The sequence below is a fragment of the Gossypium raimondii genome, chromosome 13 (assembly GCF_025698545.1).
Source record: "Gossypium raimondii isolate GPD5lz chromosome 13, ASM2569854v1, whole genome shotgun sequence".
NCBI classification, from domain to species: domain Eukaryota; kingdom Viridiplantae; phylum Streptophyta; class Magnoliopsida; order Malvales; family Malvaceae; genus Gossypium; species Gossypium raimondii.
Window position 1 is genome coordinate 2713919 of NC_068577.1, and position 141161 is coordinate 2855079.

General features: G+C 31.5%; 16 protein-coding genes and 1 non-coding gene across 28 annotated transcripts in view; 7 read left to right on the forward strand and 10 right to left on the reverse strand.

Moving 5' to 3' along the window:
* The first annotated feature begins 15279 nt into the window (after positions 1 to 15279).
* Positions 15280 to 19063, forward strand: LOC105782671 (BEL1-like homeodomain protein 6). Its single transcript, XM_012607567.2, has 5 exons — positions 15280 to 16091; positions 16400 to 17221; positions 17484 to 17863; positions 17936 to 17996; positions 18156 to 19063. Exons 2-5 carry the CDS (start codon positions 16466 to 16468, stop codon positions 18837 to 18839), a joined length of 1881 nt encoding a protein of 626 aa, XP_012463021.1. The 5' UTR covers positions 15280 to 16091; positions 16400 to 16465; the 3' UTR covers positions 18840 to 19063.
* A 2349-nt stretch (positions 19064 to 21412) lies between these two features.
* Positions 21413 to 28549, reverse strand: LOC105782668 (protein CHROMATIN REMODELING 35). Of its 4 annotated transcripts, none has more exons than XM_052626597.1 (12): positions 28349 to 28549; positions 27121 to 27659; positions 26991 to 27038; positions 26835 to 26885; positions 26676 to 26729; positions 26519 to 26572; positions 26363 to 26413; positions 25387 to 25572; positions 24606 to 24758; positions 21893 to 23652; positions 21771 to 21814; positions 21413 to 21678 (listed from the first exon to the last, which is right to left on the reverse strand). In XM_052626597.1, the coding sequence occupies exons 1-11, from the start codon at positions 28395 to 28397 to the stop codon at positions 21811 to 21813; spliced, it is 2949 nt and encodes a 982-aa protein (XP_052482557.1). In that variant the 5' UTR covers positions 28398 to 28549; the 3' UTR covers positions 21413 to 21678; positions 21771 to 21810. The 4 variants fall into 4 exon arrangements, with proteins under 4 accessions (XP_052482557.1, XP_052482558.1, XP_012463011.1 ...); XM_052626598.1 differs by having other exon boundaries at positions 21413 to 21697; XM_012607557.2 differs by having other exon boundaries at positions 21413 to 21814.
* An 11012-nt stretch (positions 28550 to 39561) lies between these two features.
* On the reverse strand, positions 39562 to 42388 carry LOC105782840 (probable receptor-like protein kinase At4g39110). Its single transcript, XM_012607874.2, has one exon. The coding sequence runs from the start codon at positions 42202 to 42204 to the stop codon at positions 39619 to 39621; it is 2586 nt and encodes an 861-aa protein (XP_012463328.2). The 5' UTR covers positions 42205 to 42388; the 3' UTR covers positions 39562 to 39618.
* A 787-nt stretch (positions 42389 to 43175) lies between these two features.
* LOC105782841 (uncharacterized) lies at positions 43176 to 47175 on the reverse strand. Of its 5 annotated transcripts, none has more exons than XM_012607878.2 (5): positions 47010 to 47175; positions 45851 to 46295; positions 44948 to 44994; positions 43878 to 44847; positions 43176 to 43502 (listed from the first exon to the last, which is right to left on the reverse strand). In XM_012607878.2, the coding sequence occupies exons 2-4, from the start codon at positions 46164 to 46166 to the stop codon at positions 43900 to 43902; spliced, it is 1311 nt and encodes a 436-aa protein (XP_012463332.1). In that variant the 5' UTR covers positions 46167 to 46295; positions 47010 to 47175; the 3' UTR covers positions 43176 to 43502; positions 43878 to 43899. The 5 variants fall into 5 exon arrangements, with proteins under 5 accessions (XP_012463332.1, XP_012463330.1, XP_012463334.1 ...); XM_012607876.2 differs by having other exon boundaries at positions 45851 to 46304; positions 47010 to 47166; XM_012607880.2 differs by having other exon boundaries at positions 45851 to 46264; positions 47010 to 47160.
* Positions 47176 to 53437: 6262 nt separating this feature from the next.
* On the reverse strand, positions 53438 to 54636 carry LOC105781794 (hypothetical protein). Its single transcript, XM_012606320.2, has 3 exons — positions 54481 to 54636; positions 54229 to 54284; positions 53438 to 53792 (listed from the first exon to the last, which is right to left on the reverse strand). The coding sequence occupies exons 1-3, from the start codon at positions 54548 to 54550 to the stop codon at positions 53673 to 53675; spliced, it is 246 nt and encodes an 81-aa protein (XP_012461774.1). The 5' UTR covers positions 54551 to 54636; the 3' UTR covers positions 53438 to 53672.
* Positions 54637 to 60572: 5936 nt separating this feature from the next.
* Positions 60573 to 64103, reverse strand: LOC105784236 (chaperone protein dnaJ 10). 2 transcript variants are annotated; one of them, XM_052625977.1, is made up of 10 exons: positions 63928 to 64103; positions 63672 to 63780; positions 63135 to 63194; positions 62961 to 63043; positions 62667 to 62838; positions 62437 to 62566; positions 62193 to 62351; positions 61941 to 62113; positions 61700 to 61855; positions 60573 to 61589 (listed from the first exon to the last, which is right to left on the reverse strand). In XM_052625977.1, exons 2-9 carry the CDS (start codon positions 63756 to 63758, stop codon positions 61739 to 61741), a joined length of 981 nt encoding a protein of 326 aa, XP_052481937.1. In that variant the 5' UTR covers positions 63759 to 63780; positions 63928 to 64103; the 3' UTR covers positions 60573 to 61589; positions 61700 to 61738. The 2 variants fall into 2 exon arrangements, with proteins under 2 accessions (XP_052481937.1, XP_012465505.1); XM_012610051.2 differs by having other exon boundaries at positions 61775 to 61855; positions 63928 to 64101.
* Positions 64104 to 69610: 5507 nt separating this feature from the next.
* On the reverse strand, positions 69611 to 70383 carry LOC105781789 (bZIP transcription factor 11). Its single transcript, XM_012606316.2, has one exon. The coding sequence runs from the start codon at positions 70049 to 70051 to the stop codon at positions 69701 to 69703; it is 351 nt and encodes a 116-aa protein (XP_012461770.1). The 5' UTR covers positions 70052 to 70383; the 3' UTR covers positions 69611 to 69700.
* Positions 70384 to 85066: 14683 nt separating this feature from the next.
* LOC105783199 (phosphatidylinositol/phosphatidylcholine transfer protein SFH6) lies at positions 85067 to 90535 on the forward strand. 2 transcript variants are annotated; one of them, XM_052626649.1, is made up of 14 exons: positions 85067 to 85326; positions 86162 to 86465; positions 86867 to 86966; positions 87047 to 87313; positions 87414 to 87491; positions 87607 to 87708; positions 87835 to 87884; positions 88062 to 88161; positions 88273 to 88371; positions 88488 to 88604; positions 89006 to 89138; positions 89258 to 89652; positions 90098 to 90172; positions 90288 to 90535. In XM_052626649.1, the coding sequence occupies exons 1-14, from the start codon at positions 85293 to 85295 to the stop codon at positions 90306 to 90308; spliced, it is 1875 nt and encodes a 624-aa protein (XP_052482609.1). In that variant the 5' UTR covers positions 85067 to 85292; the 3' UTR covers positions 90309 to 90535. The 2 variants fall into 2 exon arrangements, with proteins under 2 accessions (XP_052482609.1, XP_012463956.1); XM_012608502.2 differs by having other exon boundaries at positions 85068 to 85326; positions 88491 to 88604.
* An 854-nt stretch (positions 90536 to 91389) lies between these two features.
* On the reverse strand, positions 91390 to 94670 carry LOC105783402 (phosphatidylinositol/phosphatidylcholine transfer protein SFH3). The gene is made up of 13 exons (XM_052626871.1): positions 94625 to 94670; positions 94223 to 94487; positions 94039 to 94138; positions 93672 to 93938; positions 93457 to 93534; positions 93274 to 93375; positions 93130 to 93179; positions 92936 to 93037; positions 92691 to 92841; positions 92498 to 92621; positions 91993 to 92378; positions 91792 to 91866; positions 91390 to 91677 (listed from the first exon to the last, which is right to left on the reverse strand). The coding sequence occupies exons 1-13, from the start codon at positions 94668 to 94670 to the stop codon at positions 91657 to 91659; spliced, it is 1767 nt and encodes a 588-aa protein (XP_052482831.1). The 3' UTR covers positions 91390 to 91656.
* Positions 94671 to 95588: 918 nt separating this feature from the next.
* On the forward strand, positions 95589 to 100177 carry LOC105783403 (diaminopimelate decarboxylase 2, chloroplastic). Its single transcript, XM_012608839.2, has 8 exons — positions 95589 to 96182; positions 97087 to 97261; positions 97724 to 97873; positions 98182 to 98343; positions 98719 to 98904; positions 99448 to 99570; positions 99652 to 99741; positions 99826 to 100177. The coding sequence occupies exons 1-8, from the start codon at positions 95683 to 95685 to the stop codon at positions 99904 to 99906; spliced, it is 1467 nt and encodes a 488-aa protein (XP_012464293.1). The 5' UTR covers positions 95589 to 95682; the 3' UTR covers positions 99907 to 100177.
* A 1971-nt stretch (positions 100178 to 102148) lies between these two features.
* On the reverse strand, positions 102149 to 103313 carry LOC105784372 (uncharacterized). Its single transcript, XM_012610230.2, has one exon. The coding sequence runs from the start codon at positions 103018 to 103020 to the stop codon at positions 102331 to 102333; it is 690 nt and encodes a 229-aa protein (XP_012465684.1). The 5' UTR covers positions 103021 to 103313; the 3' UTR covers positions 102149 to 102330.
* Positions 103314 to 113463: 10150 nt separating this feature from the next.
* Positions 113464 to 113558, reverse strand: TRNAY-GUA (transfer RNA tyrosine (anticodon GUA)). Its single transcript has 2 exons — positions 113522 to 113558; positions 113464 to 113499 (listed from the first exon to the last, which is right to left on the reverse strand). It is a non-coding gene; the product is annotated as a tRNA-Tyr (tRNA).
* A 1316-nt stretch (positions 113559 to 114874) lies between these two features.
* LOC105782266 (40S ribosomal protein S25-2) lies at positions 114875 to 116815 on the forward strand. Its single transcript, XM_012606896.2, has 4 exons — positions 114875 to 115028; positions 115162 to 115236; positions 115344 to 115478; positions 116443 to 116815. The coding sequence occupies exons 1-4, from the start codon at positions 115026 to 115028 to the stop codon at positions 116554 to 116556; spliced, it is 327 nt and encodes a 108-aa protein (XP_012462350.1). The 5' UTR covers positions 114875 to 115025; the 3' UTR covers positions 116557 to 116815.
* A 4292-nt stretch (positions 116816 to 121107) lies between these two features.
* LOC105782262 (glucose-1-phosphate adenylyltransferase large subunit 1) lies at positions 121108 to 125878 on the forward strand. Of its 2 annotated transcripts, none has more exons than XM_012606892.2 (15): positions 121108 to 121419; positions 122003 to 122252; positions 122457 to 122579; positions 122744 to 122914; positions 123169 to 123261; positions 123375 to 123458; positions 123542 to 123597; positions 123842 to 123935; positions 124171 to 124356; positions 124455 to 124535; positions 124738 to 124824; positions 124896 to 125000; positions 125086 to 125192; positions 125274 to 125334; positions 125447 to 125878. In XM_012606892.2, exons 2-15 carry the CDS (start codon positions 122016 to 122018, stop codon positions 125546 to 125548), a joined length of 1587 nt encoding a protein of 528 aa, XP_012462346.1. In that variant the 5' UTR covers positions 121108 to 121419; positions 122003 to 122015; the 3' UTR covers positions 125549 to 125878. The 2 variants fall into 2 exon arrangements, with proteins under 2 accessions (XP_012462346.1, XP_012462345.1); XM_012606891.2 differs by lacking the exon at positions 121108 to 121419 and adding an exon at positions 121479 to 121619.
* A 5674-nt stretch (positions 125879 to 131552) lies between these two features.
* LOC105782265 (protein RER1B) lies at positions 131553 to 134280 on the forward strand. Of its 2 annotated transcripts, XM_052626119.1 has the most exons (5): positions 131553 to 131774; positions 132342 to 132538; positions 132620 to 132710; positions 133290 to 133470; positions 133629 to 134280. In XM_052626119.1, exons 2-5 carry the CDS (start codon positions 132361 to 132363, stop codon positions 133680 to 133682), a joined length of 504 nt encoding a protein of 167 aa, XP_052482079.1. In that variant the 5' UTR covers positions 131553 to 131774; positions 132342 to 132360; the 3' UTR covers positions 133683 to 134280. The 2 variants fall into 2 exon arrangements, with proteins under 2 accessions (XP_052482079.1, XP_052482078.1); XM_052626118.1 differs by having other exon boundaries at positions 131555 to 131774; positions 132342 to 132710.
* A 210-nt stretch (positions 134281 to 134490) lies between these two features.
* Positions 134491 to 136837, reverse strand: LOC105782264 (laccase-11). The gene is made up of 6 exons (XM_052626344.1): positions 136721 to 136837; positions 136467 to 136618; positions 136140 to 136384; positions 135929 to 136057; positions 134927 to 135850; positions 134491 to 134835 (listed from the first exon to the last, which is right to left on the reverse strand). Exons 1-6 carry the CDS (start codon positions 136829 to 136831, stop codon positions 134705 to 134707), a joined length of 1692 nt encoding a protein of 563 aa, XP_052482304.1. The 5' UTR covers positions 136832 to 136837; the 3' UTR covers positions 134491 to 134704.
* Positions 136838 to 140328: 3491 nt separating this feature from the next.
* The window catches only part of LOC105782260 (phosphoribosylaminoimidazole carboxylase, chloroplastic), a 5213-nt gene continuing 4380 nt past the window's right edge, over positions 140329 to 141161 (forward strand). Inside the window, exons 1-2 of the mRNA XM_052626337.1 lie at positions 140329 to 140601; positions 140997 to 141161. The exon at positions 140997 to 141161 is cut by the window's right edge and continues 130 nt beyond it. Coding sequence (XP_052482297.1) covers positions 141059 to 141161 — 103 coding nt within the window. The 5' untranslated portion in view covers positions 140329 to 140601; positions 140997 to 141058. The remainder of the gene's footprint in view (positions 140602 to 140996) is intronic.

The window sequence follows — 141161 nt, forward strand, 5'->3', positions numbered from 1 at the left end:
TAATCACATATACCATAAGAGCTATCATATCATATTCCTCTCTTAACACGTTCCACATTAATCAAAAACTTCTATTTTAAAACAAGCCAAAAGAAGAATATGACTCTTTGGAGTCTACTTTAATATTCAAACATAAAAATAATATTTTAAACTTAGTTGACACTTGAGCGAGTTAACTTTTAAACAAGTCATTTTTAATTATTTAATGATATTTCGAGTTGGGGTTAAGATTTAAAGTTGAAGATTCAGGGTTTAGAATAAAAAATTGTCAAAATTATATATTAATGACATAGAAAAATTGTTGAAATATCATTAAATAATCGAAAAGGGATCATGAATGATGTGGAGGAAGGGTCCATAAAATACTTTCTCATTATATAGGTTTACTTTAAAATAATATATAAATATAGTTATTTTCAACTATAAGGGTTTTAAGTATGACTGTTGTAAAATAAAATAAAATTAAGAATTTTTTTTATAAAATTAGACTTCATTCCAAATTTAATAAAAATATAAATAGATTGCCGGCGGAGATCTGTTTTGTAAGATTCGTAATATGGTTTTGAATTAGCTGAATAAAAACAAAATTGTCCAAATAATTTTGAATTTTATATATAATAAAGAATTAAAGTTGTTAAGGGAGGTGGATTTTATTTTTGGATTAATAATTAGAATAGTCCCTGCTTGCCGACCATGGAAATTTGCTTGTTGGGTCCCCTTAGGATTTATTAATCATTGTTCGGTACAAAAAAAGCTTAACTAATAACTACCAAATAATAAAAAAAATCAGAGAATATCAGAATATTCGAAATTCTTCTGTTTCCCGTGACAAATTTTCGTTTTAGGAGATATACTATCAAAAAATAAAAAATATTTTATTATAAAAATAAATTTAATTTAATTACAAATTATAGGCATTAGCTCATGAACAAAGTAAATGTTGGCAAAATCTGATATTCCTTTGCATAAGAGGCGAAGCCAGAAAATGTTTCAGGAGGAACGAAATTAAATTGTAATTTTTACGATAGTAAAAATATAATTTTATCATTTTAATTGTCTATATCTTTATAACTTTTAAAGGATTAAATCAAATTTTTATCATTTTTAAAATGAGCCAAAGTATAATTTTACCTTTATTAATTTAAAATTTTAAAAAGTTTAAATAAAAAATTTTATTTTAGGAGGTCGAGGCCCTTGGCAGCCCTCCTAACTACGCCCTGTTTTATATCAAGTATTTAAGTTTAAGTCTTGTTATGTAACCTTCAAAAAAAGAAAACTCTCATATTATTTTGAATTTAAATATTAACATATGCATATTTTATCTAAATTTATTATTTATGTTAGAAAATATTTCAATTTTTTATTTATTTTAATTTGTATTGAGTTTATTATAATTCTATTTAATTGAACATGTACTATTTGTGATTTACACTATACTTATGAGTGTATTTGTAACCTGATTTATAACTGTGATTAAATTTAAGGGTGTAGCTAGGGGCTGACAGGCCTTGGCCCTCTTATAATGAAAATTTTTATATTTAGGCTCTTTGAAATTTTTAAATTTTTAATTAATAAAGGTAAAATTACACTTTGACTCTCATTAAAAAATGATTAAAATTTTATTTAATCTTTTAAATAAATTATAAAGATATAAGTTATTAAAATGGTGAAATTGCATTTTTACTATCACAAAAATTACAATCTAATCTCGGCCCCTACAAAATTTTTTTGACTTCGCTCGTGATTAAAAGCAGGTTTGGATGAATTTACCTGCGATTAGTGTGAGACAAAAATTAAGATAAACGCATCGCACCGCCATCCAAACCCACATTAAATTTGACTTTCTATAATTTGTTTAGCGTGATAGTAGTTACTATAATTGAAATTTAAATATTCTTCGTATAAAAGTACTCGATCAAATTATGGTTTTGGTGAAATTTAAGATTTAATCTTTTAGTTTAATTTGAGATAATTTAGTCCATATCTTTTGTAATACATTAATTAATCTAAATAATTAATATCATTAATTATTCTAAATTAAAATGTTGCATAGCTTTATTTTCCTTAGAACCACCATGACAACTCATCGTATTTACATAATTTTTTGTTGGAAAAATATTTAAAAATTTATGTTATTATTTTAATTAAAAATTTTAATTATTTTTAAAATCAATGAAAAAGCGAAGGTGAGAGGGTTACGTGTCAGAGAAAGCAAAGAAAAAAGAGAAAAAGCTGACTTTCTTCGACCAATCACATTTTCCGTGTATATAACAGTAGATTTTCTCTTTGCTCTTTTCGCTAATCCCAACCCAGTTTGATTCGTTATTTTGAATTTTTCGAATAGTTCAGTCAGGGCGGTAGGTGCGAAGTTAAATTATATAATACCTAAATATATATTTATTTAATTTTTTTAAAAGTAAGTTATTAAGATAGATTATTTGTCTAATTTGATGGTTATTTGAATACTTTTTAATTTAAAAATATTTTATCGATTTTAATAAAAATAATCTTTAGATGTCAAACAATTAAAATTTTAAAATTTTAAAATATTTTAAATATGAACAAAACATCTTATTTAAATATTATATAAATTTTAAACTAAAAAATATAAAATATTTATAATTTTATTTTTCAAATATTATAAATTGTGTTTGTGGTTACTTATTTAAAATATGCTATAATTATTAAAGTTAATTTCTAAGAAATTATAATATAATTAATTATTTTTAAAAATAAGAATGCATTGACTAAGACGTAAAATAAGTGATATTCAATTTGTAGTTTTGTACTAATTATTATAATGATTTAATTTTTACTTTTATTGTGAGCATAGAATGAAAAATGTTACTAACAAATTAATTAATATAAATATATCTATTTGATTAATTAAAAATATAGAGAAAATTAAGCTAGAAGTAATAAGAAATGTAGAATTAAAAGTGTTACCAATTTTACATAACAAAATTAGTAAGACTAAATTAAAAATTTTGGAAGAGTTACATATAATTTTATATTATTTGTAAGTTATAATACTGAAGATAATTTTAAAATGTGGTGGGTGGGGGTGTTCAATTTTCGATTAAAATCGAATTAATCGATTGAACTGATTTTATTTGGTTAATCGGTTGGTTAATGATTTTTTGAAAGTTTGATTATCAATTAGTTCGGTTCGAAATTAAGTAATTAACCAAATTAACCGAACTAAATAATTAATAATATAAATTATATGTAATTTTCTTCAATTAATTCATATAATTCGATCAAATGAACATTATCAAAAAAAAATTGATATGTTTTATACTTGTTTTAATAAAAAATAAAATATATATATATAAATTTCGGTTAATTCAGTTAAAAATATTTCAGTTCGGTTAATTTTTTTTAAAAAAATTGATTCTGTTAATGATTAAAGGTGTAACACCCTCTAACCCCAAACCGTCACTGGAACAGGGTTACGATGCATTACCAGACCTACCAGACAATTTACAAATAATTCATAATTAAATATCATTCATAGTATAATTTAATAATTAAATCCCTATAATGGACTCTCGAAGCCCAAAAGATGTATTAAAAGTAGAACGGAATTTGTTCGAGTATTCTGAAATTTTTCAAAAAAAAAATTTCGACAGTATTTCTGCTTATTTTTACATAATACTCGACCTTTGGGGATTTATTAGACCGAGCATTTCACCTTGAGGAGCTTCAGTATTATTTGTTAAAAAGGAAGATGGATCAATGCGGCTTTGTATTGATTATCGGCAGTTGAACAAAGTGACGATTAAGAACCGGTACCTGTTGCCTCGTGTAGATGATTTATTTGATCAGTTAAAAGGAGCCTCGGTATTTTCAAAGTTTGACTTGAGATCTGGGTATTATCAGCTGAAAGTAAAAGAAAGTGATGTTCCGAAGACTGCATTTCATACTCGATATGGTCATTATGAATTTTTGGTGATGCCATTCGGGTTGACTAATGCTCCAGCTGCTTTCATGAATTTGATGAACCGTATTTTCCAGCCGTATTTAGATCAGTTCGTGGTGGTTTTCATTGATGATATATTGGTTTATTCGAAGACTAAGGTAGAACATGATCAGCATCTCAGAACAGTGCTACAAATTTTGCGGGAAAAACAGTTGTACGGGAAATTAAGTAAATGTGAATTCTGGTTATCAAATGTAGTATTCTTGGGACTCGTTGTATCTGTTGATGGGATTAGAGTTGATCCGAAGAAGATCGAGGCAATTGTTTAATGGAAGGCACCAAAGAATGTATATGAGGTCCGTAATTTTCTGGGTTTAGCCGGGTACTATCGAAGGTTCGTTAATGGATTTTTGAAGATAGCATTACTAATGACTAAACTGCTACAAAAGAATGTTCCATTTATCGGGGATGATCAGTGTCAGAGAAGTTTTGAGATATTGAAACAAATGTTGACAGAGGCACCAGTTCTAACTTTACCAAAATCGAGAAAAGATTTCATAGTGTACAGTGATGCTTCTTTGAATGGTTTGGGTTGTGTATTGATGCAGGATGGAAAGGTAATAGCTTGTGCATCTCGACAGTTGAAGCCACATGAACGCAACTACCCGACACACGATTTAAAGTTAGCTGTTGTAATCTTTGCATTGAAGATTTGGAGACATTACCTGTAGGGTGAGAAATGCTATATTTACACTGGTCATAAAAGTCTTAAATATCTTCTGTCACAATAGGAGTTGAATCTGAGACAGAGACGATGGATGGAACTTTTGAAAGATTATGATTGTATTATAGATTATCATCCAGGAAAGGCAAATGTGGTAGCAGATGCATTGAGCAGAAAAGAAGCAGTTGAATTACGGACAATGTTTGCTCAGCTTAGTATCAATGATGATGGAAGTTTGTTAGCTGAATTAAAAGTTAAGCCAGTGATGTTTGATCAAATTTGAGCAGCTCAGATGGAAGATGAGAAGATAATGAATAAAAGAGAAATGGTACAGCATGGTACGGTGGAAAATTTTAGTATTGACAAGCATGATTGTTTGAGGTTTCAGAATCAGATTTGTATCCCAGCTACTTCTAAGATTAAAGAGTTGATTCTCCGAAAAGCACATGATAGTACTTTTGCTTTGCACCCTAGTGGAACGAAGATGTATCGTGATCTACTAGAACTGTATTGGTGGCCAGGAATGAAGAAAAATATAGTTGAATATGTCAGTAAATGTCTGACTTGTCAACGAGTAAAAGCAGAACATCAGGTACCAACAGGTTTGTTACAGCCTATTACTATTCTCGAGTGAAAATGGGATTGCATTACCATGGATTTTGTTACGGGATTACCGTTGTCAGCAAGCAAAAAGAATGATATTTAGGTAATAGTTGATAGGCTTACCATCTGCTCACTTTATAGCAATCAGAATCGACTGGTCACTACAGAAGCTTGCTGAGGTTTATATCTGGGAAATTGTTAGATTACATGGTATTCCGGTATCGATAGTTTCAGATCGGGGCCCTTGATTTACATTGAAATTTTGGAAGCAATTACATGATTTGTTGGGAACTCAGCTCAATTTTAGTACTGCATTTCATCCACAAACTGACGGACAATCTGAGCGGGTAATTCAGATTTTGGAAGACATGTTAGGATTTTGTGTCATCGACTTTGAGTCAGGTTGGGAACGATATTTGCCGCTAGCAGAATTTGTTTATAACAATAGTTTCCAATCTAGTATTCAGATGGCTCCGTATGAAGCATTATATGGTCGAAGGTGTCGATCACCAGTATGTTGGACAGAATTGAATGAAAGAAAAGTGATTGGGCCAGAATTGATTCAAGAAACAGAAGAAACAGTTAAGAAGATTAAAGACAGATTGAAAGCAGCCTTTGATAGGCAGAAATCATATGCAGACTTGAAACAGTGAGACATTGAATATTTTGTTGGTGATAAAGTATTCCTTAAAGTATCGCCTTGGAAGAAAGTTTTAATATTTGGACGAAAGGATAAATTAAGCCCACGCTTTATTGGGCCGTATGAGATTGTGGAGAGAGTTGGACCAATTGCTTACCGATTGGCTTTACCTCAGGAATTACAGAAAATTCATGATGTTTTTCATGTTTCCATGTTACGAAAGTATCGATCGGATCCATCTCATATTATTTCTACTGAAAACATTGAGATTAGACCGGATTTGTCATATGAAGAAGAACCAGTTCAAATACTAGCTCGAGAAGTGAAAGAATTAAGAAACAAACGGGTCCCTCTAGTAAAAGTACTGTGGAGAAGCCATAATGTGGAAGAAGCAACATGGGAACCGGAGGAAACTATGAGATCACAGTATCCTCACTTATTTTCAGGTAAAATTTTGAGGACGGAATTTTTTAAGGGGGGAGAAATGTAACGACCCAAAATCTGTGAGCACCAGAAAAGTGTGTTATCGGGCCTCAGTCTTAGTAAACTGAGTTAGTAAATATTTATTAGGGGTAATTATGAGTCTAATAGTGTGTTTAATTAGATTTTTATTTAGTGAATTTAGCCTAATTTAAAGTAATTAGGAAAAAGGATCAAATTGAATAAAGAATGAAAGTCTAATAATAGATTAAAAGAAAATAAAAGGACAAAAATGGAAAATAAGTCATTTAGCATAAGTGAGGCGGCATAATCCTTTAAAATCTAAGGTTTTATATTAATTATTATTATATTATGAAATAAATAAATAAATTAAGACATAACAAATGTAGGGTGACAAGTGGTACATGTGTAATATGTGAATATATATACACTTGTATTAAAATTTAAGTAAAAGATATTTATAATATTAATTAATATTATTATCATGATATTATATTTGTGCCAAATGTATGATGATTAAATAATACATGTAAAAGATAAATATATACAATTGTAATATTTATGTTTGTATATTAAATAGATATTTATTAGATAAATAATTAAATTATAAGATTTTTATGTGATTAATAAATTAATTTGTGACAAGTGTAGGGCATAGATTAAGTACAAGTGTAAAAATATATATATGTAAATTTGTAATATTATTATTTGCTGTTAAATAGATTTTTATTGAATAAATAAGATAATTGACAAATATATGGTACAAAATTTATATAAGTGTAATAATATAAATATGTACAAATATAATTAAATAATTGGTTTACTTTGTACATTTGTAATAAATATGTACATTTTGTAATTAAATAATTGATTTACTTTGTACATTTGTAATTAAATATGTACATTTATAATAAATACGTACATTTTCATAAACTTGAAGCTTCAAATCCCTAGTTTTCCTTTTATTTTTCTTTCCTTTTCTTTCTCCCCTGTTTTCGTTTGGCTTCTGCTGTTCTTTTGTTTCTTTTATTTACTTAATAATTAATATAATATCTTATGCTTAAATGTTAAGTAAACCAATTATTTAATTACATTTGTACATATTTATATTATTACACTTGTATAAATTTTGTACCATATATTTGTCAATTATCTTATTTATTCAATAAAAATCTATTTAACAGCAAATAATAATATTACAAATGTACATATATATATTTTTACACTTGTACTTAATCTATGCCCTACACTTGTCACAAATTAATTTATTAATCACATAAAAATCTTATAATTTAATTATTTATCTAATAAATATCTATTTAATATACAAACATAAATATTACAATTGTATATATTTATCTTTTTACATGTATTATTTAATCATCATACATTTGGCACAAATATAATATCATGATAATAATATTAATTAATATTATAAATATCTTTTACTTAAATTTTAATACAAGTGTATATATATTCACATATTACACATGTACCACTTGTCATCCTACGTTTGTTATGTCTTAATTAATTAATTTATTTCATAATATAATAATAATTAATATAATTTATAATTTAATAATAAATAAAACCTTAAGATTTTAAAGGATTATGCCGCCTCACTTATGCTAAATGGCTTATTTGCCATTTTGGTCCTTTTATTTTCTTTTAATCTATAATTAGACTTTCATTCTTTATTCAATTTGATCCTTTTCCTAATTACTTTAAATTAGGCTATATTCACTAAATAAAAATCTAATTAAACACACTATTAGACTCATAATTACCCCTAATAATTATTTACTAATTCAGTTTACTAAGACGGAGTCCCGATAACACACTTTTCCGGTGCCCACGGATTTTGAGTCGTTACAAAAGGATTAAAAAATTCGGTTAATACTAATTCGATTTGGTTAACTGTTTAAACACCCTTAAAGTTGGGTCCTACTTTTCCCTCTTAGCTACGCCCATGAGTTTGGTTTAATTTCATGTTTAGGTTTTCTTTATATTAATTTTAAGATTTTGGGTTTTTAGATTTTATTTTAACAAAATGACTTGTTTAATAGTATTTGAACATATTTTTGGTATATTTTAAAATATTTTCAATAAATATTTTTAATTCAATAAGTTCTATATAATATTTTTAAAAATTAAGTTCTATATAATATTTTAAATATAAAAATATTTATTTTACATTATATAATTAAAATTAATTATAAATTAAATAAAGATACAACTTGATTCGGTTGGAACAACAATCACGTGTTGAAATTATCCATTAAAATTATAACATTTTTTTATCAAGGAAAAATAGACAAACATTATTAAGCAAACACCGTTCTTAGTGTTACAAAATATGAGCATCAACATATAATAAGTCAAAAAATTACTTCAGGTGGAGAGTAAAAGACAAAACAGAGGTGTAGTTAGAGGAGGCTGGTAGGGCCCGGCCCTCTAAAATAATTTTTTTATTTAAATATTTTAAATTTTCTAAAATTTTAAATTAATAAAGATAAAATTATACATTGACACTCTTAAAAATGATAAAAATAATTTAACCCTTTAAAAATTATAAAGTATAAACTATTCAAATAATAAAATTATATTTTTACTATCGTAAAATTTACAATTTAATTTTAACTTCCTAAATTTTTTTTTAACTTCACTCCTGTAATAAAATATTACAACAGTTGACCCTAAACCATCGAAGGTAAACCATCAACACGCTAATACTAAAATTATAACATTATTGTATAACGTATGCTAAATGATTATGACGCATGAAGATGCGTGAGAAGAGTACTTTTTCCAAGAAAAAGAAAGAGAAAAGGATGCATGAGTAGCCTTTAGAATAGAAGATTTGTGGAAGAGGGGCAGCCAGTTTTTTGGTTTGTTCAATTTGGTCCTATGACTGGTTCATCTTTGTTCATAAGCCACAATTATTGCCTTTTGCTTTGTCTTCTACGCTAAAAAAATGTATTTAATTAGGCTATTTGCATTGATGAAGATAATGTAAAACGTGGGGGAGTTGTTACTTGGATACCTATAATTCATAAATAAAGAAATATTATTATAGTAGTGAACTTATTGATAAAATAGAAGCCATGCAGTTTTCAATTATAATTTAAAGAAAAGAGATCTATGATATTCTTCTACTTTTTTAAATTATAAATATAATTATAGTAAATTCACAATTATATTTCAAAATAATATATTTAAATAATTAAAAGAAAAATAAATTAATATGAAGTGTGATTGACTACCAATTAAAATATATATGGACCTGGATAAAATAAATATGAATAGAACCAGTGACAAATTTTAAATTTATTTTTTATATTAATATTTGATGCATCGATAATGTATAAAATTGTATCCGAAGATACATTGTTAAAAAAATTAAGTTGAATTTAGTTTTTTAAATGATTATTAATAATATATTTTTGTGCCAATATTTTAGATTTTACATTGTTTTCTTAATTTGAATTTGTTGCCTAGCATGTAGATTTTGGAGTTTAGTTAACATATGTCATAAGTTTTTGTACTCTTCGTAAATTAGAAGTTTAACTCTTATACTTTTATTTTTAGAATTTAGTCTATCTATTTTAAAATTTTTAAAATTTAGGTCCAACTGTTAATATTATCAAAGTTATTTTCTTAATTTTAGGTTTATTGTAACATCACTTTTTAGTTACATGACTACTGAAGCGAGTAATTTTCTATTTCAAAATGTCACATCAACAAACTTAACAAAAAAAAAACAACGTTAATAATTGAACTAAAATTTTGAAATCTAAAAGTAGGACTAAATTCTTAGAAATGAAAAGTATAGGAATTAAATTCCAAATTTGTGGAGAATACATGAATTTATCGCATATTTTAAGGTAAAAGTACTAGGGAAGCCCCTGTATTTGGAGGCAGATTACATTTCGGCTCCTCTAATAAAAATGAACAAATTAACCCTTATACATTTTGAAATGTGCAAATTAGCCCTTTCTTTAAAATTTTCTCTTAAATGATGACATGGAACATTAAATCCATGCTGGAAATTATTTTCTATGGGTAAACTATAAAATGGTCACCCAATTTTGCCTTTCGTTCTATTTTGATCACCCAACTATTAAATTTTTCGATTCAGTCACTAAACTTTTCAAAATTAAATATTTTAGTCACTCTAAGCTTCTTTGGACTTTTTTATATTAGTCTAGCAACAAAATTAGCCTTATAATGTTTACACATTCTATCAATTTGATCCTAAATATATAAAAAAATCAACAAATTTAGCCATCAATGTTTACAAAAGTTGTCATTTTAGTTATAATTCTAAAATTCAATAAATTTGGCCCTCAATATTTCCAAAATATGTCAATTTAATCCTAACTCTAAAAATTAAAAATTATTTAAAAAAATATTTTTTTAGCCCTTTATAACCCATCGACTAACCCATGTGAGATTAAAATAAGAAAAAGAGTACCTCTTTCAAGTCACTTGCAACAATTTCGTTTACTATAATTTGTGTTTCATCTTCTTGGCGAACCAGATTCTTTTGTCTAGGCACCTCCCGCACAGCCTTTTGCTCAACGATGAGCTGCTCATCTTGGAGATTCCTTTGGTCAAGGATACATCGTTGCTCTTATTGCTTTTTGAAGCCAAGTTCTTGTTGAGAAAATTGCTCTTCTAGACGTCGCAATTTCTCTTGGGTTTCTAAGTCAAGGGGTTGAGGACTTGATGCTTGTTAGTGAGAACCCTGGTCTAGAAAAATAGGAGTCATAGCTGGTGGAGTTTGCGTGGTTGCGAAGCAGGTTACAACTTCTTGCAAGCAACGAGCTATGTAGTTAAATGGTCTAAGAGGGGTCACACCAGATTGTGGCCGAGGTGTCATAGAAACTAGGGGAGTTGTAGCAGTTGGAAAGGTGGTTCCAATTGTACAGCGTTAGCAACAGGGTTGAAAGCTTAGGGGTCTCTTAGAACCTTTTATTAGTTGCTCTAGAGTGGGAAGGAGAACACTCATGTATTGTAAAGATGTTCTTGTAAGGATAGAGGAAGAAAGAGGGATATATGAAGAGTTTAAACTAGTAAGATTTCTAGAGATAGTTGGGATTGGAGCGCTGGATGGAACAGAGGAGTTGATGTGGTTGTTTGGGTCATTGGTCTTGTTGGTTTGGTTAGTAGGGATGCCACTTTAAGATTGTGAGGTAATGTTATATCCACGCTTACCGTACCAATTGTTGATACAGTGTACAAGGGAAGAGTACAATGGAGAGAAAGGTGGTTGTTATGAAGTGCAGTTCACCCAATTGGGGCAGAGAACAGAAGGTTATAGAGAGTGGAGGTGAAGAGAACGTAAAGGTTGAGGGCTGAAATAGTGCTGATAGAGTGTAGGCTTAGTATTCTTTTAAAGTCGATCCCTTATTCATTGTTCCTAGAGGTATTTATAGGCAAAAGTCCCGTGTAAGATGGTGTTAACATGTTGGACTTGCCATCTAGCCATCATTACGAAGCACGTGAGAGGATGTCTTCAATAGGATGAGGATATTTACAACAGGATAAAGCTTGTCATTCATTTTGACTTGATGGGATAAAGTAATTGAGCCTACGTGATGTTTGGTGACCAACAACTTCATATTCCTGATGAAGATTAGGTCATCCATTGTTCGGATGGTCATCTTGGAATGGTGAGCTCGTAGGTGACCTCTCAACTTGCTGATGGCAGGCAGACTGTTCGAACTTGCTATGTGTCTTGACATGGATGGGGGTATAACAATATCCGAATAATTATGATTTGAATTACCAAATTAGTACAAAGTACAATTGAATTGAAAATCAAAATATATCTAAACTTAAATTAATGACTCGCACATGGTAAGACTTAAACCCATAATAAATCTTTTGTAGTTTTTAAGATACTATGTGAAAAGTGAATATGCTTGTTGAATCTTAGTTTAGTTGAGATTGTTACTATTGCAACAATCAGAATGACAAGGGTTCAAGTGCGCTTAAATGTGTCTTTTCTTCCGATTAAAGGGTCGGGAGGGATTATAAGTATAAGTAAATTTTGTATAATTTTTTTCCTTATTTTTAAGAAAATAAAAATAAAAATACTAATACAAATCTATTAATTTAGTTTCAAAAAAAATTCTTTTTATATCATCTTCAACTGAATTAGTGTAACTTACAATAACTTACTATTACCCACACCAGCAATCCTCTAAAAATTGAATCATCTTATACATTTATGGAGCTTGTTTTAGGGTCCAATTGCAGAACTATGGTGCATCCTTGCTATTTTGTGGTCAATTAGTTGAAAATTATTTGAGAAAATTCTGGTGGATTTTCCATGAAAAAAAAATACCAAACATAATATAGCATACTTTTAATATTGTAGAACAGGCATTGTTTGAAATTGGAGCTTGGAAGGGCTTCTAGAAGATACATATCTATATCTATATATATATATAAAAGATGTTTGGTATTTGAACTATAGTTTATTTTTTAATTAAATTTAAGCCTAAATTTAGTTCTAGTAATTTGATGTGACATACTTACGTTTTTGAAAAACCTTAAAAAAGTTGTTTTTTTATTCTTCAAGTCATTTGCTTGTTGTCGTTTGTTTTGTTTAACGACGGTGTCAGCCTGTAAATTGGTTATCGCCCGCCTTTTTCATGTCTTCTCAATCATTTCTTTCTTTTCTTTTTCTTATTTACTACACATGTTTTCTCTCTTTTCAATTTGCAGATCTACTTTGTGGGTATATTTGTTATCTTTACAAGTTGTGATGGACAGATAACGGTGTCTGTCGTTCGCTAAAACTCCACCAGTCACAAGTAATTTTTCTTGGAAAGTGGGTGGCTCTTCGTCAACTTCTTAATTTGTTTATGTTTTGAGAGTATTTCAGAATAATAAGTGATTTCATGAGTCGATTTGGACCCGTGTTGTCTTACGTTTAATACGATTTTTGATTATTTTTCCATTGTTTAATAAGTCTTCAGTTTAGAAGTTTTTGACTTTATTGTAGCACGTTTTTTAGTCTTACTTATTAGTTTTACAAGTGATTTTAGGGATGATTTTATTGTCATCCTCTCTAGTTTGGTGAATGCTCGATTCTTTTGTTGATTTTTGCTCGCCGCTTTAGACCATCCGGATCTGATTTCCTCATAGTATTAAGTGCTTGCAATCAATCTAGATATGTCGTGCTTGAGTTGTGACAAAGCCAATTGTCAACGTGTCATAATGAACTATTGATGTAGCTTATCCTTCACCATCTACAACGAGTGTTTATTATTTTTTTCCTTTAATTATATAACTTCATTCATTCAAGGAATTAATGAATTTACCTATAAAAATATATATATTTGACATGCCTAATCACTCTATATTATGTTACTAGCCTATTGTTGATCAGTTTTTGAAGTCATGTTAAGACCACGTCACCCAACTAAAGATAATTTATTAAACAATAAAATTATTTTTTAAATATATACAAACTATCTAACACATTTAAATATAATTAATATATATTTAATAAAAATGTAAACATTGCAACCAAACCTCGAGGTTAAACAGATCCATTCCAGGCCTAAAATTGTTTAAATAATTTGGATAATTATGAATTAACGAAAAAATTAAGGGGGTAAAAGCATAAATAAAGGAAAGTATTATAGAGTCCCTAAACTAAAGCATTAGTTTTTCTTTTTTTCCATTAACTAAAGCACTAGTTAGAAGAAAAGACAAAAGGTTGCGTGACATGGGCACCAACTGGCTCGCCTTTCACATTTTATTTTACTTATTTTTTTATATTACTTAATATAATACAAATAAAATAAAATACAATTTAAAATAGGTGAGTTTCATATAATTTAAATTTTCAACATAGTCCCTCACAAGAATTTTTTCACTTAGTCAATATCTTGTGGTAGAAAAATTAAATATATAAAATAAAAAATAAAATTGGGAAGAATTTTTAAATTAGATTCAACTTGATTCGGTTTAGAAAAAATATGATTATTAGATATAAGATAGCTTTAGATAAAAAAATACTCTGCAAGTTTTTACGGATTTAATGATCTCGAATTTGAAAATAGATATTTTTTCAAAAACAAAGGATTAGTAAAGGACTAAATTTATCAAAAATACATTGTATAGGGACTTTTATAAAATTTAACCTAAAAAAGTAAATATAGGTAAACAAGGCTCTAAAGCAAATGATAATTTTGTGTAGGGGTGAAAATATCTGATAGGTCCTTTTATAGGAATTAAAATTATTAATTGGATTAATTTAGTCACTATATTATAAAAATTAAATAAGATTAAATTTTAATAGAGTTAATATTTTTTTGTTAAAATTTATCATTTACTATGTAGTACAGTTAATATTTTTGAAACTTTTATAATTTTATAAATGAAATATTTTGTTCGGAGTTAAAATTACAGTTGAAAAATTGTTTTTGGGTATTTTTTAACAATAAATATTAATTCTATTGAAAATTGACTTAAATTAATTTTTTAATATATAAAATTAAATTAATCTATTTAATAAAAAATTAATTTTATCTGTATACTATAATAAAACTACCTGACAAGTATTTTCACTTTTACGTACATCTTAATCCGTAATAACGATTATAATTTGAATATGTACGTGCAAAGATATCAACAAAAGATACATATCCCAAGAGAGAGAAATCTAACTACTAACCATTTAATTAAGATAATATCTGACAAAGAAGTCGGTATGCGGGTGTTTGCAAGTAATAATAAATTAATTTTAATTGATAAATGGGAATATTTTATCATTTTGGTTGAAAAAAAATCACATTATTTTGAAAAATAGAAGATTAGTGAATGGACTAAGTTCGCCAAAAATAGTGAGTGTAGGGATCTTTTGTAAAATTTAACCTGAAAAGTAAATATACAAAATAAAGAAGAAGAAAAAATGAAAGAATAGAAAATGGGTGTTTAATGATGGAAAGGATAGATATTGCAGCAGCTAAAGAACAGAAGCCGGAGAGCTTCCATGGTGAAAGATGAGAGAGACAGCAGAGGGGATTGAAAGAGATGGCCATGAAAGCAAAAAAAAAGGGGGGTTTAAGGGAGGTTTTTTTTTTGTTTTTAGGTCCACCAACTGGTAGTTAAGAGATAGAACTCCTTAACCAAACATATCTTCAACAACACCCAAAGAAGATGAAGATGAAGAACAAAGAGTAAGAATTTCAAACAAAAAAAGAAGGAAACTGGGTTTTAAAGCAAGAGCCTTTGGAAACTAAAAAGTTATATTTTTCCTCCCTTGTTTTTTATTTCTCAAAAAAAGAGATAAACAGTTACAGGGTGAAAGGTATCATTCATGGTATATAGGACTATAGGGTTCCAAGTTTATGAGTGAAATCTCTCACGTGGGGTTTGAAATGGAAATGATGGATGGAGAATATATATGATTAGTAAAAGAAAAAGGATGAGCCAAAAAAAAGTGATGTAATCCATTCATTGCCATTTCCTTTACCTCTTTCTCTCCCCTCCCCCTCCCTTTAGTCTGAATTATTGCTATCGTTATCCTTTTACTTGGAGCAACACACAGCAAAGGTTTTTTTTTTTTTTTAGAATTTTCATGTGCAAAATTTTCGATGAAAAAGTGAAGTGTTGGGTTGTTCTGTGTTCTTGGGATCACAAAGTGTTTGGTTTTTTTTAAGGATTTTGCTCAGCAGATTGGGTGGTGTCTTTGAGAAATCCTGTTCCCTATAACTTCAGCAACTGTTACTGGTTTCCAGGTATTTTTCGCCCTATGTTCCTCTCTTCACTATCTTTCCCTTTTGTGAAGCTTTTTTTTTTGTTGGGATTTACAGGTTTTGGGGTTTATCTCAGTTCTTTGTTGTCTTCTTTGTTTCTCAGTTCATCTTCTTTGTTTCTCGTATCCTGTTTTGTCATGTTTCCCCTGGTTTGAGTTTTGTTTTTATGTTCATGGATTCCTGTTTTTAGTTCTTGTGTATTTTTCATATATTCTTCTTTATACTTTTGTTTAAACTTCAAAGTTTTCAGTGTTGTTTATGATAGAAGTCATTTCATTTGCCTATTTCAGTTCGATTTCATGACTATGTAATTTGACTTGAACCGGAGCGAGGAACGTTTCGAGATTGAGAGAAATATGGCTAGTTATTACACGGGTTCTGATAATCAAAGAGATACTGCTCCGATGATCTATTTAAGGGAATCGATGCCTGGTTCGTTTCTAGAGGGACCGGTTCTTCCTGGTAATACGATGTTGTATATGAGTTCCGGGTCATACTCAGATGCATTTGCTGGGAATTCTCAGCAGCAAAACAACTGTGTTGAGATTCCGACCGTGGAAGCTGCAACTTCGCAGCAGCAACAAATCTTGTCGAACATGGGTGGCTTGAGAGAGCAGGATTTCAGTGGTTGGAGGGATGGTAGAAATGAAATGCTAGCTATGCATCTAATGGGCCGTACTTCTGCCATCAGTCATGATGGCCAAAACTTGCAAGGTCAAGGATTATCTTTAAGCCTTGGTACCCAAATCCCTTATCGAAACCCCGGTTCGGGTTTTTCTAGTGTTAATCAAGAGTCAAACAAAGGGGAATTATCTGCATTTGGAATGTCAAGTATGGTAAGAACTATTCCTAATTCCAAGTATCTCAAGGCAGCACAACAACTGCTTGATGAAGTTGTTAATGTTCAAAAGGCTCTAAAGCAGCCCGATGGAGGGAAAAACCGGAACTCGCTAGAAAATCGGGTGAAGAGTTCCAAGGAAGATGATGGGGGTTCAAAGAATGTGCCTGCAAACCAGCAAGAATCCTCCATCAACTCTCCAAAAGAGCTTTCACATGCTGAAAGGCAAGAATTACAAAGCAAGTTAACAAAGCTGTTGTCGATGTTGGATGAGGTAAGATTCAAATAACTGTAATCACATTTTCCCGTAAGCTTTCTGGAGAAACTCTTGCAGCTGGAGTCCTAGTCGAATCTTTTTCTTTTTCGTTATGGTTTCGGACAGAAGCTTCGTATGAGTTGTTTGATTTGTTTGTGTTACTTAGTTCTTTTTCCGGACAGAAGCTTTGTGTTGGGCCTATTCTCTTGGTTTTGTGTTTACTGTTTTATTGTGTTTGTTTTTTCTGATTGTGTTTAATGTTGAATGGTTATTATTTCAGGTTGATCGAAGGTATAAACAGTATTATCATCAGATGCAGATTGTGGTATCCTCGTTTGATGCGATAGCAGGGTGTGGAGCTTCTAAGCCTTACACTGCACTTGCACTACAGACTATATCTCGCCACTTCCGGTGTTTGCGAGATGCCATTAATGGTCAAGTTCAGGCAACACGTACAAGTCTAGGGGAACTGGATGCTTCGGAAAACAGTAAAGAATTAAGAATTACTCGACTGCGTTATGTGGATCAGCAGCTAAGGCAACAGAGAGCTCTTCAGCAGTTTGGTATGATGCAACAACATGCATGGAGGCCTCAGAGAGGGCTGCCCGAAAGCTCTGTTTCAATACTTCGTGCTTGGCTATTTGAGCATTTTCTTCATCCGTAAGTTCAACAAAACACTTTCCTCATTGATTTCTCAACGTTGTACTTACTGCTATCTCGATTGTCCTCCAGCTACCCGAAGGATTCTGATAAGATCATGCTAGCAAGACAGACAGGCTTAACTAGAAGTCAGGTAATTAAAGCAGACGCAATTAGCAGTGCTTTCTAGATTTCGATTATAACAAATTGTTTGGTGCGAGGAGTGTTCATTCGAAACTATCTGCTATATGATGGCATCATTTCCATAGATTTCATCACTGATGCTTTGATGATATATTTTCCATATGACCAGGTTTCGAATTGGTTTATAAATGCTCGGGTGCGTCTTTGGAAGCCCATGGTGGAAGAGATGTACAAGGAAGAATTTGCTGATGCAGAAATGGACTCTAATTCTTCATCTGATAATGCAGTCAAAGCAGCAACAAAAGGCGATACAATGACCTCTGAGGACAGAGGTGAAGATTTGCAACAAAGTGGGAGTTCATCAGTGACAGAGAGATGTAGCAACGGACAGTTGATGGATTCCAAATCCGAGAATGTTCACAATGCAGATATCTCAGGGTCAACTATTGGAGCCGGATTCCTGAATGCCTCGTGTGGAGAAGCCGAAACCGAATACATGTTACAGACTCTAAGGGAGGAGCAGAGGCTTACTATGGATGACTCTAATATCTTCCCTGACACAAGTGTTCATCTGGATGGTGGTAGTCACCGGTTTATGGCTGCTTCCGGTTACAATGTGTCGGAATTGGGGAGGTTTGGAAGCGGTGTATCTCTCACTTTAGGATTGCAGCATTACGAGGATGGTAGCATATCTATGTCGGGTGGAAGCCATCATCAAAATTTTGTTGCAATGAGAGGGGATGATATGTACAATCATATACCAACTGAAACCGGGGATTTCGAATGCATGAATCCTAGTAACCGGCAGCACAGGTTGAGTTCCTCTCAGTTGTTGCATGATTTTGTAGCATGATACGTGCTTGAACATGAAGCACAAGAGCCAGACATTCTCACCTCCCTCTCCAACATGGAAAACTATAAACACACAGTTGTAATATATGAAGAAATTGATTGGCCATTCTGCATGTTTGTAAAAATTACATATAATTTTTCTTCATATGGTGAAAGAGAAAATATGTACAATTAGTATAGCTTTAAGAAAAAAAAAAAGAAATAAAAGGTAGAAATTGGAAACAATGATTTTCAGTTTGCAGTCTGCTTGCTTGTGGTCCACCACATATAGTATAATGACATGTGACAATGTTACATTTTGACATGTGACAAAAAAATAAAAAATATCACGTATCAAAATGTGAGATTGTCACGTGTTATTATGTTAATAGTTATTAGTTTCATATTAACGTATTTTAATTATCAATTAAGTCAAAAAAAATTTAACTTAAAATGCTAAGTTTAGATATTTCTATATATATTAAGCCTTAATTCCACTGCACATGACAAAAGCCCAAAGTTACCAAGAAAACCATGGTTTTAAATTTCAAAATTTCAACAAGGTTTGAAATTTTGATTTTGGGTTTTAAAATGTTATAAATTAAGTAATAAAATACTTAAAATGTAACATTTATTAAATTTTTATTTAATAGTAAATATGAATTTCTTAAAATATATTTGAATATTATAAATTTATGTTTTTTATATATTTTAAATGTATATTATATTTAAGGTTTAACTCACAAATTGATACTTAAATTATACTTTTTTCTCATCTTGGTATTTAAACTTTTTTGGTGACAAATGATACTTAAATTACATTTTTCCCAAGTTAATACCTTCGTTAGTCAAACCATTAAATCCATTTTTTTATAAAAAGCTTAACCCATTAAATCTATTTTATATGTCATATCACAACAAAATACAAAATATTATAATGTCAAATTAAAATAACTTTATAGCTATAAAATTTAAACATAAACACTTTTTAACCCCATCTCTTATGACATAATTTCATCTCAAATTTTACAATAATATGAAATTACCATAGACAGAGTGAATATCCCAAAGTTCATGACAAGTAAGTATTTTTACTCACATTCCACAATAATCATATATCTTAATCAAAATCAAAATTAAACCAATAAATTTGTTCTAGTGAGAATTTAGCAGATCTTTTTACTAAGGTATTGCCAACTTCAACATTTGAAAGACTACTACACAAGATTGAAATGCGTCGACTCAAATATATAATATAATGTTGCCATAAGGGGAGTCTAAAAACAAGTTGTACTCTTTTCCTTTAACCAAGAATTTATCCTATTAGGTTTTCTTGGTAAAGATTTTTAACGAGGTAGTTTATAATAAAAGATTGTGTACTCTTTTTCCTTCATTAGGTTTTTTATTCTACAGGATTTTTTCTAATAAGGTTTTAACGAGACACATTATCTACCAATGGACATACAAGGGGAAGTGTTATGAATATCTTATTAGGTGGATGTCCATCATGATAGTTATTAGAATTAGATCTATATGTTTTTTATACTTCTTATGCTTATAAATAGAGACTCGATGAAATATTGTAATCATCCATTTAATTAATAAAAGTACATCCTCTATTGCTTTCATATTTTATTTGTTCTTTATTCTCCCCATCCCTCTTTATTTTATAACAAAATTTATGTTTTTATATTTTTTAAATGTATATAATATTTAAGGTTTAACTCACAAATTAATACTTAAACTATACAAAGTTGATACCTCCGTTAGTCAAACCATTAAATCTATTTTTTTATAAAAAGCTTAACCCATTATTTGGTGCCGTCATGTTAAGCAAGCAGGCGGTGAAATTCGAAAACAAAATTAATTATTAGCGCTTCGATCTTGGGTGGATAAATTTCGAACATTGCTAGCATTGCTAGACATTATAAAAGAATAAGAAAAAAAATAGGGGGAAAAAAAGAGAAAGAACAATTTATTATTGTTTGAAATTTGTTGACGGATATAACATTTTAATATAAAATGAGTAACAGAAAAATAATTTTAGTGCCACTTGTTATAAAAAAAGTTCAAATATCAACTTAGGAAAAAAAAAGTACTGTTTAGATACTAATTTGTGTGCTAAGCCTTTTTTAAATAAACTTAATGGTTTGATTAACATAATGAGAAAATTACATAATTTACGTATCAATTTGCGGATTAAACACAATTAAGTAGTCTATAATATATACTTTTCATTGTTAGCATTTATATAATGATAAAATTTGTCTAATTCTTCATAAATAACCGATCATGAGTTAAGGCCTAATGAAGTCATCCAACACTCAAAGCTAGAACTATTTAATTGGACAAGTTGAAGAATTTAAATTGAAACAGTTGACTTTTTATGATTAAATTGAATTGTCAATATGGTTTCTATGGATTTAGGCTTGACTTGATCCGTATGAATTTTTGTTAGAGGCTTTTGGCTTTTATGAGGGAGTCGAGTTGGACAGATTTGGATTGGAAATGGTGAAATCAGATTTTATACATCTACTAAAAACACAAACAGGATTCGCCCTTGATTTGATTGTATCAGTTCATCAACATAGCAGATAACATCAAACAAAAACTGGAAATTTCATTCATTAATTCCATATCTTTAACATTAGAGCTTCTACAGGGAAATTCTTTCATCTGCTTCAAATTCTAACTAACTTTTTCATATGGCCTATATCTGAAATGCTGAGGGTTCTTAAAAGAGAAAACTGCTAGTAAAGAGCTTTCAGTTTGACCCAACCTAACAACAAAAAAGTTTCATGTAGTATATGGTAAGCGTCTACTAGATGATTCCTGTACTCCAAGCGAAAAGTCACCAAGAACTGTCAAAAAAGGTCATTTCTATAGCATCAAATTGGTTAAATGTCGCTTTCAAGGGAACTGCCTATAATGACACAAAAAAGTGAGAAATTACTTGTGTCTATGGTAGAGCTCTATGCCATTATCCCCAGCATCTACCTGAAAATATGGAAAATGGAAGTTGGAATGCAAGAAGCAAGAAAATATATGAGAATTGAGTTGGATAAAAGAACTAACCTTCTGTACAAAAGCCTGATATCTTCCCTTAACAAGTGACTTTCCAGAAAGAGATCATTGCACTCATTCACATTAACAGTTTCCATGTCAAAATCTCGGTTACCGCAATACTTGTTCCACTCAAACCACATCTTTGCAATTAATTCCTTCTTGAAACAAGTAGAATGGTCTTCCTCTTCAGGAGAATCACCTGCAATCAATCTGTATACATATACTTTCTTCTTTTGGCCAGGGCGAAATGCACGGCCAATGGCTTGGCGGGTCACAGATGGATTAAGATGAACATCCAAGATTATAATTCGGGATGCCCCCACCAAAGAAATTCCCTCTCCACAAGCCTTAATAGAACCGAAGAAAACTCTAGCATCAGGAGAGTTGTTGAAGTGATCCATAGACCACTCCCGATGATCAGTACTTGACTCACCCGTGATTGAAAAAATCTCAGTTCCTGGTTGCCAACCCTTCAATTTCACAGCTAATCTCTCCAAAAATTTCAAGGGGATGAGATATTGACTAAAAACAAGGAGCTTCTCACCGGCTGACTCACATAAATTTAACAAATTAAGAAAGAATTTTGCTTTGGCTCCTTCTCTGATATCTAGTTTGTCTAACAAGTCATCGATCTTGGCATCTATCTTATCATCAGTCGTGTCAGACTTCTCAGAGAAAGAAGCTAGTTTTGGATGTAAATAAACAGCACTACCAACAGATGAAACCTTGAACTTCCTTTGATACCTTTTTAACTTCTGAACTTCATCCATCTGTCTGGGACTAAGACCAAGTACAACAGTGAAATCAACAAGTCCAGGAAGCTCATCCAGAAAATCTCCTTTGTAGTAATGAAGAACTCTGCTGGTCATCTCACGTAGATCATGTATGACTGAGACTTTCCTCTCAAAGTTTTCATCCTTCTGCAATGTGTGCTCCACCAAATCATAGAAAGCTGCCTCTGCTCCACCTTTGAACTGCTTTCTCACTCCAGATATATGCACCTTACTCATTACCCGCTTAATTATTGATTTCGATGTGTCTGACCTAAGGAACTTTGGTCGAACAAGGTTCAATATGTTAAATACCTCCTTGACATGATTTTGATAGAGAGTTCCTGAAAGTACAACTTTCCGAGTTGTTTGAACTTTTGCAAGGGATTGTAACACATCGGTGTTTTCATTTCTTGGTGTGTGCCCTTCATCCAAAATTAGAATTGAAGGTGCTTTGAGCAGTATCTCTTGGCAAGTAATAGAAGTCTTTCCGTTTCCACTGTCACAAATTATGGTAGAGAACTGCTTGTACCCCAGAAAAAGGATACTCTTTCTCTCAACCCACTGCTTCAACACGTCCAACTGCTGAGATCTATTATCAGCTTTCACAGTATAAAAATCGAGTAGTTGAATATCCTCTACTTGCCATGTCTGGAACTCCTTTTTCCATGTAGCCAAGATACCTTTTGGAAGAACGACTAGCGGTTTAGCATGTGGATATTTGGCTAGGAAACTTTGCATGAAGCTGATTATCATAAACGTCTTTCCTGATCCAGGTGCATGAGCCAAGATGCAGCCGCCAGGGTTATCTGTTACCAAATTGTTCAGTAGAAAATTAAAACCCTCTAATTGGTGAGGTTTCATTTGCTTCATATGCCTTGGATGAGCAGCTATGTCCGTTACTGTTAAATGATCTTCAGACAACTTAAATCCAACAGTCTCAGACGACTCTATGCCATTCCGTGGCTCTACTGCATATGTGCGTGTACTTTTTTTTACCTGGATGCATAAAAGGAAAAAAAAAAAGAAGCAGAAATGAAATTTTCGGCCAGGAACTGAGCTGATAAGACCTATTAAAACTATAGAAACAGAGAACATAAGCACAATTCTGGAGGTAAAAAAAGTATGCACGTTTTTATTTAATGCATATAATAGCAACAGTGCCATTAGCAACAATCGATCCAAATCTGGAAATGCGTATGTTTTCATAAAATGAAATTAAAGGCAACGCAAGGCACCTCAACATGTATAACTAAAACCAAAACATCAAAGTTCGACCTCATTTTACACCAGCAACTAATAGCCACAAGTTGACCTCAAATTAGCAGGGCTACCAAGTGTAACATGGATAAAGATCCATGCTATAGACAGATCTTCAGACTAAAATACATGATCTCAGCCAAAGTACTCCCAGTTGTAAGCAGATCAGGAGATATTAGAGAAAACTAAGCCAAGTTTCCCAGATTGTTGGCTAGTCTAAAACAACAACAAAGCTCACATCTCCAAAACCAATAAAATGTTACTAAAAAGAGAGAAACAGAACAAATATGACATGCTATATTCAATTCAAGCATCATATACCAATGCTCAACTTTGAGTAACCATTTCACTTCAAGTTAAGTTCAATAAAACCTAAATCATGTTAAGGGTGAAACTAAGCCAAGTCTTTCACTGAATAACTTATGAAAGAAATTGCTAAAAGAGAAACATATGCAGAACTAAACCGACACATCCAGGATAACAAATAGGTGGTGCTAGCTCCTTTTAATTTTGGCATGACTAGATCAAAATCCCTTTCATTACCAAGGCTCCATTATTTGCTTTTTACCGTCATCAATCTCAAAAAGCTAGCATCAGATCATAGGTATTGAAGAAATAATTTGTAACATGAAGCTGCCTGTCATACTGCTCCATAGCATAACATTTAGATGGATGATCATAAACTGATTTACCTTGTTATACTGGATCTCAATTATAGTCTCAATTCCTCTCTCAATAACACCACATATGCGACACACATAACCAAGATCATCCTTCAAGACAAAAGAATGGTCACAGTCCTCATCTTCTGACATGTTTTCACCTGGAAGTTCCTCAAGACCATCCTACCAAAAGTATCACAAGTCATAATGAAGATAGGATATTATTGCCATGGGATAATTAATTGCCAGACGTTCAAAAATTGTAATATTATAATGATTCCTACATGTAAAACAAGAGTTTTGTTATTCTACATTAAGGCGAGAACATAAAGCAGATGCAGAAAATGTGACCTAAATAAATGAAAGAACGCTTGGAGGAGTTGCTTCTTACTGACTGAACATATACACATGGGTAACTAAAATGAAAAAAGGAAATTTTTTTAAAGAATAAAAAAAATCTTTCATGATCAAGTTAGCTAGTAAGTAAATATCAAATGCAAAAGAAGTTAGATAAGGTACTAATTCGATCTAGCAAAATTATCTTTTACTATTATGTGTTCACTGTAATTCTTTTCCACTCATCTCTGAACCTAAATGCAAAGCACAATTGGAATGACGAACAGATAAAAAACACAAAAACCAAGACCTTCAAGAAAATAAAAGGTAACTACATAACGTTCGACAACACCTAGATATAATCTAGTTGTAAAAAGAGGCACACTGTCACTTTTTCAAAAGCAAATAAATAATTAGTAATAATAGAAAAAATATAACAGATATTCACCAATTACTTTTCATGAGTCAGAAATACCTTGGAAAACTCTAATGCCATTGACATCTCCTGCCAAATATCTCCCAAACCATCATCTACGTTCTCAGTTAGAGTATCTACATCTTCTTCGACTCCAACATAAACACCTTCATCCTTGAGATCAGTTTCACTGGTTAGACTAACATTTTCTTTCAGGTCAGTTTTTTTACTCTTGGACTCCCCAACCTGAAATACATCAACCGCACCAATCAAATTAAGATTGGTTAAAAGTAGAATACTAGACATGAAACATACATTTTAGAGGTTGAACCTTGAAGACTATATTCATTGTACTTGAAATACACTCAAGTAAGAGTAAGTCATAAGTATTAGCTCACACACCTACAATCAACCATTAACAATAATATGGCAGTAACATTGAACATGTCTCTAGCATTTGAGGTCCTATAACTGGGTCATCCTGTTTGACCCTTTTAACATTAAGAACAAGCGATGAAGAAACATTAATTTCTGCTTTATCACAAACCATGCCGTTTTGATGAGGGGCGGAGAAAAGCCTTAATTTTTTTTCAGAAATGGAAAGCTAAAGATGATCTAATCTTTTATTCGTGGGCACTGGTGTAAGACCCCTTGGATGTGCTAAAAGGCTAATCCTTAAAATTTAAAAAGGCCTGGAGATAAACTACAGATAACTAAAAGCTACTGTAAACATTTAAATGCTGCATTTCCCCTCTTTGTTGTGGGTGAATGGGGGTAAATTAAATCATACATGAAAGAACTAATACATCAAAGCTTATAGCTTTGAACCATGAAACATGCAAAGAAATATAAAAAGCATATTATTATTTTTAATTCAAAATCATTTTATATAACTAGTATGTAGATTCAATGTTCATAGTTCATTATTTGTACAAAAGAAAAGTTCATAGTTCATTATCCTTGATTTGACTTTTATATCCCTATCTCCATCCTCAAACACACGACTCAAACTATAAATACAAGCACAAGAAAATACCATTTTTTCCTTTGGGAGTAATTTCTCAGATGGCTTCCTTGATATAGTTTCCTGAAAAGGATGCTCGTAGTTTATTATCCTTGATTTGACTTTTATATTCCTATCTCCATCCTCAAACACACAACTCAAAATATAAATATATGCACAAGAACATACCATTTTCTCCTTGGGGAGTAATTTCTCATATGGCTTCTTCCTCGATACAGTTTCCTGAAAGGGTGTTTCTAGTTCATCACCCTTGATTTGACCTTATGTTCATATCTCAATCCTAAAACACACAACTCAAAATATAAATACAAGCACAAGAACATACCATTTTCTCCTTGTAGAGTAATTTCCCAGATGGCTTCTTCCTCGATACAGTTTCCTGAAAAGGGTGTTCCTAGTTCATTATCCTTGATTTGACTTTTATGTTCCTATCTCCATCCTCTAACGCACAACTCAAAGTATAAATAAATGCACAAGAACATACCATTTTCTCCTTGTGGAGTAATTTCTCAGATGGCTTCCTCGATTCAATTTCCTGAAAAAGGTGTTCGTAGTTCGTTATCCTTGATTTGACATTTATATTCCTATCTCTATCCTCAAACACACAACTCAAGATATAAATATGTACACAAGAACATACCATTTTCTCCTTGAAGAGTAATTCCTCAGATGGCTTCGATACAATTTCCTGAAAAGGGTGCATGTAGTTATATCCTATCTCCATCCTCAAACACACAACTCAAAATATAAATGCCTGCACAAGAACATACCGTTTTCTCCTTGGAGAGTAACTTCTCAGATGGCTTGTTCAATACAATTTCCTGAAAAAGATGCAGAGGCCTTGGATTTTTGTTGACTTCATCATCTGAATCCAGAACCAGTACAGGCAACATGGCCGTTTTGATACCATTTCCGACTGACTCATCCTCCAAGTTGATGAAGTTCCTTGACAAATGAGGAAGTAGCCTACTCGGCACGTTTGAAGTCTCTTTCCTCGGGCTTCTTTTTATCACATCTGGTAACACACTCGAAAGACAAGGTTGCGAAGCAAGTATCTTGCTCATCATATCCGCATTCCTAGAAAAAAGGGCTTCTATATCTTTTGTGACACTTCCATATTTACCGCCAGTGTTAAGGGACTCAAGCATATTAGTATATGCAAATGGGTCGGCATAATCAATAACATTTGGAGAGACCTTATGTTTTTTCTTTTCAGTTCCATCCAAAGGATTTCCAGTTGCAGACACGCTATCATATTCTTTTGAATCAGTTGACATTTTCTTCCTTTTACAAGTCATAGAATTAAACTCTGTAAACAACCACAAAGAAAAAAAAAGACAATCAAAAGACTACTTTTTTGGGGGGAGGGGGGTAGAAAAACAGTAGCAAAAGTCAAACAAACCAAAAATATTAGGTTAAAAGTAGTTTTTTTCTTTTTTTCTGAATTTATATTTTAGTAGTTTACGATTGGAATACAAGTCACTAGTCGTTTCGGCTTTCCAGGTAAAGAAGTAAACTGAACAATAATAGTCTCCAAGTTAACGGTATGCGAAAAGCGAAAACACAAGCATTGTTGATGTGCCTCGGCTGTGGTGAGTTACGGGTTCACACAGGGGTAATAAAAAGTCTGATATTATCTCTTATCGAGGTTTGATAGGGTTTTGTAACACCTCGAAATGCTTGAATGAAAGAATCATGTAAAATTTTCACCAAAAAAAAAATCCTGTAAAATTAAAGAGTTAATACACAATTACACTCGAGTCACTAGGTATAACATTAACTATAATCTATGAGTTATTTTAAGCACTCGAAATCATTTTAATTCGATAAAATAATTAAGCTATAAAATCGAAAAGTAAAATCTCAATCAACATATTAATTTATAAACAGTGAAATCACATCAATATCAATCAACATGACCAAAGTAATTTTTAAAAGAAAACAAAACAAATACAGTAATTAAACATTTAAACATCCGTAATTCAATATGTAAAATACCGTTTGAGCTTCCACAATTTGTAGGCAAAAACGGCAAGGGAGGCTCCATTTGATCACTCAGCTGAAGTAAATGCCGCCGCTAACAATTAAAAGAAGAAGAAGAGCAAAATAACACTAGAATTAGAGTTAGGAGCCCTAAATTAAAGGGGGTGTGATGAGAGAGATTGAAATTGATTTGCTCTCACATTTTGCTGATCGAAACGAAGAAATAAGTGAAAGGAAAAAAAAATAACGCTCGGACGGAGAAAAATATTGTACTGTATAATACAGGTGGCGAGAGAGGATTCGGCAATAGTTGCTGATCCGGACTATGTGACGTGGACCAATCATGAAGAAACACGTGGTGAGTCTATAACGGAAATGTACGGTAGACAGCGTACAAGAAAGGCTGCTTGGTGGAACGAACAAAATTTAATCCTCAGTATGATTAATAAATTGTTAAAATTAGTCTTACGGTAAAAAATATATATTATGGTGATAATTTAATATTTTTTTATAGAAAAAGTGGATTAATTTTTCAAACTAAAACTTTGCTTTATTAGTGATAATGTCACCTTTCGGGCTAGTTGTTGATCATGATTTTCTTAACATATTCTCTTATTTTTATTATGTCGGTAGTTTTGTGGTTTTATTTTGTATACATTTTTGTGAATTTTATTTTGACCATTACGTTTTCTTTGAAAGCATAAGTGATTTTATTTTTCTTAGTTATGTTCTAGTGTATATATATATATATGATATTTGCTAATATAAGAGTGTTATTAGATCTATTAAAATCGTTCTAGAAGGATCTTATATATGATATTTACCAATGTAAGAGTATTGTCAGATATATTAGAAACCATTCTAGAAGGGTCTTATTATAATAGATCATCATGATGGTGATAGATTCGTGATGATGAGAAGAATGGTAGGCCTTCCGAGACTTAACCTTTTCTGCATCACTAATGCAGTGAGTCTTTTTTTTTTTTATCGGTGTTCATTATCTAGTTGATTTGATAATGGCGAGGTTAGGATGCAAATTTCAACGATTTGATCAAGTTGATAAATATCTGGTTTGTTTTTGAATTATTTCAGTGTTGTAATTATTGACAATTTGTCCTCTTCTTTTTTTTAGATTACTTTAGAGACATGACATTTGGGTTTTTTTTACATTACTAGTATTAAATAAATAAATAAATATCATAATAGGATAAGGGAATTAATATTTACGAGAATAGACAAATGAAATAATGAAATATCGGTGCCACTTGACCAATCGGTGGCACTAGACTAAACTGTGATGATCTAAAAACTCCAAGAACCTTATATGAAAATTTCCATTTAATTGGCAGCTGCAAAAACACTTCAAGGGTGCCACCTGACATAATCGCCGCACCAAACTTTAAAAGGGTAAATTGCATCCTAAACCCCCTTATTTATTATTAAGTTTTATTATCTTTTAACACCAAAAATAGATTGGTCTCTTATCAATTAGTCTAAAAAGTTTTTCTACCAAAAAGTATTTTTGCAAGTAAGCTCATTCCAATTCGAAATAAAATTTATTTATTTTTCAAAAAATATTTTTTTTGTTCACATTATGTTTGACATATTAGTTAACGATATTTATAGTAGTTTCTTTTTCTTATTATATTTGAAAACTATAAATTTAACTAATAATTATAATTTATATATAATAAGATTTTTCTAAAGCTTTTATAATTATAATTTTATACCGTAAATCAAATTGATAATAAAAATATAAATATTTAAAAATACTTTTTGGTAGAAAAACTTTTTAGATTAATTGATAGGAGGCCAATCTATTTTTGGTGTTAAAGGAGAAAAAATTAATAATAAATAAAGGGGTTTAGGGTGCAATTTATCCATTTAAAGTTTGGTTGCATCATATTGTTAGGTGGGCTGCCAATTAAAATGGAAAATTTCATATAAGGTCCTTGGAGTTTTTATATCATCACATTTTAGTTTGGTGCCACCGATTGGTTAGGCAACACCGGTATTTCACTATTTCATTTGCTTATTCTCATAAATATTAATCCCGTTATCCTATTATGGTATTAATTTATTTTATATTATTAATGTAAAAATCTTGACTTTTGTGCATTAATTTACATTTCTTTGTTTGCACTATATATCATATATTTGTTTTATTATGATTCATTTTCCTATTAATAATAGTATTTTCTTTAAAAAGTAGCTTACGGTAAAATAAAAATGATATGGAAGAAAATTTTAAAATAAGAATTATCTTTTGAAAAAAATTAATAATCATTAACAAAATAATATAAAATGATGTTTTTAAAGCAAATTATTTGAAATTCAAATTTAATTTTGAATTATTTAATCAATGTTTTTAGTTAATTAATTTGAAAATTTTAATTCTTAAAAAATAATTTGAGAGTAATGAATTTTAAAATACAAATTTAAGTATTTATTATTTTAATTATTTTGGAAATTATATATATATCTTATTATATCATCATCATTAGAGTGCTTGTTGACTATTATGAATGCCCAAAGTCAATGGAAATTTGAGAGCCAATTGAATTAGGTAAAATTAAATTCTATAATTATATTTAATTTCCTATTGTGACTCAGCACAATTATTTCTACTAGTTTTACTTTTTACTTTTTATTATTTATTATTGATATGTAGCTCCTATGACACCTCCAAAATACTCCAACACAATTCAAATAAAGAAGCCTTTAAATCTAGCATTCATGGGCTTTTTATTTTATTATTATAAAATGACTTAATTTTATTATTATTTATGAAATGACCCACTTTAAAAATTATCTATGTGAATGACCCATTTTGAATAATAAGCATCTATTATGTCATTGCCATTGACATCATCACCTCTAAATTTTTTGGAAGCTGCCGTTGTCATTGGCGGCACCAAACTCAAATATAATTATATAAAACGTTTAATGACTTAATGAAGCAATTACCCTTTTAGATTGAGTTAAAAAAGTGGTGGTGCAATTCTTCTTACGGCACCAATTAAATGCATGTTAGGTCTATCCCATTTTAAAATTAAAATTAAATAGTCTTTAAAAATATAAAAATAACAAAATTAAACTATTTTCAAAATTTATTATTATTTTTTAAAATCAATAAACTTAAAAATTATATAAAATTCTTATTTAAATTACCTAAATATATCCCTCAAGAATTTTTCTTGACTAAAAAAATTATATTTTATTATATTTAATTTTTTTAATTTAATAACCCTTTTATTTATAAAATAAATCAATTTACCTAAATATCACAAAAACTTACACATTCTTCTCATTTTTTTTTTAATTAGCCTTTTCATCGAATTTGTCCGAAAGCTGCGGTATACCACCTTCAGCAGTTTGTCAGCGCGTCTCAATCGGAGAACGAGCGCAAAGTTACGGCGTTGCAAACTGTTGATGAATTACTAATTCAAAACTCACCGTTTCAATTGATTTGACATCCCGTTTAAAACTACACGCACCGTTTCAATTTCCCGCCGAACATATCCCGCCTCTAATCCTCCCAAAATCTAACGTCTCTCCAACTCTTCACAACGCCAAATTTTTTTCCTTTGACACTGCACAATGATTCAAAAAGCTTTCCTTTTTCTTTCTGGGTAGGATTTCTGTTAATGTTTTTGATTCCGTTCTGTTTGTCAATTTCCATTGTAGGATTTGTGTTATTTGTGTTATTTCAGACATCTTTTAAACTGATTGTGTATGAAATTCTCTCTCTCGCTCCATGATTCCTAGGATTTTCATTCTTGGAATTTTTGTGAGTGTTTCTGTTCTCTCCTACGATTTCTGTAGGATCCGTCTGCCCAATTGCCACTGCAATCAGGCCTTTGATCCCTATCGGTTATATTCGGAGGAGGCGCATACTGATTGTGGCGGCGGATGAACTGTGATTCATTGAATTTCTGGTTTACCGACTTTTTTACGTGGCTGTGCTCTTTTCTCTCCATCGCGTTTGCTGTAGGTTATTTTTCTCTCAATTACCAAGGCAACAGCCAATTACATTAGACTATAGGAGATGTTGCATGGTAAGTTGTGGCGGTGGATAGTGGTGAATCGGTGGATTCTGGTATGGTGTTTTATGATCTTTTATGCTACTTTAGTCTGGTATGAGGTTTGATCATCTGCTCTGCTGATTTCAGTCTGGTATGGTGTTTTACTGATGGTTTCATGGCCCATGACGAAACCGGTGAATGCAGCATCGGACAAAAGGGTATGTCTTTCATTTTCATACTTATTCTATGAATGTCTTGTACTTTACTGCCATTGTTCTATTCACTGAGGTTACAATATCTGCTACTGCCTGCTAACAAGACTGAAAATTTCTCTTCTTTTTCATGTGTTATGAGTGTCATTATAGCTAATTTTACTAATGTGTGAGAGCTGTTAGGTTATGGCCGACCACACGTAATAACGTTACATCTAACGAACAATGCTCTAGATGTCATGTTTTAGGATTACAATTTATTGAGATCACGGGTCTAATTAAGAATATTTTGGTTTAACCTAACACAAGTCAAAGTGACAATAAACGATTAACTTGATAAGTTTTTGAATACTTCACATAATTTTTAAAAATAATAAAATAGAATAATATGACGTAAATGCTCCCATTCATTTATCGATGCGTGTCTTCTTTAATGAAAATTTTCAAAATGAAACAAAATAATTCATGATCATTTCGTGAATTTAAGGAATAAATGGAATAATAAAGCTTAGAACATGTTGCGAAAGTCAAATCACAATTTTTTCTAGGTTAATTGTGTCGATTGATCTCCTGTCGTTTAGCACAAGATTCATATGATCGAGATAGCTACACCAAATGAAAATAGAAGTTTCATGGTGTGAATTACATCTATCTTTCAAAACAAATGAACATTTAAAGATTGATTTCTTGTGTATCAAAGTTGACTACTAATAACAAAAAAATACTTCACAAAATTTTAAGATACAGTAATAACAAAAGAATTTCACATAAATGTTTTCCTTCATCTACCGACGTGTGTGGATAGTCTATACAACTAATACCATGTATGCACAGTGATGAATGCAGTAAATTATAAATTATAATTTTATAGAGATCATAATTGAAGGGGCAAAATAAATTTTTTATTTTGAGAATTAAGACCCTGCTCGTCCCTTTCATTAGCCATTGTGTATGCATTTGTATATATATGAATGGATGCATGTATATTTCCATATATATATATATACATATGAACACATTTTTGTCCACGACATACAAATGCATACACAAAACCAAAACCAAAGATAAATGCGCATAAAATAATTAATAATGTATGAAAATTTAATTAATTAATTAGGTCGAATATATATAATAATAAATGTAGAAATTAGAGCCTTATTTGGGCCCAAATCAACACTAGCTTTCCAAGATACCCAAAATTCAAAAGGTTAAATCTTAAAATTATGTGAGAAATTTGATTTTGTATAATTTTATACATAAAATTTTGATTTAATCTAAGTTTTGTAAATTATTAACATAATTATTGATATAATATTATTTTATGTTTATATATTACATACATAAATAATTATATCGATTCAACATAAAAATAAATTGATGTCTTTATTTCTTTAAATGTGTATGATTAAATCAAAAATAAAGTTTCAAGTATACATTTGAACCATAAATAAAATTTCACACGATAATTTACACCAAATTAAAGTTCATGCTTTCAATTGCACATTAAATCAAAATTTATGTATAATTTTAAAATTTATCCTAATTCAAATAACTTTGCTCTTCAAAATTAACAACTAAACTTAGGTCGACTTGTACTATTAAAATGAGCATAATGGAGCAATATACTTGAAAATATAAGGTAAACTTAATTAAATGATCTAGTATTTTTAAGACATATTCACTCGGTTGTTGTAGTTTAACCCAAATTATTGTTGGAATATTTTCAAATATTTATAGTGTTCAAATAATTATAAATGAAATTGCGTAGTTTAACCTAAACTATTGTTGGAACATTTTCAAATATTTACAGTGTTCAAATAATTATAAATGAAAGGATGTAATATCTTTTAGTTTTTGATCAAGAGTAATATTACTAGATTTTTGATAAAGAATTATAACTATACAAGCGATATTACTTGAATAGTTATGAGATATTAGTTGAATAATTACGCCTCTTTTAATGATGTGGTTATTCAGAAAAGACACTTTTTGAAAGTTATGTCTCTATGAAGAGATCTGAGGGTTCCTATCTATTGGGATTTCAAAAAGTTATTTTTATCCTCCCTTCATCTTCTACTATTATTAGATTGTTCTGTAAAAAATTTTTACAAAAATTCTTTATAGAAATTTACTTTCTTGTTATATTTTGCTCAATGCTTAGTGGACTATTTCCGTTAATGCAGATCGCAAATAGTCATTGGGGCTTTATTGTATCATCGAGGTTCATTTGCTTGAAACTCATTTGCACACCAAGTATAAGTGGGGGCGAATAGAACCTTAAAAAAAGTGGCTTGATACACGCCTTTGAGCATTGTCTTATTACTTCGTTTTTCTGTTTGTATTTTGTTCGTGTGTTCAAGATTTTTCTCGCCAAAGTTCCGCATTAACAATTTTAAGGTTCTAGTCATTTTCATGATTGTTACTACAACACATGAAAGTGGACTACAAAGGGAGTTGCCTTTCAACTGTATCAAGCTTGATCAGTTTGATGGTGGCAATTTTTGACGATGACAGAAAAAGATGCACTTCTTACAATCAATTTTGAAGATCCCTTATGTTTTGGTACTTCAAGGTCGGAAGAGAATGAAAACGAATTTGTTGTTGCAACTCGAGAAAGAAAAAAATGGGACAATGTTGATTACATATGCATAGGCCACATATTAAAAAATGTTGAATTAGTTTAAGCAATATGATATAAAAAGAGAGAGAGGATGAAATGATTGTTGTATTCTCTATTATAGACAACATTTTTCCATCTTGGAAAGACTTCAAAGAAGTCTAAAACATAAGAAAAAGAAAATATCTCTTGAGGCTTTGACAAATCCTTTTCGTATTGAAGAAGAATATTGAAAGTAAAATTAAAACCTAGATTCTAAAAATGTCAAAGTGCATCTTACGGAGCAAGTACAAATTACTAAGTTCAAAAAGAAACAAGAGTTCATTTTACCATTGTGGTAATATGGGACATTTCAAGAATAAATGTCGATTTTTGAAGATTAAATCTTTTTCAAAGGTTGATAATAACAAAACGTTTGTTGTAGGCAAATTCAGCTAACAATAAGAATCTTTCTCAGTTTTCTTCAAATTCAATAACACAATATGTCTTCAAATACTTGGATTACTTGTTCAAATTGACCATCAAATTGAGGATAAAATGTCGTATTGAAATTCTACTTGGTGCTCAAAGCTTCATGCAATTTGCTCCAAAATTTGGAGGTAAATTTTGAATCTTGATCTGAAATGATAGATAATGGTACACCATGTAGTCTCACGATCTCCAAAATATTCAATTCAGCCAGTCTCTTTAGTGAATAGTCAACTCTCACCGGAAAGAAATGAGTGGACTTTGTTAACTTGTCAACTACCACCCAAATGAAATCTTTCTTTTTTTGGTGATAACGATAATCTTGTTTCAAAATTTATAGTGACTCACTCCCACTTTCATTTAGGAATCATTATAAGTTGTAATAACTATGAAGGGACTTGATGTTACGCCTTAACTTATTGACACACCAAACACTTGGCTAAGTATTTGATTATCTCCTTTGTCATGCCTAACCATCAATATAATGATTTCAAATTATTATACATTTTGTTTCCACCTCGCGTACGAAATACTGTGAGCCTCGTGGAGAATTTCTCTCTTTAACGTCGAATCATCCGGAACACACAATCTATTTTGAAAGTATAAACTTCCGTCACCACTTATATTGAAATCATTAATTTGATCACCTTCAGCCAATTTTCGTTTAGCTTCAAGCTTGCTATCACGTTTTTGCAAATCTCGAATCTTCTACAGAAATACAAGTTTAACTCTCAACTCAGCTAAGATGGAGCCATCACGCTCAATTATCAAATGTGCATTTATTACTTTCAAAGCAAATAAACATTTCCGACTCAGGACGTCATCCGCAACATTAGCTTTCCCAGAATGATAATTTATAATTAGATCATAATCTTTAAGCAGTTCAAGTCACTTACGCTATCTCAAATTTAATTTTGTATTTTTTGTCAAGAGGTACTTTAAACTTTTGTGATAGGTGAAGGCATGACATTTTTCTCTATATAAGTAGTGTCTTCAAATTTTCAAAGTAACAACGAGTTCCTTAAATGAGCAAAATGTCTTGGAAGATCGCAAAAGTTCCTTTGCTTCTAGAATTTCCAACAAACTATTGCAAAAAGTGTATTCCAAGGAACATCAACATTGGTTATTTCATCAGTAACCTTTATGTTAACAACAACCAACTAGTCTAATAAGTTAAGTGAGTTGAAGAAGGGACAATTTGTTGTCAAACCTGAAAAGCGAAGGGGCAATCACGAATCAAGTGCAATGCACTCTCAGTTAAAGCACCACATAGATGGCATGATGCATCTGTTATAAATTTTGGTGCAATGAAGAAAACTTGTGGTGTAAAAAAAGGAATTTATGGGAAATAAAAATAGATTTGAAACTTTTATTTGTGCTTTTAGAATACAACAAGTCTTAAAAAAACTAGAATAGTCACAACCATTTACATGGTTGAATGTGCACATTCCTTTCATTTACCAATTTGAATATAAAAATTATTAATTTGAAGTTTTTTAAATTCAAATATATATAAAAATGGTTAATAAAAATTATATTTATAAACTTGAATTTTTTAAATAATTATTAATATTTTTTTATAATTTCTAAACTTATTTTAGTTTTAAACTCAAACCATATCTCAAGGTTCATTTCAGATATAATTTTTATTTATTATTTTTTGCTGACGTAACATGCCACGTCAGCATCCTTCCATGTGCCATGCCATGTATCATCTCTTGATGACTACCATTAACCACATTAGTGCCCTTAATGGTCAAATCGGTCAACTAATGGTTTCTATTAAGGGAAGGGCCTAATTGGTTATGTTTTTTTGTCATTAAAAACTCAATAGGGTGCACTTTTTTTTAATGGTTTAATTGATTTCTTTTCATTTTTACAAATGGTTTTTTTTTACCCTTAATTTGTTATTTTTAAAAAAAATTATTTTCTAACTTTTTTTAAATAAATTGTAATGTTTTTTTGAATTGGACTGAATCAGTCGATCGGATCAAGAATTGCCTAAAGAGAGGGTAAATAATTGGTTGACCCGCAAATTAATATGAACTAGTTGAATTGTACTAAAAAACCAGTTGAACTAACAGTTTAACCAAATTTTATAATTTTTTTGATAATTTATTTTATTTTTATAAGATTTTTAATAATTTAAACGAGACAAATTAATTATCAATTCGATTTTAAGAACATTACTAAATTGATGTTTGGTTAGCTTCAATAAAAAGTATAGATTATAAAAAAAAATTTGGGAAACTTGTAGAATTGATAATGATTTAATCAACCAAATTGATCTTGACCCATTCTTAAAACTTTTCTTTTAATCAAATTTTTTGGGTAAATTTTAGAAATAGTCACTTTTGTTTGTCTCAGATTACATTTTAGTCACTTATGTTTGAAATGTTAGGTTTTAGTCACTTACGTTATCGTTTTGTTATAAAGTGGTCACTTTACTGTTAAACTCCGTTACCTCCCTAATGATAGTCCTATGTGGCAATCCAAATAGGTTTTAAATGTTAACTTAGCTGTCCAATTATTGGGATTAGGTTTTTAATTAAATAAATTTAATTTGGACTACCATGTAGGACATCCAAGTAAGCATTTAAAACCCATTTGGGCTGCCATGTAGGACCGCTATTAGAGAGGTAACGGAACTTAACGGTAGAGTGACCAGCCTGTAACAAAACGATAACGTAAATGGCTAAAACATAATATTTTCAACATATATGATTAAAATGTAATTTAAGATAAACAAAAGTGATTATTTTTGTAATTTACCGATGAAAAGGTTTAGATGAAGAGATTATTCGAGTTAAAATTCAAGATATGCCATTAATAAAGATTGAAAGTAATACAATCATATGATAATATAATATGAAAATAAATTAAATAGTATTATAATGCACATATAAAAATCATATGAAATATTTTGATATAAGTTTTAAGTTTAGAAATTGAATACCCACACCACATAGAAGAAATATGTGAACTCATTTTATAATTTTCTTATTTATTTGTTCAGATTTTGTCTATTATAAAAAGTAATTATTTTACACCTATAACAGACATGTTGTTATAGAGAGATAATTATTTATATAACAATTTCTATCAAATAAAGAAAGTGAGAGATTATATTTTAAAAAAAGAAATTGAGAATCAAATCAACAAAATCAAAAGACGTAGTATTGTTGGTTTTATGCAATTTCTATTTTACGTTTTTTCACAATTCAATTAATCGATATGAGTTATCAAATAAAATTAATTAATTTATAAGTTTATGAAGTTGTAAATTCATAATAAAATATTTTGTTAGGGATTTTAATAGCTTATTGAATCGATATCTTTAATTCCACTTATTGAAGATTATCTCATTTAATAAAATATGATTAACAATTTTTTTCATGTGAAATTTAATCATTTAATAATTAATAGGCTTGTTTATATGAAATAACTATAATTTTAGATAATAATTTAGATCTTATGCTATTATAGAGAATTAATTTAATAAATAACGTACTTCATAATTATGAATGTTGTTGTTATAAGTAAAAAGTTGCTATAAAGAGGAGAAAGGATTGTATAAAAGTGTGATTCCACGCCATCCTTATCCCTTTCTAATGGGAGAATGACAAATCAGATTTTTTCTCCTGAGATTTTTAGTATTTTTTGTTTGATTTGAATATTTTTTGAATTTTTTCAGGAGGAAAAAGCTGAAAATTAAGAGGAAAAATTTGATTTGCCATTCTTTTATTGGAAATAGATAAAAATTACGTGAAATCACACTTTCATGCCATAGAAAGAGTTAAAATAAAATATAAAAACCAATTTTTCTAGAAACTTAATTATTATTACTAAATGTTACTATGACAATTAGCTGATATAAAGACGGTTGACCATACATGTTAGGTGACAGTTGCATCATGTGAAATGGCTGAATTCATAATCCTAATTATCGAGCCACCCGTTATTTTATCGACCATTCATCCCTTGAAATTGTGCAAATATGGCAGTTCCTGAGTGTTCAATGGTCTGACCTGTGTTGGTTTCTGGGTGAGGAGCTGGAGGATTAGTATCAGATGGAGGAGTGACGGTTGGAGCCGGTGGAGAAGGCTGCACAGGGGCGGCGGCTTCCTCTGATTTTCCCACTGAGGACGATTCTTGCAACTGCAAAGCATGTTCCAAGTTCCATAAAACATCCCCCATGGAAGGCCTGTCAACACCATATTCAGCCAAGCACTTCTCAGCAGCCTCCGCAAATTTGTTCATTGATTCAGCATCGATGGCACCAACAAGCTGAGGATCAATGATCTTTTCAAGCAACCCCTTCCTTTTCCATTGCATTGCCCATTCAGCTAAGCTAACCTGCTCTCTTGGCAACCGTGGGTTAATGGCAGGCCTTGCGCATAAGGATTCGAGGAGAACGACGCCGAATGAGTAAACATCCGATTTTTCGGTTAGTTGCTGCCTCCTGAAATACTCAGGGTCTAAGTACCCAAAGCTGCCTTTCACTGCAGTGCTAACATGATTCTGCCCCATAGGTGTGTCTTTTGATAGCCCAAAGTCAGCAACCTTGGCAACAAAGGCATCATCAAGCAATATGTTGGTGGTCTTAACATCACGGTGAATGATTCCTTGTGCGGTACCGGTATGAAGGTAGTGAAGCCCCCGAGCCGCTCCGATGCAGATCTCAAGCCTTTGCTTCCATGATAACGATGGCAACTCTTTTCCATACAAGTGATCCTTGAAAGGTCCATTGGACATGTACTCATAAACCAGGATCATTTCACTGTTCTCATCACAATAACCAATCAGTGAGACCAGGTGCCTATGCCTTAGCTTTGACAACATCTGGATTTCTGTGTGGAACTCTGTGATACCTTGCTCGGATTGCGGGTTCCCTCTCTTGACAGCAACTTGCGTCCCATCATCGATCGTGCCTAAATACACATTTCCGAACCCACCGACACCAATGATGGCGTTCGAGTCAAAGTTCTTGGTTGCTTCTTGCAACTCTGCCAGGGAGAAATAACGGCCTAAGCCTAGTGTTGAAGAGTGCTTTTGAGAACCGCCAGATTTGCTCAAGGAGCTACTGTCTCCAGCATGGAGTGGGAGCAGCCATGAAGAAAAGCTGTTCCTCCTTTGCCAATCTTGGGGCCTCCTCTTCCATCTAATAACCATTGCACCAAGACCAACAAATGCGCCGAACATCATGGCGAAACCAACGACGGCCACCGCACCCTTGTTGCTCGAGCTCGAGCTTCCATCGACACTGAACTCCCCATCCAGACTATCAGCCGCGTTGCTCATTTTCATCACCTCCAAGCCATTAAGAATCGCATTTTTTATTCCGGCACCCTGGCTCAATGGACCGATCTGAACCGAAAGACCATTGCTGAGGGTGGAAGCATTCACCACTATATCTTTGTAGTACGGAACGGCCAACTGACCTGTCAAGCTCGACAAATCCAACTGGGAAATAGCCATTTTACCACAGATGTATACATTGAAAAACAGGTCATTGAGTGTCTTGCTAACAATGTCACAAAAATGCAACCTAATCAAGTAATCAAATGCTTCATCAACTTCCAACTGCCATGTCACATTGAAGTTTGGGTTCACCGTCTTGTCATCAGCCACCGCCATCTCGATGAGAGACGAATACACAGTGGGCGGTGCTATCCACGGGGTCATTTGATCGGTGTAGCTGACTGCAGATGGTAAAGTAGAGGCCTGTTTAGCGAAGTTTTTATCTTTAAGATAATGAGTATCAGGTATCCAAGTCCTTCCTAGGGTGTCATTCACTGGGGTGATCAAAGGACCCCCCATGTTCAACCTATAAACAACTTGGTAACCATGCTGGGTTAAACCGGAAATGGAGTTCACCGGGGTAAGGGAACTGCCGGTGTCGACGATCAAGGTATCTGGCACCGAAACCACCTCGATGGCATTAACGAAAGCGAAGGAATTCTTCATAGGAGAAAACTTGAGAAGGAAATTAGGGTCATTCATGTTAATAAGGTACTCCTTGAGAACAGGTATGGTAGCATTGGCAACCTTGAAGTTATGAAGGATAGCATACTGGTTGGCAGACACAGAGAAGGTTGATTGTTGAAGATCATACTTGTTATCTTTAATGGCATAGAAATAGAGACGGAGCCAATGGAAACCGGGGCGTTTCAACGCGAACGTGTAGGTGGCTTCTTGTGGGAAAACCTTGGCGTTTAAGAACAAAGGGGTAGGAAGATCAACATTGGAGACAGAGACTTGAGTATCATCCTTGGTGTCCAACAACTGAGACGCTTCTTGGTCGGTTTTGTAGGTCCTTCCATCAGGGACTTTGGATGCAGCGTTAGCACCACAGTCGATGAGGATGTTGTCAGTAGGGGTGAAAGGGCCGGTTGCGATGCCGTAAACACTGCTGGGGCACGAAATCAAGCTCCATAACAACATGGTAACCACAAGGATAGCCATTGACGATGATGGTGATGATGATGATAATAATGATGCGTTCTTTTCTATCTCCATCCCGTCTGAATGAGGGATGGATGTTTCCATAAAAAATGAACCAACAAAAAGGGTTCTTTGGAAAACATAAGGTAATGGTGTTAATTTTATGAAACAGGGTTGGCTTGTTCTTGTTGCTGTTGTTTTTGGATACCAATGGTGGAAATCTAATTGACAACAGGAATTGGATTTTGCAAGTCTCAAATTTGTGAACCAATGTTTGTGTTTCGTTTTGTTTGAGTCTTTTGTCATTGCTTTGGTTGAGAATTTGTTTGCATTTATCTCCATTTTTAGCTTGTTTGTCAGTCATTAGACATCGTCAAATGCCTAACACAATTTCCTCCCTTTCTTTTAATAGTCCATGTAATTTTTATTCAAGGTGTCGTCACCGTGATGAGATTTTTCATTTTCCATTTTTTTATTTAAAGAACAGAAAAGGTAAATTCTTTGAATTTAATTTACAAAACTGAAAAATTACTCGTGTTATTATTATTATTTTTGGGTACAAAACGCCGGGGAAAATTAATTAATAATCTTTTCTTTTATTGATAGACATTAATTTTATTTTTCCTATTTCTTTAATTTCTGTTAATTTCATAAACAGATTATTTGATTTAAATTTATGGATATAAATTGCCCAACAAGCTAAAGCTAAGCTACTAAACTGTTAATTTCCTTACTGATAAATTAAGTTTTAACAACAAAATATAATAGCATTTCATAATTAAACTTAATAAATTTAGATAAAAGAACAAATTTTGCGAGACATGAATTTTTCAATTTCTGATGTAACTAACTTCTAACCACCTTTCCAATTTCCAAACACCGATCCCAAAAGAAGTCGAAATTAAAATCACCTAAACTCAACCCTAACTAATGACCCGACCCGTATTGAACGTATTTAAGAACAACTGGATCCAGTAGACTTTGACTTGTCTACGTGGATTGATGAGAGCATTTCGTCTGGTCTTTGCCTCTTGAGTTCCAAAAAGAAATAAATTGACTTCCAAAAAGATCAAGAATCAATTAACCACACAGGGATTTCATATTGAATCAATTCGTGTATGAATGCAATCCAAGCAAGAAACAAGACACCAGATCAGTCTGTACAAAATAAGAACATCATCACTGATGTTATCATATATATATACTATATTATATTTATATATTTCATTGTTTAAACGTTTCTTCCTGTTGAGCCTATTTTTTTTTCACCTATAATTTCCATTTTTCTTCTTTACAGTGCGAGTCCCATGAGATATGACACTGTTGAAAAACTTCAGAAGTCAAGAATTCTTCAAGAATAGCATCCTGCACCACCATGTGCAAGCCCTATATATCCAACACAACTGCACAGGGGAAGACAATTAGAATCTGTATGGAAAAAACATGAAAAAAAACCACAAGGCCTACCCAAGAAACCAAAGATTTGGCCAACTAAGTTCTAGAGGATATGGATTTAAACGCACTTAAGCGCGTAATACTTCAATTTAGTTAGTTTGGGGTTTGCAGGATTTATGGGCAGTTACGGAAATGTAAAAAAAAAAAAAAACCAGAGATTTGAAGATTTCGATATCTAGCTTGGGTATTTTGAGGTATCAAAATCGATTGATTTCTGTTCCTTCAAAAGCTCAAAAGCAAAGATGGATTGCATTTGCAGTTTTAGAGTTAAGCTCATGAAAAGAACTGAGGAAAAATGGTACATCAGTCTAAGAGATACCAACCTTCTAACAGCAGACAAGAAATTTAGATCCTACTAGATTTGGCCCAGAAAAATCCCTTTTTCCAGTTAGAATGATTCTCTGAAGGGGATCTACTTCCCTTTGATCCAAAGGAGAAGTGTTTCTTCAGGAAAGGCTTGCCCAAGGAGCTTTTCATGCTTGAACTGGAGGCCTTCCCTTCATGTCCACTGCTTTTCAGACGATTAAATACAATAGGATCCACGTCCATATCACTATCAACAACCCGGCTCCTTGATTTCTTGTTGATTTTGGCCTTAAAATCCATTTCTGCTTTAAATGCTTTCTCAGATAATTTATGTGTCTTCTTCTCCCCCAAAGTGCATATTGGACAAGCAGGGTCATACTTGTCAATTTCAGGGGTCATATTTTCCAAACATTCAGCATGGTAAACATGGCCACAAGTTAGTACTGCAACAACAGAAAGATCATTGCTAATAATAATCTTCTGAGTGCTCCACAAAGATTTTTCTGATAACAGCTTGGAGCAAACACCACATGTTTGCAGATCAACAGACGGCGGTGCAGAGATTCGGCCACTGGGTTTGCTTATTTTCTCACGTTGGAAACCCCATGTGTCATTATCAAAAGACCACCTTTCCCTACGAGATGGAGGCATAAATTCAGAAAGGGCCTGCATAGACCAACCATCAGAAGAACCACCCCGAGAGCCCCCAGTTGATTCATTGCTCCATGAAGGCATTACAAGCCTTTCCTCACCAACTGAGTATCCATTAGGTGACTTTAGTCCTAGAATTCGGTTATCAGATACTTGTCGCAATAGATGATGTCCAGGAGATCTGAGAGGCCACCTCGTTATTGTTGAACCAGTAGGGTGCACATGACTTTGGGAAGACAAAGGGGATGTTGCCAACGAGGAAGCTGATGGCAAAGAATGTGATAACTTTGAGGGAGACGGGTAAGAAGCCACAGGGGATTCTACCGACTCCTTCACCTGAAACATGATCCAGATTTCTCAAAAGGATGTAACATTAAGAAGTTATCACAGAGTTGGAAGCAGGCCTGAAACTGCCTCCTAAGGGAAAGAGTTTTACCTGCTCTAAGTTCACATCAACAGAGATATTTCTAGAAATAGATTGATCTGCATAATATATGTAAAAGAATGTTAGATAAAACAACTCCAAGAGGACCTTTCTTAACCAACAAATTTATAGAATGACATGGCCACCATTGAACAGATTGACTTTTTCTTTTCCATGAGATGAATGAAAACAAAGAGACAAGTGAGAAAACCTCAGGCCCGACGCCCTCCACCTGCCACACAAAAATAAAAGGAGACCCTCTAGACTCCATACATATCCCGTTCATAGTAATGTAGGAAAGTTGTATTGCACCCATCCTTTACAAAGCTCCGCATGACCCCCCAAAAAAAAAGGAAAACTGAATTAAGATGAAGAATTGACACACTACTCACCCAGTTTATGTAACATAATCAAGGTAGTGGGACCATCCAAGAGGCAAAAGATTGCTTGAAGGCGAAAACACAAAGGCCAGAAGCAATGGCCTTTCAAAATAGGCCATTGTCCAACCAATAGGCCAAGGTTAATCCAGTCATGCATGCAATTCCCTTACTAAACTAGATTTTAAGGATTTTATCAACTGATGTAACCAAGTACATTACAGTAAGAAAGGTAGACATCTCGAGAAGGCATGCTCAGAAAATTTTCTTTTAACTGAATTTATACATTATATCTCACTTCGACTAAAGGTGAGAGCTTAAGCTCCTCATTTTTTAAGATTTACTCAGAACTCAGAAGCACCTTTCTTTGTTTATATTCCTTATACTTTTTCATTCACAGCTAGTTCTTGTCTATCTAATTCAGTTATGCTCTCATATGGTAACATCATAACAGTAAACTAGTTTACCATTCAAAACTAACTTCTACATTTCCAGATACCATATGGTTCACAATAATACCAGAATCCCAGTAGGTTACCTGAAGCAGGAGTTCTTGCATGTCCAGCAGTTCCTTCAGAAGTTGGGGACTTTTGCCACGTACGAGACTGAAAACTCTCGGATGAATTTCCATCCTCTGATGCACATGCAGATTCATATTTGATCTCTGATCCATCATTCCGACTAACTGCATCCGAAAACCAACTTATAGAAGTGTCTTCACCAGCTACACGCCCTCGGTTATCCCAACGAAAACTCCAAGTTGGAGAATACCTTATATTCCTATGTAAAACCTCACTACCTGATCCATTTACGATAGTTTTGTCTCTAGCAGCAACACAACATGCAGCCCCCATGATCCACCCCAAGACAAACTAATTCTCTAAAAGTATTCAAACAACCACCATTCACATTGCCCAGAAAATGAACTCGATCAAAATTAGCATAGGTGTTACTGCATAAGGAAAACAACCGGCTTCACAGACCTTCAATTACTAACACCAAAAAAAGAATTCAATAAGCGTATCGATAAATTACAAAATAAAGTACTAGTTAAATTCATTGCACTTGATTTTAAAACCTAAATTTAATCCTTAAAAAAACCCACCAAAAAGGAAGTCGAGATTAAACCCCCCCCTTTTAAGAAATAAAGTAATTACCAATATTGATAGTAAAATGAACTTCAATCAGTTAACAGCTAGCAGAGAGACAAAGTGAAAGAGCTCAGAAGAACACTGTTAGTACGCTCACCAACTCACTCAAAACTCAAGAGAGAGCCTAAGATAACAGAAAAACAATTCACCAATTTTATTTTATTTTTTGAAAAAAAGGTGAGGAAAAAACAAGCATAGATCAATTAGATTATTTCTAGGGACTAAATAAGAGTGAATTCAATTACAAAAAAAATACATACTAATAATCAATATCATTGATTGGGAAATCTTTTAAAAAAAACCCTAAATATAGTAAAACGAACAATATCGAAATCACTATAAAGGTGAAGAAGAGATCCGAAATAAATGCCTAAGTAACAGTAATCCCCGGTCCAGGTCAAGATAACCACGGCAAAAACATCAAAATCTAAATCTAAAACATCTATGTTTAAGGAGAAAAAAAATCAAATAAATAATACTTGACTACCAAACAATTCTTACATATCGGAACAAGATAAATCAAAACCGACGGCAATCGAACCGTACCTCTCTGAGCTCCGATAGACGGCGGCGTATTTGTAAATAGAGAGCAGAGTGTTTTAAAATAAGGCTGCTTTGTTCTTCGTTTTAACTTTCGTTTCTTTAAGTATTTTCAGGGCAGGAAGCGGAGAAAAGAGTGAAGTCGTTTTAGACGGCTTTATTTAACGTCGTTAGAATCTGTTTAGCTACCGACGTTGAACTCCTTTATTAATTATTAAGTCTTTACTTATTTATTACCGCATCAAATATTCTGAGATTTAGTTATTTTATGGATTTTTTTCATCATATCATTTATAGTCTCGTCCAATTAAAAGATGACATATCATCTCTTTTTTCACATTATATGTATCTTTAGATTAACCTTTCAAATTAAAAATGATGTGTCTTTTTTTAATTGGACGAGACCATAATTAATTTTAAATTAAAATAATCAAAACTATATCAACATACATACGTAAAAACAATTAAGATAAATATTAAAATTTTACACTAATATTATAAATTGGTACACATCGGAATGATCAAAATACACCGAAATTTTAATAGAAATAGAATTAACTATTGTGCTCCAAACTTTAAAATGTTTTAATTGAATCCTCAAAATATCAATTAAACTCTTTTATCGGTCTTGCCATTAGCTTTGACTTTTACGTGCCAACTCAAATTCGACGTTAAGAACACCTAAAACGTGTAGATCAAATTATAAACATGTTTATCTTTTTTAAATAAGTTTGATTCAAATTATTCATATGATAAGTACACATATGTTTATAATTTGATTCACGTTCAGTGCTTAAATTAATAACTAGTCCTACGAGAAAACTTGATTAATCAATACTGAAAGTTTGAGGGGTTGATTAAAATGCTTTGAGGCTTAAGGACTAATTTAGAATTTAGGTGATAATTCAGGCTGTTTGGTGGAATTAACCCTATCAGCCGTTATGCTTTGGGAGCAAGTGATTCGGATTCCGTGCTTACATTAGCTTGTACCTAGTTAATTTGTGCGGTTAATTCATTTAAGAAAAAAAAATGTTTTTCTGTTTCTTTTTTGAAAATTTATTTGAAAAATAATAGAAACTAATATAGAGAGCTAACAAACGGACACGGTGGTTCCTTACTAGGTACGCGGAGTGCGCAGTACGCATCCTCATGCTTTTTCACGTCACACGAAACCAAAGTATCATCATGAATTATTTTTATTTAATTATTCTTTTTTTTTTCAATTAAAAAGATTCTTCATTATTAAATTGTCTTTATTATGTTAATAATAGTAAGCTTTATTGAATTCTATAAGTAGTTAAACGATTGTTATACGTTTTAGTTAATTTTAAAAAATATTATTTATAAAATTTACAAATTGTTTTTTATTTTTAGATTTTAGTTTAATTATTGACTTTTGTTGACGATTTGTTTTTAAATTTATTTATTGAATTAATCTCTACTATTATTTAAATCTGATGTTATAAGTCAACAGTATTAATTGAAAAATTATAAAATATGTTTTTATTTAAAATAAATTATATTATTTTAAGGTATTTTAATCTTTTATTTACACAAATAAATAATTACATACGGTTACGGTTTAGGGTCTAAAGTTGAAAACATGACTTTTGAGTCAAAAAGACCTTTCATCTTACCACTCAACTAAAATTTTATCTTAAAAGTATTTTGTATATTATAACTTTATTATCTCCATCAATTATATATATTGACAATATTATCGATGAGTTGATGTCACAATTTAACAATAACTCGTATTTGATGACAATATCATAATAAACAATCTTAATTTGATAAATTTAGTGTTTAAATTCGTTTTACGCATAATTTAATCTATCTGTTTCATTTTAAAATTGTTCACATTTCATGTGCTGTTATTAATTAGTTTCAAACCATACGTTTATTTATTATATATTGTTTTTAAAAACACAACTCTATGTTCTAAATACGTAGTTTTCACATACATACATGTGTTGGGGATTAACCCGGTTTAAGCAACGAACACAAATATTTTATGTGAAAAAACCCCTCCAAAGTGGACAAAAAACTACGGGTAAAGATAATTTCACTAAAACGGCAAAAACAAAGAGTACAAAAGATGAAGATAAAACTAAATCCCGAAACTCGAAATAATTAAGAACCCTGAAAATGTAAACATAAAATTCTTTGAAAGCCTGCAAAAGCTAATAGCTAAATGTGTAACGGGTTATTTTTCTAGGGTGGAAAGATGACCTATTTATAGGCTAAATTTATAGGGAAAATAATATTAAAATAAACCACACTAATCAGAGCTTAAGTGAGAAATTAAAAACAGAGTTTAACTGGAAAAAGAAAAACCGAAAAATACAAGATATAACATACATACACGTGTGATGGAAATTTTTATTTTTAAATTGAAAATAAAAGAGAAAATTAAATCTCAAATTCATTTAAATTTATATATATTCTATTTTAAATATTTAATATATTTTAAAATTCTACCATATAATAAATGTTATATGTCACTATTAGTATTTGGTTCATTTTATAAAAAAATGTAATAACTTTATAAATAGATATAAAAAATAAACAAAAGTTTTGGCGTGTGGGGTTTAAACTTGATCGAGAGATGACAATTAAAACATCAATATCAAATGAGATTAGGTAAAATAAAAACCTTTTTAAAAATTTAAAAAAAAAAAAAGGGAAAGAAAGGTGTTGATAATCTAAGATGGACATAACTCGATAATGATTGGGGGTTGAGGGGATTTCATGAACAAATTTCTATGCCAATTTTAAGTAGTGGGAGCAACTTCCCTTTTTTAGCCCAAAATGTACGCTACTTTTAATTTGTCCTACTATACATTTGTATTTTTGGGATGGTTGGCCTCATAAATTTATATATATATTCTTTTTAAATAATTAATTAATATAAATTATTGTGAGTATTAAATTGAATAATTAATTTCACTAAAATTAATTCAACTACACATAGATTACATTGTTGAAACTAAAGTTGATAATAGGTTGGGTCGGGCTAGAGGTGATCATGGGCCGGGCCGGATTTGGATAAATTTTTATGCCCATATTTCGGGTCGGGCTGGGCCCGGGCCTAAAATTTTGTCCAAGCCAGGCCCGAAAGAAAATTGCTAAGCTCGAGCCCAGCCCAGCCTGACCCATATTAAAATTTTTTTAGCTTATTTCATTAAATAAAAAAATTTAAAACAAAAAACAAATAAAAATGAGACTAAAACAATTCTTAAAACAATACACAAATTAAAAATATAATAAAAAGTGGTTATATTAAAATTGAAACAAATTAGAACTAAAATAATAGCCAAATTAATAATAAAACAAAAGTATATTTGATTAAAAATAAAATATATATTTAATATATAATTCGGGCCGGGCCGGGTCGGGCCCGAGCAAAAAAAGTTTTACCGGAGGCTCGGCCCGTTTTCTAAACGGGCCTAATTTTTTACCCAAACCATATTTCGGGCCTATATTTTTACCCGAACCCTCCCATTTTTCGGGTGGGCCGTCGAGCCGGGCCGGGTAGCCCAACCCATGATCACCTCTAGGCTGGGGCGAGACAGTGCAAAAAATCAGATTCGTATTATTATTTTTATATTATAATAAGTGATTCTCAACAAATTGAATATACATATTTTTAAAATTTTATTTATACTTCAAAAATAAAAATGGTAGCAAAATTAATAATAAAACAATAACTATACAAACAACAACAACAAAATAGTAGCAATATAATAGCGAAATAGTAGCAAAATAGCAGCATAACAAAAAATAATAATATAACTTTTTTTTGTTAAATTCGGCCCAGGCCAAAAATTTTTGCCTGATGCTCGACCCATTTTCTAAACAGGCCTTATTTCCTTGTCCAAACCCATTTTTCAGGTATATATTTTTGTCCAAATCCTCTTATTTAGACCTGAATAGGTGACCCAACCCATGATCAGGTCTAACTGAAACTCAAACCTTAGTATTCAATATCTCAAGCTCTTAAGATCTCCTTATCATTTTAATCAAAGCCTTATTAACACCTCGTTATTTTAAAAAGTTTATGCAAACTTGCATTATATTTAAATGAGGGGAAAGGCTAATGAGATATTGGCTCAATGATAAGATTGAGGCTCTCGATTTTATTTAATTCAATGTTTGAAATGATTAATTTTAATTCGAACTGTTGATATAAAAATCGATCCTAAATAATATACTAACACTTGGATCCACGTACAAGTTATCACTAAACCAATAATTTGTTCGGATATTTATTTTCAGTACTTAAATTAATATTTATTCCTACATTATCATTTTAAATAAATTGAGTTCTAATTGATTGTCGGTCGATATAGTTAACAATACTCATTAACATTTACCAATTAGATTGATATTAACCAATCATTTAACGATTGAGTTTATACTTAAAATTTTAATTTGAATTGGTACCATGAGTTAACCTAACATTAATTCAATGAAAATGACTAAAAACTCTTCTTCTTTTCTTCTTTTTACGAAGTAATAGATATTGATTTAATGGTATTTTTTAGATTTTCTATAAAATTATAAAATACTTGGGATTTAAACTTAGTCATGATCTTTAAAGCCTCAACTTTATCGTTCAACTAAAATTTCATTTAAATTATATATATTTACTCACATTGTGGGTATACTATAATATAATGTAAATAATGTTGAAGGGTAAACTACAAAAATAATCACTTATGTTTGAAACGTTACGTTTTAGTCACTTATGTTATCGTTTTGTTACGAAGTGGTCACTCTACCATTAAGCTCCATTACCTCCCTAACGATGATCCTACATGGCAGTCCAAATGGGTTTTAAATGCCAACTTGGATGTCCTATGTGGCAATCCAAATTAAATTTACTTAATTAAAAACCTATTTTCATCCCAACAACTAGACATCCAAATTGGCATTTAAAACCCATTTGGACTGCCACGTAGGACTGCTGTTAGGAAGGTAACAGAGTTTAACGGTAAAGTGACCACTTCATAATAAAATCATAATGTAAGTGACTAAAACGTAACATTTCAAATATAATTGACTAAAATATAATTTGATGCAAACAAAAGTGACTATTTTTGTAGTTTACTCTAAAATTTAAAGGAATTCAAAGACTAAATACGTGATTTGATTTTTTTTATTTAAAGGAATTAAAAGACTAATATATTTTTTATTATTAATTTTGATTTTTGATTGTAATAATTAATTATAATTACAATTATTTCGTGTTAAATATAATTATAATCATGTAGAAAAAAAATTTGAGTCTTTGGAGTCGAGATGGCCCATGGGAAGGCATTAAGAGTTAAAGGTTGGGCTGAATCCATTATTGTAAGCCCAAGCTCATGTTTGAACTTTTATGAGCTCACCGCCCGTTCAGAGTTTGGTTTTTACTTTATTTTACCTAGAACTGTTGAAAATTTTTAATTCTTTAAGTAGACTTTTAATATTGTTATATGTTTTATATATATATATATATAATTCATGTCCATTTTATGATTCATGTTCGAGGTTCGGGATTATCCCTTCCAACAATGTTGTCTCCAAGGTTTGAACCTGAGCTCTCCCCTTGAGAGTGCAATGTATCTTACCATTGCACCCGACCTCTTGTTGGTATTTGATTACACCTTAAAAGAGTGCATGTCACCCGTTTAAATTTGGGGATAAATATCAAAATCATATATGAGTTTTGATCCAATATACAATATTATACGTAGATTTTAATTTTGTTCAATTTTATATATAAAATTTTGATCTGAGTCAATTTTCACAAATCAACGACAATATTATCGAATTAACACCGTCTTATGTTGATATATTGCATACACAAACAATTATATTAATCCAATATGAAAATAAATGTATTTATTTATTAATTCAAGTTTCATGCATATAATTACACCAAAGCAAAGTTTATGTATAAATTTGATATTTACCCTTAAATCTTGTTTGTAGAACTTTTAAACAAGGGCAAATCCAAAAACTAATTTAGGACGGGTCAGAATTGAATTATAATTTTTTAGAGGTCAAAATATAATTTTATCATATATTCATTTATGATTTCATTATTTTTAAGGAATTAAACAAAATTTCCCATTATTATGGGTCAAAATGTAATTTTACCATATATTAACTTATAATTTTTTATTTACGAGGATTGAATTGTAATTTTTATTTTTGGCCCAAGGGCCGGTCTTCCCTCGTATAAAATAATTTTCACACTTATATATATAAGAATGATCCACTTATACTGATGTAAAACTAAAAATTGATAAATATGTAATTATTTTATTTATTAATTTCACATATACATTACATTATGAACATTAACATATTGTATCTAATAGAATGTCTACAGCTAATAGTTATAACTATTTTTTTTAACGAATTACAACAAAAGGAGGGCAATGTCATAATAACAACTCGATTAACACAACTTGAACCCAGATTACAACTAAAGTAGTGAATACCCTGACTATTAGGCTAGTACATAGGGTTTATAGCTATAACTATTAAGATGGCATATAATATGGTAGCATATTTGTAATAAATTAAAATATAAATAAAATAAACCATAGTTGTAGTGGTTCATTTATTTGAGTAATATATGATAGGATGCCAGCAGCCAAGTTGTGTTGATGATGATCAATTAGGTATAAGCTTAAAAGGAGGCTTGGCAAGTGCTGGTGATGGATCATATTTCCCGTAGTCTCTCATGTTTGCTCTAAGCAGCCTTTCATGGACTGCACTTGCTTCACCACTATCCTGTTTTTTAATTTATATTTTAAAAAATGATTAATCCACAAAACACAAAGTAAATATGTCAATTAAGGGAAATTTTAATGAAAAAAGAAAAAGAAAAAGTGGGTTTAGTTAATAATTTTAATAGGTAAAAGACTTTGGGGTTTATATATATATAAAAATTATCATCAAATTTGTCAACCATATTTAAAAATAATAATAAAAAATATCATCACATTTCAAGCTTTGTCAACCATGATTGAAGGTTATGATTGACACCACCTAAAAATGAATTTTTGGTCAACAGTTCTTCAAGCACAAGCAATTTTTTCATTCCAAAGCCAACTTCCTCTTCCCTAGAGTTGGCGGGAACCGCCATGGAAGGTTAAACCCAAACTAAGATACTACTGGTTAAACCATATATATAATTATACGCACACAGTCTATGAAATGCACAAACCTCAAAGCTTGCATCCGTTTCCTCAGCCAACAAGTTCAGGAACTTGGGTCGTCGACCTGTAAAATTGGGTCGTCAAACTGTTTATGTATTCTAAACCCTAAACAACTCTTGTTTTTTGTAGTTTTAAGGTGATGAAATCGATTGATCATTAAGTAATCCGATACAAAGATTTCGTGGACAAAGCGTGCATGACTTTTGCACCAGATTAAAGCTGCAGCACAAAAGAAAAGAGACATTGAAGAAAGAACCCACCTGCCATTGAAGTTGATAAAAGAAAAGCTGAAACCATGACAAAAAGTAGAACAATCTTCTTCACATGCATGTTTACACTATTTTTTTTCTTTTTTGCTAATATTTCAGAAGCTTTTTATTTTCTCATTCAAGGGAGAATATGAACCAAATGATAGCTATATATATTGCAAACAACACATGAATTTCTAGCCAAGAGTGACCCACAGGCCATAGAGTTAGGACCAAAATAATTGATTGTACTTTATGTTAAAGAATACATTCTTTTTAAGAAAATTATTTCACTTCACAAAATTGTATATGTTTTATTCGTAGTAAAAAGATAAACTTAGAAAATATTGAAGAAATATGTTGTGATATTTGAAACGAGTCAAAATTTGTTTTGGTACAATAGGGAAAAGAAAAAAAAATTATATTTGGAATCCTCGTGCAAGAGCGACAACAAACTTAAAGGTGGATTGGACAAATACAAACTAGCACCAGCAATAGCTTCTGTTTGAGCTAAATTAGCAAGGTGATGAGCACACCGATTTTTTTCTCGAAGAATGTGATGGACATTCGGTACCCGACCCTCCTGTATCAGGACTAAATAATCATCTATTAGTGTCCCCAAAGGGTGGCCAGCCTCAAAAGGTCGAGACAACATATTCACCACCCAAACTACGTCCTGTTTCACAATCAGTCGAGTGATTCCCAAACTCTTAACTACCAAACTCTTAAGTATGACTCCTATTTTCAGTCAAATTTGAAAAATAATCTTTTAGTTAAACTCTGCTTATTTATTTCAGTCAAACACTGATTAGTTTAGATTATTTTATTATTATTTGACATATGAATTTAGCCTATAAATAGGCTCTTTTACAACCTTAGATAACACACCCATTAGATTAGAACTCATAACACATTCAGAGAATTTTGTGTTTACGTTTTGAGGGTTCTTTGTTTTTCGGGTTTTCGGGGTTTAGTTTTATCTCCATCTTTTGTACTCTTAATTCTTTTGCCATTATAGTAAAATTATCTTTGCCTGTGGTTTTTTATCCTCTTTGGAGGTGTTTTTCCACGTTAAATTTGTGTATTCATCTTCTCAATTTCTTCCGCTATTTTTACTTGTTTGTTGCTTAATTGGGACGATCCCTAACAAGTGGTATCAGAGCTAGTTCAATTTTTATAGATCAACCCATTCAGATATGGCAACAACAAGATTTGAAATTGAGAAGTTCGATGGTGAGACAAATTTCAATCTGTGGCAAGTTCGGATGATGGCAATTTTAGTTCAATCCGGTTTGAAAAAAGTTGTTACCGGGAAAAAGCCTGAGAATCTAAATAAAACAGAATGGGAAGAGTTTGATGAAAAGGCCTTGTCTGCAATCCAGTTGTGCCTCAAGAATACGGTATTGCAGGAGGTATTGATGGAGAAGACATCATCCGCCTTGTGGAAAAGGTTAGAAACTCTTTATGCGACTAAGTCTTTGGCTAACTATTTAATGTTGAAACAACGTCTATTTACGTTTCGCATGAACGAAGGTGAGCTTTTTAGAGATCACATCAGTCAATTCTTTACTCTTTTAAATGATTTAAAGAACGTTGAGGTTCATATTGATGATGAAGATCAAGCTATGCTATTATTGTGCTCTTTACCCCCTTCATACAAGTCTTTCAGGGAGACCCTGATTTATGGCAGAGACAAAATCTCGTTTGAAAATGTGAAGGGTCATTTGTTGAGTAGAGACAAACTTGACAATGAGCTTCATTTGGATAGCAAGGCAAATAGGCAAGCTTCCGTTTTGGTAGCATCAAAGAAACGAGACAAAAGGTGTCGCTATTGTAAAAAGTTAGGTCACGTCAAAGCAGATTGTTATAAACTGCGAACTAAAAGAGCTGCTGAGAGTAACGAGGAAGATGTAGCTGATGCTAATTTGGCCGATGAAAGCGGTGATGATTTCTTGTTAGTGTCAACGAGCGATAACTCCAAGCTCACGTCCGAGTGAATTCTAGATTCGGGATGTTCTTTCCACATGTGTCCCAATAGAGAATGGTTCTCTACATACAGTTCGGTTGAAGGTGGAGTTGTGCGCATGGGAAACGATTCATCTAGTAAGGTAATTGGTATTAGTACTGTTAAAATTAGGATACATGATGGGACGATTAGGACACTCTCAGATGTCAGGTATGTAGCTGATTTACGAAAGAATCACATCTTCTTGAGTATTTTAGACTTGAAAGGATGCAGAATCAACATCAAGTCAAGCAGCATTAAAGTATCTCATGGAGCTCTCGTTTTGTTAAAAGGTAAAAGAACTGGCAGTCTTTATATTCTGGAAGGTTCTACGGTGGATCGGTGAAATCGGACGTCCTCGTCTGCTCTGATCGAAGTCAACTCGTTTGGAGCGGAGGCAACTTGGTCATAAGAGGGAAAAATGTATGACCGTTTCATTGAAGAGAGGTTTTCTTTTGGATGCAGGTTTTGAAAAGTTAGGGCACTGTGTTCGTGAAAATCAAACCCAGGTTAGTTTTGATTTGGCAGTGTACAAGTCGAAGGCTAGAAGTCTTCCAGTTTCTAAGCACAGATTCGACTCAATTAATTCCCTGCATAGTTCAAGATAGGCTCGTGGCGGGCTTTGGCAAAGATGGCGTTATGGAAATATGAGTCAAGGTGGAGATTTGTTAAGTATGACTCCTATTTTCAGTCAAATTTGAAAAATAATCTTTTAGTTAAACTCTGCTTATTTATTTCAGTCAAACACTGATTAGTTTAGATTATTTTATTATTATTTGACATATGAATTTAGCCTATAAATAGGTTCTTTTACAACCTTAGATAACACACCCATTAGATTAGAACTCATAACACATTCAGAGAATTTTGTGTTTACGTTTTGAGGGTTCTTTGTTTTTCGGGTTTTCGGGGTTTAGTTTTATCTCCATCTTTTGTACTCTTCATTCTTTTGCCATTATAGTAAAATTATCTTTGCCCGTGGTTTTTTATCCTCTTTGGAGGGGTTTTTCCACTTTAAATTTGTGTATTCATCTTCTCAATTTCTTCCGCTATTTTTACTTGTTTGTTGCTTAATCGGGACGATCCCTAACACAAACTCTAATTGCAAACCTTCCCAGACACCCCATAACTCTAATTGCAAATTATCGGTAACACCAATTGTCACCATGAACCTTTGAACCCACTCATCTACAGAATTCCATAACAACACGCGTGTAGAAGCTAACCCCGTGCTATCCCTTACCACCCTATCGATATTCAAAAAAAAGCAACCCAACGAAGGAGGCTTCCAAGCAACCCAACGAGGGCCGCAATGGATACATGAAACCAGGGATAGTCACGCTTGTTCAATATCCCAAGCAAAATTTCGTGCATATGCTAGCATTTGTTGTGGTGAATCCAATATTCCTTGAAAATTTCATTTGTTCCTATGTTTCCATTAACCCCACAAGATAACTGTAAGCATCGTACCCCATAGAAGGAGGAAAACTCAACAACTCCCTAGACCAACAATTATGTTCAAACCACTACCAGAAAGGGACAACAAAGAAACCCGATTGCATGTTATCACCCGCAAGGATGTCCAAACCTCCCTTGCAAAGGGACACCTGCGCAAGATATGATTCGTAGTTTCCAAAAGCAAACCACATTCCGCATAGGGTGTTGAATATTTATTTCAAGGTAAATGCTTAAATTAGGTCTAATCTTAATTATAGGAGTTGTTCATATTAGGACTAAACTTTTCAAAATGGTCATAGAAAGGTCTAATTTTTACAAAAGTATTCAAATAAAAGTTTTTCATGCACTTCAATTTGTAATAAAAATTAAGTAAATGCTAACGTGTTTAGAATAAAACACATAACAATTGTATTAAATATTGTTTGAAAAGAAAAAAATAAAACATAATTTGAAACCGATATACGACATTTAAAATATTTTATTTGAGCACTTTTGAAAAAGTTTGACATTTATTTGATTATTTTAAAAGGTTTAAATGTTAAGTCATTATATGACTATTTTGAAATGTTTGATTTTTATGTGAATAACTCTTAAAAAGTTGGATCAATTCAAAAGAGATTGTATTTGATTATGAATATAAATAAAATCTAACGACACTAGGGTTTGGATTTTTAATTTGTTGCGATAATTTTTTTATCAAATAAACTTTGTATATAAGCGAGGCTATCTAATCCAAGATCAGAGCATGCCACTGGTTTTATAGAGAACAAAAAGTTGTATTTATAAATTACTCATCTATTAGTGAAACTTGAACTTTGACGCTTGCTAAAGTATTAATGATTACTCAACCAATCGAACCAACCCAATATAATATCATGAAAAGAATTATAAAAAAAAATGCTTGTAAATTGGCTCTAGATGTGTTCGGATACCATAAAATGATGAAAAGAAATTATAATTTCCAAGAAAGTAATCACACTATTGTTATAATTCTTTAGACATATTTGTTTGGCATATTGTAATTATATCTTAAAAATAAATATTTAAATAAAAATAAATATATTCAAATATACTTATATGTATATAATTATAAACAATTACACTTAAATTCATTTTTGAAATTTGCTAAATATGATACAAGTGGGGTATAATAAGTTTTTTGAACAATCTCATTATAGGTTTTGATAATATTTGTTTTGTTTGACATAATGCTTAGAACTATTTATAGCCCCTTTCCAACTTACAAATAGGAGGATAATGCGCTTCAGTACACTCGAACTCACGTTCTCCTGCATTTACAGTAATATTCATGTCAATCGAATTAAAACTCAATGTTCAGATAAAAAAAAAGTGTAGATCGTAGAGGAATTGATTTCTTGGTCGTGGGACGTGCCAAAAGGATTAATTATGTTGCCATAAAATAAACATTTTATTGAACATCACTTAGTGCTTTTAATTATCTTCATAAAAGACAAGGACAAACGCACCAAATACAACTGAAAAGACAGTGGTGGAGAATAAAGATAAAATAGCACTGTGCTTTGTTTTCTTTTTTTTTTAAAGATTATTCTTTTGTCTTTTTTTTTCAAAATAAAATTGGGGTTTAAGATATATTATCCCCTCAATTAACTTAATAAGTCAACTTCCTAATGAAAAAGTCAACTTAATAAAATTGGCTGACATTTTTCAAAAAAAAAAAAAAAAAAAGAAGGCTGGCTTACTTGTGTGTGTACATATATCCTTTAGATAGGCTTGATTTAGCAGTATAGCAATGGGGGGCTGTGTTTAGGGTTTATTATGTGTATGCATACATCATCATCCACATACATAAATTCATAGCATGCCTGTTGCTTTAATGGAGTCTGAGTGTATGTATCAGATATATGTGTTTATGATGTTATTTCATATGAAAAGCTTTGTTACTTGAAGCACTTGATTTCTTTTCATCTTTCCATGATTCTCAAGCAAATGTCTAGAGATTTGATTTATGATATTGTCTCATTTAATTTGGCAATTGGCATTCTTGGATTTTCACAAAGGTCTGAAAAGGGTTATTCGTGCTAGCAAAAGTTGAGATAACTTTCAATTAAGTCGGGTTGAATTGATATAAAATTTTAGGTTTGTTTCTAAGTTTAGGTTTGATTCAACTTAAAAAATAGGTTTAAAATTTTATTCAAATTCGACCCAGATTAAAAATGTTAAATCTGAGCCCGGTTTGGCCTGTACGTATTAATTTTTTAAAACTATCTTCTTTATACTTAAAATAATACTAAGATAGTTGCAACTTTGCAAGCAAATACCTCTAAAATAGTAGCAAAATTAACAATAAAATAATAATTATATAATAATCAAACAATAACAACAAAATATTAACAATATAATCACAAAACAACAACAAAACAACAGTGAAATGGCAACAAATAAAATAGTAACAAAAAAGGAAGTTTAAGCTAATTCAGGTTGGGCCGAGCCCAAGCCTGACCTATTTAGAAAATGGACCTTATTTTTTGTTCAAACTTATTTTTTGAGCTTATATTTTTATTCAAACTCTCTCACTTGGATGTTAGCCCAACCCATGATCAAGTCTACTATATAACAATGAAACTAACCCTGCAGTGCACTAGAATTCTTACTATAATCCTTGCTTGAAATTCAATATGTTGTTGAATTAAGACCATCATACTTTAAAAAATTCAACACATTGTACAAGAACAAACAAACCAACAACTTCAATGTTCTAGCCAAACACATGTATCGACAAAGAAATGGATATCCATCAAGTATCGAGATGACTATGCCGAGAAACCAACTTTTTCACTATTGATGTCGTTGATGGAGATGGAGGTTTGTATGGTGTCTAATGCTTAGTTTAGAAATGCTTCTTAAAATTATTTTTGAGAAAAAAAACACTTTTGGGGAGAAGTTAAAATTTTCATCTGAAAAAAAGTATTTTTGGGCTAATTTTTGGCTTGAGAGAAGCACTTTTTCTCTAAAAAAGCAGCTTGTTTAGAAATAATTTTGTCCCAAGAGTATTTTTTTTTTGTCTCAAAAGTATTTGAAAAGCATTCCTAAACTAGCTCTAATAGCCTTTAAAGGAAGAGATTAGGTTGAAATGTTGGTCGCAGGTGAAGTTGAACATAGTAATAGTAGGTGACTCTTCAATAGGTCACTAAGAAGGCAATTGTTAGACCCAAAATTGAAACGAGCTGAAACCACTAAATCATACCCCAAAGACACCTCACTAACCTGGCAAAGGTAAGTTGGCGAAGCGACTCGGGGCCTAATTGCCAACCAAATGACAACCAACATTGGAGGCATGGCCATGGCCTAGCCTCGTACTCATCATGGGCCAACCTTCAACAATGACGTCGAGATTCACTCGGGGATACACAATACAACTACAAACCCTCACCAATCAAATCACTGTGCACACGTCGAGAGTCCCTCATGACAATGATAGCTAAGCCTTATGATCAACACTAGTTCGGTGATGTACCTACTGTTACTCTGCTCAACTTATTCTCCAACCAACATTTCAACCTGTCTCTTCCTTCAGAGGCCGTCAGGCACCATGTGAACCTCCATCTCTATGAAAAAGACATCAACAATCAATCTCATGGCGAAGGCTGTCTTCTCTACTATAACGAACTTTCACTCCCTGAGAAATCGGAAAATAGAAGATAAAATTCTGAGTTTGAGTACGAACCAATAACATAAATGAAAAAGAATTTACTTATTAATTCCATCGCAACCCTATGTCTTAGTCACCTATATATATATGTGCGATTCAAAACAAAAACTCAAAAATCAAGCTGAATTACAAGACTCCTCGGAAGAGCATACTTGAAAAATGGATCCAAGTTTTTTCAATGCTTTGGCTCGTAAAATCAGAACATCCTTGGATGCATCAGGGTCTTGAAGTACCTGGATAACAAAAAGATCAATAGCAAAAGACACCAAAAATTGCATCGCATTTTTGTATTAAGGAAGAAAATGGTTTATTACTTACGGCTAAGCAGACACGGGACAAAGTTGTTTCAATATCAACCACATTGACCTTCCAAAGGGATTGAAGCATGGCTTCCCTTTTATCTTCCAAGGCTTTCATTAAGTTTTCATCTTTTTTTTCTCCTTGGTTCACTTTCTTTAGCTCTTCTTGTATCTGAATTAAATTAACAGCACCTACAAAACGAGACATATACACATACTTGCCCCGTTTTCATTTGAAAATTTCGAAGTTCAATAATGCAGAACATTGTACCTGAAGCTGCCATTACTTGTGATTTCACACGGTGCCCTTTATCACGCACCCATTCAGCTATAAAGGGTACCTTCATATACCGCTTGTCTTTGCCGAGTTCGCTGGCACCTTTCCTTATGTAAATGTACCCAATAGTATGTAGCATTGCCTCACCAAAAGCTGAAAGCGGTGGAAAGATATAAGTTCATGGCAAAAGTTAATATGTAAGAAGCAAACTGAGTTTTGTACTAAGTAAGAAGCTTACCAGCTTTTGAAAGTCGTTGTGCTTCGCCATTTGCCCAATAAATGAACTCATCCGTCTGACCATCGAGGAACGGCTGAAGCCGGTTTTTCAGTGTTACGATGAGCTTGTCTTCCCTTTCTTTCTGCAATACCTGCAAGGGAAAAAGGAAAAAAGAAAAAGAGGTAAAGCAATATAAAAGTGTGAAGAAACACATTCAGATGAGAAAATGGAACTTGTCAAGAGGGTTTTACCTCCATCTTTTCCCTAATTTTTTGTGTACGAGCTTCCTTATCTACTAAACTTTCTTCAAATTCAACTTCAAGAGATGACAAAGTAGCCATTGCTAGTGTGCCTACGTATTCATCGAAGTAGTCACTTCCGAAAGCCATCCCAAATACAGCTGAAGGATCCAACATGGAGCCTCTAGCACCCAAATAATATGAAGAACTGATAAGGATCGATCCCATTTATGTCTTTTTCACGTTTACATTCAAATTTGAAAGAGCATAAATTTGAAAAATCACAATGAAAGGATATAAACTTACGGTATGATTCCATCCTTTCCATTTTTGTCATAATCTTCACGTTTGTCAGGATCACTTAATACCTGATAAGCCTCAGAGAGTGCCTTCATATATATATAAAATCAAACACTGTAAATTAATCACCATTACATCATAGGAACTTGAAGATGAACATGTTGAAATCCAATAACTTACAGCAAATTTTTCATCGGCTTTTGGATCTCCGGGGTTTTTATCGGGATGAACTTGCCTTGCCTGAAATAACACCACATAAATGAATTATATCAATTGTTTCAAATCCCATCATGTGCAAACTCTTCAGTGAGGCCTGTTCAAGCGCAGACGACACTTTACAGACTTCTTTATGGTAGAGTTGGCACTGCCTATAGCTCTCAACATCGCTATTCTACCGCGTGAATTACCCTTTTCCAACTAAAAAAGGCATACCGAACAAAAACCAAGAGGCTAAAACCGAGTATAAACGCTCCAAGAAAGCAATACCGGTATGTTAAGTGTCCGTAATCATTCACATGAATAATAATTCAGAACATTTTCATTCCCCAGTTTCAACTTTCAACAAACATTTGGATGGCAATTATTTTTTCATCCAAAAATCCCAAAACAGATACATTTTTATGATGAAGTTATACATATATATATTTGTATATTTAGGGGGAAAAAAGGAAACCCAGAAATGAAAACATGATGGAGATCATGAAATGAGAAGCTTACTTTGAGGTAATAAGCCTTCTTGATTTCAGCTGCGGATGCACTAACCTTGACACCCAATATATCGTAATATGAGGTATCACTCGTCATTGTCACAATATTCTCCTTGGAACTGCTTTTAACATTACAATTAGGCATCCAAAATACAAACAACAAGAAGATTTATATAATAACAATCCCAAAAGATGAATCATCATTCAAATGTATTACATAAACAAGAATTTAAGAGTCAATAATCAAATTCGTGAAATGAACTTACATGGAATGTGAGATGAACAGAAAAGGTTAAGCAAGGCAAGGAAGTGGAAGATGGATAAAAACCAGGAAATCAGTCAGGGATATTAGAAGGGAGTGATTATATTAGAAATGTTGAGAAATGTAAGAGGATAAAAGGGAAGATTTACGTGGGGGTTCCATGGTTACACGTGTGAAAACGTGAGGGGCAATAGAGATATAGAATGTGGAGTTAAGACTGTTGCAACGTCCACCCCATGTTGTAAGGAAAACAAACACATTTGCTTCGTGTTGTCGTGTTGTAATGACAAAGTGCCAAATCTTTGAAAGGAAGCTTCTATTGAGATTTTCAGTTAATACCTAAATCTCATTTCTCATTACATGCAACAAAAGGTTCGGTACTTAAAAACTTATTTTTTCTCAAATATCTACTTAAATTTTCATTCTGTTATTTGGTTCAGTTTTTTCTCTTAACGGTGGTTGTCATGTGCACTGATGGAGCCAGGATGTTAATCTTAGGGGCAAGCTAAAATTAGAGGCGCTACATTAAACCTTTATAAATTTATAGTATTCCAACATGACAATTGATTTAAATATATAAACAATCGATTTAAAAGAAATAATATTTTTGAGAAATTGAAAAAATTCTTAAACCTTGAAGGGCTAAATTGTATTTTTGAGAGGACCATAGTATATCTATAAATGGCTAAATTGCAAAAACTTTAAACCCTTGAAGGGCCATGGCCCCCCTCTGGGCCTCTACTAGGCCCCGACATTGGCCATGTGGTGCCAATCTGAATGACCCACGTTTATTTAAAATAAAACATTGATTGACATTGGCAACTGGTGGTTGAAGTTGACCAACTGTTGACCTTCCACATAGCGTTATTAGAATGCACCACATCATCTTTTTTTTTAATATTATATATAACAAAATATTTTAAAATGTAAAAGAATCATATATAATTTATAAATAATTAAAAAGTTTAAAAAGTATTTTATAAAATTCCAAAATATATAAATTTAAATTTCAAAAATAAAATATTATATAAAATAAAAATATATATTTAACTTTTAAAAATTTAAAAAACTTAATTTTTCAAAATATATATTCTGGAAAATTTCTCATAATTTTTTTCAAAACTCTAAACTCTAAATATTCAAAACAATATATCTAAATTTCTAAAATTCGAAAAATATATCTAAATTTCCAAAATAGACAAAGTTAAAAAATATATAAAGTTTTGAATTTTAGAAATTTAGATATATTGTTCTGAATTTTAAAATTTAGAGTTTTTGAAAACATAAAATTTATGAAAAATTTCCTAGAAAATATATACATTTTAAGAAAATTAAGGTTTTTGTAATTTTTAAAATTTAAATACCTTTTTTATTTTTATAAAATTTTAATTTTTGTATATTATTTTGATTATTTGGCCAAACTTATATTTGTATATTTTAGAACTAATTTTTTAAGTTCTTATAAAAATATTTTTAATTTTTTTGAATTATTTATATATTATATATAATTTTTTTATATTTTTACAAATATAATGTATATAATATTAAAAAATTAAAAAGAAGGGTGATGTGGCGCATTCTAATAACGCCATATGGACATTCAACGATCAGTCAATGCTAGTCAATATTCAATCAATGATGGGTCAATATTTTTTATTTTAAATAAACTTAATTGTCACGTGACACATTCTTATTAGTTTGATGTGCCATGTAATATATTATAATTGATGTCATATGAAAACCAAATTTTTTAACACCGTTATAAAAAAACTAAACCAAATAATCAAATAATTGTTTAAGTACTAATATGGAAAAAAAAAAGAAGAAGCTTTAAATATCAAAACAAAAAGCCATGCATAGTTTAAAGCAAAATTAAGCATTAAGACTAAACAAAAAGTAAGCAGTAAAGATTGCAAGACACCTATTCCTTGACTCATGTGAACCACAACAAAGTACACGTTTGATCACATATGTGATCCAAAGCTAGAAATTATATTGTTTAAGAGAAATGTCTTTTTTGATACGATATGATTAAGATGATTAGGTTATGTTGTGTTTTCTACACGTTTATCATATAGTTATCGTCAAATCACGTTAAAATTTATGTCTGAACTTTATATTAAGATCATAAATTCTCTGATCACATTTAAATACACATACATAAAATCGATCGTGACTCAACGGTAGAGAATTATCCACTAATTATATCACTTTTATTATTAAACCATTAGAACATCCTCGACATTATTGTATAAATTGGTTAAAATTTCTATACGGTGCAATATGCTACTGATCGTTCTAATATCTAATTTCTTCATTATCATTATTTTTACACTAATCTCATATATTTATTTTTTAAAATATTTTTCTTTAACTTTTCTTTGTCATTACCTTTTTATTTATTAAAGCATACCCTTCAATTACGTTGTTAACTTTTGCCTATATTTTCAGATATTTAATCAGCTTTTTTGTTCACAATTTGTCTCTTCTTTTATCTCTCTTTTTAGTGCTCCAATCTGATGGGGATATCTTTCCTTCTTTATGTTACTTCTTTCTTTGCTTATCTTTCCACAGGCTTTGAGCAATTCCAATCTTACAATGAAAGTATATAAATTAACCTTTTATATTTTGCAATGGCTACAGCAATTGTTGATGTAATTTATATAGAGAAGGGATTGTATGAAATTGTGATTTTATGTCATCTCTATCTTTTTCTAATAGGAGAATGACAAATCAAATTTTTTTTCAGAAGAAAAAAATTGAAAATCAGGAAGAAATATCTGATTTGTCATTCTCCTATTGAAAAGGAATAAGATGACGTGGAATTACAGTTTGATACAATTCTTTCTCATTTATATAACATTTTTCATTTATAATAGTTTTTATAATATTATTTTTTTTATAAATTTTTACACTTTAATATTTTTATTATTTTCTATATTTTTTTGTTTTATTATATTTTTATTGATTTTTAATGATTTTATAAATAATACAAATTTTTATCACGTGGTAAAATCTTAACTTGCCACATGGCAAAAACAACTTTAAAAAGGGTTGTCGTTTGTTGTGTAACGTTGACAGTAAACTTTAATGGTCAAAGGGCTTAATTAATTGTAATTTTAACATTCAAAGGCCCAATTGAGTGTAAAAAAAAAAAGTGGGAGATTTAATTGATTTTTCAGAAAAAGTTCAGGGGCTTTTAAGGCCCTTTAGCCAAGAAAGAATAACTCAAGTTTGAAGTATGGTTAATATACCATTTGGTATTTGACTTTAATTATAAAATTCAATTTGGTACTCTAACTTCCTTTTTCATAATGAAATCCAAAGTTAAGGCAAACTATACACTAAAATAATCTTTAAGGCCGAGGCCTAAAATTTATCATACGCAATTATATATGTAGGTCTCTGAGTCCCATCATGTGTGTGGATTCTAATCAGTTAGTCCAATTTGTTGACATTAGTCTGGATTGTATTAGTTCTTAATTTATTTGTGCCATAATGATTTGATCCTACTTGACAGTTACTCGGATAATTCGTTTGTAATAGTATGATCCTTATGATTACTCAAACTTATATTTGTAATTGTACTTTAAGTGTACTGTAATTGTTAGACTTGAAAAAAAAATTAATTAGAGCCAATAAAAATTGTTTAAAATATGGACTGGGCTCGGTGTTGAACATGAGCTCAAGCAATTCTTTTAAGTTTTTAATGTTTTATATTATGTTATTTTATATATTATGTAATTTATAACACATAAAATTAATTATATAGTAATATATAATACTACTATAATGTAAGAATTAAAAATTTAAGATGACTATATATAAAATTATTAAATGTTAAATTAAAACAAGTATAAATATATTTTTTTAAATTTTGAAAACATAATATAAGCTTAGGTTATCCATTTACAAATATGGACAAGCTTAAAAAAAATTTTAAACTCATATTTCAGGTCGGACCAAGTTTGAGCAAATATAAAATGTGTCAATATCATGTTTAGGTCTAGTTTGACTTGACCCATGAACACCTTTAACATGACTATCATAACTTATCATCGTGAACACCTCTAACATGACCATCAGAATTTATCATTACTTAATGTTAGTCAACATCCATCAATTTGAACCATTTTTTAAAAATTTAAAATAAAAATGAAATTTAAAATAAAAAAATGTATCATGGGAACTTTTATATAATTTTTGAATTTTTTTAACCTTTTAAAATTTTATCTAATTTTTTTTATGTTTAAATTTATACATTAATTTTTAATTCTTTTAAGAATTTAATGGGCTGTCAAGAATATAGAAGAAGTAGGATGGGCGGTTGGTCGAATTTAGTATGAATCATACATGGATAGTAGTTGAAGTTGGCGGCTCCTCTAAGTTCCCCATCTGGGATCCCTAGAGAAGAGGATCAAGTTGGCATTTGCAAACAGCTTGATGCATTATTTGTCTTCAACCCTTTGAGCGAAATGCGGCAAAAGGAAGGAAAATCCATAGACCAACCCCATCGTCTCTACCCCATAGTAACTACGAGATCACCCCAAAGACGCCTTCGGTATTTTTTTTATCTTTTTATAATTTTCTATTTTTTATATATTTAGATTAAAAAACATTTCTTTTGAGTTTTCTATTTTCTATTATTTTTACTTAAATTAATTAAGATTTCAACAAATTTTATAAAAAAAATTAAGAGATTATGAGTAATTTAGAAATTGTATAAAAAATTATAGAATCTTGATATAGTTCATTAGTTTAATTTTCATCCTTGAAACAATCAAAAACTTTGAAGGATATGGAGATGTGATAAAAAAATTTCACTTTTCAAAGAATTGAATTAGTCTTTCTAAAGATGATAGAGCGATTTAACATGTTTTATTTTTTTTTTAGTAAATTACAAAAAGATGGTAAAGCCCTAACAGTAGCGTACTCTCGAACCTAAACCACATATGGGACGGTGAATACTTTGACCATCAAACCAATACATGGGATTCACGTGTTTTATTCTTTTAACACATGATGACGTGACGTGTACACCTTGACATTTTTCATATAGTTGAACAAATTATTCATTTTCCTTCCTTTTTGTCCTTTTTAAATGTGCAAAAATTTTATCTAGTTGTACAAAAATGTTAAATTATACTTAGATGATGGCACACCATTATGTAAGTGAAAAAAGTTATTTAATAAATTTATAAAAAAAATTAGATGTGATTTTTGTTGAAATAGAAAGATTGGGATAGTGAAGAATATGAAATTTGTGTTGAATTCCCGTAATTTTTATATGTTAGAGATTGTGTGACCTAAATCCGTCACTTGTTGAAGAAATAAATACAATGGCAAAATAAGGAGATTTGTAAGGGCGAAAGGTCGAGGGTCGAATAGAACTATTATTCTTGTATTTGACTTTGATTAGAACAAAGTTTTTCAACCCTTAAATAAATATAGTTGAAACTCTTTTTATATCATTCATTAATTTTCGATATTAGTGAATTTCTCCTGCTCTACTTTTCCCGAAAGGATTTACACTTAAAATATGTATGTTCTTTTTCTTTTTTTACTGTGCGATCATTCTACCGCCGTTATTGACGTTTATTATAACAATAAATAAAGTATCAAATTATTTAATGAGATTAATAAAATAATAATAAAACGGAAAAAAAAAAAAGAAGAAAACAATGAACTTTATAGAATTTGACCGTTCTTAGACGAATTATTATTATTAATTTTGATGAAATTTCTTAAACGATTCTTAATGATGAAACATGTTATGTTCACCATTGCTTCCATTGAAGAAAAGTGATGATATCTTCCAAAGACTGTAATCTGCAGCTAAGTTCATTGGTTTGAGCTCTAAGCACTGAGTTTTCAGCCTCAACATGCAAGTAACTCTGCGACGTTATGTTTAAACTCAGTATAATCTGATGATTATCTTCCCTCAACTGAGTTAACTCAGCCGTCAGATCATCCAAATGCTTCTTCTTCCTCATCCTCGACCTCCTCGCTGATTCTCTGTTCGATGCCTTCCTTTTCCTCTTCCTTTCTTCCATCAATAATGCCTGCAACTCCTCTGACACTTGTGTCACCGTTGATGCCCCCGAAGATGTCCCACTCAAAGAACCCATAGCTGGAACTCGAGACTGATATCAAGCGAAGTGTTAACGTAAGGACTGAAATTAGAGATAGTAGTGTTAGTAATGATAATATAACCAGTAGAGGAAAACCACTGAGAGGGATTGAACAAGAATCATAAACCCTGAAAGAAAGGTTTCACTCAGAATTTGAGACATCAAAATCTCAAACACCCAACAACTAAAGGTTTAACATGAAGACGTAAGATTTTGATGATGGGTTATGGATTTTTGAGACCCATAACTCGGTTTTAGATCAAAGAGAAGAAGAAGAATAGAATAAATGATTAGGGGAATCAAGAACGAAAAAGAGTAGAAGTGTTGCATGAAGGGCTACTGATTTATAAGCATAAATTATGGATCACTCGTATCTTATTCGTATAATTATAATCTAAAAAAAGTTGATGGAACATGTGGGGTGGGGAGGATGGAGGCTCCACAACTTGGAAAATTCCAGCTTGGAACCAACTATGTCAGTTTACACCACCAGGGTAGCTTCTAGCTATAATAATTTCGTAAATTTATTAAATTTTCAGGTTTTGATTTTAAAATGGAACATTTTTTATTTAAATTATTATAATTTATTAAATTTTAAATTAATAATAATAAAATTATACTTTAATATCTCCAAAAATAATAAAAATTTGATTGAATTCTTTAAAATTATAAAAATATAAATTATTAAAATAATAAAATTACATTTTAACTATTGTAAAAATATATAATTTAATTCTGACTTCCAAAAAAACTTTCTGACTCCGCCACTGATTAATAAATAGAGAAGAAAATTATTGAAATTGATACTTTAAATACAAGCTCTTTACAAATGGCGTAGGACATGTGATGGATCACCCACAAGTGAAAATTGTGTGTATGTGGTTTTTAAAGGTTAATCAGCATTAAATATGTTTAAATTATAAATTAAAATTTAAAGGTATGAATGCAAAAGTTGTTCAAATATTTTCAGAAAAAAAAAGTAATTAAGTCTTTTTTTTTCTGCAGTCAATTGAGTATTTGAACTGTCAAAATACATTAAAAAAATCCTTAAATTTTTTCAGTTAAAGTTAACGACTCCTATTTTTTTCAGTTAAAGCTATCACGTATCGCAACACAGCGTGACATGTGGTAAAAAATGATAAAAAATAAAAATAAAAAAATTATAGAAAAATTATAAAATGCTTCTTTTGGTATGATAATTTTTATAAAAAATTTTTTTACGAATTTTATATTTCTTTACATTTTTATAATTTTCTTACAACTTTAGAAAATTTTATAATTATTTTCTATATTTCTATATATTTTATGATTTTGTATTTTATATTATTTTATTAAATTTTAATATTTTTATATTATTTTTATTTTTATTTTTATCTTTTTTTGCCACATTTCACACCGTGATTGTAACATATGGTGGCTTTAATTGAAAAAACTAGGGATAATTAACTTTAAAAGTCAACTATTAAAGTTAGCTATCAAAAGGTTTTTTTGATGCATTTTGACAATTCAAGTACCTAATTAAGTACAAAAATAAATAGGGGCTTTATTGTTTTTGTTTTTTTTTGAAAAAGTTTGAGGGCCTTTTTTTTAATGCATTTTGAATGTTTAAATACCCAATTGAGTGAAAAAAAAACAAGGACTTAATTGCCTTTTTTGAAAAAGTTTGATGGCCTTTGTAAAAATAAATCAAGTACCCAAAATCCCTTTCCAATCCATAAATAAAAAGATAATATGTTTCAACGCACACGAACTCATATCCTCTTACACTAATACTATTACTCATATCAATCGAGTTAAGACTCGATCGAGAGAATATAATTATATTTTGAAAACGTGTAATACAAGTAAATCTCAATAGAAATTTGGTTTAAACTTTATTACCATGTAATTGACTGTGTTTAAATAGCTTCCTTAACACACTCTATAATAAAATCATTATTAGATTAATTCTTTAATTTAATCCCAAAATGTATAAAACAACATTTTAATTTTGAACGTCTTTATCTTCTTTTCGGCTTTAACTTCGTCGTGAAGTAACATTGATGCCCAAAATTCGTCGGTTCTAGACAAATTGGGTCACCTTCTTTAATTTTTTTTATACACAGCACCTCTTCTTTTCTCTTTACAACTTTGTTTTTCCGATTTTCACCATTGTTTCCATTAATTTTATAATCGAGTTAGGTTGAATTTCGTTTTAAGAGAAAATCCTTTTAATATATATTTTATTTCTAAACACTAACTCGATATTTTATTTAAAATATATTAAACTTTTATTACTTAAATTATTCGATGTTGGTTTTATGTAAAATTAAGTTATTAAAATAGTCACTTATTGTTTTTTTTGGGTTACATTTTAGTCTCTTATATTTGAAATATTACGTTTTAGTCATTTACTTTAACACGTTTTAACATTTTAGTCATTAAGCCATTAATTGTCATTAACAGTGTAATGGTAAGTTAACGTGGCACGTTAAATTATCATTTCAAACGATTGGTTCCCATATTTTTTATTTTGAGCAATTTTTTCCTTTATTTTCCATTCTTTTTCTGCTTCTTCTTCTATTTTCCTCCCTTTTTCCATTTCTTTTAACGTAAAAAATTAAATTACTTAAAACGAAAAAATATAAGGACCGATTGTATAATTTAACATAAAATTTTCATTTGAAATGATGATTTAATGTGCCACATCAACTTACCATTACATCATTAATGATAATTAACGCTCAATGACTAAAATGTTACAATGTGTTAACGTAAGTGAATAAAACGTAATATTTCAAACATAAGTGACTAAAATGTAACATGAGAGAAACAAAAGTGACTATTTTGAAGAAAACAATTCATGAAAATTAAATATGGTTTTAGTTGAAATGATAATTTAAGGGTTAAATTATATAAATAATCATCCAACTTTTAAAAGTTTTCATTTTAGGCATTCGAAAAAAATTGTAATTTAAGCATTCATATGACGTTACTTTTGTTAAAATGATAAACGGAAATATGAAGTGGAATTACTTTTAATTTTTTTTATTTTTCACATAAATGAGGGTTTGACCCTCTCGTTAAAAGAAATTGGGACAACAGCCACGTCCTCTATGGAAAATTCACAGTAAATTCCAATCTCCCAAGAGAATACGCAAAAATTAGAGGCAGGGGAAATTGGGTTACCATTCAAAGTGCCTGACAACAGTTTCCAGAAAAAATAACCAATGCCTAAGGGTGGGTTTGGATGAACGATTGGGTACGGTGCGGTGCGTTTAGTTTACTTTTTGTCTCACGCTACAGTATTACTACAGTATCTAATCTCATCGCCACCGCTGTTTTTACACTAACAGTAGGTAAACGCACTGCCCATCCAAACTCACCGTAAAACTTAAACCCCACAACTATAGAAAAAAGAACTCTGCAATTTGTACAAAAGTGAAAAAGTATAGATTTTGAGAGGAAATTATTTGTTTTTAGATGAGCTTGAAAGGAATGGGTCAAGGGTAGACTTGGGAACTTCCACCTTGTCTTTCATATGTTTAATCTACTTCTCTTTCTTGGACTCGCTGTTTCAGTATAATCTTTTGTTTTTCTTCCCTTTCTTCGCCTTTTTTGTCACCTTTGCTGCAAAGGGTCGGTGCTGGTGGCGACACCATTACTCCAACCGACGAAGCGGATGAAAGAGGAGGCCTTTTTTCACAAAAGATGGGGTTGTTGTCTCCGATTTATTTTAAGGAAAGGGTTAAACCTCATTTATATTAAAAGATTGGGAACTAAAATGATATTTTTTTAATTTTATTTAAATTATGTAAAAAATCAAAATTTTAGAAATAATTACAGGTCATATTTCTATTTATAATTTTAACGGAAGTTACCAAAATAATCGAATTATATAATATGAGTGTCTAAATTGCAAACCTTTTCTTTGGTGCCTAAAATGAAACTTTTTAGAGCTGAGTGATTATTTATGTAGTTTATCCTAATTTAAGACAATAAAAATTATAATATCCAAATCTCATCATATGTATATATTTTATACAAAATTAAAAAAACCTCTTAAAATAATATAAAAGTAATAGGGTTTTGATCATTTCATAAGTGAATCGAGACCAATTAATGATGTAAAAATGATGCCACAGAGGAAAAAATATTTGATGTAAAATAAATATTTGTTTTAGAATTTACGACAATGATTGGTAAATAATTTATAAATTTTATTTGTTTTATTTAAAGATTATATAAAAAATAAGAACAAGTATAGATATAAGTAGATAGTTGTAGGTGATGGGATGATAAGTTTATTTTATCATGCATGTCTTATATTTTAGAGGAAAATGTTCATTTTCGTCTTAATACAATGAAACTGATAAAACATAAATTTTAAAACATCCACTTATCTACTTTTGACCTTCAAAATGTTCTGTTTTATATGAACCAAAGATAATCTTTTGTTTTTCCCCATTTTATTAAATTCATCTAAACAATATATTAAAAGGAATATTCTACAAACTGAAATCGTGAGTAAGCTCTTTTATTTATATATATATATATATATATATATATATATATATATAAGTGAAACCACTCATACTAAAAATAAATAAATTATTTAGTGAAGGGATTGGTTCTAAGTAGACGTGTCTATGGATCGGGTCATTCGGTTCGGTTTGAAGGCCTGTTCGAAAAGTGAGAGGGTTTGGGTAAAAGTATGGATTCGAAAAATGGGATTGAGTAAAAATAAGACCCGTTTAGAAAACAGGTCGGGCCTCGAGTAAGATTTTTTGGTCTAGGCTTGAATCGGCCCGAATATGCAAAAAAAAAAAAAAACATGATGCTTTTCCTTTTGTTTTTTACTCTCTCTTTTTTTGGTTATTTTCTTGTTATTTTTTCACTATTATGTTCGTATTATTTTGTTACTATTTTAGAGGCATTTGCTTGTTAAATTGCACCTATCTTAGTGTTATTTAAGTACATATATATTTATTTTTAATTTGTTGGGAAACATTTATTTTAATGTTTTCAGTATTTTTGATGAATTATATATATTTTAAAAATTATATAATAAATTTAATACAGACGAGCTAAGTCAGACTCGAGCTTAGCAAACAGACCTAAAATTTTAGTCGGACCCAACCTGGCCCATGGACACCTCTAGTTCCAAGACGCTAATATGTGATGTTTCATTCGGGCATAAAATATTAAAATTGAATCTTTAAGTGTTAAATATAGTGGATGATTGAGTCTTAGCTCAATTAGTACTGGTATTGTTGTCAGTAAAAGAGGACGTGGGTTCGAGTGCGCTGAAGCGCATTATCCTCCTATTTAAGGATTAGGAAGGGTAATGGGTAGTTCTAGCTATTGTATCAAAAATAGCATATATAATAAAAAACATATAATGGGATTGTTTTAAAAAAACGTTAAATAAAATGACAAAACATATTATATTTTTGAGTAGAAAATTTAACTTAGAATTCTAAAAATAATATAATTGAAAAAAAAAATGTAAATCTCAAAAAATCTTATCCGGACACCAAAGATACCTTAATTTAAAAAAATATTAAAAATGGGTTATTGGACTGCTAATTTTGGGTCAATTTAAGCCCCAAAATAAAGGCCTATAGTCGGCCCACCAAAGCCTGTTTTTACGATAATAATTAAGATAAACTACCTAGTTAGTCACTCAAATTTTAATGTGCTTTCATTTTAGTCACCCAAGTATTAAATCTGTAACAGTAGTTAATTGTACATGTCACATCATATTTACAATTTCATTTTGTTTAGCCAACTTTTAGGTTACTTTCATTTTAGTCACCCAAATTTTTTTCTAAGTGTTGATTGGGTAAAAGAATCAAGGATTAAAATGAAAAAGTGGTAAAAATTAAAATAATACACAAAATTTGTCAAATTGTATTTGTTTATCCCATTATTGAAAGTTCTAAAATTGGGTTTTGAAATATAATTTTTAAATATTAACATTCAATTTTATAGTAACAAATCGATTGACATTATCAATAGATAAATTTTTTTCTACAAATTATTTAAATTTAAAATTATTTAAAAAATTATCAATGAAAATTATTGTTTTTAATAGTTGCCTATGAAACCTAAATTTCTTTTGATTATATGATCTTGAATTTTTTCATGCTAAGTTAAAAAAAATCCTTACAATTAATTAATTTTATCTTCCATCCCAAAGAAAGCTCATAATTTTTTCATTTCTTTACGAAACAAAGAACAAACAATTAATTTAATTAATTGCAAGTTTTTTTTTTACTTTTAGTTTAGCATGGAAGATTTAAGATTATATGATCAACGAAAGTTTAAGTTTCGCAGATAATTATTAAATATGAGTTATTTGAGTTGATTTCATTGAGGATAATCTAGAAATATAAAATACAAATTTAAAATTTAAAAGGAGATTAAAATAATTAATTTTAATTTATAGTAACAAACCGATGGACGTTATCAATGGATAAAAATTTTCAACAATTTATTCAATTTATTTTGATGGCTTGAAATTTAAATTTTCAATATTAAAAAATTAGAATTTTTGGCAATGGGATAAATAAGTACAATTTAACAATTTTGTGTATTATTTTAGTTTCTACTGACTTTTTCAGTTTAATCTTTGATTTTTTTATCCAATCAATACTTTAAAAATATTTCTTGGGTGGCCAAAATAAAAGCAACCTAAAAGTTCGGTAAGCAAAATGAAAATATAAACATGATGTGGCATGTCAATTAACCGTCATTAGAGATTTAATACTTGAGTGACTAAAATGAAATTCCCTTAAAAGTTAAGTAACCAAATTAAAAGGATCTCATTTTAGATGACCAAAATAAAAACATTCTAAAAATTAGGTGGCCAACTAAATAATTTACCCTAATAATTAATAAGTTCCACCAGCTCTTTTTTCAAAGTTGGTCTAACCCGAGATCCAACCTCTCGTCATTGTCTAGCTCGCCCATTCTCCAACTTTTCTATCAAGGACATGTGTGCTTGCCACCCATCTCAATCTGCAAGGTATAGTTTAGTTAGTCACTGTCTTGTTCGCCCTCTCCTATTCACCAACATCCTCTTGAGGGCACCTAAAGACACGTGTCACCCCTAGCGGGTAACTTGTTGCCAGGCATGGCATCTACTTACCTCTATTACGTCACATCAGTAAACCGTACCTTATAAATATGAAGATAGGCCTCTATGAAGAGAAAGAGAGAAGTAGACACTCAACAATATTAATTTTAATTGTAATTATAAATTAAAAAAAGTTAGCATCGGCAATAAGTAAAGAAATTGGGTATCACTTGATAATTAAACATGATAAGAGACGAGTTATGTAACACCCCTAACCCGTATCCATCACCAGAATAGGGTTATAGAGCATTACCGGAGTTTACTAATTAATTTTCCTTCCATTCAACCGGGATTTCTTCCCCTTTTTTATCAAATATATCAATGTTTCATCAATTATCATACAATGAACATTTAAGTCATATTCACATCAATAACATACTTTTCAAGCATTTAAGAATATAATTCAAGTTACACCAACTTACCGGGTTAAATTGTAGAAATACCAAAATTTAGGGACATTTTAGTAATTTTCCATTTTCCTCGAATTTCCACCCAATCTTGATCTAAATTAATATTTCTTTCAATTTATTAATTTAAATAATAAAACAATTCATTTCATGCAATTTGGTCACTTTTTGACATTTTACAAATTTACCCTTAAGGCTTCACATTTGTTCAATTTAGTCCCTAAACCTAAAACATGTAAATTGGTCATTTTAATGAAAACTCATACTAGTTGAATAATCATATATTTTCCTCCTCCTCTCCATTCCACATCCTTAATGTATATTACATGCTTATATGTAACATTGTCTATAATTTCACCATTTATTTATATATTCATTCAAAGCTGTCCACTTGAGCCATAGTCACTAAATTATTTATATCTTGAGCTACAGAACTCCAAATTGAGATATGTTAATTTTAAATGAAACTAGATTAAAATATATTCTTACCATAAAATTTTCAGAATTTTTGGTTTAGCCAATAAGTACAGTTTATTCTCTAAAGTCATCCCTATTCTGCTGTCTGACAGTTCCAACCCTTCTTCACTAAAATTAATTATCTCCTTGTACAGAATTCGAATGATGTTATAATTTATTTATATTGAAAATAGACTCATTAAGGATTTAATCATATAAATTTAAGCCTATAATTATTTTTATCCAATTTTTTATGATTTTCCAAAGTCAGAACAGGGGAACCCAAATTCATTCTAACCTTGTCTCACAAAATTTATTATATCTCATGATTTACAATTCCATTACTTACACCATTTCTTCTATGAGAAACTAGACTCAATAAGATTCAATTCCATAATTTTTTCATTCCCTAATTCGATTTTCAAAATTTATGGTGAATTTTCAAATTTAACCTACTGCTGCTGTCCAAAACTGTTTTAGTGCAAAATGTTGATTACTAAGTTTATAACTCCTTATTCCCTTTCTCTATAATATTTCTCATCACTTTCACTTATTTCCTTCACTAATATATCAAGAACATAAGACTTTATATAAGAAAACTCTACTATAACATCATTTCTATGCTTTTTCAACAATATCAAACTTAAAAATATATTGAAATCTCAATGTTCTTACCTTGTCCTATTGATTTCAATCTTTAACTTGATTTTCTCTCTCCTCCAGATTCAATTTCTTGAATCCAACTTGATATTCTAGCTCCCCATAGTCTCCTTGTTATCTTTCTCTCTTGATGGATATGGAAATTCTTTTGATTTCTAGGTGAAAATGGTAAATTTTTGGAGGAAGGACCAATTTGTAAAGAAAGCAAAACTTTCTTTCTTTCTCTCTTCTCCTCACGTTGGATGCATGGAAGATGATGGGTTGGTACTTTTCATCTTTCTTTCCACATATATATAGTAAATAAATTAATAATAAAATAATAAAATATCATTTAAAAATTAAATTAAAATATTAATAAACTAATAATTAATTAATTAATTAATCTAAAATATCACATACATGATCATTGCCTTCTAGATTTCTCTCTCTTCTAATTGACCATTTTGCCCTTTATGTTCTTTTAAAATTCCATCCTTGAGTCATCACTTAATTTGGTAAAATTGCGATTTAGTCCCTTAAAATTCTTCACATTTTCAATTTGGTCCTAATTCATCCATTTTCCTTGGTTTCTAGATTATTCTACCCTTAAAATATTTGCACTACTGGTCCTTCAACTTTTTCATATTTACATTTTAACCCCTTAAATTTTGAGTATTTACTCTTGGGCCACAAAACTTTTCTCACTTTTGCGATTTAATCCTTTCTTGAATTATTATGTCATAATATACTTCTCAATGTTGGCATAACTCAAAATTACCATTTTTATCACTTTATTTCCTTATTTTACTATATCAGGAATATTATCTTACTTTCTTACTATAGTAATTTTTTTGGAGTATTATAATTTACATAAAAACAATTGGATAAAGGAAACCAGCCCAAACCCCTAGACATCCAAACCTACACCGCTACCTAAGTAGGACAAAAAGAAACCAGAAAATAGGGGGCAACAGAAGTCGAAAAGGGAAACAACAACATGAAAAGCATAAGTTACAAGGTGTGTTGGCAAACAACAACATGAAAAACGGATTTGGAAGTCATTGCCAAACCTTCAATCATGAGAGTAAGGGGGAATCAGGCCTATCTTTAATGGCATTAAGACACTTGTGCACGAAAGACTCGACACTAATGCATTGATTCTTGAATAGCAGAGTCCATGTTCTCCCTAGCGAGACCTTCAAACCTTGTTTTGAAGGCACAAAACCATTCGTTAGGGAAACAGAGGCGATGTTTGAAGCCAAGTCAACAATAGAGGAATCAAGCCAATGCAAAGAGATACTAGCCACCTATTAGTGTGTGGATTCTAGCAACATACAAAAATTGTACCCTTCCCGACAAGGCTACCGAACCCTGAAACACATGCCACAAAGGAAAAACTGAGAATCAAGTGAAAATAATCGTAGCAAGACCTTCTCCCATAAGGGAAAGGACCAAAAAATCAACCCCATTAGATAGAGGTTGACAAAAGAAGATAACGATGACTAACCCATGGGTCAGTTCTGTAAGAAAAGGGAAATATTTATCTTTTCGAAAAGAGATAAAAAGAGGACGGAAAGGATGAGCAAAAAAAGAATAAAGTCAGAGTATAATGTAGTAGTGGCAAGGAGGGCCAGCTATAACCAGCGGTTGTCGATTGTGAAACAAAAAAGAAGACTAAGATTCTGGTAAAGGTGGCAAAATAGCCCCATCTCGAACCTAAAAACTTGATTTTGGCTTATTTTGTGACGTAGCAGACCAGGATTGTGCTGCATGGTGATAATTGATATTTTATATTTAAAATCATAAAATTTATATAAAATTATGAAAATAATAAAATATAAAAAATGCAAAAATTATGAAAAATATTGTAGAAATTTACCAAAAAAATGTTAATTATTCAAAATAGTTTAAAAACAGAGAAAATTACAAATATATATAAAATATAAAAAATATCTACAAATTTACATACAACCTCAATTATCACTTGCATTTTCAACCCAATTTTTTTTCAAGTTTTACTTTATTTTTAGTTTTTCCTTATAAAAGTTACGTAATAACATTCTATTTATTATTTTTTTCATTTTAAATTTAGTTACATAAGATCGACATGCTATTTAATGATTAAATTAATGGTTTTAATAATGAAAGGAACCGATTGATATACTATAGATAGTTTAGGGATGTAATTAGAATATTTTGAAGTTTAAGAACTAATTTAATTAGAATGAGTTTCATAGTATGAGGATGTCTCGGTGCAATTAACTCTAATTTAAATGTATAAAATTATCAAAATAAAATTTTTGGTTGAAGTGGTAAAAAATAAATATGTTGGTGATATGAGTTCAAATTTCAATATTTTTAATTTTTATTTATCTTTAAAATAAGAAAACAATAAAAAATAGCCTCGTAATAATGTAAATTATTTAAAATTTTAAAGTTATTTAAGTAATTTTCTTTATTTAGTTGGTATGGAGTTGAGTTATGACACCAACTCAGTCAAACACTTAAATAATAGTATAAATATAACAATTAATAATTTATACTAAGATGTAAACATTTAAATTATGTAGGTATATATAATTACGTTGTATATAAAAATTTGAACTAAACCAAATCGAGTCTAAACCTGGAATAATTAAAAAAAAACATCGAACTTAAAAATGGTTGAATCTAAAAGAATAAATCTAATAAAATCCGAATTTAAAAATCCAAACTCAAATAATCAAACTCAGAAACGTTAGCTCTAAATTCTATTAATTTGTCTACAATGATAATTATGAACTTTCAATATAATATAAAACAATAATTAAGATTACCATTTTAAATTAAATGCATATTAAATAACCTTTTAATTTATTTTCAAAGACAATTATAACAGCTAACATAATTATAAATGTAATAATTTAAACACACAAACTACAGGTTGTGGCTTATTTTGGTCGGAGATTTCTTTGTCAAAAATAGCATAGAGTCGTATAAAAATACATAAATAAGAGAATTATTTTAGGTAATTATTTGGAGTTTTTAATATTATAAGTTAATTTAAGTTGTGACAAATTTTATATTTAATTTTTATTATTATTTTACTACATTATATAATGCACTTATTACGATAAATTATTTTATGTGTCATTCCCACCATATCATCCATGGTCGTTTTTCAATTATTTAATGATATTTCAACAATTTTTTCATCTCATTTGACACATAATTTTGGTAATTTTTTCATCCCAACCCCTGAACCTAAACCTCAAAGCCAAACACTGGATTTTTAACCCTGAACTAGAACCCACGAACCATGAACCTCAAACCCAAACCTTAAACCTTGAACTTCGAATCCAAACCTCAACCCCAAACCTTAAACCTAAACTCGGAACTCAAACATTAAATCTTTAACCCTAAACCACGACCCTTGAAACAGAACCTCTAACATGAATCTCAAACTCCGAACCCTAAACTCAAACCCAAAGCTTGTGCCCTGAATATGAACTTGAACCCAAGGGTTCGAGTTTAGGGTTGGAGTGTTGGGTTTAAGGCTTGATGTCTGGGGTTTGAGGTTTATGGTTCAAGGTTTGGGATTTGAGTTTGGATTTAGGGTTCAAGGTTTGAGGTTTACAGATTGGAGTTTAAATTTTATGGTTCAATGTTTGGATTCGAGTTTGTAATTTGAAGTTTATGGTTCAAGGTAAAAAATTACCAAAATTATATGTGAATAACATAAAAAAATTATTATTGAAAAGGGACCATAAATGATGTGATGAGAAGGATACATAAAATAATTTATCCTCTTAATCCGTTTATGAAATTTAACAATATATGAGATAATTTCCCATTATTTTTTTCCTCTAGTAAAAAAATTAACAGTAGACTGGCTGGCTGGTGAAATAAAAGTGGATATACTTTGTTTTTATTAAAGAATATCCACAAATTGTCAATTTATATTCGACTAAAAGAATCTTCAGAACATTTTATTCCATTAAGGACAACAATTGAAAAGCATGGGCGCCTTCCATAACAAAAGAAACAATAATCAAGTTGTCACTTAATAAACCATTTTCCTTCTATCAAGTGATACATTTCATGGTAGGAGGAGTGTTATTTGAATTCAACTCGATCAATCCATCGACCAGTTCGATTAAAAATTAATTTTAAAGTGAAACATTTAAAATTAATAAAAGAATGGGTTTAATTTTCAAAATTGGTAAATAATACTTACTCGAAATCAATAAAAAAATAGACACTTAAGCCAATTGAATGCAAGAATCGATCGACTAATAAGTTTGATCACCAATCTAATTATTTTTTTGGTAAAGTAAACAATGAATTACATAGAGTAGATCATAGATAAATTATCAAAAGTGCTATCTTCCTTCAAGATCACTTTAATCCAAAGGGGATCCTCAAACATGTGCAAAGCTTTATCACTCAATAAAACCATTTTTGCCAAAGCATATGCTACCCGATTAGTCTCTCTAGGAAAATAATTCAAGGACCACTTCTGTTCAAATGTTAGAATTTGTTGAATCCTTCTTATTAGGGAGCTTTTTGGACCATCAAATTTGCTTTCGCAAATAGAAATAACATTCTATTATCTGACTGAATAATGACATTGTCATAACTTTGTTTCTGAAGGAGAAATAAACCATCCAATATACTCCACAGCTCAACAACTAAACTTTTTCCCCAAAAATAATTATATCCCAAGATCTACTTCCCTTTCCCATTGTGCATTATCAATCTAATTATTAATACATTAAGACTAAATTAAATTAGCACTAAAATAAGGTAAGATTCAAATCGTAATTTTAACGAAATGTCATCAAAACAAGCAAAAACTAATGTAAAAAGAATTCCAATTTATTTATATATTTAATTTTATTTTTCACTTGTTACGCCTTAAATTGGGATAAATTTTAAAATAAATCGAGTTTTATTTTTAAAATATAATGAGAGCAAATAATTGAGTAAAAGTAAAAAGAGCGTTTAATGCAATGAAATGGCATGTGTAAGGCATGCTGTGAAATGTGGTATTTTTCAAGTTTCCGTAATCATTTATTGTCCCACTATTAATGTTTTCATAAATTAAAAACAATCAATCAGATAATAAATAAATAAAAAAAAGTCAAAAAGAGAAAGTTTGTTCCTACTTGGAAGCATATTAATATTATAATAAATACCATAAAATAAATAGTACCGAAATTTATTAAACACACCGTTAGTGACCGAATCATTAACTAATCCGCAGATTCTTGATTTTCTACACTCCTTCACACCTAAAGTCAACATTTTTGCATTGACCGTCATAAAAATGGATAATTTGGATTTAAAATTAAACTCCGTAATTTGTTCGCATAAATTTCATAGTTAAGAAAATTTATTTATTTCCGTTATTAAAATTAATTATTTTTATAATTTTATTTTATAAAATAACATTTTGTCCATCGATTATACATAAAACGGGTTAAAATGTAAATTTATTAAAATTTATTATTATATTTTATTTACTTTAATATTTATTATTATAAATGAAAAATCTTCTATTTTATATTTGCCAAACATCATTATAATTTTTCACCAATTTTGATTTTTCATTAAATTTCAATATTCAATATTAATTTTGATTTGAAAACATACTTTAGTAAGAAAAATTATTTCAAATATTTTATTTTAATAGCTAATGATAATTTAATTTATAAATATTAGAATTTAATAAATTAACTTAAAATTTTATTTAATGAAATAAATTAATATGAAAAAATAACGTTAACTTTTAATATTATATTAATTAGCTTATTACTTTTAAATATTAAAATAAAATAAATATTATTTTAATTAAATTTACTTTTCAATCAAAGTGAAGTAAAATATAGTGACAAATTTGCAAATTGATCGTATAAAAACAAATGAACGATATAGTTAAAATAATAAACTTGAATTTTAAAATAATCAATAAATAATTTAAAATTTTGACAAATTCATTTTTTATAATTTCTAAATATATGTTATATTGAAATCAATTAATTTACTCATAAAATATACAATTTATTCTTATAATTTATATATAAATCGAAAATTTAAAATTAATAAAAAACTGAGTCAAAGTCAAACCCATAAGAGATGCCCCCGTGATAAAACTCTTTTGCCCCTTCATTTATTTCTATATACATTCGTTATCGTGTAGTGTACTTTACTGAATTCCTAAATTTTATTTTACCAAAAAAAATAATTTATTTATTTATTCTAATCTTATTATCCGCTACGATATTCAAGATCGAATAAATTTCTGGTCAGAGGCATTTATGACCGTCAGATCTACCTCGTGATCCGTGAGTCAGGAAACACAATTATTACCCAGTAAGCACTCTCTCTTTTTCTTTTCTTTTCTTTTTCTTTTTTTTTCCCGTAAACAAATTGAGAATTCAAAGTAAAAGAGAAAGACAAAATTCAAAGCTCCTCATATTTGGACTCTTCTCCGTAGAACTTCTTATTCTTGTTTTTGTTGATTGTAATGCTGGGTTTTTTTATAAGGCGCGCGAGACTAAATTGATCCGATTATAACAAATCTGTGATTACCGGTGGCGGCTGCGCCGTCTTGATTCTTTCGTCCAGGGCGTAGATGTCAGGGCCACTAGATCGATTTGCTAGGCCTTGTGAGTTGACATTTTTCGTTTTTTCTTTTGAACTTATTTTACTATTTCTGACGTAACATTTTATATTCAGTTTGGTTGCTTAGGAAATCCTGGTAGTGCCGATAGAGAAGGAGAAATTTAGAACTTGTTTTGACGAAAGAAGAAAGGGAATCGATTCTTGTTTAGTCTTTCAGATTATTTTCGTTTACTATGTATTCAATTTGTGTCTTAGTTTGGTAATTTTACAATGCTTTGTTGATTTTGTGTTTTAGGATTTTCTGAACAATTTTCAGATAATATATATCTATGAGAAGAAAAAGCAACTATAATTAGATTTTCGCTTTGGTTTTTCTTGTCCTTTCTTTATCTAACAACGGTACTTGTTTGTAAATGTAATCCTCTGGTACATGTTATGAGGTAGGCCTTGAGGGGTTTTAAGGTAGTGATGACCTGATTTTACTATTTCTGGCGTAACGTTTTATGTTCAGTTTCGTTGATTAGAAATTAGTGGTAGTGCAGATAGAGAAGGAGAAAGTTAAACTCATTTTGACCAAAGAAGAAAGGAAACCGATTCTTGATTTGGTTTTCAGATATAAAATTGGAAAATTTAATCGTTATTTTTGTGTTTTAGTTTGGCAATTTTACCATGCTTTGTTGATTTTGTGTTTAATGTTTCTGAATAATTTTCAGAGATAATATATAAATCTGAGAAGAAAGAATAGAATTATAATTTGCTTTTTGCTTTGATTTTACAAGGAAATCAATTCTTTGATTTTTCTTAGTATTTCTTTGTTTAATAACAATTAATGACAATACTTATTTGAAATACAATCCTTTGGTATATTGTATGAGGTAGGCTTTGAGGGGGTTTCAGGCAGTGATGAGAAGAGAGAGAGGAAGTCCGATTTTGAGAACTCTGAAGATGAAAGACGCACGAAAATGGGATCTCTGAAAAAGAAAGCTTTAAATGCATCTACTAGATTTAAGCATTCTCTCAAGAAGAAGAGTAGTAGAAGGAAAAGTGATGGCCGTGTCAGCTCTGTATCCATTGAGGATATTCGTGATGTTGAGGAGCTGCAGGCTGTTGATCAATTTCGGCAAGCATTGATTATGGAAGAATTGCTTCCGGAAAAACACGATGACTATCACAAGATGTTGAGGTGCTCACCTCATACTTTTTCTCATATTGTAGTTTACTATTGGCTTATTCTTTTATGATGCAAATTTTATAGGTTCCGTTCTCTTGTAAAGTAAGTGGTGGGCAACCTAGTTACCCAGCATTCTATGCATGCTATGTTGTATTTTCTCTGATGATTTACAAACTTTATTTCATTGATTAAACTTTTGGCTTGATTAGAAAAACATAATAAGAGTTGTGAGTTTTTTAGTCATGCTATTCTTTTGCTTTTAAAGCACAAGTTGGTTGCTTTCTGCTTGCTGATGTGATATATCCTTTCTGTATATGCTTGAAGGCTTCGGCATCATTCTGCTGCTCTCTCTTTTTCGCCAAGTTTTAATGCTGCTAGAAGAAATAATTAATTCTAGCCTTGCTTTTACATAGGTTTTTGAAAGCAAGGAAGTTTGATATCGATAAAGCTAAACACATGTGGGCAGATATGCTCCAATGGAGGAAGGAGTTTGGTTCTGACACCATTATTGAGGTAATTACTGTTCACTTTTTGCCTGAAGTAGCATTGATTGTCATCCGTGTTTTCACTGCATTTTTGTCCTTGTTTTTCAGGATTTTGAGTTTTCAGAGTTGAATGAGGTTTTAAATTATTACCCTCAGGGCTATCATGGTGTTGATAAGGAGGGTAGACCTGTGTATATTGAAAGATTGGGAAAAGTTGATCCCAACAAACTGATGCAAGTTACAACTTTGGATCGGTATGTAAAATACCATGTCCGGGAATTTGAGAAGGCCTTCAGTGTTAAGTTTCCTGCTTGTACAATTGCAGCAAGGAGGCACATTGATTCAAGCACTACAATTTTAGATGTTCATGGTGTGGTATGTGTTTTGTTATCATTTGTTGCCTTTTTAATACCAGAATATTTTGCTGCCACGTAGTTGCTAAGTGTTGATTGTTTTTCTTTTCACCTATTATTAGGGCTTTAAGAATTTTACCAAGTCTGCAAGGGAACTGATTATGCGACTGCAAAAGATTGATGGTGACAACTACCCTGAGGTCTGCCATCTCAATGTGCTTGCATGTTGAATTACAAAGTCATGCTTCTATCAAAGTTCTTATATTGTTTTATGTTGAGCCGAAATTTTATGCTGTTTCCTTATCGCTTATGCAGACGCTTCACCAAATGTTTATCATCAATGCTGGACCTGGGTTTAGGCTGCTGTGGAACACTGTGAAGACGTTTTTGGATCCCAAAACAACTTCAAAGATCCATGTATTTGAATAATTTTTCTGCTATATTTTTGAAATTGTGTATATTTCTTTTTTCTCTTCAATTCTCATTCCCTTTATTTGTTGGTGATTTCTAATCATACATAAATGTAATGTGCATTGACTTTAGGTTATTGGAAACAAGTACCAGAGCAAATTGCTTGAGATCATTGATGCCTGGTAGGTCTTAGAACTTCCATGACATGTTATGTTGTTGACTTATCTCTATCTTACTCTAGTTTTCAATACAACTTTTCCCATCATTCTTTGCACCTAAAATATATCTTTTACTATCTATCACTCTATGGTTGGTTCATTCTATCAAAAAGCTTACAGTGATATTTAAATTCCATTCAGTGAGTTGCCAGAATTTCTGGGTGGTAGCTGTACTTGTGCAGATCAGGGAGGGTGCCTTCGCTCTGATAAAGGGCCTTGGAGAAATCCTGAAATATTGAAGGTTATAAGCTGGTCTTGGTTTATAATATGTTGCTGATGCTGTTAATTTCAAGGGCTTGATCAGCGTACTTTGTAACCAAAAAAACATTTCATTGTGTGTATTTTCTCTCAGATGGTTGTTAATTGTGAGGCACGGCGTGCCAGACAAGTTGAAAAAGTTTGGAATGGTAATGGGAAGGTTATTGCATATGCTAAGCCACCTTATCTAATGGTATATGATCTTTCTAACCCATAATGTTCCTTTTGTTCTGACAATTTTTTGACATTCCTGTCAACTTTCGAGGTAAGATTTTTGCATTATCTCATTGCTTCTTGTGTTGTGTGAAGCAGTTGAAAGGAAGTGATACATCCACGGCAGAATCTGGATCAGAAGCTGAAGAAATTGCATCCCCAAAAGCAATGAAGAATTATTCACAGCTTAGGCTGACCCCTGTTCGTGAAGAAGTGGGTTCTTTTGACAACCTAATCTTTCATTTTGGTTATCGAATTGTAGTACATTACTTATTGCTGTATCATAATACATTCATTATGAGCATATAAACTGTTTAATACAAGAACTGTTAACATGGATTGCTGTTTTTGGTGCACTCATATGCTTTAGAATGCTGGGTACATTAACAAGAAACTGGTTATAAAGTATGACTACGTTTTTGCTTTATTTTTGTTTGAATAAAACTATTTGCATTTTTTTAGTGTTTTCTTTGGTTATCAATCAACAATATGCTATGATATATGATTATCAGGATTTCATTATGCATCTTATCAGGTTATACACCTAAGTTTAGCATCATTGACATTTTTGGCGGTGTTGGTAATTCTCTTTTTTGGCTTTGTAACTCATGCAGACTAAGGTTGTTGGGAAAACAAGCCATGCTGGTAATTTCTCAGGCTATGATGAATATGTTCCGATGGTTGACAAAGCTGTTGATGCTAGTTGGAAGAAGCCAACATCCCCCCTGATGCCTTCTGGTTCCAAAGGTTAATAAATATAATCTTGTATACCGTGTTACCCATTTAGATGCTACATTTCCTCTTAAAAGCTTGCTTAGTTGTTTTCTAACATGCTTAAGAAAATGAAATGCTATTTTGCAATTCAGGTGTTATAACATTGCTTGAAACTCCCAAGACCCCGGAAGGAATTCGAGCTCGGATTTTGCTGACTATTATGACTTTTTTCATGACACTTTACACTCTTTTGCGCTCAGTAGCCTGCCATATAACTAGAAAGCTTCCTGGCGCAGTTTCCGGTCATTGTCAAAACATTACTGAACTTACCCCTGGTGCAACTCAAAAGGAAGAGCATTCCCCTTCTCCACCTCTTTCTCAGGCAGATCTACTATCTTCTGTGCTCAAGAGGTTGGTTGAGCTCGAGGAGAAAGTTGATACACTACAAGCAAAGCCATCTGTGATGCCTTATGATAAAGAGGAATTGTTGAATGCTGCTGTATGTCGAGTTGATGCCCTTGAAGCAGAGTTAATTGCTGCCAAGAAGGTAATGTTGGCACCTTTAATTTTGTTATTATTTACAAAACCATTGTCCATATTTCTGTTATAACTCTCTAATCTATTCCCTCCTAGTATGTCATTCAAACTAATAGTCCTAGAGTGATGAATGTCTCATCCTTGGTACTTTAGTTATGAGTTATTTACATGGCTACGTAGCTTCAAATGTTGTCCATATTTAGATGATAATGTTGTCACTGCATTTTGGATTAGTGCAAAGCTGGGGAAAATCTTCATCTGAAGTTAGATTTATCACTTGTTTTCGTGTCAAATTTAAGACTCGAAGCCTTTAGGCGACTACACCATATCTTGATTTCCTCTAGGGAATATTTGGTATTAACAGATTAATCAATTACTTTGACACGCTTACAATTGTTTTTTCTTTTATTTCTTGCTCTAATTTTCATTTTGCATGTATGTGCCCTATCGGATAGGCTCTTCATGATGCTTTGATGAGGCAAGAAGAACTGCTTGCTTACCTAGACAGACAAGAGGAAGCCAAATTGCGGGTACGGTAATTCATGTGTTCTATACGTTTCGTACATGTTCTGGTTAATTTTTTATGGTTATGCCCTATGTTCTTATCATGCCATGGTTGTGAATGGTATTCCCTCTCTGTTTCAGAAAAAGAAGTTTTGCTGGTGATCTGCCTTTTCCCATGGAGACTACGAATGCTGCATAGTGTTTTGAATTCATTTCTTTTTTACTATTCGCTCGAAATTGATTCCAATACAAATCTTGTTGCCCTCAAGTGTACAAGAACCCTAAATGAACTATCCTTCTGTTGTCTTATTTCATTCCATTTTATTTCTCATTTAATGTTTGGAATTGCTGCATTTATTTAAGTTAAAGATTCAGAACTTGGTTTTGAAGGGTTTAATGTCAGAAATTTAGCAACCAAAATGATACCTAAAATAGTAATCTTGGTTGTATCAAATGTACATATTCATGTCGGATACGTACTCAATTTACTTCATGGTTAAGTCACATTAACAGTTTATATTTACACAGATTTTCAACTTGTAGCAGCTGCCTAAAATACTAATTTTGGTTGTTTATGAACAAAATGTGACCCCAGCCTAACTTTTTACGGTCTTGAGTTCCTCAACACTTAACGACTACATTTTGAACTCCTAAACAATACTTTACAAATAATGATACAAAATTTTGTATTATTTACAAAAGTTACCTTTGAAAAATATGCACGTAAATGACCTGTTTTGAACCATAAATGTTGGTGACGTTAATGGCATATAAAAAAGCAATTACCATTCTAGATTGGATAAAAAGTGGTCATGTCATTTCTCCCGGCTCCAATTTTAAATGCTTTTGAACTTTTTTTTATTTATTTTTTATTTACATATTAAGCCTTTTAAAATTAAATTTAAATTGCCCCTAAAAATATAAAAATAACAAAAATAAGTCCTTTTTAATTTTTATTATTTTTAAAATAATAAACTTAAAAGTTATATAAAATTTTGAGGATATATTTAGGTAATTTAAATAAGAATTTTATATAACTTTTTAAGTTTATTGTTTTAAAAAATAATAAAATTAAAAAGTGCTAATTTTGTTATTCTTATATTTTTAAGAGTTATTTAAATTTAATTTCAAAAGAGATAGACTTAACATGCAAATAAACAAATAATTTAAAAGCATTTAATGGGTGGCGTCTCCAGTTATCCAATATAAAAAGATAATTATTTCACCAAGCCTTTGAACCTTTTATATAATCACACTTTAGTCCGGTGTCTTCAATGGCAACGATGACACCCAAAGTAAATATTTCTTTTTAAAAAAAACCAAGGATGGTGACACCAATGGCAATGGAGTCACTGATGTTTACTGTTCAAAACAAATCATTTACGCACATAATTTTCAAAGTGAGTTGTTTTTGTAAATAATATAAAATTTTGGGTTATTTATGAAAAAAAGCCAATTTTTTCCGTGGGATGAGTTATCACCACTGCTGTCCGCCACCCAATGTCAAGGTTCAGCACCAGCGGAATGGGTTCTGCAACCACAATCCAAGAAAATGAGGTGTGAGATATATATACATACACCTCAATATGTATACATATGTAAAAGATTGGACAAGTATTGCAGCCGTAAAAGCTTTGTAACTTACAAACTTCTTCCTCTTCTTCTTCTTGTCAATGTAGGTTTGAAGCTCTGCCTGTTTATCAAGGGCTTCCCGAAGTGCCTGCATAAGCAACAAAGGAAAGAAACAATTTATACTTCAAGGGCAGTGAGGAAGACATGCTCTTCTTCGGATTTTTTTGGGGGTATGAGTTCTTAAAGTTAACCAAGTTGTATGTATAGATGTTACCTTCTTAGCTGCCCATAGCTCTTCTTCCAGGATGCTGACCCTGCTTAATGCAGCATTCAGCATCTCCTCTTTCTCAGGTGGCATAGCTACATGTTTCTGCATGAGAAAACTCACCATCTCTTCCAACCTAGACATGCGTTTCTTCATGGCCAAGTAGTCGTCACTTGTGATAGGTAGCGGTGGTGGTGGCAACTTATCAGCTGCGTGGCCTGTGATCTTCGGTTTCGAGTAGTAACATCGAACACAGTACATGGCAGCTTCGCTTAGTTTGCTTGGTATGTTGCGAGACAAGTGAATCATGGCTACAATAGCCGTAATGAATGTCATTATTCCTCTGAAGAAGCTGGTGCTCATTCCTTTCCCATCATCCTTCACTTGGGAACAATCTGCAGTTTTGGTGAAATACAAAGTGATGGTGTTAGATGTTACAACATCAGGTTCATAGAACATAATTTCATGGAACTCGAAAGTTAAAAGAATTAGCCTGTTAGCGAAAATACCTAACCTTTGGAAATGGCATGTTTTTCGTCTTCCACGGATTTAGGCCAAGAAGAATCGTTACCCTTGTCGACAATTGGAATGCATTTGTCATAGGCAAAGGAATCAAGGCACTTTTTCTTGATGGGAGACTGCATGATAATGATTTATCTTAATCCAGGATTTCTTGTGTTAAGAAGCACACTAGTGAGGAAACTTACTTCAAAAAGAGGAGATAGTGGTGTTTTCTCTTCATGCCATTCAGCAGTGCCTGTAGCTGTTTCGGTGGAACAGTCCATCTTCATGTCTCGGCATGCTATGTTCTTGATGCCCGACGTATTCCTCGTGTACTTGAACTCATCGTTTTGTACTCTCTAAGATCATTAACATGAACACCCCATTTAATCATTCATGAACAAATAAAAAATGCTACATTAGAAACCAATCAATCTTTAGGTGAAAGAACACCTTTAATATTGCTGGATCATTCCATGGACCCTTGTCCGAAACCATGCAACCGCCTTTGTCCGTGCAGTCACAGCTACCGCCTAAAAACTCTGGCAGTTCACTGTCAGAGAAATCACAACAAAGAAATGTTTAGACATTAGGTACATAAAGAGAGAAACAACGAAGATTTCAATCGGTCAAGAAGGGACTCACTTAGCATCGATTACTTCCAGCAACTTGCTCTGGTATTTGTTACCTAAAACCTGGTCATATATAGCATAAAAGTTGTTTATCAACACTATAGACATATCAAAATCACGTATAGCTTCAAGCAATTTGGAGAGTTCATATAATTACATGGATCTTTGCAGTGGTCTTTGGGTCGAGGAACGATTTAACCGTGCTCCATAAGAACCTGAATCCAGAGCCGGCATTGATGATAAACATTCGGTTCAAAGTCTACAATATTGAAAGCATCGAATTAGCTTCATCTTTACTGAAAAAACTTTGTTGCTAACTGTGGTTAAGAAGTAAGACTACCTCGGGATAATTGTCACTGTCGATCTTCTGAAGGCGCTGAAGTAGCTCCCTTGCAGCCTTGTTGAAGCTTTTAAGACCCTGCAAGTTCATTTATAATAACACATAGGCATTAGATGTGCAATGAAGCAAAATTTAGAGCATACATACATACATACATACATACATACATACATACATACATACATACATACAGGTAAGCTACAAATATTGCATACCACTCCTTCAACATCCAATATGGTTGTGGTTTGATTAATTTGCCTTCTTGCAGCAAGGGAAGCAGCAGGGAACTTAACAGCAAAGGTCTTCTCAAACTCCTTTACATGGTACTTCAGATATCGATCCATCGTTGTGACTTGAGTCAGCTTGTTAGCATCGACTTGACCGAGCCTTTCGATATAAACAGGTCGCCCATCCTTATCAACTCCATGGTATCCTTGAGGGTAATACTTAATCACTTCATTGTATTCCTTGAAATCAAAGTCCTGAACAACGAAACCGACCCCGAAAGAAGCAAGTTCAAAATGCAGAATAGAAAGCGTTCAAACATAATATAGCAATGTGATTCAATGTTACTTATTTTACCTCCATGATTGTGTCAGCCCCAAAATCCTTCCTCCATTGGAGCATATCAGCCCACATTTGCTTCGCTTTATCGAGTTCGAATTTCCTTGCCCTCAGAAACCTGTAAATCATAATGAGTTAATGGCTTAGTCTTTCATCCAAAGATAATGTGCAATAGAATATCTAGTCAATGAAAGATTGTGACCTTAGCATCATATGATGATCATCATGTTTAGCAGGCAGTAGTTCATCTAAGATGAGTGCTTGACGGAACTCGTTGACCGCCTGTAGCTCTTCAGGGTTGAAGTTGTCGTCTATACTTGCGGCCGATATAACTCTACTATCTCTCCTACTTTTCTTTTTAAGAGAATTTCTGATCTTGCTTGAGGCACTCACTTCCATTTTCTTAAAAGATCCAAGCTTTTTCTTCCTCTCATCCTCGTAGCTGTCTGTATCAGATCTTTCAAGACCTGCACAAAACACAGGACGTAAATTCGAACCCTAGCATTTACAACTCTTTCATAAATTCAAAAAACAATAACCCATTGCATTAATGCATGAATCATAGAATGAAAAAGAACAGAAAAAAGAAAAAAGGAAGACTCACCCATTTTAACTTGAGGTTCAACAGGTAGAGCCAAGGTATCAGCCATGATCACAATTCTGCAACCCTTAAAATTTTCTAGCAAACCAAACACTAAAATCAAAATGCACAACACCAAGATCATATAATCCTAAACCCCAAAAAAGAGAGAAAGAAAAAACCTATATGTGAAAGAGAAACTGATGATACCATGTATATATATATATATATTGAATAAGTAGGAGGCTCAGGGATATGAATACAAAACAGCATGGCATGATTGACATTAGACAAATTTAGGTGTTGTGAAGATAATTTGTTAAATGTTGATGAAAGGTGTAAAGACTTTGAAACGAGTATCTGTCAAAACGCCATGTATAGAATCTTAGCGATATGCATGCCACTCCATTCAAACCTTTTATTTCACACGTAAGATTAAATTTGAATTTTATTATCTGTAACTCTGAATTTTTTTTCTTACATGCCAATTGTTATACTAATAATTATCATTTATCACCATCTCATTTTTCAGCTTTAAAATAGAAATATTGAAATCCCATTACAAACTTCACTTATCAATCCTTAAATCATTTAACCAAATAATAATAATAGTCCACCATTAACAAGAATGGGGTTTGATGAAGTTGTTTTAAGCTTATCAAGTTCGTGGATCATCTTTTTATATCAAATATATATATATACATACATACAAACGAAAATAAGTTGGGTTTTGAAGTGTGGGGAAGATAGTCAATTGGCTTTACATTAGTGGTGGTTAGTCATCATTGGTCGAGTCAATGTAGTCTTGAGCTTATTTGGTTCTGATTCAACTGTAATAAACTTTTCGAGTAGGAGCTGCAACTGCATTTATATTTATGCAGAGCCCACATTCTGAAATGGACCGATGAAGAGGATCAATAGCCCAATCCTGGATCTGATTTCTGAACTTTATTATTACAATTAAAAATGCTTCCTACAAAATTGAAATCCTCATTTATCACTAATTAAACACAAATTGAAAATCCTTTTTTCTGTGGCACTAGCAGTCAACAAACGCACACGCTGCTGCATTTTCATCATCAATGGCGGCGACTACTCACCACCATCTCTCTCACGCCTCATCTCTTCCCAAAACCCTAAACCATCCTTTGAAGCAAAACCCATTTTCCCAACTCCCCGTTTTGTCCCTCAGGGCCTCCAAGAATCTCTTTAGGCGCCAATCTCTCTCCCTCAGAGCTGTGCTCTCCCAGAACCCTGCTAAAACCCTCAACGCCACTTTTCAACACTGCTTCACGAAATCCCCTGATGGGTTCCTCTACTGTGAGGATACCAAGGTTCAGGACATCATGGAGAAAGTCGAAAAGAGGCCCTTTTATTTGTACAGTAAGCCTCAGATTACTAGGAATGTGGAAGCTTATAAGGAGGCTCTTGAAGGCTTGAAGAATTCCATCATTGGGTACGCCATCAAGGCGAATAATAATTTGAAGATTTTGCAGCACTTGAGGAAGTTAGGTTGTGGTGCTGTGCTTGTTAGTGGCAATGAACTCAAGTTGGCTCTTCATGCCGGCTTTGATCCTACTAAGTAAATTTCTTACACTCAACATTGCTTCTTCTTTTTTTGCTAACTACTTCGTATTTTGTTCCACATTTGGATGCAAAAGAATATGACTTTCTTAAAGCTTTAATCAATAGTTTGGTTTTTGTTTATTGATCAATTATGTTTAGATGTACATTTCATTTTACTCGTTTGTTTATTTTTTTATTAAGTTCTCTTTGGATTTTGTTAAGGGGTCGGACCATTTACACAGTATTATCTCCTGTCGGTCTTTTGTCTCCGGACTCTGTTGAGAACCTTACTGGGTTCACAAAGTAGGAGTTGAGTCCAACTATGCCTAAGTTTCCGTAGTTTTGCCTGTTTAGGCGGCCTCCAAGTAGCTCCCATTCTGTGTGCTCGTCAGGGCTCTTGGCAGGGTCGGAGATAAAAGCCCGACTGTGGACAATACTGGAGTAACCGGACATTTTGAGGTTCCAACCACTCGACAAATTTTTAGCTAAACTTTCAATCAGCAAATAGCTAATAGTTATAAAAAGAAAGTGAATAAAAAGCAACATCCGATAAAACGTTAGTTATTCATTTGTTTGAATGGTTATCTAGATGGTATTCTGAACCTTGGCAAATTGTTTAGAGGAGATATTACATTCCCCAAGGGAGTGCCTTTGCACCTTTTGTCAATTTTTTCATAAAAGGTAATAGCTTTCAAGATTTTAGGTATGCTCTTGTGCTTGTCGGTGCTAGACTTTTTAATTGTACTTGGCAATGCAACCATCGTTGCAATGACATGATATTTTAATGTATCTATCTTGCTTTAAGATGTGCCACTGCCAAGTTATGTTACATAAGTTTGCTACTAATTTGAGTAGGAATGATTTGGTGATTCTTGTGACTGTTTATTTAGATTGATTGGTGTTTATATCTAAATTTATAGGTGTATATTTAATGGAAATGGGAAGATCTTGGAGGATTTGATCCTAGCTGCTCAAGAAGGTGTTTTTGTGAATGTGGATAGTGAATTTGATCTGGAGAATATTGTTACAGCTGCAAAAGTTGCTGGCAGGAAGGTTAATGTGTTGCTTCGGATCAACCCAGACGTGGATCCACAGGTAAGGTAGTGGTTGTACTATTTAGTGTTAACTATCTGGAGATTATGATGTATATGATTGACACAAAATTTTAATTTTATAACAAAGCTGATAACTTTTTTGAACTAGATTGACTAAACTTGGTTTTGAGTTGACCTTAGCAAATATGGGTGGCTATAAATGGTTTAAAGCTAACTGGACTTCGTGTTTTAGTGTAGTTATTGTATGGCACAGTTCATACCTTTTGTCCCTTAAAAGCATTCTCTTTGTAAATTTTTTTTATTGAAGTGCCATCAACAGAAAGTTCATCCAGTTTTAGTTACCGACATACTTATTGACCTCTATAATTCAATCTCCATCTCCATGATGGCTCTTTCACCATTAAACCAGCTCATGTCCACTTATGGGAGACCTTTAAAAAAGAAATTTTTTTATCTGTGTTTTGGGTTTATGTATTCTAAATGCTTTGCTATTACTCTGTAGGTCCATCCATATGTCGCTACTGGGAACAAGAACTCTAAATTTGGTATTAGGAATGAAAAGCTGCAGTGGTTTCTGGATGCTGTAAAGGCACACCCTAATGAGCTAAAGCTTGTTGGGGCCCATTGTCATCTTGGTTCAACCATTACCAAGGTATGTTAGCAATGGTATGTTTATCTGATTAAACTTTCTGCAACTTAGATATGGTAAGACAATTTTTGAGAGCAGGTTCACAGTGGTTAACCCAAAATATGTTCTGATAACCAAGTTGACTGGTGCGAAATCAGCTAGTACTTGTTTTGTGTCTTGAAATTGTTTCTAAGAATACACCTACCGCTTCAATTTGGTCAATTTTCTGTATCCAACAATATTTTGTTCTTAATCTAGTTCTTGAATTGCACATGGAAACTATTGGTGCTCATTCAACCTCTAATTTGAAGCCCTTATGCTATGTTGTTTAGGTGGATATATTCAGGGACGCTGCTGTTCTCATGGTCAACTACATTGATGAAATCCGTGCCCAAGGTTTCGAGGTAGATTATTTAAACATTGGAGGTGGTTTGGGGATAGATTACTACCATAGTGGTGCCGTCCTTCCCACACCGAGAGATCTCATTGACACTGTAAGGCTCAGACTGTAAATCTTGCTAATTGCTGTCACGATGCCTGTGGCTTACTCATACAGGAATTATTTGGCTAGCTGGTCTGACTTCCAGGCCATAGTGATCACATTTTGGTTGGAAACATAATGCGTTCAGTTTATGTTCTTCGTGCATTACAAGCTTTATCAGCTTGTATAAAGTTATTTTATACAATAAAGTAACAAGTGCATCCTAGTCTTCTGTTCATATGAAAATTTCTTTCATGTTTGAATAAAATGCTGTGATACGTACCATGGCCATCATCCTTGTTTGCCCAAGTACAAAGTTTCAAAATTCATATCTTAGGAATGTTAATTTTGACTAATGTTATGCTTAACTTGGCGGTGATTGGTGTAGGTCAGAGAATTGGTCCTCTCAAGAAACCTTAACCTTGTCATTGAACCAGGGAGATCACTCATTGCAAACACTTGCTGCTTAGTGAATCGTGTCACTGGAGTCAAAACTAATGGAACAAAAAATTTCATTGTCATTGATGGCAGTATGGCTGAACTTATCCGTCCTAGTCTTTATGACGCTTACCAAGTAAGTATTGTTTAACCTTGTCCACCATGCAGAATTTAAAAAAATCCTTTCTTGAATGTTGTTCAATGTGGAATGGTTTGTTCTCTACCTTACATTATTTCATCATCACTAGCATCTTTCTTATTTGAAAGACTTAGTTCATCTTGCTTGGTATGACCATATCATCATTTATCATTTTCGAGTTTTGACAAATTTATGTTGATATTTGTCTTGCTTGGTATGACCATATCATTATTTATCAAGTTTGACCTTTAACAAAATTTATGCTAATACAGTTGACATGTATCTAACATTGGGTTTTAACTATGTCTCAGTCCTAGTTGGCATTGGTTCAAACTTGTGTCTAAGTGGTTGATTATATGCTGTTTGGCGCACCACCTTCACTTACCTGTTTAATCTATGTTGTGATGCATTTGTATTTAGCTTCTGTTTTTACCTTCTTTTATAAACCATAGCTAGTCACCCTCATAAAATTTCTGTGTCTTCTGGTTTATGCAATTATACCCATATAGTCTCAATGGACCCATTTATATTTGATTGCAGCACATAGAACTGGTTTCTCCTACACCTCCTGATGCAGAGGTCTCTACCTTTGATGTTGTCGGTCCTGTCTGTGAATCTGCAGATTTCTTGGGAAAAGAGAGAGAACTTCCAACCCCAGCTAAGGTATTTTATCTATTAATGTAAGATGGAGCATCAATCGTTTGAGATTGCATTATCCGAAGTTCTGTTTTTGGCTTTTTGCAGGGGACCGGCCTGGTGGTGCATGATGCAGGTGCTTACTGCATGAGCATGGCATCAACATACAATCTCAAAATGCGCCCTCCTGAGTACTGGGTAACGAAATTCAACCTTGAATACGTTGCATGTTTAGCATATTTCGAGATAACCACCATAAACTCTTAATGTATTTTTTTTCAGGTCGAAGAAGATGGATCTGTGACCAGAATCCGGCATGGGGAGACATTTGAAGACCACATTCGTTTTTTCGAGGGTCTGTGATTTGAACAAAACAAGTGTCCATTTTGAGGCTTGAAATTGGATATTGTTTTTGCAAAATTCATGGATTTATGTGGTGTACTTTGAATTGGAGTTAATGTAATGGTAATTTCAGCATCTAAAAGGGTATGAACAAGATTTAGAGTACATTCCAAAACTATGATGCCATATGGGGCATACAATCTTCTTATCTGAATAACTCAGCATGAAGAATAATACTCTACTTTTTTACATCACTCGAATAAAAGGTGGGTTCTTGTACCATGTTTTATAATGGATTTAGTCCCTAATCATTCCATTTCTTTTTTTAACTTTCCAGAATATGTGTTATCAATTATGATCCTTTTTTTCCATTAATTCTATCAAACTTAAAATTTAGAAAAACTAATATGATATTTGGCCAACTGTACAAATAAGATGTTCAAACAGTTAAATGAATCGAACTAGTATTAACTGAGTTAATCGAACTTTTTAATTATTTAATCGTTAATCGAATCGAAAATTTTTCAAAAAAATTAATCGAACCGAAATGTTTCGGTTAATTCGATCTGTTAATTGAATTAATCGAACTTTATATGTTTTGGTTTTTTTTTTGTTAAAACAAGTATAAAACATATCAAAAAATAATTGTATAATGTTCATTTGACCGAATTAACCGAACTAGTAAGAGCCTAATGCATATATATAATATTATTTATTAAGTTAATTCGATTAATTAACCGATTTTGAACCGAATTAACCGTTAACCGAAATTCTAAGAACCTTTTAACCGATCGATTAAACGAATTAAATCAGTTTGGTCGGTTAATTCGATTTTAACCGAAGTTTAAACGCCCCTAACTTTGATAACCACATATTTAGAAATCCACCTCAAATTATTTGATGGACTTTAGATTAGATGCTGAAATTATGCATTTATAAAAGTAGAAGATTGGAAATAACCAAATTATAATGGTGGGATTAAATCTGTAAAAAACACATAGTATAGGGACTATATAGAACTTGACCCGGTTAAAAGTTTATTCCTTGTTTTATTTCTTTTAACTTTTACACGAGTTTTCATTGCATGGGCAAAACCATCACAATTTCAACCATTGGTATACGACTTAAAATATGTGATTATAATGTTGTCCAAATTCAACTTAAATTTATTTATGTCCTTTCATATTATTTTTAATTTTAAAAATATATTTATATTTATTTTAATTTTAATTTAATACTTAATAATTTTATATTTTTTTATTTATTATAATTTTATATATAATTATCTTTTTTAATGTTTATATTATAATAGTATTATATATTACTATAAATTTAATTTTCATGTGTTATAAATTACATAATATAAACATTCCAAACTTAAATAAATGGGTTGGGCCAGGCTAGAGCCTCAAATATTTGAGCCCGAGCTTATCCCATATTTTAAAAAAACCTAATATTTTTACCTAAACACTAATTTTCAAGTCAAGCTTCAATCTTAGGCACTAAGATTTAGTCCATAACCTTTACTTATTTTGTCACTTTGACCTTCTTTTTTTTATTTATCATTTTGACCTTCAACTTTCAAATTTTAGTTAAATCGATTTTTTTTAACAGCTAAATTGACTAAATTATAGAAATCTTAAAGCCACTAAGATTGTAGCCCGTGTGATTCTTTGTGTATACTTCATTGCTAACATGGATATATTTTTTATTTTTTAAAATTTATTGACTTCTTTTAATAATTTTAAAATTCATTTTTAAAATTTTATGACACACGTATGAATTGTTATGTAAATTGTCACGTCAATATTGTTAAATTTTAATAATCCAATCAATTTTTCATTAAAAAATAATTTGGCTAAATTTAAAGATGAGCCAAGAAAAATAAGTAGAGCTATAGTAACAAAAGAAATAAATGTTGAGGTTAGAAGATACCCAAACCCTAAAATAGAAGATAATTTGTGTATTGTTACAAAGATCAATTATGTCGATTAAATTAAGATTCAAACATTTTCATTAAAACAAGAATAATAAATATATAAATTATAGGTGAAATGACAACAAAAATTTATTTCAATTTAATTCTGATATTTAAAAACAAAGAAAAAAATCAAAAGGGATATATGATTAATTAAACCATGTACATGACTGTGTATGTAGATGGAAAAATTGTATGAAACAAGAACATCATATTATCTATATTTTTATGCCACATCGGAATTCTCATCCTAAAAAATATCAAATCTAAATTAAAATATTAAAATTCAAGATAAAATTATTACCATAACATAAAACTATTGGAAAAGCATAATATACATGTTTCATACCATTCTTTATCGTACGGTGACAAAAGGGACAAGAAAAGGTGAAATCCAGAACCCTAAAGACCAATCATTAGAAACGAGAAGGAAAAAAAAAAGGGTTCACCAGAATTTGCTTTGTCACTCAAAATCTTTCCAAATCACTGAGTAATTCTTCATCTCTCAGAAGCTTCTTTTGCCTGGCAATGAAAGCCTCAACTGTGTTGCGAAACTGTTCATTGCTTAATACATCTTCCGGATATGATGAACTCTTCACCACCCTTTTCTCATCCCAATCATTGTGTTTTATGTACTTTTCGGACTCCGATTTTCTTAGTTGCTTGCAAGCTTTGTTGCAGTTCATCGTCTTATGATTCTCCGATTGTGTTCTTCTATAGCTCTTAATCGTCGTCACCTTTGATGTATGCACATTGAGACTCACTGTTTTGTTTTCGTCTACGCTCTTCTCCCTCTGTTTTCCCCTGTTTTCGGTCTCGTACCAACGGATCGCCCTGTTTTTCTCGCTCTTTTCGACGAATTCCTTGTAAAGATCGGTTACCGAACCCGAATCTCGACTCGAGAACTGGCCGGCCTTTGCGAACAGAATGATGACTATAGCGTTCCCGATGACGAACACGAACCGAGGGCTCACGAGAACCACCGACAAGCCTCGGAAATAATCTCCGGCGACGGGGAGATGGACCGTGAACCTGGTTATCAGTACTACAAGAACACAAAACTCAACGAATCTCACCACGTTTGCCACCTTCCGTAACTGGTGCCGATGCTTCAACGTTGCATTTCGCTTCTCCAGTTTTACATGAAATGCATCCATTTACAATAAAAAAAAACTAAACAAAAAAAAGAAGAAAATAAATTGAAGGAGAAAACTAGTACAAAAATGGGTTTGTGGTAAAATTCGATTTGGTGATTAAATTCAAGGAGACTAGAAAAAGGGAAGAAGATGAAGATAAACAAAACAGAGGAAACAGAGTGAGGTGTAATACTAGTAATATTATCTGCTCTGTTTTGTTTTTTTGTAAGGATTTAAATTCTTGTAATTCTTCACTTTGTTCTTTGGGGTTGGGAATTTTCATGTAATTGAATTGCTCAGATCTGTGTAGGATTGGTATTTATAGAGCAGAGGAATATGAGCTTTTAAATTATTTTTTTCTTTTGGGGTTTGAATATCTTTTGAAAAAGAAAGACACATTATAATTATATTCCTCCCATTGGTTTACTACTTTATTGAAAAAATAAATTGGGTTATTGTTTTTCCATAGCATTATTGATCTTTTACCCATTTCTCACCACTTCTAAAGTACTTTAATTTGTAGTATTTCTAAAGTAATTAAATAGTTAGATATGATATGTCAGGTGTACCTTATTTTAATATATAATGATTAATTTTTAATAGTAAAAATTGATGAATTTTTTAACAAAATGACTAATATGTAATGACTAATTTATCAATTTTTTTAGTAAATATGGTAAAATACAATCCGACTCCTAATTCAATGGCCTCCATGGTGCTTTTACCCTGCTTTGGGTTGTGTCATTAAGGTTGCCCAAGGGAAATGGCTACTTGGTTTTCATAGGCGGATTGAGAGAATGTCGATACTATCATGTGAGCGATGGGCAATAGCAAATGGGTTGGAGGAGGCATAAAAAGCAAGGTTATCGAATATTTTTATGGAAAGTGATTGCTTAGAGGCAATGCAACTTAACCTAGATAAAACTTATTCAAATTCTATATTTATATAGATAAGAAGTACACATGTTATAAAACTCTACTTCTAATGGACATTAAAGTCCTAAAATACATCAAATTTATCTGGCTTAAAGCTATAAAGAACCCTCAAACTTTTTCAAAAAAAAGCAATAAAGACCTTGTTTTTTTTTTCACTCAATTGGGTACTTAAACTTTTAAAATGCATCAAAAATGCTCTCAAACTTTTTAAAAGATAAAAATTAAGCCATTTTTTTTTTCACTCAATTGGATACTTGAACTGTCAAATAAAAAGGTTTTTTTACTGTTAACTTTAACAATTAATCGTTAAAGTTAATCGCCCTTAATTTTTTCAGTTAAAACCATCATGTGCCACAACCATTGTGTGACATGTGGCAAATATGATAAATAAAAATAAATAAACGTTATAAAATTATTAAATTTTAATAAAAATCTGAAAAATTGTAAAATATATAGAAATGTAGAAAAAATTATAAAATTTTATAAAGTCGTAAGAAATTTATGAAAATGTAAAGAAATATAAAATTAGTAAAAAATATAAAATTATTGTACCAAAAGAAGCATTTTATAATTTTTTATAACTATTATTATTTTTTATTTTTTTGTTTTTGTTTTTGTTTTTCGCCACATGTCACGCTGTGTTGCGACACGTGATGGTTTTAACTGAAAAAAATAGGGTCGTTAACTTTAACAGCCAACGATTAAAGTTAATGGTTAAAGGGCATTTTTTATGCATTTTATGATTTTTATAAAATTTTACTATTTTCATATTTTATCTTATATTTAATAAATTTTATTTTTTTATTTTTATTAAAATTTAATAATTTTTATTGATTTTTATTTTTTGTTAATTTTTTTCCATGTGTCACGTCGTGGCTTTAATTGAAAAAATTAGAGGCAATTAACTTTAACAGTCAAAGGGTCTCTTTGATGGATTTTAACGGTTTAAGTACTCAATTGAGTGCAAAAAAAATGCAGAGGCTTAAATTTTTTTTTTAAACGTTTGAGGGCATTTTTTTATGTATTTTGAAAGTTCAAATATCTAATTGAGAACAAAAAAAAAACCCAGGACTTATTTTTTTTTAATTTGAGGGCCTTTTTGATACATTTTGAAAGTTTGAGTACCCGATTGAGTGAAAAAAAATAGGGGTTTAATTTTTTGTTTTAAGTTTGAGGGTTTTTTATACACTTAAGCCAATTTATTTTGATCTTGATAGACATCTACTTAATGATGAAATATTCATACCAAGTAACAAATATTGAGATTTGAACCCATGCACTAATATTTACAAAATTTTTAGTTTACAACTTCAAGATCAAGCAAAGCTTTATTTTATTATTTTATACATTTTAATGTTATTACATAAATTGTTTCACGACGTTGTTTGTGTATATTAATAATGTCGTTAATTGAGTTTGTGTCACATGTCAACTCAATATTAACTCAATAAAATGAGAATACCATGATAAATAAATTGAGTGCCTTTAATATTATTAATCTGATTTATTACCTATTTAAAATTTATTTTACTCACAGTTTAAACTATTTTTTTAATTCCGCACATATTGCATACAAGTTATTATTAATTTCAGACATTTACTTCATTATTTATTTATGTTATTCACATGTATTCTAAATACACGGTTTCCATGTATGAAAGTGTTTGATAAAATTTATAATTTGATTTAAAATTTTAAAATGATCCCATCTAGCCTTTTAGTTATTTAATAAAACATTTTTATTAATCAATTATTGTATTTATTAACAAAACCATGCATAAGATTTTATTATTTTATTTTAAAATTGAATAATTAAATCACTATTTTCAAATATCTAATTATTTTTATACAATGCTTACTTTTATTCATTCGCTCTCCTTCAATTAGGGTTTTAATCAAATTTAATATATATTCTCAAATTTAATATATATCTATTTTTTTAATAATTTCATTATAAGTTCTAATCATATTTGTTTTTTTTAATATATAGAATTATCTATAACCCTTTCTCAATCCATAAATAGGGGGATAATGCGCTTGAGTATACTCGAATCCACATCTTGTTACATTGACAAATATAGCCATACTAATCGAATGAGCCGATTGACATTCATCCAAAAATTGGGAAAAAAAATAAAGAAAATACATATTTATTCCTAAATTAAAATTAATGTATTAATTATAGTACAACCCTGTAAGTAATAGAATTAATGTATTAATATTATTGGATGAGAATGTATGAACCATTATTAAAGCACATTTACTAATTTATTTATTTACTTCATATTTATATTATCGCAAAGGGCGTTAGGGGGCTAGCAGGGGCCCAACCTACTTCAAATGAAATTTTAAATTAATAAAGGTAAAATTACACTTTAATCCTTTGAAGATGATAAAATTTTGATTTAATTCTTTAAAAATTATAAAGATATAAACTATTAAAATGATAAAATTATATTTTTACGAAATCATAATTTAATTTCATCCTCTTAAAAAAATTTTCTAACTTCGTCTCCGATTATCACTTGCTTATTGAAGGCAATGTCGAGGTTTTAAATGTTACCGGTTTACATAGGCGGTTAATTTAATATATTTTAATAATTAAATACAAATGGATTTAAGAATAAACTACAATAATTTGTAAATATATAATTTAAAAAATATTTGTCCGAATGGCGACATTTGTTGAGCATCCATTAAGTTTTAAACATGTATTTTTATATAATTAATTAAATATATATTTAAGAAATTCATATTTTTATTTGAGGCTCGTTAGTTAGAAGATGAACCAAAATGCTGACAATGACTTGCCCACGTGGCGCACGAAGGCAGCCTTAACAAGTTTAAAATTCCGAAATTCCGTTCCTTACTCACTAAGCAGCCGTTGCCACGTCAACGATGTAACCTCACCCCTCTCTCTCTCTCTCTCTCTCTGCTTTATTACTTTTAGTACTTTCATTAACTGCCATTCAGTTATTCACTCCTCTGTGCGTTAGACCCACCAATAATAGAGTGAGACCTCTTTTTCTTTTTTCCTTTTGTACTATTATGCCACGTGGATTTGGACGTTTTAGTTTCGGCAGACACTTACCAGTTACCACCACAAGATTTAGATTTTTAATTTCTTCATATAGGGCTAATTCACCAAACGTCCTCAAACTATAACCCTGATTTTAAATCGATCCTTAAACTTCAAAACATTCACCAAAAGTCCTTCAGTCAGTCTAGCAATTAATTCGAGTGTTAAAAGCATGTATATATTGTATAAGCAACTTGAATTTAATGCGTTTTAAAAGAAAAAATTAACCCTTGTAAAATTTACCGACACTGATTATTTTTTAACCTATCTATAGTAGTTTTAATTTAACTTGAATGGTAAAACAATTTCACATGATAAATCCAAGAATTTTTAATTGCAAACACAATCACATACACAAAAAGGACCTTTGAGCAGCAAGAAACGACATTAATCGACAGAAATTATTCGTAAATTGCCCAGTTGAGGAAAGTTTTTTTTAAAACCTAGTGGTTCCCAAAAGAGGAATGTGCTTTGTGGGACAAGATGGGTTTAGAGTTCTATTTGTCCCTTTATTTTAGGTTATCCATTTCAAGCTAGTGGCAAAATAAAAATAAAAAAAAAAGTTAAATCTAAGTTTATTTTAATTATTTCATTCAATCATTTTTCATTTTAAAATTTTCAAGACCTTTATAATCGAAAAAAAAACAATAAAGTTTTTGTAAAAGTTTCGAGAACCTCAAAGTTAATATTTTTAAAGCATCTATTTGTACAATATTTATTTTTTTAATTTTATTTTAAATTAGGGTAAACTAAAAAAATAGCCACTTATGTTTGTCTCAAATTATATTTTAGTCACTTATGTTTGAAATGTTACGTTTTAGTCACTTACATTATTGTTTTGTTACGAAGTGGTCACTCTACCATTTAGCTCCGTTACCTCCCTAATGGCAGTTCTACGTGTCAGTCCAAAGGAGCTTTAACTGTCAACTTGGATGTCCTATGTGGCAATCCAAATTAAATTTATTTAATTAAAAACCTATTTTCATCCCATCAGTTAGACATCCAAGTTGGCATTTAAAGCTCATTTGGATTGCCACGTAGGACTGTCGTTAGGGAGGTAATGGAGTTTAATGGTAGAGTGACTACTTCGTAATAAAACGATAACTTCAGTGATTAAAACATAATATTTCAAACATAAGCGACTAAAATGTAACCTGAGGTAAATAAAAGTGACTATCTTTGTAGTTTACCCTTTAAATTATGTCACATATGATCTGACATGTCATTTAACATTTAAATTGTCGATTTTAGTAACATATGGACCTAATTAATATAACCAATATAGTTTGAAGATGTAATTAAAAATATTTAAAATTTAGAGACCAATTTAGAATTAAAGTTATAATTTGAGAATGTTTGGTACAATTAACTCTTATAAAATGGTATTAAACAAATTTGAGTTTGAATTTAAGTTGTTAAAATCATTCTTAATTTTCAGATGACATGTTCCAAAAATAACATAAAATTTTAAGACTTTAGTTATATTAATAAGTGTTAGTTTTGGAAGATGTCATATGAAAAATTAAGATTGATTTTAACAACTTAAATTCGAACTTAAATTTGTTTAATTGAAATATTAGATTACATTTGAAATTCAAATTTTATAATTTTATTAATCAGGGTGGGTTTACCTGCGATTAGTGTAAAAACAGCGGTGGTTGTGTGTAACACCCCCTAACCCTAAACCGTCACCAGAATAGGGTTACGAGGCATTACCGGACATATCAAACAATCTACAAATAATTCTTGAACAAATAACAAACTTATTATAATATAATCATAATTTCATATAAATATTTTTATTGCTAATTGACTTCACTTTTTTTTTTCTAAAAGAAAACTCAATATAACCCTTTATAAATATTTAACCTTCCTGCAATTTCAAACCGCAACCAATTCAAAACCAATATCACAATCCATACAATTTCATATTCAAATACACCTAAACATATTTTAAACATCAACTTAGTAATTTACTAAATAATAATTCGCATATATTGTTTAAATTAATAAACTTCATTCATTCTATTTCAATTTGTTACCAAATATACCAAATATGTTATGATAATTATATTTCCATTTCATTACACCAAGTATCAAAATATTATTTTAGTATCATTTTCAACCAAAAGCATAAGACACTTTCAAGTGACCAATATAACACCTAAGTACATGTCACTTTACCAAAAGAAAGATTACATCACCGAATTTTGTACTGGAGTCGGGATCGCTCTGGATCTTGAAATAAACCTTAATTTCTACTAACTCATGCATTTAAAACAACTGTCTGTACTGAGTATATTATACTCAGTGGTATTACTATCATTCAAATTATAATATAATAACCAAGTAAATTAAATCATTTAACTTTAAAAAAAATTATCAAACTAATTCATTTTTAACTTTCATTTCTCAGCATTTACAATTCAATTTGGCTTTCATTAGTTAATATCTTATACTATCATATTATGCCATTACTTATCTCATGAACATTTAGTTCATGTTTTCTATTCACATTTTCATATTCAATTCACATTTCAAATTATACTCCACAATCACATTTCTTTTCAATGGCTCAACTGATTCATTTCGTTCGATTTAACTTTTCAATTAATTACCCCTATTAACAGACTCGAACTTTGGCGGATACACGGATCCAACCAACACACCATATTGGCACCTAGTGCCTCATTAGATAGTTCGAAGCAAAGTTGATACTCAATGTCTCATTGGCCAAGCCGAAGTAAAGTGATACCCAGTATCTCATCAAATCTATCCGAAGTAAAATAGTGACACCCAGTGTCTCATCGACGCGAGGTCGAAGTATCCTTGAACTCTTCCAACCCTATGGCATGCCAACTATATCCGACTCAGCCCGACTAGTTAATAGGGTTTCCAATTCTCAATTCAAATTCACTTTCTTTTCAAAATGTACTTTCAATATCAAATTCACTTTTTTACTCACTAATCAAAATTCAATTCAATACTAACACATATTTCTCATTCAATTCAATTTTCTAAATTCAATTCAATAAAGTTACTTACCTCAATATTTACTTATCATAAATTAAATAAATTTAAAATTAATTTTTAATAATGAATGACTTGAATTATAGTAATACAAACCCGAATTTCGCGATTACTCCTCGATAACTTTTTCATTTCCTTTCAATGCCGATGTCTCGGGTTATTTGTTAGCTACGAAAATTAAAATAATTTACAATCATTAATATATCACTAATTTACATTTAATACTAAACTTAAATTCCAATTTTAGTCCTAACTAAATTCATCTATTTTTCCATTACAATGTATATCCTATTCCTATCCAAATTCCATATAAACTTAAATTTAACTATCAAATTTTCATCAATAATTTCATAATTTCGAATTTCTTTCAATTTAGTCCCTACAACACAAAACTTATAGCCTAGTTTACAATTTAATCTTTTAATCAATTCTAATCAATGATTCTATCAAATAAACGCCTAATTCAATCATTTATTCAACATGAACCCTATTAAAAATCTACTAATTTTCAAAATTTCAACTTAAATTCAATAATATTCAACTCTAGGACTCCAAAACATCAAAATTATAAAAAAGGGACTAAATTGACTTACCAAATTAAACCCCAAACTTTAAAAATCCTATTTCTCCTTTTCTTTCTTTTCTTCTTTCCTTCTCTGTTTCTTTTCAATTCCATTTTCTTTTCTTTTCTTTTACTTTAGTATATTATATTATTATAGTAACTTAATAATTATTATTATTTCTTAAATATTAAGTAAATAAATATGTATTTTACAGTTGTATGCATATGATTTATTACACTTGTACTTTATTATCACCATACATCTGTTAACTTATTAATTTGTTCATTGATCTAATAATATAATATCAATTAAATAATAAAAATAAGAATAAATATCTATCTAATAACAATTATAAATATTACAAATGTACACATATATTTTACATTTGTATTTTATCATCACCATCCACTTGTCATAATTTCAATTTATTTATCATATAAAATCTTTTACTAATTAATAATAAATAAAAATATTTTTTCTAATTATATATAAATAATACAAATGTACTCATTTAAATTAATACACTTGTATTTTATTTTCACCTTACACTTATCTTTTCTTAATTTATTTCATAATATAATAATATAATCAATTTAATTTATAATATAATAAAATAATAACAATAATAATATATTTAAACAATCAAAGATTTTTATGCTTTGCCGTCTCATTCATCAGAATAAGCTTAATTTCCTATTTAGTCCCCCTTATCTTCTTTTAATCTATAATTAGACTTCCGCACCTTATTCAATTCAGTCCTTTTTCCTAATATCTATTAACTAAGCTAAATTCACCAAATTTGAACCTACTTAAACACTCAACTAGACTCATGATTACTCCTAATAATTATTTACGAACTCGGTTTACTAAAATGGAGGCCCTATAACTCATTTTTTCGGTGCCTATAAATTTTGGGTCATTACACTGTGAGATTAGATACTGTAACCTGAGACAAAAAGTAAACTAAACGCTCCGCCCCGCACTGCATTCAATCACCCATCCAAACTCATCCTTATTTTTCTTTAACATGCCTCCATTATCTTTGATTTTTCCTTAAAGCCATTGACCATAAAAGAGATACCGACATATTTGATTAAATATATATCTTTCTTTAAGAAAATTTGGTTAAGACTTGATCATGGGTTAAGCCTGTTTTTTAGGCTAGGACTCAACCCAAAAAATGGGTCTAAAAATTTTCTCGAGCTTGGTCCATTTGTATTAATTTTTTCTATAAAAATAAAATTTAAAAATATAATACATCAAATGTACTAAAAAATTAAAATAAATATTTTCCGACAAATTGTTAAAAAAAATATTTTTAAATAACCCTAAGGTAATTACAACTTAGCAGGTAAATGATTCTAAAACACTAGTAAAATTAATAATAAAACAAGAGTTGTACAATATCCAAACAATAAAAACAAAATAACAGTAATATAATAACAAAATTGTAGCAAAACAACGTCAAAATGACACCAAGTAGCAGTAAAAGTTTTTTAGGCAAATTTCGAACCATTTAGAAAACGAATTTTATCTTTTGTCCAAATCCATTTTTCGGGCCTATATTTTTTTCAAACCTTCTCATTTTTCGAACAGACCTTCAAACATAAACAAATGACTCGACAATAAAAAAAAAAAACCCAAAATCTGGCTCGATTAATATAAGGATTAAAGATGATATTTTATATAGTAGATGGAATAGGGGAAATGTTAATGTTGTTGATGTATTAAATAGAGGGAGGAGGAGTGAGTGGGAGCTGATTCAATAACACGGGAGCAAAGAATCGACTGAAATTCTGAATACATTGTTTGATTATATTCTATAAATCTGTGATTTTAGAATTATTATGCCTTTGGTTTTTGCTTATCAAAACACGTCGGATTCTTAGTTTATTGAGTTGGATCCCACTATTTCTTCTTCTTTCTTTTGGTTTTTCTTTATTTTATCAACATCATAAGGTGTAACAAGTAAAATAAATTATTTCTCTTGTTGTTTATTAGGATGTTTAAACTTCGATTAAAATTAAATTAATTGATCGAATCGATCTAATTCAGTTAATCGGTCAGTTAATCGATCTAATTCGGTTGGAGGTCGGTTAAAGGTTTTCTGGAATTTTGGTTAACGGTTAATCCGGTTTGAAATCGAGTAATTAACTGAATTTAATAAATAATATTATATATTAATACATGTATTAGGCTATTACTAATTCAGTTAACTCGATCAAATGAACATTATAAATTTATTTTTTTGATATATTTTATACTTGTTTTAACAAAAAAAACATATAAATTTCGGTTAATTCAGTTAACCGACCGAATTAATTGAAATATTTCGATTCGGTTAATTTCTTTTGAAAAATTTTTGGTTCGGTTAATAGTTAAAGGATTAAAAACTTTGGTTAATTCGGTTAATACTAGTTCGGTTAAACGTTTGAACACCTCTACTGTTTACCTCAACTTTTTCTATAAATAGGAAAATAATAGAAAAATAAAATATGTTTGAAGTTTTTATGTTTTTCTTTTTATATTTGATTTTTTTAGTAATTTAGTTTCTCGATTTTTAGGTTTCAAAATTTAAATCTAATTTTTAACGTTGTTAAAATTCTTCTATTAATTTTATTGGTGTGACATTTTGAAAAAAATGATAATCATGTGACGTAGAAAATAGTGGTACAATGAATTTGAATTTAACAAAAGCATTTTGATAGTATTAATAATTGGACTTGCATTATTAAATCTAAAAAGTAAAGAGACAAAATTTATTGAAATAAACTTAGAAAGACTAAATTCTAAATTTATGATTATTACAGGGACTTCGAGCATAATTTAACCGAAAAGGCAAAAATTTAGAAAACATCCGACCTGCCGGATTCGAACCAGCGACCTAAGGATTTTTACTGCAAGGCTATGCCCACTACAGTCCTCCGCTCTACCAACTGAGCTAAGGTCGGTCTTGTGCTAGCTGCTAGCAAACAATTTAAAAATATTAAGTTTTGGTTTTCTTGACTTTATACCATTAGTGATAACAGATTTTTATTTATATAGATAACATACAATTGATACATGATTTATAAGATTCACCATGTTGCAGTTAGACCTATTCATGAATCGAGTTATTTATTTAGGTTTAAAGGTTTGCTTGAAATTTAAGAGAGTTTGGGTAAAAATATTATGCTCGAAAAATAAGCTTGATTAAAAAAAGTAGGCTCGTTTAAAATATGCTTGAACCTGGCCTGACTCGTTTTTAAGTTTATAATACTTTATATTATGTTATTTTTATATATTATATAAATTATAACATATTAAAAAGATAAATCTATACTAAATATATAATACTACTCTAATGTAGACATTAAACAAATGTTAAGATGACTATATAAAAATTTAAATAAATAAAAAAATAAAATTATTAAATATTTAATTAAAATAATATAAGTTTTTTAAAAAATATATAGGCGTGCCTAAAATGAACTTGGGTTAGTCTTTTGTAAATATAGACGAACTTGAACAAAATTTTAAGCTCATATTTCAGGTCGGACCAAGCTTAGACAAGTATAAAGTATGTTAATATCATGCTTAAGTTCTACTCGAACCTAACCCCGACCCGATTAATGAACACCTCTACTCCCAAATATATGGCTACCAAAACCAGAAGTCAACATTTAAAACAATGCTTAATATATAAATTGGTTCCTATAAAATAGTAATATTACCAATTTAGTACTTTACAATATTTCTGTGATCAATTTGATACTTTACAATATTTTTACGAAACAAAATATGCTGAGAAGAGAAGATATGCGACGGACTTTTACTTTGAAGAGAAGATGAAGAACGGAAGAAGGAGAAGGAGCCTTACCTGGATGAAGGAGGAACTGGAAAAGGTCCTTGACCAAACTGATTTGTAACCCAAAGGGAAGGAGAAGGGGAAGGGGAAGGGGAAGGGGAAAGGGGAGAAGAAGGCGTCATTTTCCGGAAAATGTCTTAACGAATTCAAAAGGGTAAGATATTTTCCTAAAAAAAACCTTCTTTTCCCGTGTTTTGTAAAATATTTTACCATAGAAAATCATTTTCAACCAACCAAACATCAAAAAAGCCTGAAAAGCTTTTACGGAAAAGCTTTTACAAGTTACCAAACGGAGCCTTAAATTTCATACGAATGCAAGGGATTTCAATGAGTTTTTTTAGAAGTGTCTAAGTTTTAAAGTTTTAGTGGGCTTAGTACAACCCATTGTCACTTTTAGTTGGGCTGGGCCTTTATCTTCGGCTTGTCAATGGTTTAGGGTTTCAGTTTGATAATTAAAAGACTTCTTCCCGTTGTGGTCACACTCTCAGCTCAGGTAGCGCCGACCAACCCTAGGGTTTGACAAACCTCTCACAGCCCCTCACCTTTTCCATTATTCACTTCGGCAGATTCCATGGTATGTTCATCCCCTTCCTCCATTATTCAACACCTGGTTTATCACCCTCTTTTTTATCACTAACAAAAACAAAAACAAAGTTTGCTTTTAGGTTGTTAACTAAATTCTGGGCTATTTTGACTTGGATTTGTAGGCACCGAAGAAAGACAAAGCCCCTCCTCCTTCATCCAAGCCTGCAAAGTCTGGAGGTGGCAAGCAGAAGAAGAAGGTCATTTTTTATTATTATATGTTTCATTTTATGTATTTATTGGGGTTCATTTTCTGCTTCTTATGACTTGATCAAAAAATGGGCTTTTTCTTTTTGGGTATTTGCAGAAGTGGAGCAAGGGAAAGCAAAAGGAGAAGGTGAATAACATGGTGCTGTTTGATCAGGCTACCTATGACAAGCTTCTCTCTGAAGCTCCTAAATACAAGCTCATCACTCCCTCTATCCTATCTGATCGTATGAGGGTACTTTTCATTTCATTTACCTGTTTTTTAAGTTAATGATTTGTTTTGGTTATGTATTTTCTCCCCCTTTCGATGCTTGCATTGCTCTTTTATTCGTGGAACCGTTAGATTTTAGTTCGATATTTGTTATCTCTTGTCTGGATCAATGTCTGCTAGAAATGCATACCGGTCCAGTTGGAGGAACGAAAATTAGAAGGCAAAACTTTTCCTATATGAAACCTAAGTCAATAGTTGTAGTCTTCAGGTTTATTTAATAGAAACGAAATACGATTAATTGGAACATAAAAACGTTTTTCTAACTAATGTGTTATTTTTGTTTATATAAATACATAATTTTAAAGAAATGAAATTTGAAGTTTGTGTATTGTTTTTTTATTCAATCATTTTGTAATAAAATTAGAGGCTGCTGAGATCATTAGTCTTACTGAATTGGATCACCAGTGTTCCTTTATTAGGTTCGTGCATGACAATTCGAATATCATTGGGGAGATAGCTATTTCTGGTAATGGAGGTCCGGATCTGGGAATTCTATGTTGTTTTACTTTTACTTATTATTTTTTTGTTGGCATGCACTGCTCATTGTCTTAAAATTAGGCTTTAGTTGCTACTTGTTCCATGAATAGACACAATTGGGTCCCTTACTTTGAAACTTGGAATTGGATGGTGGGAATTTTTTGCCATGGATTTATCCTGGTGTTTGGTTATTGAATGGCTTCTAATAGCTAGTAGGAATAGAATGACACCTCATAGGGCAGCTAAAAGCATTGAGTGGCAATCTGAAATGCTATTTTCATAGGCTAATGTTGTCTGATTAATGTTTGTACTGTATGGGGTAGTATGTTGGTCTCGTGTCATGGTACCCTTTTTTTGTATTTGTCTGCTTGGAGATGCTTGCCTGAGCTCTATTAAATGAAAGCCGCACTACCAGTAATATGCCTAACATGGTATTGTATTCATTTCACAGATAAATGGATCACTTGCAAGGAAGGCTATTAGGGAACTGATGGCAAGAGGATTGATTAGGTTGGTGTCTGCCCATTCAAGCCAGCAGATTTACACTAGGGCTACAAACACCTAGATGGTTCGTTATATTTTTGCTTAGTTCCATGCAATAGTGCCGTTGATTGTTGAGTTGACTTCTAAGTGAATTTATTTACTGCCGCCGCTTTTTTTTTTTTTTTTTTTGGTTTAGAATGTGTGAGATACTCTCTTTTTATCATTCTAGTTTAATTGATACTTTTCAGACTTACTATTCAGCTCTCTTAAATTTGTTTCTAATGTGAGATTCATATGTTGATTTAGTGTTTCAATCCTAAAATGTTTTGTTGCATACTTTATATTATTGTTTTATGGATATTTGTTGGGATTGGGGAGTCTGGGGTTCAGACTGAGGCCAGCTGCCCGCCTTAATTGGAAATATTCAACCTTGTAGGATTATGAGCAAATGTAGAATTTGGGAAGTGTTATTTTGAGGAAATGGGTTGAAACTTGAAAGATTCACATCTTTGCTTTAACCAGGAACCTTATCTTTTTACTATCGAAAAGCTTTAGTCTTGAAGGATGCATTTATAGTATGTTACTATGTTATTAGTTGCTTGCATCACCTGTAGTTCTAGTTTTAAAACCTTGGGGGAGCTCTAACCAACAAAAGCCAAACTTATTTTTGCTTTGAGCTAGTAGAACATTGTTTGAGCGTTGTGCCGATAATGTGGAGGTGTATTTGTGGGTTTAACTCTTTGGTTGCTGAAGAGCTCTGTGAATGATGAAAATTGAACCCTCGGACTTTTAGGATACAACCGAAATACTTGACCACTATATTTGTGGGTTTAAAGTCTTCACACTCAAAGCACTTCTGCAGTCATGATTTCGAGCGTTGCTTGTGGCTTTCGAGGAAGATAATATCTTTGGGTTATATAGTCCAACAACAAACATCTAACAGCAAGATGCCAAGGATATAACAATCAATTAAAAAATAAAAAAGGCGAAACCACTAAATGGAGGCTTAGTGCAAGATCCAACATGGGGGTGTCCACTATTTCAATTGCGATACTGTTATTGGAGGAGTTAACTGTTGAGGTGATGGGTGCCAAAACTATTGGTGATTGATTTTACGACTATTCAGGAAATGGGCCTGTGTTGTCTGCTACAATTTGGTTATTCCTTTTTTGGAAAGTAGTGCACATCATATACCTAACCAGCACACCGCTACTAGCATCAAAATTTGCGCTTTGCTTTTCAATTTTTATTCAATATATTCTTTGAAGTAGGAAAGGAATTTGATTAAGTTTGAGCCTAATTAGACATTGATTAAATTGTATTACAAAGCCTTCTTATATTGAAGGCAACCGGAACAGCTCCAAACCAATTATTGCCAAAAAGCTGTCCTGCAAGTCATTAACACATCTTAGTGGTGGTAATGGCCACTGGCCAGGATTCTGACCTCAAAGGTCCACCTCTACAGTATAGCTCATTTCTAGATACTCAAAGCAAACGCCCTAACCACGTTTTCAACATCTTCAATTCCTTCCTGCCTTACTTTAAATGGAATAGGAAAATTCCATGAGTCAGGAAGAAAGTGGTAACGTCTTGTATCAAGAAATATATATTGAATGTAATAGTAAAATACATTATGCTCTTAAGAGAGAACGTATGTTAAAAGACGATATTATTGAAAAGAATGACCATAAGCTCTAAAGATAAACAATAAAATGGATATGAAAAAAAAAGAAAAATACACTGCATGGTTGATATAAAGAGAGAGAAGCTGTCGTTGAATTGTTAAGGAAAGGCAGCAGCATCCCACGTGAAATATTTTGTCACATAATACATTGTTTGTTTTCATTTTACTCCCTGCTTTCCATTTCCAGGCTTCTAACACTTTCTCCTTGTCAGCTACTTTTATGGGGCCAGTGCCCCCCTCCACCAGTTCCATCACCTTTTTCACATTTCACTTGAAAAGACAATTAGAAACAGTGGAAGGGAGCTCATTGTTGATTAATCAGTCATGCCTCTCCCTTCATTTGCTTTTGATTTGCGTAAATCGATTAAGCTCTACTATAATATGCGTGTCTCAACACTTATTAGAAAAATACACCCTGTGAATCACATTTTTCTCCACCAACTTCAAGAGTCTTTAAAGTATCGATAGTATATCAATTAATTCCTTTCATCAATTTAGCTATCAGCTTTAGGTAATAGTTTTGAGAATATCGGTGGAATTAGTCTCGTATGTATATTTGTTGTTGTAGTGGCATTGTATGTTAGGATTCATTGAATAAAAAAACTTGAATAAAATCAAGAGAAGCAAACTGTGGAAACCTGGCAAAGGGTAGGGTAAAATACTGAAATAAGAAGGGATACTGCAGTTTGTGGGACCAAAAACAACAAACGACTTGTTAGGCGGACACCTCGATAGGGCACATGGGAGATGGAACAAGTCCAGCCATGAAATGGGGGTGTTTCTGCACCATGAAATAACAACCGTCCATGCGGTTAGGTTGAAGCATCGGTCCTAATCCTACACTGTTTGAGAGTGGAATTCATCATTAACACACACAACTATATGTGTGTATATATATATATATCTCCTTGTTCGGAAATCAACCGTTGATACAAGGACGGGACGACTGGTTGATAATATTGTATTAAGATTCGTAGAAAGTGATTCTCTTCTAACAAGACTTAAACATCAGTTAAACGATTCTCCATAGTTAAAGTGATTGAGCCAACAAAATCTGACCTGCCGAATACACAATTTCATCACATCATGCAATCGGGGTTTTAGTTAATAAACTGAAGCTAAGAAAGGTGGCCAAGTAATGTGTTTATTAACAAGAATGCTCATAGTCAAAGTGCAATGAATGATTGAAAAACTCCAAAAACCATGGAAGCAGAAGCTGAATTCTGACAGTATTGCTGTGTACAAGTATTGCATTGGCTGCCTGTTTTCCTTGTTAAAAGCACGGCAGCATTCACGGGCGGCATACAATGGCTTTGCCCCATTAAAATATTCAAAAATTTCACTAATTATTATTTGAACAAATTTTAAATGGAAATAAACTTTTATAGAAAATATTTTTTATAAAATTTTAATTTAATCCTATGAAATAACAAGTCATACAATTATAAAATTTTATTTCAATTTCACACGTTTAAAATAAGTTTTCTAGCTTCAACACTGCTAGCAAAGTACAACTATTATCTTGTCTATCAAGGGTGGAGCTAGAGGAGGCAAGCACGACCTGCTCTCCAAAAATGAAAATTACTCTTTTAATTTTTTTTGAAAAATAAAAAAAATTAATTTAGTGATAAAATTATATTATGGTATTTTCTAAAATTTAAAATTTAATTCTAGTTTTTTCAGAAATGAAAATTTTGTAATTTAATTTATTATAAAATTATAAAATTTTACGTTAATACAATGAAAAAAATTACATCTTTAATCCTCTAAAATATTTATAATTCAAATTCGGTCTCATCAAAAGAATTTTCTCCCTTCAACCTGTTGTCTGTGGTGTTGACTATGATATTTATTGGTATTAGAGTCACTCGTCGTGCCTCTTGAGTGATGGTGAGACAAGCCTCAGCGAGGACGTTGAGTCCCTAAGGAAGGTGAATGTAATAGCCTAGACAAATTTCACATCAGCAAAGCACGAGAGAGACTTGGGCTATATAAAGGGATAGCAACACTAAAGTGATAATAGACTTTTTTGGGGTGTATGGGTGCTCCGAAGCCACAAGGACTATGTGTGTCCAACGCAGACAATATTTTATCGGGCTAGGTGTTGACTGTAATATCCATTTTACAGTGTATGTTGAAGTTCTTGGCTATCTCTCCCAACAATGTCGTTTCTAATGTTGGAGTCTTAGACCATTGGTCCTTCCATTGAGAGTGCAATATGACTTACTATTACACCTAACCACTTGTTGGTTTTATTTATGATTTAATTGTTTCTTATTCGTGAACATGTTTTTAATTGTTTGTAACATGTTTAATTATTTGTTCAAGAACATATTAAATTAATGTTCGTAACGTGTTTGTTGAAGGGGATCGACTCTTTAGGAATAAGTTTGGAAGTGTTGTTCGTCGAACAGTCAACCAATCCCCAACAACCAAAAGTATGATCTTCGGTATGAGTTTTATCTCTCGTACTCCGCCAAGAGACAGCATGTCGGGAGTACATGTCCGTGGTACTTGATGCACAAAACCAAGAGTGTCTCAATTGATGGATCTGCAACCATAATCCCACATGAACTTTCTCTCGAAAAAATCGACCCCCTCAACAATATTCATGAAAAAAATTATTTAATTTAAACAAATAAACTCACATTATTTTAAATTTAAAAACTAAATTGAACCTGACATTTTAAAATTTACCCACAAATTGAACCTATGAATTTAGTCCAAGAAACCTTTTCTTCATGATTGTTCATTGAACCAATTGGCTATCACAATCATGCAGTCAATTAAATCCGATTGAAAATGGAGACGAGTTTTATACTGAAATGATTAAGGAAAAGACTATAATCAAAATTTTGAAGATTACTAGGTTCAATTATCAGTTAAACCAGCCAGTAGCAATCAGCAACATGTCCGAGTGGGCGGGAAAATATGTTTACAGTCAAATAAACCATTAAAGCATGCAAAGTTGCAAGCCAAGCTATGAATTGAAAGCTTTTCTTTCCACATGAAATCACGAAATCAAAGGCTGCAGTTTAGAGTATTGAATGGGTAGAAGAAAAAATAAAAAATTTTGATCATGTGACGTATCTATTTACTATTTTATTTCACTTTTTTTTGGGTTCAAAGTTTAAAACTTTGAAAAGGACAGGTGTTTGGCTAATAATGGCTTCCCTTCTATGTAAGCAGAAAGATTAGAGCTTAGATTTTGAGAACTGAGTGGCATATTTGAAGGGGAAACAAAGGGCACTGTTATTTATGGTACATTTTGTTTTCTTTTTTTATTTTTATTTTTCACACATATAAACAACAGGTTTTGCAGGATTTCTCGTGAAAAAGCTCACAAGCCAATAAAGCTAACCACGCTACCTTCATTCAACATTCATCACACGTTTCACGAATCTTGATTCCAAAAAAAAAAAAAACCTCCTTTGAATCCAATTCTACAAATTTTCACCTTGGTGTGTTGTTTTTCTCCTTTGATCTTTACATATATAGTATTTTTTATGTTCAAAAATGGTTCTTTGGCTTTTGGGTCATTGAGAATTTTGCATCATTGGGGTGTTTTGCTGTCTGGGTTCTCTAATAAATCTTAAATTCCTTGATTTATGCCTGTCTTAGTTTTGGGGTTACTTTGATTTTAATAATTTGTACTACTATATTCTCTGTACTGTATGTACCTTTGAGTATCTGACAGTCTGACACAACTGTCATTCCCCTTATTTTTATTTGTTGTATCTTTATGTGATCTACACTTAACTTGGTTACTTTGATTTAGAGGATCATCTCTGGGTGTTCAACGAGTGTCATATTATCTGATCTATACTCTGTTTGGTCCTACCAGCGAGAAAGCTTTAATGGATTCATGTTGTGTTGCCTTGAAAGTCAATTCTCATTTGGTGAATGTAAGGAATAGTGGCTTTGGCAATGGAGATAACGCATTTCTGGGGGAGAGAATTAGAGGGAGTCTTAATAACAACAGTGTTTGGGTCAATCGGGTGGCAAACAGCTTGAGCACTTATAATAAGAAAGCTATGAAGATCAAACCTGGCGCTTTTGCTGTTATCACATCAAATAATCCCAGAGAAGCCAAGGTATGTTTGATTTTGTATCCATTGTATTTGTTTGATTGCCAATGAGGCCCTGGCAAGGTTACGAGCGCTCAAGTTCAAGTCTTAATTTAAATTAGTGCTTATTATGATCAAAGACCAGTTTCATCATTTACTGTTGAAAACATGGACTTTGCAATGGCTCTTTGGTGAAACGAAATCCCATTCTTTCTTTGATTTTGGTTTTAGGCCTTACCGTCACGTCGATTTAACAGACAAAGAGTTGACCCCAAGAATGTGGCTTCAATCATATTGGGAGGAGGTGCAGGGACTCATCTCTTTCCCCTTACCAGAAGGGCTGCCACGCCTGCTGTAAGGACATACAATTTCTTTAATGCTAACCTCAATTTCATGACAGATTTGTCTCTTTGTTTTAGCGATTTATTTAGCATATGCTTGATGCAGAATTCGATGCATCGAGTCAAGATTTATGTTTTGACTGTGGTGCATGGTTTTTACGTGGCTATGATCTGTAGGTTCCAATTGGAGGATGCTATAAGCTGATAGACATTCCAATGAGCAACTGTATCAACAGTGGGATAAACAAGATTTTTGTTCTGACACAGTTCAATTCGGCTTCCCTCAACCGGCACGTTGCCCGCACGTATTATGGCAATGGTATAAATTTTGGAGATGGGTTTGTGGAGGTATGATATCATTAAGGTTTATAAAGATCAATTTGTTTAACTTTCTACTGATTCATCTGGTGGAATAAGATGGCTACGGGGTGGTTGTGAATATAGATGATCTATCGAGAAATACAAAGCGTGATGTTATCCAGAAGATAGAATGAACTCTTTTTGAATGATTTCTTGTATTGGATGCTATATGATCCGTAGTAGTTCTATTGAGAATTCCTTTGTGAGTAAGGCCAATTGAACGAAACTCATTTGATGAACAGATTCTGGCAGCCACTCAAACATCAGGAGAGGCAGGGAAGAAGTGGTTCCAAGGAACCGCAGATGCTGTGAGGCAATTCATATGGGTATTTGAGGTAGGAACTAGAAGTATTATTTCCCTTTCTCATGAAAATAGTTACAACTTCATGTAGTTCACATTCGGTTCAACCTGAAATAAACTATGATAAATCAAAATTTATTCTTCTAGGATGCGAAGAATAGGAACATTGAGAATGTAGTGATCTTGTGTGGGGATCATCTCTATCGAATGGATTATATGGAATTCGTACAGGTATTGACATCTTTTACTCAATTGGTGTCATGTTTTTTTAGCATAAGCTGAATGCTTTGCTAACTTATTACAATGGATGACAGAGTCACGTAGACGGTAATGCTGATATTACAATTTCATGTGTGACGATGGACAACAGGTTTTCGGTCTTCTCAGCTTAACCATTTAGATTTTTAAGTTGTATATATACTTTATTTAACCGTTCCCTTTTAGTACCAGATTCATGGTTTACCATCATGATGAAATTATCTCTTGGGTATATTTTTACCGCAATCTTCTTTTTGTAAACTCGAAACAATGTTGATTTACTTTTGTATAACTTTCTATCAACAAATCCTAAAAGCATCTAAGAAGCTGACCATCGATAATTGGTTACTTTCCAGCCGTGCTTCTGATTATGGACTGGTGAAGATAGATGGCAGGGGCCGTATTGTCCAGTTTTCTGAAAAGCCGAAGGGTGCTGATTTGAAAGCAATGGTAAGCACTAAGATGCTGTTATTGCGAGTTTGAAGGAAGGATTTGGTAGGTTCCTACTGAGCTTGCATTTATCTTATGTATGTTGCTGAAGGGCTAATAATTTAAAGCGCACTCGAGCAGATTTTCTTAAAACATGTTTTTACAGTGAGATACTGTTCTATTTACTTGATTTCTACCCATATAAACAATGAACATTTTCTCAAATGATACCACTTCTTTTTATGATTCTCTGCAGCAAACAGATACCACTCTTCTAGGGTTGTCTCCCCAAGAAGCCGCAAGTTGCCCTTACATTGCATCAATGGGAGTCTATGTATTTAAGACGGACGTTTTATTAAAGCTTCTGAGATGGAGATTTCCTACTTCCAATGACTTCGGGTCTGAAATCATTCCTGCTGCAGTTAAGGAACATGACGTCCAGGTAAGAGCTATAAAAAGGTGTTCTACATGGTTTCCGTTTGTATACTGAGTAGTTGATCAAAAGGTGTACTAAATTCGGAATGTCTCACATGTCTACAGGCATATATTTTCAAAGACTACTGGGAAGATATTGGAACCATAAAGTCCTTTTATGAAGCCAATTTAGCCCTCACTGAAGAGGTTGGTTTTATTGTTAGCCAAGTTTCTTGTTTTGCATTCTTATCCTTCGGCCTCTGAATCATGAGTTTGTTAAAATTTTCTTATATTTTCACTGGTTTATTGATTCGGATGTTATGTTAGATACATGTGAAACTTGTGTATTATTTTTTTTGGTCATCATTCGAATAAGCTTTAACCTCTATTGGTTGTCTCTTCCAAGCAGTTTCCTAAGTTTGAGTTTTATGATCCAAAGACACCTTTCTATACATCTCCTCGATACTTACCACCGACGAAAATTGATAAATGCAGGGTATGTATACATTTGGACTAAAATTCTGCAATTTGTTTTGTTCCTTCTCATGTTTCAATCTGTTCATGCAGATTAAAGATGCAATAATCTCCCATGGATGCTTCTTACGAGAGTGTAGTGTCCAACACTCGGTAATTGGCGAACGCTCACGTTTGGACTCCGGCGTTGAGCTTCAGGTGAATTATCTTGGTTTAAGGCAAATCGGTTTCTTTTAAACTTCATAGTTCAATCTGACATAGTTCGACTCTTTCCTATCCACAGGACACGGTTATGATGGGAGCAGACTATTACCAAACTGAGCTCGAAATTATATCTCTACTAGCAGAGGGTAAGGTCCCGATCGGAATTGGACACAATACCAAAATCAGGTAGATTATTCAACACGGAGAACAAATTCTGACAGTTCAATGAAATATCCGTAATCTTGTCTGTATTATTTTCTCTGCCAGTAACTGCATAATCGACAAGAATGCAAAGATAGGAAGAGATGTGATCATTGCGAATAAAGATGTAAGCATACAATCCATATTCATCCGTTCATTCATAGTCTTTTTCTGTACATCAAGTACTACTGCATTTATAGAACTTCAATAAACCGCTACTGCTGCTGCTGCTTTCGTAGGGTGTTCAAGAAGCGGATAGGTCAGACGAAGGATTTTATATCCGGTCCGGTATCACCATCATACTAGATAAGGCAACAATAAAGGATGGTACAATTATATAAACCAGATCGGATCTTAAATTACTTTCACGGAAAGCTCTGAGCTTGGAATCGAAAGGGCACCATCGAAAGCTGTCACGGTCCATTGCGGGAAGAAGGTTCTGAAGGTGGCATTTGCAGCATTTTGCCCTGGGAAAAGTAAAACAAAGAAGCTCCACTACTATGAATTACTTTTTATGTAAATTACAAGCTCTTTTTGCAGTGTAAGGTAGATATTAGATATGTTAGTTGGCTAAGCAAAATAAATCAAATGGCTAAGGGGCCCTTTGTTTCTTTTTCTGTTAGTAGAGTAATTTCTTTTTGAGGAAATGAAGGGTTAATGCTTGTAATTTATCCCTTTCATGCATTTAATTTATCTCTGCAAGGCGAAGTCAGAAATTAAATTATATATTTTTATATTTTATAATTTTAATAGCCTATATCTTTATAATTTTTTAAGGGTTAAATTAAATTTTTATCATAATTTAAAATTTTATATATTATAAAGAAGATTAAATAGAAAATTTTTTATTTTAAAGAGGTTAACCTCCTGCCAGCTCCCCTAAATTTGCCACTGTAATCCCAGTTGGGTTTTAATCCTTTTGATAAATAAAAAAATTATTTTGGAAAATGCTTATCAAACTTATTAGTATTTATTTATTTCTAAGTGCTATTAATGAAAAATACTTCTTCAACTATGTTTCTTAGAACCCAAACACCAATTTTTAAAAGTTATTTAATTTTGGTAAAATAATTTATTTGGCATTCTATAAAAAGTTATTTTAGTTATTTATTTAATTTTTTTGCCTTATCTTTTAAACTTGCATTATTTGTCAAATTACTCCAAAATGGATAGAAAAATTGATGTTTGTTAGCTTTGTTATGGATTGTTATATGGATGCCACGTCAGCAACTAAATTTTTTAGAATTTTAAAATTATTAAAATTATTTAAAATAAAATAAAATATTAATTTTAAAAAAATAATTAATTGCTAACGTGACATACACGTGATACCATGGTAACAAAGTTAACAAACGTTAACTTTTTTATCCATTTTGGGATAATTTAACAAGTAATGCAAATTCAATGACTAGAAGAGACGAAAAATTAAACGAAAAGCTAAAATAATTTTTTTTAAGTTAAAGGGTCAAATAAATCATTATACTTTTAATTTTTCATATTTACTCGGAAAATAAGACAAAAGATTGCAGTATTGAATGGAACAACTAAAATAATTCTAAGGAAAAAAGTAAGAAAGAATATCTTAAAATTAAAAGAAAATATTAACAAAATAGTACTCAATGCTTAATCTTATAATAATAAATTAAAATGGCAATAAAATATTACTCAAGGTTTGTTAATTTTGAAAATAACATGTATTCAGAAGAAGAATACCCTAATTTTTACAAAACTAAAATTTTAGAATTTGATATTAGATTAAGGGAAAAAATAAAAGATTGCTACCTAAGTCTGACTTAAAATATGAGTATTAATTTGTGCTCAAATTTACTTATATTTGTAAATGGTTAACTAAAACCGTTTAAATCATCAATATTATTTTTATTTTAAAAATAATTATTTTATTTATGAATTATAGATTCTTTACTACAACTATATAATTTTCCTTTTATTAAATTTTCTAAACATAACAATTTAATATTTATATTATAATATATTATATTTTCTATATGATATATAGATTAGTAAAATAAATAAAAAATAATATATTATAAACTTGAAAATAAGTGGATTAGGCTTGGGCTTTTAATATGGAGTCAAGCCTGATCTAAGTTTATACAGGCTTAATTTTTTTCCCAAATCTATTTTTTGTGCTTTATATTTTTGTCCAAACTTCTCAAATTTTGAATGAGCTTTTGAACTTAGGTGAGTAGCTTGATGCTTAAATTATGTAATTGTGTAATTACAATTTGTATAGATGACGTATAGAATTACGATATAATTACATATTGTCCGCCAAACACGTCTAGGGAATTAAAATTCTTTATGGTTACTAGTAATTACACTTTCATTCAATTATTTGGGGTGCCAAACAGACCCTAACTAAAAAAATTGACTTCAAAATTAAAAGGTTTAATACCTCATTTGACCCTTATACATTACAAAAAATCTTAATTTGGTACTTAAAAGAATTTTTTTGGTCACTTAGGCCCTGTGCTATCATTTAGTCTATTTTGTTACCTCATTTGACATTTCTAATAAAAGAAAACTCATAAACCTACCATGTGTTCACAAAAAAAAAAACAGAAAAATCATTAAATCATTAAAAATGCAAAAATTCTAAATTTTTCTTAAAAATATAATATATTATAATGTATACAAATTTACGTATCAATGTAAAAAAGTTTGAAACAAAATAATATATAAGAAAAATGGTAACTACACCTAATAGTAAGTTTACACTTTGGTCACTCAATTTCAAAAAAAATTATATTTGAAATCTAAAGTTATAAGTTGGCCACTGACTCGTTAACTTGGTAATGAATGTCAAATATGACCATTAATTCACTATTCACATAGGGTAATTACGCCCAAGGCCACTCAACTATTAATAAGTTTACATTTTGATTAGTTATTTTTTTAAAAAAAATTACAAGTTGGTCGTTAAGCAATTTGAAAGTTTTAGGGACCTCATTCACAATTGTATTTCAGTAATTTCACCACTGTTCGACCTCCTGGTTTAAACCCAAAGTTCTAATGTAGAAGCTTTCCGATCTTCATCCACCATCATCGGATGATCGCTTGACTCTAATATGTTATTCTTCTTAGCTAGACTTCCCCGTTTTGGATTGATCCTCCTCACATGGAACTTTTTGACTAACTCTTGACCGGATCTAATATATTTGAGTTTCCCTTTTCTTTTGATATTTGATTCTATTTTCTTTACTTTTATTTTGTCTCTTTCCTTTAGTAGATCCTGTTTGAGGCTCACTAAAACATGAAGCTTTCTTCCCTTTTTATTTGTATTTTGTTTGTTTTGATTGTAGTTGTGGTGATATTTGATTACTGGTTTGGGGTAAGGGTGTCTAAAATTGATTATAAAATTTCTTAGTTATGGTTTTGACCGAAGAGAAAATAGTGATAGGGTTAAGAATGAAGTATTGTTGAGTTGGTTAGGTTAGAGGTGAGGCATACCGTTTAGATTATCAGGTTACGGAGTAATGATGCAAAGATTAGTGACTTTGTAAACTTCTAAGCTTACTAGTAATTTAGTAACCAAAATGTAACATTCTTAAGTTAAGTGACTACATTGTAAACTTACTAATAATTTAGTGATCAAATTATACATTTACCCATCCAACATCAGATGTCCATTATCAAGATAGCGGCCAATGACTAACTTGTAATTTTTTATTAATTCTGTGGCTAACTTATAAATTTTTATAATTAAGTGATCAAAGTTTAGGGTCTGTTTGATAGGGGGAAAATATTTTCTGGAATTGATTTTCCCCATTTTTCAGTGTTTGATTGAAGGAAAATATTTTCCTTTTGGAAAATCAACTACAAAACACGGGAAAATGCCTTACAATTTTGGGAAATTGTCTTACCGATTCAATCTCCGTAAGACATTTTCCTAAAGCTCTCGAGCATTCTTCTCCTTCATCTAGTAAGCTCCTTCATCCATTCTTCTCCTTCCTTCATTCCTTCAAATTTCCGTTATTGAAAGCTTCATTTTGGTTCGGAATCTGAAACCGCTCTTTGATACGTTGCAATTCCATTTCCATTTTTCGACGGTTACTTCGTTTATTTTTCATTTCTTTTGGCTTTTATGCTCTGTTTATTTTTCATTCCTTTTTGGTTGCTCTGCGCTTGCCATTTCGCTTTCAAATGATGGGTAAGCTTCCTTCTTCTTTTATTCTTCGTTCGGTTGTTAATGCTGGAAGCCATCTTTCTAATTTCCACTCTTTCTTCTTCTTCTAACACCATTGCTACCCACATCGACTGCCTAAGTAAGAAACTGTCCTAAGAACAATCAGGGATTTGAAGGTGGTTGTGTGGCTAGGTTCCTTGGCAGGCTTTCTTTTGAACCTTTGAAAGAAAATCCTCTCTTTGGTCCTTCTTCTAATACGTATGTATCATGTTCCCCCTATCTTTAAATTTCACTTCTTTTTACTGTCTCTGGTTTTCTGAGATTTTGTTCAGTTTTTGTGTTTTTTTTAATGTGATGGGAAATTGGGTTGGAATTAAAGTTGAGGGTCCTTTTGCAACTTTCAATTCTAAAGAAGAGGAAAAAAATTGCTTGCAAGTTTTAGATATGGACTACGGTATCTTTTAGAAGTTGTTCATGTAGGAAGTTCTTATTTGATGATTCAACTGCAGTTCCCAATTGATCTTCTATAGGATTATCCTTGGATCATGCTAAAGGATATATCAATCTGTGATTTATTTTGATTCTATTGGAAATTTGTGTCTGATATGATTGATACTATTTAAGGTTATTATTAGATTTGTTCTTCCTTGTTCATTTAGCAGCAATAGGAATTCTCAATATGAAATGTCATGGTTTGCTTTGTCTATAGTAGGGGTGTAAAGGTGCTTGCAAACTACTTGAAGAAAGACTCGAACTCGGTCGAGCTATCAATTGAGTCAAATTTGAGCTTTGTTAAATAATGGCATGTCTGGAAATCATGGACTGGGTAATGAAGTTAGTTGCTTTGTTAATTTAAGGATTAATGGTTTTATAGGAACTTAAGTTAGTTGCTTTGTTAATTTGGGTAATGAACTTTGTCTGGAAATCAAGGACTGGTTAATGAAGTTAGTTGATTTGTAGCTTTATTTTGTTTTTGTATGGTCTAATGTAAATCCTAATGTTTCGATAGTAATCGGGTAGAAGTTCGGTTTTGGCTATTGTCATTCAAGATGTAAATGATGTCGAACATTTTATATCCTTATGGCTTAGCAACCCTTTTTTTATAATGCCATGTAAATGCGTTGATAATCGCGAGTTGTTTAATTTTATGTTGTTCTTTCTCCTCCTCCTTCAGATTGGAAAAATTGGGAGCCTTAAAATGGGACAAGGTAGTGCATGGCAATCAAGCGTGGAGGCTTATCACTTGCATCTGGCTGCAAGCTGGTGTTATTCATCCGCTTGCAAACATGTTGAGCTTGATCTTCATTGGAATTCGCCTTGAACAACAATTTGGATTCAAGATCGTTATCTTCCTTTTTGCAGTTGTATAATATTTCTAGAATATGTAACATTTATAAGCATTTTGTCAATCTTTGGTTGGTTTTTTAATTGACATATGTTCTTTAATTGACAACAATTTGGATTCAGTACGTTATCTGTTCCTTTGCATTTTTGTGTGCTGAGATCAATATTTACTTTCTCTGAGGTCGTATCTATAATCTAACTTTGTCTCTTTGGACATTAAAGGATGAAAGTTTAATTATTAGAGATACAATATCTCTAGTTTCCGCATTAAATCGTTCAATCGGCATACAACCATGACTTGTGCCGATACAAGTGCCTTGAAATTGTTCATTGGGGCATTCATCTACTTGTATTCACGAAGCGACTTGTTGAAAATAAGTGTGCAAGGGCCCCAAAACATGTCCTAACACCTAAAATCAATCCAAAACCATTACCAATCATTCCCTAATATTTCTAAACATTATAAAACATAAAACACCATCAAATCAACATATATTCCAAATAAAGCTCAACCAAGTTCACAGAGCTAACAAAATATTCAAGATGCGATGAGATTAGTTAAGATAGTAACTTCGCTTTAAGTCGAGCCTTTACCTACGCGTTGAAAAAATAATATGTTAAGCTTGTAAAAACTTAGTAAATAGTCAAGAATTAAGCTTTCCTTTGCAAGTAATCAATATTAAACATATAAATACCTTGTTTATGATATATTAAAATGGAATTAAGTAGACATTAAGCATTAAGATTCTCAAAACTATTTATTATATGTTACTAATCAATTCACTAATAAATTTCACTTACCATTTCATTTTAGCCCAAATATAGATTTAATAGGACATAAGGATATGTGGATAGAACACTGAATCACTAGAACAAATGTAAAAATAACTTTTCCGGAAAATATTTTCAGGAAATCTGTCAAATAACAGAAAATATTTTACAGGCAATCAAACGGACCTTAAACTTTCACTAAAAACGTTTGCTCGTTTCTCGCTTCCCCATACAACGTCAAAGAAACGGAAATCAGTTTCTGGGAGAGTCGGAGTCCAAAGTTTAACAACGGAGAGTCCTTTGAGGTCAGCCCATTTTTCTACTTCAAAATTTTAATCTTTTAATGCATTTATTACAAATATTTAATCTTCATGCATTCAATCATTATTAAAAAAAAAATTAATAGTAGACTCTTTACTTTCAATGATATATGCTGTGTAAATCTAGGGTTTTGGTTGTTCTGGTTTTGGAAAGCTTTTTTTTTTTATTATGAATGCTAAGTTGTTGTTTGGTTGGTCAGAAAGCTGAGGTGGAAGTTTGGTGATGGGTGATTGATTTTTTGTCCAGTAATTGATGGGATTTTTTTCTTTTTATATCTGTTCCTAGATTCTGGGCATAAAAGCAATATTTTTCCTTGTTTCTTGAACAAACATAATCTTAGGGTTTTCTCTACATTGTATTCATTGATTGAGAATTACTAGCTACATTTTTGTTTTTCATTGCTCATGGTGTTAAGTGGTGATATCTGATGATTTACTGCTAGTAGTGCTTAAATTGATGGAGTGTTTAACCATAGTTTATGAGTGTTTATTTACAACAAACCTAATGAATCTTTGTGCTTAAGTTGACTGGGTTCTTCTCTTATGATGTAGGAATTGAAGCTAATACTGAATGGAGGGTATTGGAGGTGATAGGGCACCAGTGGCCTCACCTTTGCCTCAATGGGGGCATGATACTTGGAGGATGTATCAGTATTATCTAGATAAGACTACTCCTCATACAACTTATAGATGGATGGGAACCCTTGTTATAGCAGCTATATATTGTTTACGAGTCTATTCTGTTCAAGGTTTTTACATAGTCTCATATGGCCTTGGGATCTACCTTTTGAATTTGCTTATCGGGTTTTTGTCTCCTCTGGTTGATCCAGAACTTGAAATTTCTGATGGGCCTCTACTGCCAACAAAAGGATCAGATGAATTCAAGCCGTTTATTCGTAGGCTACCTGAGTTTAAGTTCTGGTAATTGAAGCTTTATATATTGCTTCTCGTCTATAATGATGCTTTACAGGCATTTTATTGGTGGCATTGTTCTGTTATGTTTTCTATGCTGAAATCTTTGTGATATGTTTATAAGGGACACACCTTACCTATTTAGGCCAAGTTAAAGGCATTGCCTGATTGTTCATATTGATGGAAACATACCCTTTGTCGTTTACCAAAATGGAGAAGATGTGGAAACATGTGATACCTGACTTGATATTGCAGTCTTTTATACCTATTCAATGCCTGACTTAAAGATGTGGAAAATGCGTAAAAGCGTTAGCTCTCATCTGTCAAATCCAGTAGTCATTACCTTCTCATGCATTTTACTGCTTATTTAGAATGTAGAATTTTTTACTTCTTTTTCCAAGGAAGTACAGTTTAGAAATGTATTTTCCATTCATAGCATAGAAATGCCGGTCATTATTTATCGTAGTCAGTCATATTTCTTCATCCATTTGGGAATTTGTTTTCTTGCTTGAGGTCTATGTGAAATTGTGCTTAATGAATGGGCATTTTGAGTATGTGTGTAATACCTCTGTTTTATAATTTTTGCAGGTACTCCATGACAAAGGCTTTCTACATAGCATTTGTTATGACTTTCTTTTCCTTATTTGATGTTCCTGTCTTTTGGCCTATACTACTTTGTTACTGGATTGTTCTTTTTGTCCTCACGATGAGGCGTCAGATTGCACATATGATCAAGTACAAGTACATCCCCTTGAACATCGGAAAGCAGGTGAGCTTCCAACGCATAAATTAGCTCCCACATTTATAATTTTAACCATATCAGTGTGCACGTTTTTCTTCTACTTTTAATCACTAGAGGCAACCTGGAAGTTCAGTCTCTGGCATCTATCTGCTTGAGAGATAATTATCTCCTTCCATATTTGACAGAAGTACACTGGTAAGAAAGCTTCTACGAGTGGCAGCAGCTTGTGTGGGGATTGAAGCTTCCTATAATGGACTTTGGTGGGAAGAAAAGGAAAAATGGACTTTGGTGGGAAGAAAAGGAAAAACAGCATCGTTACGCAGTTATTACAAACATGAGTTAAGGAAAAATGGACTTTGGTGGGAAGAAAAGGAAAAACAGCATCGTTACGCAGTTATTACAAACATGAGTTAAGTTGTCCCCTATGAAGTGCTGACATCCCAGAACACGGACATTATTGTTTCTATACACATGGTGATGAAGATTTGGTCAAACAGATTTTTGAGATTATTGGCAAGTAATTTGTACAACACGTTAATCGTTTCACTCGTGTGATCTATATTTGTAGAAGCTAATGGGGTGCAACTGCCAAACTGCAATTCATACCGACTTCCATTTCACATTTATGTGCTATTTGAATCAAGGAAGTTTACCGCCAGGCTTATTGTTTTTGTTCCTGGTATTGGTACGTGTATGTACCTATTTTTATGTGTTTTGATACAGTTTATTAATAGTATATACACACGCAAAAATGTTTTTCGTGTATATATGTAGTTTGATTTTTATTTTTTGTATTTTATGTCCGTTTTATGGTTCATATCTTTGGATTCATGGTTAGCTCCTCTAATAATGTTGTTTTCAACTTGCTTCCTCTCTTGAGAGTACAATGTCTTGAGAGTCGTCGTTAATTTCTCATTAGTTCATTTTATCCTCACACTTCAACAAATCATAAGCATGTATAATGGGATTCGTTACATAACTCTTGTTTATAATGATTAATTTTAATTTTAAATTGTATTATAAAAATATGTTAAAAAATATTGAAAATGATTTAAAATATAAGAATGCATTTCGTATCGGTAACATACAAAGATGAAGACTTTTATTACGTACAATTCCAAGAATCTCGTATAATTTTATTATTTGCCTTACTCCTCGTTGCAGGAAAGAGTCGATAAGAAAAAACAAAACAAAAAACAAAACAGTAAGACCGAAAAGAGTTAGCCATGCCCTTTGTACTTTGGCCTCAAAAAGGAATCAATTAACAAGGAGGAAGGTCCTTTGGAGGAGGCAAAATGGACTGATCGGGTCCCTTTCCATTCTCTACCACAAAAGCAGTCTTCAAACCCCACCCTGTATGCAGCTCCAAATGGCAGTGCATGAACCAAACTCCTGAAGAATGGAAAACGAATGATTTAGAACTACTACTTTCCAATATTTGAGTGTCACCAATGTTACATGTTTAGTTTGTGGTGAACCTTACCTGGATTATCTGCCCGGAACCTTATGGCGGTCCAACCGCCTGTCGGTACTCCAACCGTATTCCTTTCTGGAGGATCAACCAAGTTAAACTTAGCAGGATCTTTTGCGGGATCGAAGTTCCCGATTCCAGTCCTAACAACGAAGAAATTGTAACCATGAAGGTGGAATGGATGGGATTCAACAGTTAGAAGATTGGTATCCTGCAGTACTAACTCTACTGTTGAGTTGAATGCAATCTTGCTTAGCCTGGTACCCGAAGTGGTAGCAAGATTTGCAGTCAATGGTGCACCGGTGTAGTTGAACGGTTGAGGAGGGCGGTCGGGGAAATCCGCAGTATATACTCCCTTGATGTTGAAATAATGAGCTTGCAGAAGCCCAATATGTGGCATAACAAAGGTAATGTTGTTCAAGGATGCAGTGAGTCGTGTTCCGTTCAAGCAGGTTGGACATGGGTTAATTCCTAACCCGATAGTGTAGAAAAGACGCCTGTCAACTTTAAGAGGCACATTTGCAGGGTATAATGGAGAGTTCAGGCTCCTAAGTTTGGCATTGTAGCTCAATGCAAAGGCAGTGTCATTGGGTAATGGCAGCTTAGGAAGGATTGGGAGGATGGTGTTGGGAATGCCTTTGTACTGAAGTATAGCCGTTGCGGTTTTATTGTCTACCGTCAATGGTGCATCCATAAAAGGCCTAGCGGCCATGAAATATCTACCAGGTGCTTGGTTAGCTTGAACAAGGACATTTGTGGTCTGCCCTGGTGCAATTAAAATTGCTTGTGTGGTAAATGGTTTGGTATAAACTGCATCTATCTCGACCACTGTCATATTATGGCCTGCGACAGCAAAGAAAAGTTCGTCGTTGAGTGCAGCATTGATGATTCTCAAGAGATATGTCTTTCCTTGTTCAACCTCCATTGCAAATGTATCTGCACCAGAAAAAGGAAAGTAAAATAAGAAAGAATGCAGGGCCTGTCCTGAATCCCCTATTTACTCGCTAAGCTTACGTTTCTCGGAACATGGGAACAATGGCCCTGGCTTTCCATTAATGGTGTGAGCATCGGATGTATTTGGTGGCAACCCCAACTTGTTCCCTTGTTTCACAACTTCTTCGACATCGTTATTCCACCATTCACCTGCGTTTCGATTAACAAGAATTACATGAATTGTGCAACTAAAATGGAGCTCAGCTCGCCATTATGGATCAAATCATCCCACCTAAAACTATGTTAGTTTCTCTGTAAGGCTGAGGAAAAGGGAAAGGGGTCCCTTGCTTTGGCATGATCGCAATTGCACCATAAACAGTGGCTCTTAGCCAAAAGATATGTGCATGCCACCATAGTGTCCCTCTTTGACCTGTTACATTAAAGTCATACGTGTAACTATGCCCGTTCTGTATAGGGCATTGTGTTATATAAGCTGGTCCATCTGCCCATCCATTGCGAAGCTGTTTAAGCCCATGCCTGCCAATGCCATGAAACAAACCCAGCATTAGTAGACAACAATTTTGGAAAAAGAAATATGACAAAATGATGCATTGCTTACCAATGAATTGACATGTTATATTGTGCATAGTTTGTGACATTAATGACAACTCTATCGCCGTCTCTAGCGTATATGGTTGGCCCTGGAAACATCCCATTCACTGTAACGATAGGTTTAGCATGGCATAACCTGCTAACGTTTTTCACTTGAACCTGAAACAACATTTCAATGATCATATTCTAAAAGAAAGAAATGCAGCTAAAAAGTGAATATATACAAACAACATTGCCACTGATTTAACTAAATATGCCTACATCGAACTGGTATCTTTTCACTGCTGCATCTGCAGGAAGCGAAACCAAGGCAACCAAATAAAGCAAGAAAAGCAATATTGGCCCTGAGCTCAAAATTTTGCCCATTGCCATTTTGCGAGCTTTAATTCTTAAACTTGTGGTGAGTTATGGTTTAATGGGGGGCTTTTATAGAGCCTGGAAATTAAAGGTTAAGCTATATATGCTGTCATCAGTTTGTTAAAGGTGGTACATGAAGGCTTGTAAGCAAAATATGAGAGGGACTTGAATGGAAGATGGTAAGACTAAAACCAGATGTAATTGAATAAAATAGTTTGAAATATAAACATGAGAGCTACTTAAAACCAAACATTCTACGCCTGCATGCCTTCAGCTGGTCAGCTTTTTCGTTAAGGAAAAGTGTAGAAGATTTGCTTCACATTCCAGCCGCTGTGGGTTGTTCAATATATATGTATATTTTTTAAAGTAGTTTACACAACACCCATATCTCACCTGAAAAATATGGTGGAGGAACAAGCTTCTTATTTACTTGTTTCCATTGAATAAACATATATTGTAAACGAATATATGGTAGCCTATAATCGTTATCTTCTGTTCAATTTAAGCAACACCATAGCGAAACCTTGGGCTTTGGCTTAAATTGGTATTTATGAGAAACAACAGTGAATTTAAGTTAATTTAGTCTCTTTTTTTTCCTTACTACTAATTGCACCATCGAAATACAACATCAATGGTTATTCCCCTTCTACAAGTCATATTTCTTTAGCAGTTGAATATGATAGGGAAGTTCAAACATCTTTCAATTGGTATAAAAATTTTTAAAATAAAAATGGGCCGGGCCGGGCCCGGGCTTATGATTTTTTTCCGGACCGGGCCTGGGCAAAATCTTAGGCCCATATTTCGGGCCGGGCCCGGGCCAAAATTTTTTATGGGCCCGACCCGGCCCATGAGCACCTCTAGTTGGTACCTCCGTTAGTCAAACCATTAAATCTACTTTTTTTATAAAAAGCTTAACCCATTAAATCTATTTTATATATCATACCACAACAAAATACAAAATATTATAATGTCAAATTAAAATAACTTTACAGTTATAAAAATTTAAACATGAATTTAGATTTTAAACCAAACAAATTCCCAATCATTTATAAGAAGTTAAATTTATTTACAAATTATGCATTAAACAAATAAATTAATTTAAAAATATTTATATATGTATAAATTTATTTGGATTGTTGGTAAATGCGGAGACCATGATCTTAGGTTTTAAAGTATTTAGGGTTCAGTCTCAACATAAACAATTATCATGTGTCGATCTAATGTGATATGTGGATTTCATTTGAATTTTGTTCGATTCTTCGTTCATTTGTGCACTTGTTTGTGAACTATTCTATATTTTTTTTGATTTGTAAGATTTTTTTAAATTTCAAAAGTCGTAATCACCTCTTAGCAGTGTTAAAAAGAAGGTTAAAATAGGTCATAAGTCTATGATTCTTTATAAATTTAAAATTTAGTCTTTATAATTTTATTTTAAAATTTAGTCCCTTTACTTTTAAATTTCAAAATTCAAATCTATCATTAATATTATTAAAATTATTTTATTAATTTCAAGCTCATTACAACGTCACCTTCTTAGCTACATTACTACCATATGAGTATTCTTTTTTATTATTATTTCAAAATGTCACACTAACTAATTTTACAAAAAATTAACAATCTTAACAATTAGATCCGAATTTTAAAATCTGAAAAATAAACGGACTAAATTTTAAATTTGTGAAGAATATAGAGACCTATGACATATTTTAATAAAAAGAATACAAAAATACAAATTTAGGGTGCTTTATTTTTTATTGAGTTTATTATTTTTATTTTTAAAATGGTCAAAAAAGAAAAGCTAGCATCCAAAAGTGATATTATTATATTTTATAATATAAAAACACAAAACTCCAAATTTATTTATTTATTATTTAAACTCGGCGATTAAAGCGGCTCGTTTCCACAAAGACATGAGGGGTATTTCCGTCAAAATAGCGGAATCTTAATTAACCATTAAAAAAATAAAGACAAAAAGTATTGATTTAAGGGCAAATAACCAATAAAAGCCCATTTATTTTTAAAATTATCGAAATGGGCTAGGTCCTGAATTAATTATCGAAATAAACAATTTCTCCCAAAAACGCGTCCACATCAGTGCGTTGTCAGGAGATAAAGTAGGAAAATGCTTTCTCTGTTTTTTAGGGTTTAGGGTTTTTTGCAATTAAGATTAGGGTTGGGAGTTTTTGGGTTTTTAGATTTTAGGATTTTAAGGGAAAAAAATTAAATGTATAAGGGTGTAGGGTTTCTTAATTAAATTAATTATAAATTATAAAAATTATAAATTATTTATAAATTATTAAATAAGTCTAACTTTATTTAAATATAGTTAAATATTAATTACAATTATTATATTTTTTCTCGAATTTTAAATTTAAACTTCTACAGTTTAAAATATATATTAAATATTAAAATATTAAAATTTATGTTAAATTCCATTAAATAAATTTATTAATACTTATTTATAAATCATTCTCTAACAATCAATAAAAATTTACCCATGATCTTAAGACCTTAAGAAATTATTATCCCTAAAATATTCTATTATTAATATGATTGTATTATATTAAATTTCATTTTTGCATATTATATTATATTAATATTTTTAATTTATTATAAATTTAAAATTACAGCAAAAGATAAATTTAATATATATATATAAACTTTTAACTCTTTTTTGTTTTTCATAAAAACTCTTTTCTATTTTAAAATTTGAAAATACAAAAATTCATTATATATTTTATTTTTAATTTATTATTAAAAAATTCTTTTAATAAATTTAATTTTTACTAAAACATTTAATTTTATTATTTTATTTTTTAGAAGAGTTTAAAATATACAACGAATAACAACTACCTTTATTAGATTTTTCCTTAAAACCTAAATACTAAAACCTAATCTAATTTTTTAAATTTTATAATTAATTTACTCAAGTAACCCTAAATCCTAATTTATTTGATTTTTCCTTAAAACCCTAAACACTAAACGCTAATCTAATTTTTTAAAATTTATAATTAATTTACTCAAGTAATCCTAAACCCTAATTTATTTAATTTTTTCCTTAAAAATCATAAACGCTAAACCCTAATCTAGTTTTTTAAAACTTATAGTTAATTTAATTAAGAAATCCTAAACCCTGATTTGTTTAATTTTTCCCTTAAAACCCTAAAATCTAAAATGTTAAAAACTCCAAAATCCTAAACCCTAAAAAACGAGAAAAATGCTTTTTCAAGGAAGCGCTTTGTCCACGTGGACACAAAGCGCGCCCTCAAGGAAGCGTTTTCTGTCCATGTGGACAAAGCGCTTCTTTGAGGAAGCGTTTTCCTGCTTTATCCCCTGACAACGCGCTGACGTGGACGCGTTTTTTAGGAAAAGGGTCCATTTCGGTAATTAATTCAGGACCTGTCCCATTTTGGTAATTTTAAAAATAAAGGGGCTTTTATTGGTTATTGTCCCTATAATTTTTAGACCAAAGGCTTATCTACGTAATCTCCACCGTATACGGCTCTCAACGAATCCTTAATAGGTAAAACCAACCAGACCAGATCACGGCAGCCCCCTTGAAACAAAAATAGGTCCCTATTCCAAGGAGGGAAAGCTTAAAACAAAAAAGCATAAATACAGGCGCCCCCCTTGAACACAAAAAAGCACAAAAAGCACGGCCACCATAAAATAAGAAAATTAAGAGGCAGGATTTGAAAACCCTTTCTCTTTAAAATATAGAGAAAAGAGGGACCAAAGTGAAAGAAAATCGAAATATAGATTTGATTTTCAATCTGCATTTTCAGGTGTTTTTTTCTTCATTTTTTCAGTTTTTTTTTTCTGGTTGATTTAGTTGTTTTTTTGCGTACTTTTCATTGTTAGATTTAGTTTGAAATAGATTGAATCTATTTTGAATTTTTTGTAAAGAAAATCAAAATATACCTTTGATTTTTAATCTGCATTTTCAGTTACGTTTTTTTTTTCATTTTTTTCGGTTGATTTCGCTTTTTTTTTTTTTGCTTACTTTTCATTTTGTTTTTTATTGTTACATTAAGTTGAAACAGATTGATTTTAATTTTTTTTGAAGATTTCTTGCGTTTCGAAGCTCAGATTTGGATTTCTTTCGACGATTATTTATCTCTTTGAGTTTGGATACGCTGAACATCTCATTTGCCGGATTTAATCTGTTTTTTATCTGTAGCTATCAATTGCTGGTACTTTCAAGCAGTAGATCTTTTGTTTTGATAAGAAACGCAGCTATCAATGGCTGTGTTTTCGAGCTCCAACTTTGAAGCAGTATTTTCTTTCGAGCGATCTCAGTTTCTTTCCCGGCCACCATCATCTCTCTCACTCCGCTTCTTCTCTG

Bases quoted from the DNA above. Each gene is read 5' to 3' on its own strand.
- LOC105782671 (XM_012607567.2), top strand. From the start codon at position 16,466: ATGGCTAGTTATTACACGGGTTCTGATAATCAAAGAGATACTGCTCCG. The intron at 17,864-17,935 runs GTAAGTTCAACA...ATTGTCCTCCAG, and splicing joins TTTGAGCATTTTCTTCATCC to CTACCCGAAGGATTCTGATA. The intron at 17,997-18,155 runs GTAATTAAAGCA...CCATATGACCAG, and splicing joins CAGGCTTAACTAGAAGTCAG to GTTTCGAATTGGTTTATAAA.
- LOC105782668 (XM_052626597.1), bottom strand. From the start codon at position 28,397: ATGGAGCCTCCCTTGCCGTTTTTGCCTACAAATTGTGGAAGCTCAAAC. The intron at 26,730-26,834 runs GTATGTTCTTGT...CACCCTTTTCAG, and splicing joins TACTCCACAAGGAGAAAATG to GAAACTGTATCGAGGAAGAA. The intron at 24,759-25,386 runs GTATTTCTGACT...TACTTTTGGTAG, and splicing joins TGGCATTAGAGTTTTCCAAG to GATGGTCTTGAGGAACTTCC.
- LOC105782840 (XM_012607874.2), bottom strand. From the start codon at position 42,204: ATGGAAACATCCATCCCTCATTCAGACGGGATGGAGATAGAAAAGAAC.
- LOC105782841 (XM_012607878.2), bottom strand. From the start codon at position 46,166: ATGGGGGCTGCATGTTGTGTTGCTGCTAGAGACAAAACTATCGTAAAT. The intron at 44,995-45,850 runs GTAACCTACTGG...TATATTATGCAG, and splicing joins TGCAAGAACTCCTGCTTCAG to ATCAATCTATTTCTAGAAAT. The intron at 44,848-44,947 runs GTAAAACTCTTT...ATCATGTTTCAG, and splicing joins TTGATGTGAACTTAGAGCAG to GTGAAGGAGTCGGTAGAATC.
- LOC105781794 (XM_012606320.2), bottom strand. From the start codon at position 54,550: ATGCATGTGAAGAAGATTGTTCTACTTTTTGTCATGGTTTCAGCTTTT. The intron at 54,285-54,480 runs GTGGGTTCTTTC...CCAATTTTACAG, and splicing joins TTTATCAACTTCAATGGCAG to GTCGACGACCCAAGTTCCTG. The intron at 53,793-54,228 runs GTTTGTGCATTT...ATTAAAAAACAG, and splicing joins AAACGGATGCAAGCTTTGAG to GATAGTGGTGAAGCAAGTGC.
- LOC105784236 (XM_012610051.2), bottom strand. From the start codon at position 63,758: ATGACGAGTGATACCTCATATTACGATATATTGGGTGTCAAGGTTAGT. The intron at 63,195-63,671 runs GTAAGCTTCTCA...GTGTTATTTCAG, and splicing joins AGAAGGCTTATTACCTCAAA to GCAAGGCAAGTTCATCCCGA. The intron at 62,839-62,960 runs GTAAGTTTATAT...TTTGGGTGCTAG, and splicing joins GGAAAGGATGGAATCATACC to AGGCTCCATGTTGGATCCTT.
- LOC105781789 (XM_012606316.2), bottom strand. From the start codon at position 70,051: ATGGGTTCTTTGAGTGGGACATCTTCGGGGGCATCAACGGTGACACAA.
- LOC105783199 (XM_052626649.1), top strand. From the start codon at position 85,293: ATGTCAGGGCCACTAGATCGATTTGCTAGGCCTT. The intron at 87,492-87,606 runs GTCTGCCATCTC...TCGCTTATGCAG, and splicing joins ATGGTGACAACTACCCTGAG to ACGCTTCACCAAATGTTTAT. The intron at 88,372-88,487 runs GTATATGATCTT...TGTTGTGTGAAG, and splicing joins CTAAGCCACCTTATCTAATG to CAGTTGAAAGGAAGTGATAC.
- LOC105783402 (XM_052626871.1), bottom strand. From the start codon at position 94,670: ATGGCTGATACCTTGGCTCTACCTGTTGAACCTCAAGTTAAAATGG. The intron at 94,139-94,222 runs GTCACAATCTTT...TATGATTTACAG, and splicing joins GATCATCATATGATGCTAAG to GTTTCTGAGGGCAAGGAAAT. The intron at 93,038-93,129 runs GTGAGTCCCTTC...TTTCTCTGACAG, and splicing joins CTGGAAGTAATCGATGCTAA to TGAACTGCCAGAGTTTTTAG.
- LOC105783403 (XM_012608839.2), top strand. From the start codon at position 95,683: ATGGCGGCGACTACTCACCACCATCTCTCTCACGCCTCATCTCTTCCC. The intron at 97,262-97,723 runs GTAAGGTAGTGG...ATTACTCTGTAG, and splicing joins ACCCAGACGTGGATCCACAG to GTCCATCCATATGTCGCTAC. The intron at 99,742-99,825 runs GTAACGAAATTC...ATTTTTTTTCAG, and splicing joins TGCGCCCTCCTGAGTACTGG to GTCGAAGAAGATGGATCTGT.
- LOC105784372 (XM_012610230.2), bottom strand. From the start codon at position 103,020: ATGGATGCATTTCATGTAAAACTGGAGAAGCGAAATGCAACGTTGAAG.
- LOC105782266 (XM_012606896.2), top strand. The intron at 115,237-115,343 runs GTCATTTTTTAT...GGGTATTTGCAG, and splicing joins GTGGCAAGCAGAAGAAGAAG to AAGTGGAGCAAGGGAAAGCA. The intron at 115,479-116,442 runs GTACTTTTCATT...TTCATTTCACAG, and splicing joins TCCTATCTGATCGTATGAGG to ATAAATGGATCACTTGCAAG.
- LOC105782262 (XM_012606892.2), top strand. From the start codon at position 122,016: ATGGATTCATGTTGTGTTGCCTTGAAAGTCAATTCTCATTTGGTGAAT. The intron at 123,459-123,541 runs GTATTGACATCT...AATGGATGACAG, and splicing joins ATTATATGGAATTCGTACAG to AGTCACGTAGACGGTAATGC. The intron at 123,598-123,841 runs GTTTTCGGTCTT...GTTACTTTCCAG, and splicing joins TGTGTGACGATGGACAACAG to CCGTGCTTCTGATTATGGAC.
- LOC105782265 (XM_052626118.1), top strand. From the start codon at position 132,361: ATGGAGGGTATTGGAGGTGATAGGGCACCAGTGGCCTCACCTTTGCCT. The intron at 132,711-133,289 runs GTAATTGAAGCT...TAATTTTTGCAG, and splicing joins CTACCTGAGTTTAAGTTCTG to GTACTCCATGACAAAGGCTT. The intron at 133,471-133,628 runs GTGAGCTTCCAA...CATATTTGACAG, and splicing joins CCTTGAACATCGGAAAGCAG to AAGTACACTGGTAAGAAAGC.
- LOC105782264 (XM_052626344.1), bottom strand. From the start codon at position 136,831: ATGGCAATGGGCAAAATTTTGAGCTCAGGGCCAATATTGCTTTTCTTG. The intron at 135,851-135,928 runs GTAAGCTTAGCG...TTTCTGGTGCAG, and splicing joins GTTCCCATGTTCCGAGAAAC to ATACATTTGCAATGGAGGTT. The intron at 134,836-134,926 runs GTAAGGTTCACC...TCCATTCTTCAG, and splicing joins GTTCCGGGCAGATAATCCAG to GAGTTTGGTTCATGCACTGC.